This window comes from Manacus vitellinus, unplaced genomic scaffold, assembly GCF_001715985.3.
Source record: "Manacus vitellinus isolate BGI_N305 unplaced genomic scaffold, ASM171598v3 scaffold_41_pilon, whole genome shotgun sequence".
NCBI classification, from domain to species: Eukaryota; Metazoa; Chordata; class Aves; order Passeriformes; family Pipridae; genus Manacus; species Manacus vitellinus.
Window position 1 is genome coordinate 6,682,045 of NW_021940545.1, and position 140,928 is coordinate 6,822,972.

General features: G+C 50.1%; 2 protein-coding genes across 2 annotated transcripts in view; one reads left to right on the plus strand and one right to left on the minus strand.

Annotated features, from left to right (window-relative positions):
- The first annotated feature begins 23,596 nt into the window (after positions 1-23,596).
- On the plus strand, positions 23,597-75,258 carry CADM1 (cell adhesion molecule 1). Its single transcript, XM_018078646.1, has 12 exons — positions 23,597-23,675; positions 30,107-30,253; positions 31,337-31,489; positions 33,883-34,020; positions 35,723-35,878; positions 43,771-43,870; positions 46,685-46,857; positions 50,644-50,715; positions 58,969-59,001; positions 64,138-64,191; positions 72,749-72,880; positions 73,072-75,258. The coding sequence occupies exons 1-12, from the start codon at positions 23,597-23,599 to the stop codon at positions 73,188-73,190; spliced, it is 1,356 nt and encodes a 451-aa protein (XP_017934135.1). The 3' UTR covers positions 73,191-75,258.
- A 62,285-nt stretch (positions 75,259-137,543) lies between these two features.
- The window catches only part of REXO2 (RNA exonuclease 2), a 4,227-nt gene continuing 842 nt past the window's right edge, over positions 137,544-140,928 (minus strand). Inside the window, exons 3-6 of the mRNA XM_018078727.1 lie at positions 139,327-139,438; positions 138,678-138,786; positions 138,409-138,462; positions 137,544-137,964 (exon numbers count right to left, since the gene is read on the minus strand). Coding sequence (XP_017934216.1) covers positions 137,835-137,964; positions 138,409-138,462; positions 138,678-138,786; positions 139,327-139,438 — 405 coding nt within the window. The 3' untranslated portion in view covers positions 137,544-137,834. The remainder of the gene's footprint in view (positions 137,965-138,408; positions 138,463-138,677; positions 138,787-139,326; positions 139,439-140,928) is intronic.

Sequence of the window (140,928 nt, forward strand, 5' to 3'; positions counted from 1 at the left end):
ACGGTAAAGCTGTGGGATGACCTTTATCTTTATGAGCTGGGAGAATTAAGGAGTTCTGTATTTTAGTTTAATTAAGCTATAAGGCATAACAGATGGTGCTTTTCTGGGTGATTATTGAATGTCTCTGCTTTGACTGAGAAGTGCAGTAACACCGTGGTCATAAATATATTGTGATTTGAAATATCTGAGCTCTTGGAGGACACGTGTTGGTAGCTGTGTGTCCGTCATCAGTCACACTGTCCACCGGGCACCCGCACCTTGGCTCTTGCTGCAGGGTCTCATGATGTGGGTGCCAATGTTTTCTGTTCTGTTTGACCAAGGTGCTTGGGTGACACTGGCCAAGCTGCCACTTTGTGCAGCTTGGCTGTCTGGGTGTTAGAGCAGAGCTCCCCCTCACATCCCTCTGCAGTTTCCAAGTATGAGATTCTGCAGGGAAATATTCTTGTCGTATCAACTGCCCTGAGCAGAGGCGGGTCTGTGATACGTTCTTCTAATAAGATTGACAAACAAATTACCCTAGAATTTCCAAAATTACCCTAGAATTTCCAAAATTACATGGATTCAAAAAAAACCCCAAACCCCAGCATTCAGTCTTTAGAAACTACTCTCTGTAGGAATCACCTGCCTGGTGAGATGGCGTTGGCGGCAGCACAGCAAGGAGGGGCTGAGAAACACGATGGCCAGGAAACCCAAACCAGCAGCCATCTCCTGTCTCCACAGATCAGGTACACCCAGAGCACTGGAGATAGTGTTATTCCAATATTTGCATATACATGACCAGGTCAGGCGTTAAAAATGCATTGTAACATGGTTGGTGTGTAGGAGTCAGGAAGCCAAGAGGAGCTGAGGTCATGGCAGGTTGATTTGCTGTTTGATTTTTATTTTTTTTATCCCTCCATTACATGAGGACTTTACATGAATTTCTCTGTGCTAGGTGTTTCTCTGCACGCTGGCAGCTGCCATAGTTATTTCAAAAAACATTAGAAAGCAGCAGAAGCAAGGAAGAGTGTTGAATTAATTGAGCAAAGCTGACCAGTCCGTGGCTCTTGAAGCAGGGTCCGGGCAGTGGATCACAGAATGGGTTGGGTTGGAAGGGACTTCAAAGATCATCTTGTACCACCCCCCTGCCATGGACAGGGATGCCACCTGTTCTCCCAGGTTGCTCCAAGCCCTGTCCAACCTGGCCTTGGACACTCCCAGGGATGGGGCAGCCACAGCTTCTCTGGGCAACCTGTACCAGGGCCTCACCACCCTCACAGGGAAAAATTTCTTCCCAAAATCCTATCTAACCCTGTCTCTGTCAGTTTAAAACACTCAAGGTTTCTCCTACTGGCACATCATCACCTTCCTCTTCTCCTGTCACTAACCTGCCAGGGATGGGAATTGTTCTCAGCCTCGTCCTGAACTTGTGGTTGCTCAGTATTTCAGATCACTGACTAATAAGCCTCAATTTTTCTCATTAATGGAGAATTTGAAATGATCAAAATGAAATAGATTCACTTTCTGGCTGTAAAGTTGTTACAAGGATGATCTATGAGGAGTTTTTAACAAAGCTTTAGTCTTTTTTTGAGAAAATCTCCCATTTGTCTTGATCTTAAGCTGTTATGAGGAGATCTAGGATCATCCTTTAAACAGTGAACTTTGAAAACCAACAATTTTGCTGAAAAGCTCCCAAGTTTGTGTTTTGAAGGGCCTTGTCCCTTCTTGACCTTTCCACTGGTTCCATGAGCCGGTTCCTTGTTTCCCGTGTCACAGGGGGGTTGCCCGCGGTGGGATGTGGTGTCCCATGCCCGGGCTCTGCCCACAGGGTGCCATGCTGAGGCCTGGAGCACTCCCCTGCCCCGAGCTGCCATCCGGGCGCTCCATTTTGGAGCCGCACAGCTCAGTGAGAACCCGGGATGGAGATGAGTTGGCTCGGCGCCATGTTCGGAGACAATGTCCCGCTTAAATAGCCTGGATGGGGCTCAGAAGAATAATTGCTGCTGCGGAATAATTCCGCCATTACCGCTGTAATTAAGGGCAGTTTGTTAATGAGGGCGCTCGGTGAGCGATGGCTGCGGGGGCTCCGTCCCGCGGCCCCGTGCCCGGCGCTGGGCTGGCGGGGCCGCGCTGGCACAGCTGTCGCGGCGCAGGACGGGTGTAAATCCCCGCCGCCGCCGGTGATGAAGTGCCGTCATTACCCTCCTGCCCCGCGGGATCTGGTCAGACAAGGAAAAATAAACTTAAAATATGATGGCTCTCGCCGTGGCTCGCGCCGCCCAGGGCCCCTTTCCCGGCCGCGGTAATGGGATATGCAGATGCCCTTACCCAGCTGATCCATCCTGTGGCTCTGAACCTCCGAAGCCATTTGTCAGGAATATGAACTCACTCGGGCTGTAGTTTTGTCGCTTTGCTTGTTTTGAGCTTGTTTTTCCACATCATGTTTCCTTTTAGAACACAAACCCCCACAGATTTTTCCTTTGTATGGGTTAAAAAAAAAAAAAAATGCTGGGAAATGCTGCCCTGTTTGCACGTTTGAGTGCAGACAGAACGTTGGCTGCAGAGCCTGGCACAGTGTGTTTGTAGGGAAGCAGTCTTGGAGATATTTTTTTAGTGTGTTCAGGGGTAGGAGTTAAACTAATGGAGCATTTTAAAGTACTGGAGGAGGCAGCTGGTGATGGACATATTGTCCATGGGCTGAGGATCTGTGAGGGCTTCCTGAAGCCAATATCATAGAATCATATGGAATTGTTTAGGTTGGAAAAGACCTTTAGGATCATTGACTCCAACCATTTTCCCAGCACTGCCACGTCCACCGCTGGCCCATGTAGTGATGCCAGTGCTGGCATTCTCAGGGAAGTCACTCTCAGGAGCCCCCTGTGTTTTCTGTGACCCAAACCCTCAGCAGTTATGGCTCTTACCTCTGTGTGGGGCTCACAGGCAGGTTTTCCAGCATGGGAGAAGGAGCAAGGTTGGGGCTCTCATTGTCCCTAAGAGAGGGGTGGCTTTCCCAAGAGCTCCAGGTACCAATCACCCTGCTGATGTTTGGTGCCGGGTAGGCACCAAGCAAGACAAATTCCCAGTGGTGCTGTTCCATGAACAGCTGCTGAAGGGCTTTACCAGGAGCTCAGGGCCATCAGCTCATACCAGTGGGAGTGAGGTGAGGGAACTTGCATGGAGATGGGAAGGGGGCAGATTTTAGATGTGCTGAAGAGCAGGGAGGCTGCTGGCAGGTTGAGGTGCTGTGTAGCACCCTGACTGTGTGCAGGGGATGTTTTGTCCATGGAGGAGGAGTGACGGGTGCTTGTCCCCATCCCTTTGCTCCACAGCCATGGGACAGGAGGGGGCTGCCACAGCAGCAGCCAGCCTTCTGCAGAGCAAGGAAAGGTTTTCATTGGTGCATCACGTTAGAGGTGGAGGAATGTTTCTGTGCCCAGCACGTTGCTGGGTAGCAGTGCCTCTTGTTTTAATTGGATTTGCAGCCCACTGAAGAGCCGTGATTTACAACGGCTGCTCAGATATGCACAGCGAGGTCTTGGGGACTGCTGAGGTGTTCATCTGACCATCAGTGGGAAATGATTCCGGCCCCGTACATTCCGTTTGGTCAAACTGAGCTCCATGAAGTGTGCAAGAAGAGAAGGGAGAGGGCTCAGAGGGCTGTGTTCCCACTGCCGCCGTTCCCGGAGCCGCCGTGGATCCTGTCGCCTGTGCGGGAACGCCGGTGTGGATGCGAGGAAGCAGCCTGTCTGCCTCTACACGAGGCTTGTCAAAGGTTTTATAGATCTCCATAATGAAGATGGATCAGGTTCATTCTCGTTGCCAGTTGCTCTATCAAAATAGCACTAATTACCGCAGCCGCACGTGCCGCGCGCTGCCATCTTCTTCCTTGGAGCTTAAAGCTCGTCTTGTGCCGCTCACAATAGATAAAATGAGGCAACTTTTCCCCTTCTATTTTTGGAAAAGTAGTTAGTAAAGGAGAAGGAAATTGATTTTGGTGTCAGAAAGGACATTTCTGACAGGAGCATACTTTGAAATGATTCAAGGCATCTGTTTCTGTTGCAGACGCCCAACGCTGCTGAGAGCGGTACCTAAATTAAACTGTTTAAGATGTCAGCTCTGGGTACGAAGGCAATTTACATCCCGGTAGCACGGTTGGAATTTTTATCGTGTAATGAACTTTCTCACTCAGTTTACGAACAAAGCCTCTCCCACGGTGACTATTTCTGTACACACAGATCCTCAGGTGTAGGATTGATGCTCGTGGTGGGAACGGATAGGGCGGGGTGTGAAGGCACAGGCAGGCTTGTAGGAGCCTCGGGCAGGCTGTCTTCATGATGACTGGCTTTGGGACATCAGTTAGGTGGCCTTTTTCTTACAGTCTTGAGCATCATGCAGTTAAACACTGGGGAGAAGCATTCCTCCTTCCTGACAGTGGTCTCTGCGAGTCTGCAGAGAGCTCGCCTTTCAAGGTGAGTGTTAAATTAGTATGGAAACCTTCTAGAGCTCTACAATTAAAAGGTCTTTTACTTTCCCCACTTCAGAACAGATCTGGCGGTTTATTGCCAGAGCCTTGGCTCCCAGCCTGGCTGACCTTGGATCTGTGCCTTTTAACTATCAGCAGGGTTTCTTGTGCACTGTTGTGGCCTTTTATGCAAAGAACAAGCCCCTGTTGTGGCCACCAGCTTTGCTAAAGCATTTGTGATGCTCAGAGGATGCTGGTGAAGGTGGGAGGATTGATTTTCCCTTTCACATGCATCTTTGTCAGCTCTTACTGTGCCAGTGAGGTGGTTGGGAATGTGGAGACAATTTTCAGTGTAGATATTTACCTTTTTAAGCTCCTCCTACTGGCTTGGGACAGATGAGGAGCCTGAGGAAGTGCAGGCTGCATTTGCCTCTCACAGTCTGGGACTTTGGTGTCTGGTTGCTTCAGTGCCTTTCATACTCCCAGCTCTGACACACCTTTGGCAAATGGCCCTGCAATGGCAGCAAGGCTGATCTGATCCCCTCAGAATCAGCTGTGTGTCCCTGCTCTGTGTGTTTGAGTTCCAGCCTGGGATGCTCCAGCAAAGCATCCAGCTGGGAATAAAAATCCAGTATATAGTCCCAAAAAGTGGTGCTACATGTGGTGTTGCTGTTTGGGGCGTATCAGCAGCTCTGAACTGACACAATTTAGGTGTTCCTCTGCCCAGACTTAATTTTCACTCAAATTGAATCATCTGCTTAAAGAAAACACTGAACTGCCAACAGGAGGAGCATGTTGGAGGGGTCGTGGGTGCCATGTCATTATCATTTGTATTAGTTTATATTGGCTGAAAGGATGAAAGGGGAAACAAGAATATTGACTTATGTTACTTCATATTGAATTAGTGTCCCTTTATGAAGGGCTCCTGGCTTAACTCGGAGCTGTGAATAGTTTCTGTTCAGCAGGGGCAGGAAAGTTTCACAGTAGGAATGTGTCTGTCCCTTCCTGCTGCCTCTTCCTGCCTTTCGCTGGGTATCCTGAGCTCAGTGACCTCACGGAGCTGTAACTGAGTGCAGTTTGCTTAAGCTTTGACTTCAAACAGTGGATTACCTTTTATCACATTATGTAATGAATTATTGATCTGCTGATTGTGAATATTCTGGTGAAGGCACACGGACAGGGGCTGCTGCCTGCACATCCAGCCCTGCCCTCCCTCTGCCCTCAGGTGAGTCAAGTCTCTCCCTCACGGTGCCTGTCCCAGGTTCACCACACCTTGGACCAAAGGCAGGTCGTTGGGCACCATCTCTGGAATGTGGCTCCAAAGGCACAGATCCCCAGCCATCCTTCAGGCTGTCGTGGCTCTTCTGAAATCAGCATCGCTGCTGTCGCTGGGGAGGGAGAGGTGAGATGTCAAACCCTGCAGCTGGTGAAGACATCTGTGAACAGGGTTTCAGTCTGGATGGGGAGATCTCTGTGCAGAATGGCACCCTAGGTCAGTCTTGGAGCTTCCTAGAGCCATTTCTTCTTGGAAATGCAGATTTTGTCTGTGTTCACTTATGCCAAAGGAACTGTGATTTGTTTATTGAGTTGCTGACATTGAGGTGGTACCTGTGCTGTTCTGAACCTCAGCATCAGTAGGTGGGTGTAGGTGAGCAGACCTCTTGAGGGACCAGTTCTAACTTAGGACCTGTTCCCCGGGGGACTGAGGGAGCTGGCAGAGACTGGAGTGCACATTTCCATTCCTCCCTGTGTGGAGGACAGAGATAAAGCAAGCACACAGGTGCTGCAGGCTGCCCGGACAAGGTGTCGAGGAGCTGTTTGCACGGGGTGAGTCGCACAGTGCATGAAGAAGAGTCCTGGGGTCTGCTGGCTGTGTGCCAATGCAGCCCATGGCATCGCTGGGAACAGAAAAAGGGTTTTCAGTCTGTGAAATGAGTTTCTGATTGTTTTGCTCCATGCATCCTCCACAGGTCTTGCAGCACGACGGCGCGGGGCCGCTGCCGGTCTTTGGCATTCCGGCGGCACGGCTCCGGCTGCACCAATCGATCCCAGCCTGCCGTATTGACAGGCAGCTCCAATAGTTCTCATCTGAAGAAGTGCAGCATGGATAATTAAGCAATGCACTCTGCAAGTTGGTGATCAGCTTCTCGTGGAGGACCAGTAATGAATAAAAAGTACATTAAGTAAATTAAACTCTCGATGCCTGTAGGTCTGTAACTGCAGAGTTGCCTTTCTGAAATTCATTACAGTTTATAGGAGTTCTGTTAATCAAGAGACTCCTGCAGAAAACATTCTGGGAATTGAAGTTTATTTTATTTCTGTGTTGTTTAGGACAGAGATGAGCGTTGTTGCTGCTGCTCCCTCTGGATACTGAGCTGGGCCCACTGCATGTGGAAAAATCGAATTTAAGCAATTAAATGGTATTGCTCCCCACCCAAATATACATATGTAACTATGTGTAATGGGACTTGATGCTGTTTGCTAATGACATCTGTCTTTGACCTCAGGTGCTGTTTGTGTCCATAGTGCAGATGAACAGACATTCAGACTGATGGTCCCAGGGTCTCTAAGCCAACACAGGCATGTGATCACCTCGGTATCTCTCGGTGTGTGCTGCTGGGGTATACAGGCTCTGGTCAACGGCCACAATCTGTCCTGTGCTGGATGGACACGTCTGTTTGGTGGAGTGTTTAGATTTCCTCTTCTGGAGCTCTGAATCTTTGTTACATTCTGTAAACGAAGAGACTGCCCGGCTGAGCAGGTGTCCTTCTTGCTGTCCAGATGTAGAAACGTTCTCCAGCGATATGAACACGCTGCAGAACCAGTGTTTGCTCTCCCAACTTTTTTTTGCGAGCGGCTGCCAACTGCACACTTGGATGGGAGCCATTTATTTGTAGCACAGTCAATCTTCCCTTATAGAAAACCACCAGTGAATTAGCTTTTGCATAGTGTTTCAATCAAAGCATTTGATCCTTGTTTCTGCGAGATAATCCTAAGAACTTCTTATTTGGAGAATAGAAGACCGTGATGGATTTAATTCATAAAGGGAAGCAGCCGTAAGGAATGTAAATGTAAGAGGCTGATAAGGTAGGATTTCCTAGTTGCTATGACAACCCCTGGGTCATGAGCCTGAGAAAATATAAAGTAAGTCCTGGAGCTGTGAAGATGATTATAAAATTTAACTGTCATTCTTCATTTGGAGTTGATGGCAAACATTATTTACTTAAGTTTATCTCCAGGCAGGCGAGGATCCTTTCTTCCTCCCTTAAATCGGAGCCTCGGATCACAAATGAACGTGTTGTGCGCGGCCGACATTATGAGGCGAAGCCGCTATTTATTATTCTAACCAGACAATTTGCACGGAATATCCCTGTAGATTGGGTCACTCTGCTGTAGAAGCGGAGCTTTTATCCGGCGTATCCCTGATGAAAGGCTCCCTGACGCCGCTTGGTGCAGGGGGATGTTCCCAGCGGGGGGTTGCCATGCTGAGGATGGTTCCCCCGCTCCAGGGATCCTCTGATCCCTGTTTTCTTACCCTGGAGCCCCGTGTAGAAGGATGCTCAAACCTGATTATTTGTTGAGCACGTGTGCCCTGTGTCACTGCCCAGTGGGCTCTTCCCTCCCTGTGGGAGGGAACAAGGAGCCACAACAGCCTCCACGTTCCCCTGTTGGCATCTGCTCCCACCTCAGCCACGGGAACTTGGCTTCATCTTTTATTCTTCGTTGTTGCTGTCCTCCGATTTCAGACCAGCAGGTGAATCCTTTTCCTTAAGCACTTTATGGTGTTGAGGGCTGCAAGAGCGGTCCCAGCTGGGATAGAGTGAAGCATAAAATATCCCTGTGCGAGCTGCTGACGCTCCCAGGATTAATGGCTCCAGGAACTGGGATCTGGGGGGTGGCAGAGCTGCAGCTGTCCCAGATACCCGGCTGCTGCAGAAGGGTGGATTAGTTCTCTAACAGCCTGACTTAAAGCTCTCCTCCAGATGGAAACCAGGGAGCTCCTGGCTTTCAACGGCACCTTCTGTACATACTGATGGGTTCTCTACACACTTATAATGGGTTTCAGCCATTCCTGGTGTCATATAATTTAAAAGAAATATGTGTGATGAGCTGTTAATGTGTACTCTGAGGGATGTCAGCTGTGCCCCTCCACAGTGGCCTTTGTGGGAGCGTGGGAGAAAAAAACTCTTAAAATTACTTTAAGGATGTTCCAGCTCCAGTATTGAAACGTCTGATTTGAGCACTGAAAATCATCCAGCACCTCCCTCTGAACTTTATTTTACTGCCTTTGGAAGACTTTTCTCTTGCTGCTCAGTGTACTCGAGGTAATGAAAAGGGAAGGAAGTCACTGGATTCAAAGAGTCCACGTGCAGCAAATGCCTTTTGAGGCTCTTTGCTGGCTGCGGGAGGGAGCACGATGCTATTTTCGAGGCCACTCTCATGATTTCAGTTGGGAAACTCTTTCACCTTTGCAGCTTTCATCCCGAAATTATGCTGGTGCAGATGAGCTGGCGAATTGTGGGAAGGATCAGAGTTTGTAGCCGTTACTGAAGAGGAGTAACTCTTGTGCAAATGGAGCAGAGCATTATTACCTTGTTACTATTGTACTGAGAAAAGCAGAATCCATTATTTTTACCGGGATGGGAACTTTATGAAGGCATTTGCCCAAGTGGAAACTGCAGCAACCCCAAGTTGTGCTGGCAGTGCCTGCGTTACCCGTGATCTGCACGACCCCAGCACTGCCGTGGTCACCTTCCTCCTTGTGCACCATGAAGAGATGGACTTTTAAATATCTCTTTTGTTCATTATGCAGTGTTTGCTCAGTGCCCTGGTGGGATGTGGTGGCAGCTGTTGGTACCTCCAAGGCAGCGTTCCAGGGGCCGGTGCTCAGCTGAGCTGTGCCGGGGTGGGATGCTCCGTGTGTGTCCCTGGGTCCTGCTCCGGGAAGTGCCACAGCTGGGAGTGGACTCTGAGTGTGAGGCATCCGTGTGCAGGAGCCCTCCTCCAAACGGGAGCTGACGTGGAGCCCGGTGGGGCTGTGTGTGAGCTGTGGAACCCACTCGGGTGGACACGAGTTGTGACAGCCCTGGAAAGTGGGAAGCTTCATCCTAAGGGTTTTTCCCAGGTTTGTAACACAGGTGTCTCAGGTGGGTTTGAACCCTGCATGCTTTGCATATGCTTAAATGTGAAAGCACATTTTCCCTCTGCTTCTTTTTAAGTGTTACTAATTCCAGACAGGAGTCTGTTTCCATCTTCAGATGAGGTTCATCCTGGGAAGATTGTGGTGAGTGTGTCCCAGTGCTGGGCATCACATCCATCAGAAAGGCTGGTTCCCAAATCTTAGTGTTTTCCATTTTTATTTTTGGTAGCTAGAGCAAGCTGAGCCTCAGCAGCAGCAGCCAAGAGCAGTGTGTGGTAGATGTTCATCCTTGGACCTCCTCTGAACAGGTATTGGGGTGCAGTTGTGTTTCTCCGTGCAGTATTTAGTCGTTCAAGGCCACGTTTCGGGTGGGTACATCAAAAACTCTGGTCCAAAAGGCTTCCCTGGGATAGACTGTTGTGCTGGAGCTCTAAAGCACAAGAGAGGACGAAACGTCAGAGTGTAATGGGGCTGATGGACACAAAAGAGCATTTTTATTTGGTATCTCATCAGTTCTTCGTAAGTGTTGCGGTGTCTATACATCGATTGGAGATTTAGCCCTACCGCCCTCATTATCCCTAGTTTAAGATGGAAAATACTTTTTTGCAAGTGTGAAGACGAAAGGCTTTTGAGTTAATTAAATCTATGAAGAAATGAGCCGTGAGCTGAGCATTGTAGTCAGCCCTTTGCAACCTGAGCCTGGACACCGCAGTGCTGGCCGCTTGCTGTCAGCGTGCCAGTACCTGCCAGCATTCAGGTAGCATCAGAGCCCTCTAAAATGGAGATTTCAAGCAGCTTGCAGGAGGCTGTACATGTAAACCCAAACCAGAAATAGCTGCTCTGACAAAGACTGACAGGTACATGCCATTCTCTTCATCTGGCACATGCTGTCGGTGGTGCCGCTATGGGAGCTGGCAGCAGCCTTGCAGTGGTGGGTGGCAAACAAAGGCTGCTCTCAGAAATATTTTCCAGACAAAGTTAGGATTAAAAGCACAGAGCTGATATAAAATACAGGTGATAACGATATGGATGAAGGGAGTTGCTGGCAACACACAACTAAACTGAAATCTGTAAAATGAGGCTTTTTCTCTTGTTGTACTGAGTTTTCCAGCATTGCTTTCATGCAGGGTGGATTGTCTGTGATCTGCTCTGCCTCCTGCTATTGATACAGCATCTGAGATCGATAATTCGTGGACATACAGAACAACATTAGCTCTGGAGATGAGGTCCCTCAATGACTTGGGGAAGATGCTGATGTTGCTGGTTGGTCTCAGCCCGAGCGTGATCGTTGCGTGCTCACCTCTGCCCGCAGTCCTTGACTCATCTTTGAGTCACCTCCAGAAGACCGAGGGTGGAAAGAATTGCAGTTATCTGCCAGATCCCCTTCGAGAGCTCCCACAACTTAATGCAAATGTGGCTGTTCCCCTCCCACAGCCACTTACGTGCTGCCTTGGGCTGTAATCGCGTCGCTCGTCAACACTCCAATGGTGTTGGTCCTGATGGCTCAGCAGAACCCACTCACCGCCTTCCTCCGCCAGCAGAACCGAGGGAAGGCTGCTACTAGCTTCCCATTTTTGGTTATGGGAGGAATACGAGGTATTTTTACAGAATCTGCTTGTTGGCAGAACCTGTGGGGGACTGGCACGGTCTTCCCTTTGCTCTCTCTTACACATGTGAGATGAAGAGCTGGAGCTTTGCTTGGAATGCTCCCCCGCTGTCCAAACGGGCCCACGCTGACCTGGGATCAAAAGCTTTCCAGGGAACAGTGACAATTCTCATGCCTTGGGAGCACATTTTGGTCATCTCCAGGCTGAGGGTTGGTTTCTAGGAAAGCGTGAGCCCTTTCTTAAGCCGGTCTGTCAGGCAGGAGGAATTGCCAGGCAGGCTGGAGATGAGGGAGCGTTTCTGGCCAAAATGAAGTTGGGCAGCGATGGGTGTGGGTGGAATCCCATGCTGACATTTCAGATACCTTCAGCTGAAATCAGAGATAATTGCAGAGCAGCCGTGGTAAATGTCGTGTGTTCTGCTCCTGTAAGAGCTGAAGCCTCGCAAGCGAGTGGGCAAAGAGCGCGCGAGCAGCGAAGATCCTTATGAGTAAGTAAAGGAGTTGAAGATCAACCTCCCTTTCTTATTGCCAACTTCTGTAGCTGCCAAAATGTAACGATTGTGTTAAATAACGTGGCTTTCCAAGCAAATCCTGTTAAAGCTCTTTGTGGGTGTACTGTGTTATAGGAGGTGATGCCTCTGTTCCTTTGCCTCCTTGGGTGAGAGCATAGGTCAGCACCCTCAGTCCTAATGTGGCTTTGTGTTTGACAGTCTGGAGTAGCTAAAAATGGACAAGGACTTATTTCCCCTGAGGGCTCCACAAGTAGCCCTGTCCTTCGGGTTGTATTTAGCTCTGATTCCACATGTTTTCCTGCTTGATTCTGGTTTTGATTTGAATTTTTGGAGATGTTGAGAAACTAAAAGGTTTCAAGATGACAGGTCATGTTCTTGTCATCAGGTTTCCTTGCTTTGTATTGTCTTCATATACAGCAGGTACCATTAAAAATTCCCATTCTGAGAGGCCAGTGTCTTCCTGATGACGTGTTTGCGAAGTTGAGGATTGGACTGGCATCCAGCATTCCTGTGGTTACAGGCACCATTTTTCATTGAAGTTTTGCTTTCCCTGTTTGCTCGTTGCGTGGGCTCCACACCCTCAGCAGGGCCAAAACCAGAATGGCTTTAGCAGCTTTTGGGAACTGCTGGGAAAACCTGTTAGGATAGTACAGAGCCTGTGTCTAATTTATGCAAAATAAGGGAGGGTAAGGCATGAGAGACAGAAATCGGCTGTTCTCTTTGTAAGTGAAAGGTCACGTTACCGAGCACGGCAGGGTGGATTTGTGAAAAACGAGCTCCTGTTTGCGAGGAATTAGAATGAGTCGCTGATTTTTTATTTTTTTCCCACTTGTGACCTTTAAAGATGCTGCTCGTAGATTGATAAGCAGGCTGATGCTTTTAGCAACCCGATCCTCCATTTCCCTCTCGCAGAAGGACGATCTGTCAAACGCCAGGGGTGTCACTCACAGAAAATGTTTCTCTCCATAACCCCCTCGGGGGGGGAAGGAGGGATGTGATGGTGGGACCTGAGCTGACAAACAAGGAAAATTCAGCTTTGTCTCCAATGAGTAAAGGGGTGAATCTCCCGTGGTCTGGAGCCTCTGGCCTCCTTTTGCCTGGCAATTCTACTTTCTCCTTGTCCCCTGTCCTTGGCAGGGTTGCAGTGCTCCTGCCCAGTGGGGCAGTGGGGATGGCTCGGGGAGGTTGGCTTCACCCCCTGAGCCAGGAGAGCTCCTTTCCCTCCCGTGCTGCTGAGGAGGTGCATTTTGGGGCCAGAAAGCAGTGGCTTGGAGAGCCCGTGACTGTTGAAGGTGCCACGTGGTGTCTGTGACACATCGGCATGTCTTATGTGGGCTGTGTTAGGTGACAGAAATAATGGCAGCAGAAGATGTGCTGAACTCAGAAAAATCTTTTTCTTAGTGGTGGACAGCAGTTCCATCTCTCCAGGTGTGCCAAAGCATCCTGGGGATGCAGCGGAAGCTCCTGGTGCTGCCTGGCTCCGTTGATGACACAGAGTGCTGGCTTTCTGAGCTTGGCAGTCTCGCTGAGAGGCTTCACTGTGTTTATTTGCTGTTCCTAGAGTGCTTCTGGCACTGAAGCACTGCGGCTGTAGACACCCTGGCTATTGCAGTCCCTGTAGCAGCACTCCCCTGCGTTCTGCCAGAGAACATCACACAGCCCATGTTCGGTTGTCCTGGGCGGTCAGGCTGGAGTGGGATTCTTACAGGGTGACAACTTGCTGCAGAAAAATCACTGCTTTTCTGGTGATGTCACCTCTCATTGCCCTTGGTCATCCCTTCCAGTTCAGGCAGGAACTGGAAGACATGGCTTTGGTCCAAATCATGCTCTAAGTGCTCTAAGCCACGTGAGAAATGTTAACATGGATAATTCCACCGTGTCATTTGGTTGCCCATTACTGGGGGGTGTCAGTGCATGAGTAATTCTCCCGCTGCAGTTCTGAAGCCATTTTCTGACCTGTTTTTCTGTTCTGAGAAGGTTGTTGTTACTTGCCCCTGTGATGCCAAAGAGCTCATACATAATGTGGTTTTCCTTCCTGTAACATGTAGTTGGTCTCCTGTAATGAAGAGCTGATGGGCTGCCCCCATGGCCCTGACCCCCACGAGGGAGGAGCCATCCACGCTGCCCAAGCTGGGCACATCTGGGCACTGCACTGGCAGTAGTGGCATTTTTTGGCCCCGTCCCGTTTTAAGATGCTGCTCCTGAGGACAGGAGGTTCCTTTGTGGTTTCACTTGGGCAAAACTGAAACGCGAGTGCTGAGTTTCTCTCTAGGCCAGTGTGGGGTGTGAAGGGTGCTGCTGAGAGCGCCTCTGGGGTGTGAAGGGTGCTGCCCAGAGCCGAGGAGAGCTGGCCCAGGGCAGGGTGACAGTCGCTGTTCCACAGTGTCCCTTTGTGAGCGCCGCCCTTACATAAGCACAAAGCCGCGGCAGCGTGATGGAAACCTCGGCAGGCCGGCCAAGTTCCCTGGTTCAGAGCCAGACATCTGGGATTGGGGTTTTCATGGCATTCTTCAGTAGCATGAGGAGCCTCATAAAGCAGCTTCTCTGGGGTATTGTGCCGGGAGCCGCATTCCCAAGCAATTACAGCCGGGGCTGCAGCAGTAATGAGCCCTCGCTTTGGGGAGGGATGGGAAGACAAAAGGGAAACGTTCAATGGAAGCTGCGAAGCCTTTGAACGTGAATAGCTGTGGGCTCGTTAATTGGGATCACCATTGGGAACATTCCCTCCGGCTCTGGCTGTGACCAGGCTCCGGCCTGGACGGGGGAGCAGGGTGGCAGCAAGGGAAGAGGGCTGAGAAGCTGTGGTTCTTTGGGGTTTTGCCATTAATGATTTCTGGCAATGGGGTCAAGGCACGATTGGGTCTTTTTTAGACCAGAATAGTGCTGCAAGTGGTTTTCTCAGTTGAGCGAGTCTTGTCATAGCAAAATGATCACCCACCACCACCATCCTCATTAGCTGTGGGTGGCAGGAGATGGAGGAGCTGCTCTGGCCAAGCTTGTTGTTCCTGAAGGTGCTTGCCCCAGTGGGTCTTTGGGTGCTGGGGACAGGAGCTGTGTCACGTAGGCGGGTGGCCCGTCCTCGTGGCTGAGATCCCGTTCAGTGATGACCCAGCAGCAGCTCTGCACCCTGCCAGGGAGCACTGGGACACAGGGTGAATGTGGCTGGGCTTTGGGAGCTGTTCAGGGGCGGAGTCCAGTCCTGACACACCAAAACCTTGTTTTCAGTCAACTGAGACTGACTGGAAAATCTGCATCTCAGAGTAGTGCAGAGCTCTGCAGATGGGTGGGGTGGTGGTTCCTGGATTCAGAGTCCCAGTCACCAAGAATCCCAAGCACAAGTGCAGAGCTGATGTGAGCCTGTGGCCAGTGGGATAGCAGGAAAATTCCAGATAAGAAAACAGCTTGACATGTAGATTTCATAAACAACCCAGCCCTGTTCTGTACACACGCCAGGATTTATGTACAAACCTGGAATTTCTACTGGTGTATTTCAAAGCTTCCCTATTCTGAATGTTTCCTTTAGAACTTGGTAGGTTCCAAACAAGAAGCGAAGTTTGAATAAGAATCCCTTTGGCTCCTGCAGTGAGTTATTGCCAGGTCTGCTCAGAGATGGGCCGTTCGTGTCTGTGCAGGTAACCTGCCTGTCAGAGAACATTTTGCTGATGTTTGCTTAGAAAATAAACCAGAACCCCTATGAGCCAGTGTGAAATACTCATCCCTGGGCTTTTGAGTAAGACAACAGGTACAATGTGAATGGTGGCTCAGTCTGAGGCATGGCACCGGTACAGTGCCCTTAAAGCCGTGCATCCTCATGGCTCTGCAGGGCTCTGCCAGTTCGGAATAAATGAATACAGACACACAGTTTCTCAGGGAAAATGTGTAGTGCGAGGTTCAGGGGATCAGTGCTTCCTATCCAAACATCCCAGCTGCCAGTGCCAGGACAGATCCCTGGGCTCGCTGGCACCAGAGGCAGCCGCACGTGGTTCAACTCTGTCGTGCAGTTCACAGCAGCCCCCGACTGAGACTGACAAGTTTAATTCCTTGTGTTGCATTTTGTGTGGAAAGGAAGAGCACAGCAGATGAATTTCCTTCTCTTCTGATTCCCTCCCCCCGTTTGATTGCACTATTGTTTCTTTGGGCACATTAAAGTAGAATTTGACTGGAGTCGTTATCCGCTGTCCCCGCGCTGCCTTCGTGTTAATCCTCTTGCAGAATCCTCTGCTTTGTGCAGCGACATTTGCTAATGAGCAGAATGTAATTCGGTTTTTTGGGGAAATTATACGAAACAGCATTCCCGTAAACCCTTTAGATTCATGATGGCTTGTTTTGTTCTCGTAACCAGCCCAAACTCCAAAGCCGTTCATCACCCTGCACGAGCTGTGTGCGGCTGCCTCGGGGCATCCAAAAGGATTCAGCCCCAGTGGGAGAAGAGCCCTTCTCCACAATCCATCTCCATGCACGCTGCTTAGATCCCTGTGTTCAGGGGGTGAGGGCAGGACAAGCTCCTCCTGAATTAAGTGCAGGCAGTAGGAAAAGAAAATTTTGCTGGTTGAAGTCACCTGCCTTGTTGTGGGTGTTGAGCACACAGTGTCTGTGTCAAAGCATTTTCCCACAAAACGGAGTGTTTTATCTCATCAGCTGGGCTTAATACATTCCATTCACAGGATGGTTATTCCAGGGTAACGATTCCAAGCTGCAGCCCGAGGTGAGCTGAGGGAGGAGTGCTGCCTGAAGGGAGGATGCTCCAGCTCAGGTCTGGGCCAGTTGTTCATGTAACTTCAGAGGCAGAACCCGGTGAGCACCTGACAAGGATCCAGTGATGGATGGCACCTGCACTCCAGTGTGGCTCCTCCAGCAAACAGCTGACCTGCCTGCCTGCAAACCCTTCAGTAACACACAGCCCTGGCAGGTTTAGCTGAAAAAACAATCCCTGACCCAAAAACACCTTCCACATGGGCTCTGCCCAAGTGGCTCCTCAGTAAAAGCCTTTTTAACATTTATAAACTGCTTTTAAAAGCCAGACTGAGCCAGGCTGTCATTTCAGTGACTTGCTAGAAAAATACCTGCAAGGAATTGTCCTTCATTTGTAGCTCCAAAACATGGTGTGTCGTCCAGTTTGGTGAGAGAAGCATTACTGGAAGGTTGGGGTTGCTGGGACTTAAGGGGTTGTTCTGGATAGACCATGCTCTGTATAGGTTTTGTAAGGTGGTTTTAAATACAAATGTTTAAGGGGAGGATTTCTCTTGCTCTCGGGTGCACATGCAGCTCCCGATTGAGAGTCAACTGCTGAAAACTTAAATTTTCACAACTGCACTGCAGAGCTATTTATTGTGGAACATTTCCATTGAAAATGAGCCTTGTTTTAAATATCCTACCCTTGATGTGCTGAGTGTGAGGGGGCCAGGCTTACAGTTTGTGAAAACTTGGCAAAAACAAGCAGATCTCTTCAAACTGTTGGGGTTTGAGAAGAGAACTGTGAAGAATGTGTCTAATTGAAACTGTTCTTTCAAGAAATGCTAAGCAAATGTCTGGTAGATTTTCAACTGCTGTTGGCAACATCTGTAAAAGGTCTCGAGTCTCCTGTGACATGGCAGCAGGAGGGTTGGAGCCTGCCTGGCTTTGATGATTGGAGTGTATTTTTATTTGAAATGCACTTACTGTATTTACAAATAGAAAGAAGGGAGGTTGTTTGTGTCCTCTGAACGGCTGCTACACCTGGTTCCCCCTGCAGCAATGCTCAGTGCCAGCTTTGTGCTGGCTGACTGAACACCTCGTTCTGGGGAGTCACCAACCCTGTGCTGCCCAGCTGCTCCCTCGTGGGCATGAGAAAGCAGTTGGGTACTTGTGTTGCCCAGGCTTGTGCCAGGGAGGACAGGGAAGAGCAGTGGTGAGGGGAGAGCAGGACGTGGGTTGGAAAGCCGGTGTTGGGATGTGAGTGGCAAGGGAGCAGTGACCCCCCAGCCCAGTGTGTCGCCCATGTGCCCACACTGGGGTCCTCAGAATATTCTGGAGAGCTGCTCTGCACTTTGTGGGCAGCACTAAGGGGATGTTGGCAGCTTGGTGTGTCAAGCAACTTTGTCACCAGTCTTTGCCATGGTCTAATCCTGGCTAAAGGCTGCAAACCGCCGTGGGGCTGGGCAGGCGAGAGGCTGCAGGGGTTTGAGGGGGTTTGTGATCCCAGGCACATGGGGAAGGGGAGCCTTTATTTAATCCTAATAATGGCAGAGATAATGTTGGCTTTGTGATAGTCCTGGGCACAGCTGTTCCACAATATCCACAGCGGCACGCACTGTGAATGGTTAGCAAGGTACTGAGCCCCCAGGATGTTTTCCTTGCTTTTCAGTGCCTGGATGGATTGCATTGGTTTATTGGAAGAGTGCTGACTTTCTGCTTGCAGTAATTAATTCTCTTTTCCGGGCTGGGGGAAGGTTGGTTATAATTTCCTGCATTCTTTTATCATAAGGCCAAAGGAGAAGCTCAGAATAGAGAACAGAGAGGAGCGCTGCATACATGCATTTTAAATTTAGTTTCAAGCAGTTAAGAAGATGGATTTTTGGTGGAGTGGCCTCTCTGTATTTGCAGTTTTCAAACAAGGTGACCCGGAGGATGGGTGCTGGATGTAGTGTCCGATTCCAAAATCCCTGGCTGTGCTGCTCACTGGCTCACCTGTAAATCCCTATCCCCTTCTCTTTAAGGGCACTGCAGTGGGCTGGAGGGCAGGAGTTTCCCTGCTGATAGTTCTGACACTGCAGGTGGACAGGAGCTGAGTTGTTGGGAGGAGTACAAGTGTGTACGGACCAAAATCCATTTGTGTCTGACCTTGGAAACGTGGCAGGTGAGCAGCACAAAGCATGTCCTGCTCTCCCCCTTGCCTGTGCAGAGCAGGACATCCCTGTGTGGATTACCAGTGAGGGCTTCCCATGGGTGTGTGAGAACATAAGAGATGGAAAATACTTGCTTGAGAACCAGAAAAAGGCAAAAAAAAAAGGGGAGGGGGAAGAATGAGTTGCTTGGGTGTTTTCACTGATTATGGGGGGTTTCCCCAAAGATGGCAAGCACTGCATGGCTCTGTCATGTCTTGATACCACCTCTGCTTTGTGGCCCTTGCTGTGCCCAGCCTGTGTCCCATTGCAATGGTTGTCTGCAGACAGGCAGTGTGGGCAAACCTGTAAGCCAGGGGCTGGGGCAGGAGGTGCTGGAGTTCTGGCCCAGCCCTGACTGTAGCAGTGTGGGTGGTTTCCAGGGAGGGCTGAGGACAGTTTCCCGTGGCTGCTCCGAATGGTCACGGCTGCTCTCTGGGTCCCAGCAGCATTGTGGCAGCCCCATGCTGGGAACAGCCTCAGACCGTTCCAGAAGGGTCCAGGTGTGGGTGTTTGGGGCGTTGCTGGGTGTCTGCAGCCCTTCCCTTCTCCCCTCTCTGGGTGCAGCCACGGGCTCCCCAAAGCCCTGTGCTCCTGTTGCCTTGCCAACACGGAGGAAGGAGATGTCAGAGCAGAGAGCGGCTGCTGCTGCGGCAGAGCCGTGGCACCGGAGCTCAGGGTGCTGGGGAGAGCAGGAGGAGGAGAGACACTCATCACCCAAAAACCCCTCTGCACCAAAAACCCCCCTGCACCGCGGCGGGGAGGGAGAACGAATAACACTTGCGGAGGCATTCGACGCTCGCTCCTTGCTGCTTCTGAGATTGTACAACAGCATAATTTTTTAATGATGGGTAATGATGAAACATCAATTTCGAATCTGTTTTTCTGCCTTGTGCCTGAAGCTGCAGCGTCAGGCACTCGGAGCGTTCACGGGCACCCGGGTGCCTGGATCCCTATTGATGGAGCCGGTGCCTGCTGGCGTTTACCGTGTGGATATCAAGGAGGAGCAGTAAATTGAAAATTGCTTCTAATGGGCTCAGTTTGACTGTTTTAATGCTTCTCGTGAGAAAACAAGAAATGCTGAGATTTTAAAGCAGCAGCAGTGCCTGGTGATACGCGGGGCTGGTGTTTGTCTTTCTTTACAGTTCACGTCCCTTTGGCGGTAGCTCAGAGGCACCTCACCTGAAAGCAGGAATGAAGTGCCATTTGTCAGCCTTCCCACCTGCAGGAGCACTGTGGCACAGTGGCTGTGGGGATGGCTGTGAATCCACTGGGCAGCCCAGTCCCCGTGGGGCTGTGACAGGGCCGCTGTCTGTGGGGAGGAGCAGGGGCACAGTCCTGCCCCCAGTGTAACACCCCTCGGCCCCAGGCTTTGGTGTCACCTCGTGCTCCGTGTTGGCAGGTGGGGGTGTGGAGCTTGAGTGGGTGCAAAGCAGAAGGTGCTGGAACAACCCAGGGTTCTCATGAGCAAAAGCAGGACGCATCGCTCCTGCCAACACTCCCTGAGCCCAGAGCATCCTCCTGCCTCTCTGTGTGCCAGCTGGGCAGGGGAGCACCCTGGGCAGGGGAGCACCCGGCACAAAGTGCCCGTGGGGCTGTAGGTGGGACCCCCACAGGGCTCTGCCTGAGGCTGCTCGTCCTGCCCCTGCCCTTGGGGCTCTCCAGGAGCCCCTTCCTGAGCATTGATGCACGATGGTCACACACCACCCATCCCACTGCGAACAGGGACGTGGCAAAAAATTAATGTTTCAGCCAGAAATGTGAAAATATGGAATGGGAAGGCTATTCTTGCTGCAGTTCTGCCTCGGAGCAGCTGCTTCAAAGGCAGCAGTGGATGGAAGTCACTCGCTGGAGCTGTCTCGTTCTTTCTTGAGGCAGTGTTTTGATAAATGTTGATGAGTTTCACTGTAAAACTAAATGGCATTTATAGCACGATGTATGCTTTACCCACTGCTTAATTATACCTAATGGTGTTGGATGGAAAAGGCATTTACCATTTTACTTTTGTTTAAAATGACAATCTAAACCTCAAGGCCTGTGGGGTTTTGTACAACGATGACGATTTAATTAAAAACTAAATACAATCTAATTTTAAAAGGCAATTGCAACTTCAAGAAATAAGTGATAAAATTTACAAAGAGCTTGCTGAGAGAAAAGTGCTGTGCTTGGTGTGCCTGCCTTGGGATGGGGTGGGCCTCTGGGGGGTTTTGGGTGCAGATTTGAGGAAGGCTGGGTGAGGACCACATCCAAAGTTGTTTTCTCTCTCATCATGACTGTGTTTTTTGGAAGTGTACCTCACGGTCATGTTGCTGCACCTGCAGAGGCAGTGAGGGGAATTGGGCTAACAGTTTATAAACCCAAGGGTTTATTTTCGTGTGCAGAACACGGTTTCTCTTCCCTTCCTCTCAGCTCTGCCTTTGTCCTGGCAGCCAGCAAAGAGAACAGAGTCTCTATTGAAAACAAGGCGTGAGGAGTGAGTGTGGATCAGGCAAGCTGCATCTTTAAAAATAAACACTGGAGCAGAGCTTTGTGCCTTCCACTCAGCTGGCAGAGCACTGACAGCAGGCAGGAATGTGTTCAGGAGCATCTGCCCTTTCTCTTCTTTTCATGGGTTTAGTCAAAGCAAATCCCATAGATGAAGGGGAAAAAAACCTACCAAAATGAATTTTGTTTCCCCCAGCCTGGATGAGCCACCGGGCGGAGGCTGAAGGGGGACGTGCAGGATCTGCAGTGAGGAGATTAATGTTTAAAGACGTTAGTGCTGGTCCTACACTAACATTTATAAATCCGAGGGGTGGCAGATTGAGGGCTGATTCCACATTTTTTCTTCCTCCTCTGTAAAATAATAAATATGGTAAAATAGCTCTCAGAGCTGCCTTTATCGCGGGGATGAATCAGGACAGTTGGTGTTGCAAGAGACTTAAAACTTACAAATATGTTGCCCTTTAGGCGAGCATTCATCATCGTGTCTGATCTGGGATCTAGACTAAAGACTTCTGTTATACCTTTTTATCCTTCCTGGGAAGTAGAAATTGGAAGGAGTCCTGGCTTTGATTGTAATGCTGCTGCTGAGATTTTTTTCGCCCTGTTTTTGGGGGCAGCGTCTGTCGCTGATGGGGGTCTGTTGCTCTTTGACAAAAGATTTTGTCTCTGGTCTCTAAAACAAAAAGGTGTGCCCATTTGTTATTAATTTTGTCATTTACTCCTTGCTTATTGCAGTGGTGAACTAAAGATTTCAGACTTAAATATGCAGGTGGTGAAGGGAGGTCCTTTCTGTAGGGGAGAGACTGGGCTGATGTTGATCAGAATTCATCGTGGGTGCTTTATGGAAATACAGATTTCTTGGGTTTAAAAAAGATTATTAAGCTGCACGTTGTGACAGATGCTACTGACAGTAAAAAATAAAAAGGATGTGAAAAAATCTGCCAGAAAAATGGGTTACAGGTATGGATATAAGACATATCTGCTCATTAGAGTACAACGAAACCCATCATCTGACTTGAAACAGGACTCCGTGCTGCTGGAAACCCTGTCGCTCTGGCTGATGGGAGTTCTGGGGGTGCACGTGGGACAGGTGCTGTCAGATCCATCGAGAGTGTCCCACAGCAGCTGTGGCAGTGACACCGTCCCAGAGCCCCTGGAGGGGGCAGAGGGCCCCTGGAGGTGACAGTGTTTGGGGGTGCGGGCGTGGGCTGGGGGGGTCCCTGGGAGGGATGGTCTGTGGGTGATGCTGTGAGACAATCCCCTGCCCTGTCCCCAAGTGAACCTGCAGGAACGTGGATCTGTCGGCTGAGGGGAAGGTGGACAGGGAGCAGATGGGGAGCTCCCTCCCCAGCTCAGGGTGTGAGCAGTGCCATGCTCAGTGCGAGGCAGGTGGCTGCTGCTGGCCACTGCAGGGCAAAACCAGAGGTGACAGTGATGGTGACAAACCTGCAAACGTGTAAATTCTCTCCTCCTGTGCTCAGGTTTTGGCAGGGGCTGCTGCAGCTTTACCCATGTGGCAGAGACAGAAAGGAGTGTGAGGCAGCAGGTGCTGTTAAACAACACTGTTCTGGTCAGGGAAATGCATTGAACATGCTCACTGATGGTGAAAACCAAGTATTTCATCAGTGCTCCCTCCTCTTACCTGCAGCCACCTGCTGTACATCAGGGTTCAGCTCCCCATGGAGCAGCTTATGACAGGGAAAGGAAATTCCACCTGTGTTTGAAACTCGGGATTAATCAAGGTCTCCTTCCCTGGATCTGGGCTGTGGGTGTCCTTGGTAGGAAGGTAGCTGGAAGATAAAATGCAGATAAGGAATTCTGTATTAGGGCACCATTAATAATAAATGTGTGTTGATCCTAACTGTGTTATTTAAACACACTGAATGGAAGCAGTGGCCTGCTGGGACCGTCTTGTGTTGTCAAACCTTCTCCCTTGCTGATGCTGCTTCTGAGCAGTGGTGGGGGCATGGCAGGGGTGGATTTTAGGTGGTGTCCTTGGCAGGTGATGGCTGGTAGTGATGGACAGGCATCAGGAGGAACATGAGGCAAAGGTCCCTGACTGTATTTCTTCTGAGGCCATGCACAGCTTTGCCCTTTCCTGCCTATTTGCTCTCTCCTCTGCACTCTTCTTGCTTCTGCCCCTGAATGTCCCCCAACAGCCCTCTCAGAACCCACAGCATCCATCGAGTGCTTTCTCAGCAGCCTGCCCTTCTCAGATCCTCCCACAAAAACATCTTCTGTCTCCCTGCTGTGCAGCAGCCGAGGAGCTGCTCGTACCAGAGTCCTTGGGGGGACACCTGAGTAAACCTCTGACCTTCTGGGAGCAGGACAGTCTTTAGTACGTGACCTTTACTGTCTTGGCAATGGACCATCAACTTCCAGAAAGAAAGCAAGAGATCAGCTGCTTCTCTTTCTTAAAACTCTTCTTCTGGAAAGTTGCTGAAACTGAGCATCCCTCTGTAGGTAGGTAGAGAGATATTAACAAAATAAAGAGCTGCTGTAGCAACATCTTTTATTTAAGAAGTGTCCAGTGGGTTAAGAAATGAGCTCTAAATGACCCACACAGCTTTCCATGCTGGCCATGTCAGCAAGACGTGTCGCTGTGCTTGTAGACAACAGAAGCTCCACTGTGGTGAGTGTGACTCGTAGGATTCTTCCTCCAAATGATTCAGTCCCATTAGCTTGAAATACAGTTGTATCCTGAAGGACTTAATTTCTGGCAATTGTGGTAATTTGCTTTTCATCACAGGATTTATTAGAAATGTGGGATAAAAACCTGAGATGTGCAGAGCAACAGATTTCTGCTGCCATGCCTCCTCGCCGGGCTCCCGGTGCAGCATTTGCCGTGTCCCCTCTGGTCGGTGACAGAGCAGATGGATATTGATCCTCGGTGTCCACCGACGGTAACCTTTGAAGGGACAGGCGATGTATGGCCGGGGAGTTTGATCTATCAATATCTGGGTAATAGAAAGACAAGGGTGACATCTAATCCCAGCACAGGTGACGGATCATAAATCTGCGCGGACGCGACGACAGGAGTGCGAGGGGGGTTGAAGAAACCAGTTCAGGCTGAAAACCCTTTGCCCAGAGGTTTTCATGGCAGAAAAAAGGATCTTATTCCTAAGGTCCAGAGAAATATTTTAATTCAGTCATAGCACAGGATTTCTGTCCCTGTACCGTTTTGGTTTCAAACCAGTGGAAAGAATTCCCCGATGCCATTGCATCACACAGATATTCACTATGTTTAAAGTCAGTGCAGCCTCCAGTGTAATTTCAGAGCTATTGTCATCCTTTATTCTTACTCTTTAAGCCAGAAAAGCCATAAAGGTGGCAGCGGCATTTCTTTTCTCCACAAATTTAATATCTGTGCACAACTCGCTTGAATTTGCAGTATATTTCTCTGAAGTGGCTGTTTCATAGCGTAAACTCGCTCCCCACAATAAGTAATTTTTAGCACCATCTTGCACATTCCCTCTGAATGCGGAGAGTAATTCAGGGGAAGTGTGACTGCGGCGGGTGCGAGCGGGGAGCGGGGCGGGCGCCGCGCAAAGGTGCCGAAAGCGTTCGCTCGCGAAAATATGTGCTGAGAAGGAGGGGAAATAGGTCCCTGTGATTGCTGGGGCTGAGCACAGCCTGTGACAAGGAGATGAGATCCTGGCGCCGAGGATGCCGAGCAGCAGGAGCGGTTCTGTTCCTGCAAACAGCGTCAGGGAGGCTCAACACAACCAGGAGCAGGAGCCCTGTGGTAGCTGGTCCTGTGCGTGGATCAGGGGTGGGATCTGCCTGGGTCTCATGGTTGCTTGTCCTTAAACGTGTACACGTTGTTTGCCCTGGGTTTGGTGGTGAAGCCTGTGGGAAGAGCCACCCAGCATGGCAGCCACGTGTGGAACAGGTGCAAGTGAGTGGGAAGCGTCTTCCACCGCCCCTGCTTGTGGGCACACAGGGCAAGGCCAGTGTCTGTCTTGGCTCTGCTGACACCTCTGATACCTTGTAGGTCACCAGGGAGTCGTGCCTCTGCTGGCAGTGCACTGCCTTGGCCATCAGCCATCTGTGTTTACAGATCCACCATAGTAATGTTTTGGGAATAGGTTCTGTGAATGATAATTCCTCCCACCCCTCCATTTCCCCCCCCTAAATAGGAACTGATGCTCTGAGCATCACCAGGTGATCCCAAACCTGGCAGCAGCAGAATCATCCAGCAGCAGTGCCCTTTCTCAAAGCAGTTCTTTTAAACCTGGTGCAGCAATAAAGAAATGATAACATGCATTAAATTTGAAAGTAAAAATCTGAATACCAGGTGAGTATTACCATTTCAATTTGCTGTAGTCGCTCCCAGAGAGAGACGTGGAGTTGCCCTATCCCTTCCCTTCATGTCACTGAGCAAGCTCTGCCTGGTTTGGCTCAGCTGCACCTTCCTGGATAGAACCTGTTACTCTTGGTGTTCAGCAAAACTCCCCAGCCATGTGTTGCAGCTGACAGACTTGCATAGAACAAACTCAGAAATGAGATTTTTCTAGAAATCTTTTTTTTTGCCACTATTACTATTTTTTTTTAAGAGCTTTTTGCCTGGGAACTGGAGTTGCTGAGTCTGTTGCTGGCTATGGAGAGGATGCTGAAGAGAGAATAAGAGCTACTCGAATTCTGGGAAAATCTCAGAGAGGCTTGACTCGGGGTCATAAAGCTGGTAATTACATCTTATTAGAAGAGAAAGTTGCTGTTTCAAAAGGTTAGTTGTGGATCTTAAAGGAAAACAAAATTTTCCTCTGAGGGTGAGGGTCACACTGACAGAAGAATTGCTCAGAGGTGCCAGGTCTGGCTCCAGGCTCTGTGGCCTTGGAGGGTTTCCCTTGGGGACTGTGCATGGCTGGAAGGAGCAGGAGGCTGCCTCTTCTCCTGCCTTCCCTTCACCCCAACCTTTCACAGTAACCTTCCCTGTGCGAGTGGATGAGAACAGCCCTGTCCTGGTGTGCCCCAAACACACCTCAAGGAGTACAGGCTGGCTTTAGTGCGGGCTGGAAGCGTCGCTGCCCACCCTGATCCGTGTGTGCCGGCACAGGACCCTCCAGCTGCAGCCCTGCCCTTGTGCACTGCAGGCCACGGCCACTGTTCGTGTGTTTTGTGGGCAACCTGGTCCCAAATTGTTGCCATTCTCTCGCCCGTGAAAAGATGGCACGAAATTAACTCCCTCAAAAGCAATTGCCTTTTCTTGCCAGCACAATCAGTGTGGATTGTCCGTTCCTCTCCAAAGTTCAACTGTGATGACTGCAGCTTTGTAAAACAGTCTCTCAAGACTTGGAGCCTGGGTGGGTGGAGCTCCAGCAGCTTCTCCCAGCACTGCCTTGGCTGTTCTTCTCTCCCTCCTAGAAGCAAATTTGCAGAGTAATTAAATGGCAATTGAGTTTCCTCCTTTTTCCTGTATCTGATCACGACCAAGATTCTCTTTGGTTTCTGTGCTCTTCCCAAAACACCAGTTGTGGTGATTGTGTTAAAGGGAGGAGATGAAGCTCTCTGTGATGGATGAGAGAGCAGAGAATCTGGTCAGCCAAGAGAAAAAACATGAAGGAGACAAAGCTTCTGGGGGAAGAGGATGCTCAGTGTTTGTAAACCTGCTTGTGTCAGCTCTGGCTGGTTCTTTAACCACCACATTCCTTTTAGGTCCCTGAAACTGATAGATGAGTGTTGACATTCAAATTGTGTTAATTCTGGGCGTGGAACATTGTGCTGCTTTTTTCCTCGAGTGTGTGAATAGACAGTTTGTGTATCTGTGTGAGTTGTTTCTTCTGACTCAATTTATTAAGAGGAATTTTGTTTAGGTTTACCAGCTTACATAGTTCAGGTGTAATGAGAACTCCCCTTCCTTGGAAAGCGTTTGTGTCGGGATCCCGCAGACTGAGCCAGCAGTGCCACTGCTCACACTGGGATACCTGTGGCTCGGGCTTGCTTAGAAATTCCGTAGAAATTGAAGAATCGTGCTCCCCAGCACGTATTTTTAATCTTTCCCTCTCCTCTCCCTGGCGCTTCCCTGTACCCCGGTGTGCTACAAGCGGAGAGAGAATTGATTTTAAATGTGACCGCTGCATGTGAGCCAAGGTCCCTGGGCTGTGTCCAGCTGAGGGGAACTTTTGAAACACAATTTACTTGGCTGTGTCTGTGTGCAGCCTTAAGAGCAGAGACTGCAGTGGTCTAAGGCAGGAAGACAAGTGCAGAAATTAATTGTGCAGGTTGCAGCCAAAGCGTCCCTCAAGCGTTGTGTTCCCCCGCCTCACTCCCCCTTCCAGTAAGTATAAAACACGATGTCGTTTTTCACCTTGCACAGGGAGATTCAGTGAATGAAGCCAGAGAGTTGCTTTGGGTAATGAAGGAAGCACACAGGGCGTTTTCCCTCCCCCTTGCCCTGCACACACCCAATTCCGGCTGCGGAATTCCGTGAGATGCGCTGGAGTCAGTCACACGCTGGGGTGAGGATTTGTCCTTCGTACTGGAGTGCCAGTAGGGAGTTTTGGTCTGATACATGGACATTGCACAGGGGCTTTCACAGTCCCTTCACGTGTTATAGATGAAAATCTGACCCATGCAATTCTCTTGGGGTTTTTCCTGTTATATCTGCTCGTGCTTTGCCCCCTCAAAGCCTTGCCAGAGGATTTAAAGTTGATTCTCAACAGTAACCTTCTTTTGCTTCTCTCAGCTCTGAAATTCCCCGTTGGGTCCATAAACTTCCATCTCCCCTCCCCAGTCTGTCCTTTTCTGTTCCAAAATATTGTCATGCTCTAGATGTGTCTACTTTAATGCTCCTCAAAATACTTATATACTGACAATAAATATTTACGGAGAAACTTCCCAAGGTGTTGACGTGAGGATGGGTCTAAAGAGTTCTCACTTTGCATTGCATTTTTATTTAATTTGGAGTTAGTAATTGACGCTGCTCGTGGAAATAACTTTGCTGTCTTGGTAAGCAGGAGCAGGTGGGAGCACAGACACCCCAGATCTGGAGGGGTATGTGCTGGTGCCACGTTTGGGTCAGCGGAGCAGACAGCGGTGGATTAGACACCCTTTGATTCAGAATAAATGGCAAAGCCCAGCAGGCTGTGACTGCTCCAGGCTGAGGGGGGGCTCAGCGTGTCCTTACATGCACCCTGCCTGTCATTAACCCAGATAAATGCCTCCTTCAGAGGGAACTGATGCCAGCCCAGACCGAGGTGCTGGACTCTGCAGCCATCCATCGGCAGGTTTAATGCAGCATCCTGGCCTGAAAAGCTTCAGTGGCTTGAACTTCAAATAATTTATTTCTAAATTACTTCTACTGTAATTCTTATTAATTCAGATAGTCTTCTAAGCTGATGTAAAATTCAGTAAACGCAAGGAACAGTTTAATGAATTGAAAATAGGATTGAGTCTTTTAAAGTAAATGTAAAAAAATATGCTGGCAATAATTGCTTAGATGGAAATCGAATCTTAATAGCTTTGTTAATGATTTGTAGGGAATATTGCGTTTATGAGAACATATCAAGCTGATCCTTGTGCAAGAACCTTGTTTTGAATGGGTTTGATAAAATTATTCCCCAGAAGTAGTTAGTAATGTTTAATATTTTTGCATGAACCACTTTTGAGATGTTTGATTTCGTTGATGCCACAGCCTGGCTGTGGGGATATGGGATGTGGCACAGGCAGTGGCAGAGCTCTGCTGTGATGGCCCTTGGGATTTGAGAACCTGTCCCCACAGGCAGAATAGAATCATTTAGGTTGGAAAAGCTCTCTAAGATCAAGTCCAACCATAAACCCAGGACTGCCAAGACCACTTGTCTTCAGGGTTCAAGAGGGCTGTGTTAAGGGTGTTGTCAGCGTGATGGGGTGGCTGGATGCTCATCTGCTCTGAGGGCATGGAGCTGGACCAGCTTCATCCTGATGCAGAGAACGTGGAGCAGGAACCAGGCAGATGTGCAGGACAGGCTCTTTGCCCCTGTTGCAGGGGGGGGTCTGTGCTCCAATGTAGGTGTTCGATAACTTTTCTTGTTACACTTCAAAGTTCATCAATCTGGAGAAACAAAATTTGTGCTGGGAAGGCAGAAGAATGTGCCCAGACTTCAGCTCGGTGTCCATTGGATGTGGAGAGGTGTCTGATGGTTTATCAGTCTCTCCAAACATTGCATCTTTTTGTCAAACATTAGTTTACAAGGGATGTCAAATAATGAATTCAAGTTGGAAAGAAAGGAAAAAAAAATGGAGAAGAGTGCAGGATGAGAGAAAACTGGGGTATGAATACCATCCCCAGATTTGCTGTGCACAAACTTTATCCAAATCCTGGCTTTCTCATGGCTAAGGTGGAAGTTGGGCTGTCTCCTGCCACTCCCTGTGCACAGGCAGCTGTGGAGCAGGAGAGGATGCTCCTGACCGTCAGCCCGTGGCCAGGCGCCCATTAGTGTACCTGCACTTCTTTTGGCAAATTGGCAATCAAAGTCTCAACATTTCTCCCACTTTGATTCCCAATAGCTACGGAAAAATTGAAATGCAAAGTGCTTTTCCCCTCCCCTCCCCTGTGTTCTGTGGTGTTGGAGGCGAACGTCTCAGCGTGCGGGTGATGCACTGATTCGGTTCATTAGGAGGAGAGTTTTTGGGGTGATGACCTGTAAATGATTACAAGGCTCCCACAGCATAATTGCATGGGATCCTTTTTTTTTCCTGCCTCTGGACATTAATAGCACCTCCTGATTACACAGAGTGAGTAACGACTGATTCCCTGAAGTCTGTCTGCTCCAGTCAGAGGATAAGTGCTTCTTACAGCGAGTTGTTCTTTCAAGGTAATTTAACAAAATTCATCTGTTGAGAGGGGAAGCGAATTTTTGGTGTTTTAATGCGTGGCAGTAGTCCTTGTTCCACTATTCCCATGGCAGAGTCCCCTTCCCATTGCTCCTCTGTAATTTAGTGGTGGCTAGCTGACTGGCCACCCAGAGCCGAGGGCTCGCCGGCCAGTGTTCCTCTATCGGTGTCAGTGGAGGTTTTCATTCCCAAATGAGACTCACTGGTGTCATTTCTGACCTTGAGTTCTGCCTTTGCTCTGTCCTGCAGGCGATGGTCAGAACTTGGTGACGGAGGATGTGACAGTGGTGGAGGGGGACGTTGCCACCATCAGCTGCCGCGTCAAGAACAGCGACGACTCGGTGATCCAGCTCCTGAACCCCAACAGGCAGACCATCTATTTCAGAGACTTCAGGCGTAAGTTTGTTGTTCCTCGTTTGATTACGACTTCTGCACCTCACTCGCGCTCAGGAGACGGCGTTTGCAGAGGTGTCTCCTGTTAGGGTAATGCTGGGCACTTACAGTTCAGTTGGTTCTGTGGAGGTAGGTGAGACAGAGAATCATAATCTCTCTCCTTAATGGAAACCTTCACGGTCCCCTCTAAAAGTCAGAGCGTCTTACTTTGCAATAGGAATTGATTGTCGTAATTCAGGGTGAATTGCAATTGAGTGCCAAATATTTAGCTGACACAAACAAATTGAATAGGGCGACACCGAGACAGCGCAATGTTCTCAGAGGTAATCTCTCCGTTCCAAAGACTGAGAATTTCAGGACAATCTGTGCTGTTTTATACCCAAACCGAACTCTCACGTCACTTGCACGTCCAGTGAATGAGCCTGGCTTTCTGTCTAGTGGTGGCAATGCCACAGTGGCTGCAGTGAGACAGTTTAGATGATCTGTGTTAATGTCCCTGTGGGTCTGGGACACAGCTGTACCCTGTGCCCAGCACTGTGGAGAGACACAACAAACCCTGTGCCCTTCTGATGTGGGTATGGTCCACCCACAAAGACAGGCTGGGCCTGGCTCGTTCCTGTTTGCTGTTGTTCCAGGCCCTCGTGTTTGGCTGGTGACATTTTAAAAGCTCAGTTTCCAAATTCTTAAAAGAATTTGGGAGGCCATTACTGGACAGTAATTTTAAACTCTGCTTCTCCCAATTCCTTTCTCGTTCATGATCTCTCTGAGTGCATTAGGCAGTGACAGGGCTGTGTAAATACCATCAGCATTTTACCAACACATCCCTAAGCCCTCTGATAATAAAACCATGTCCAAAGATTTGATGCTGTGCCCTGTTATTTGCTTGTGTTGATTATTTGAAATTATCTGAGACCAGAAAGGTTTTATAGGTCTGACTTCAAGGTAAGAAGTGGGATGGAAGCTGGTCAGGAACCCAGGGGTGCCTCGATGTGCTGCTGTTCTGTAGGGACCTCTGGGACTGTGGTGTGGTGGGAAGGGGATGCTGCATCTCTCCTCACAGTCACCGAGGCTGTGCTTGCCCCACAGCCCTGAAGGACAGCAGGTTCCAGCTGGTGAACTTCTCCAACAGCGAGCTCCGAGTGTCCCTGACAAACGTCTCCATCTCTGATGAAGGGAGGTACTTCTGCCAGCTCTACACCGACCCCCCCCAGGAAATATACACCACGATTACGGTGCTCGGTAAGGACCCGGTCGGGGCTCGTGGGGGGCCTTGTGGTGCCTGGACACGCAGGGTCAGTGGGATGGGGCTCTCTGCGGTGCTGGGAGAGCTGCAGCCGCCCAGAGAGGGATTTCAAGCAAGGATTTGGACACTGAGAGCTGAGGCCGGGCACGTGCAGTGACAGCAGCTCCACTGTTAGAGCAGTTCCTGCCGATTATCAGTGGCTGTTAAGGCTCCATTAATGGGAGAACCTGAATCAGGGAGGGTGACTTAATGTAAGATCTCCCTTGCTGATTAGTTTAAATCTTCCTTCTTTTGCTTAATGAGATTTGGGTCTTAGGTTTTTATACGTTGCTAAGTAATGTTTATAAGCAGTTTTACTCCAGCTATTGTGGTTATCAACACCTTCAAAGTTTCTGTGCGCTTTCCAGCGCTCACAGGCACGGGAAGCTCTTCCAGCTCCTCTCTTTAATCGTACACAGGGAAAAACAGTTTGTTGGATTTCGTTTCACTGCTGGCAACCTAGGAAAGTGTTTGAAATCAGAGTACTCGCTTCATTCACCTGTAAGCCAGCACTGCGTGTCTTTCAAGTGGGAGACATAATGCAGGTTTTTTTGGTTTGGTTTTTTTTGAACATGAATCATGCTTCAGAGCTGAGGGAAAAGTCTGTTTTCTTGCCTTGTACTTCAGTTGTTTTTGAGAAGGCTTTGTGGCGTGGCCAGTGTGTGCTGCCTTTCCCCCACACCACTAAAGCAGGTGATTTCTCGTCACCTTCATTGCATGCTCAGGTCAAACCTCAGCTCAGGAAGCAGGCAAGGATGAGGAAGGTCTATTATTAGAAGGTGAACAAGGGAACAGTTTGCCTTAGCACTTGTATGGAGAGACTGGGCACCGTGACACCAAGGATAGCACGTCTTCCCTGTCTTTCCTATTACTGACTCCCTAATTAGGGAAGGAAGTGAGCCAGGGCAGAGGAGTGGTTTTCTGTGTTAGCTGGTCCTCACAGGACCATGTTCCCTGCCAGAGATCTCGTGCTCATCGCCCAGACTTTGGTTGCCCAGATCTGAGGCTCTTCCAGAGCGATTTTGCTCATCTGCCTCTGCTGCTGCTGGCTTGGGAGAGCAGAGTGAGGTGTCGAGGCATCCCCCTGGCAGTCGGCGCTCGGAGGGAGCCGCGCGTTTGCTTCAGCACTTTCATGTCTTCTGTGACACGAAATGTAGATTTATTCTTGCCTAATTGGAACATGTGAAAGTCTCAAATATGTAGCCCATTCTGTTCTTTTTAGAGAAAAGCCACAAGTGACTAATTAGTCCACTTGATCATCTGGATGGTATTTATACATATTTGTTCTTCATTAGCTTGAAGACCTGTGAGTCACATCTGAACTATGCAGTTGCTTAATCACATTGATCTGAGCAAAGTTTAGTTTCCTTTGGAAGTTCTGGGATTTTCCGAAGCCATGACTGCCATACAAAGCCTCGCTGTTCACTTTTTCCTGGGTTTTGCCTTGCTGCTGGTGCTTTCATGGGGAAGAGGTTCCTCATTCCAGTGTTGTAATTTTTGAGCTCATTTGTTCCATTTCTGGGCTATGCTGCAGTGGTTGTTACCCCCTGAAGTTACAGCCTGTTTCTTGATATTTTTGGATGATTTTTCATTGAGTACACTGTTGCAGCTTTGTGTTTTGGGGCAGTCTTGAGCTAGGGCAGATGGGAGAGCAGCAGATCTTCATCCCAAAGGACTTGTCATCAGACGTGGTGCCTGTGGCTGGGTGCAGAGCTGGCTCCCTCCTCATGCTGGGGTGGTTTTGGGGTGGTTTGTGGGAGTGTGGTGGGAGGCAGTGGTGTTCCCAAGGTGGTTGCATTCCACTCTATGCTTGTGCTCAGTGGCTTTTCGAGCATCCGAAATGAAGTTGATGTTTGCTGGCCTGCTTCCATGCTCACGGCTGAGCCTTGGAGCTGAACAGCAGGAGAGAAAAATTGCTATGGAGGTTAGAGGCTTGGTAAGTAATGCACTGCCAAGTGTCAGCTTTTGTGTTTCCTGTCCTTGTCAGAGAAGTCAGGAAATGTGCACGGAGTCAAGCTGGATTTTTAAATAGCAGCACACACCCGAGGAGCACAGGAGGCTGCGGCTCTCCCTGGAACGGTGCCTGCCTGGGAGGGGGAACGGAAAGTTAAAACCCTGATAAGTAATAATTTGTGAGACTGCGGTGATTATTTGGTGGAGAGTGAAAGTGCTCACTCCAATTACTGTGAAACCACCTATCAAAGGGTTTGATTGATTGAAAGATCAAATAAATGCTGTTTGCTCATTTCCTTCAGTAGATTTTACAGGTTTTCCTCGAGGTTTTCTCTTGTGTTAGTGATCAAAAGATGTTTATTTCATCTGGTATGTGTTGTGTTGTTTTCCATTCTAGTCCCACCACGCAATTTGGTAATTGATATCCAGAAAGAAACCGCCGTGGAGGGAGAAGAGATCGAGCTGAACTGCACTGCCATGGCCAGCAGACCAGCCACCACCATCAGATGGTTCAAAGGCAACAAGGAGCTAACCGGTAGATGTGTCCTCTCAGTCACTTGCTTTGTTCAGAGAGCTGAAGTGTTTTATGTAACGCTGGGTGTTTGTTCTCTGCTACCAGTTTAAGGGGAAAAAAAGAAAAAAGTGGAGCGAGCTGCTTTGAGCACCAGCTGAGGAACAAAGCACTGTGTGGGCAGACAGATTATTCCCTAACGCAGGGGGCTGAACTCCATTTGGTCCTCTGCCTACCTGCCAGCCTCGAGTGCCGGGTTCTGGAGTCCTGCTGTAACTGCAGGTGACCTTGAGGAGCCCAGAGCTGTGCACTGAATTCGTTTCTGTGTGGCTTGTGTAGCTGTGTGCCCTGTTTTTAGGTCTGAGAGGGATGGTCTGCGCTTTGGGCTGTAAGGATTTGCAATTCACCTTCACGTCTGGCTCCCTTGTTTATAGAGCGTTTTCCCTGTGTTCAGTTGAATATTCATCCAGGATGGGTTTCTCCAACTCCCTGAAGTCTGGTTGCTCCTGGTACTTGCACATTCAAGTCACTGACTCTGATTGCATGTGACATGCTGTTAGTTTAAGTCTGCATGTAGATGTGAGCTTGGTTGACAACACCTTTGTGCTTTACCCAGTCTGAGACACTGATGGGCTCTCCGGAGAAGTCCAGACTCATTACTTCAAACCCACCCCCCTGCAAGGGCAGGATAGAATCCTCTCTTTAGGTCCAACACTTCTGAGCATCCAAGCAGGCCACCACACAGCAAACCTGCTGCCACACAAAGTGGTGCCCTGCTGAGTCCCCTCACTGTGGTGTGCAGGGTGTTAATGATCCCATTCTGGTTCCCTTCCCCATCCTGGGGGATGGCAGGGCAAAGTGTTTGTCCCTTTGTGCCTGGCCTGTCCAGCTTCTTGATTGAGTTTTCTCATGTTGGCAGTTGAATCCCAGCTTTCTGTTCTCTGGGAAGAGTACTGAGCTTCATGCAATCCCAACTCACCCTGCTGAGTCTTCAGATATTTTTTTTTAGCAGAATTAGGGAGACTGAGACACTTGGCTGTGGGTTACGAATCACAGGAACTGTGGCTTTGCCCATGGGAAAGCCTTTCCTCCAAATATCAGGGTGTGTCTGTATCTGTCCCCTGTTTCACTCTCTCATATATTATACAGAAATATTTGGTGTCTGGAAGAGCTCTGCTACAGAAGTAACTCTTAGTGTTTTGCCTGTGAATTCTTAAATAAAAAGGCACAGATCAGAGCATTGAAACTGGAACAGAGCTGTGCTGTCAGTGGCTGCTTGCTGAGTTCCTGGAAAAATCCCTTTTCTCCTGTCTTGTCTCGTGTTGTCATCCTGCTCGTTTCTGTGCTGGCATCCCTCGGGCAGCCGGTCCGGAGCTGGGCTGCCCTCCCACTGCACTGCCTTTCCCTCCCTCAGACAGAGCACTGCAAATGCTCCTGCCTAGCAATACTACTTTTAATTAATTTAATCTGTTCAATCACTTTGGTAGCTAATTGTTGGAGTGGGGGGGATTTGTAGCTCACTGGTTTAAGAGTGTGGGGATTTGGGGACGGCGTAAGGGGATTGTTAATCATTGCAGTAACATCCTGTGGACTTTAATTGGCCAGAACCTGACGGAGAGGAGGATGGGATGTGTGTCCAAAGGGAACATGGACAGGAGGGAGTTGGCCTGACTGCAGCAGGTGCTCCATCCTGTCATCACTCCACTCTCTCTGTCCCCTCCTTCAGGCAAGTCAGAGGTGGAGCAGTGGTCTGACATGTACACGGTGACCAGCCAGCTCCTGCTGAAGGTGGGGCGGGAGGACGACGGGGTCCCTGTCATCTGCCTGGTGGATCACCCTGCGGTCAAAGACTTGCAGACACAGCGCTACCTGGAAGTCATGTGTGAGTAGCAGAACCTTTAATTCTCTTAATGTATAAAATTGCTCACTTGGGAGTTCAGGAATCGTTCGCTACGTGATAAAATTCCGGCGCCCGTGAGGATTATATCGTGTTATTTAGAAGAGAAACCAAACTGTTGGTACCACTTCACGGGCAAAGCCACGACTTTCCCAGCCCTCTGTGATACCATAAATACTTACCTTCATTCTCTGAAGAAATAACTCTCTGTACGTAGAATTTGCATCAAAGGTTCCTGGCTGTGCTTTATAATTGTCAGAACAGATTAAATCTGAGTATTTTTCTTCTAGCAACCTACTTATCTCTTTGAAAAGTGTTTCTCTGCTCCCACTTCAAAGCGACTGGCCACCGTGGTGAGTTTACTGGCAAAAACTGGGTACTGTGCAAAAGAAACTCAGTGTTGTGCACTGTGAACATCCGGCACCGACGGGTTTTGTACAACAGAGTGACTGGAATTCTGCAGAATCTGCAGTAGCAGCACTGATTGAGGCCAACTTGTGCTGCTTCCTGCATGTTCAGTGTTAATAATGCATCTCCCTTCCCTTAGGAGCTGCTCCACTGTACGTGACAGTAACAGGGTTTCTGAGCAGGTACCTGGAAATACCTGTGGTCCCAAATATAGCTGTGCTGGACTTCCAGTTAGTGGAAATGTTGGAGCTGTGTACACGTGCCCCTCTGCTCCAAAACAGCTCCCAGAAGCAAAGTGGGACAGTCCCTGCAGCAGGACCAGGTGCTTTGAACACCGGGGGCTGAGATGATTCAAAGTTCTTGTTTTTGTAGGTTCCCTTCAACTACCTCACGTTGAAAGGAGAAGAGGAAGTTTTGTATTAATTTATTTCATCTGCTTCATTATGTAGTTTCATTATGAACATCTTGGTTACAATTCTCATATCTCCAAAACTAGCGGGAAGTAATGTTCCTGTAATGAGGAAAACAGGAATGATCAGATACTGCCTAAATTGGCAGATACGAGATTTCTTGTGACTGTGCTAATGTGTAATTCATTTATGCAAACTTAATGTCCATTAACATTTCTTGTAGAGCTCCATTAGCTTTAATAATACATTAGCACCTTTGTGAGGCTTGATCAAATACTTAACAGGGAAGAGCAAAAAATCCCATCTGCCCTGTTCTGCAGAGGGACTGGAACCTCTCCGGGTTGAAGGGGCATCAGACAACCTTGAGGCTTCCTTTCAGAAGCAAGGAAGGATTTCCTCTGAAATCATGATGGTTTGGTGGCATAGAAGAGGGCAGCTGTTTTTTAAAAAAAAAAAAAAAAAAAAAAAAGAAAAAAGTATTTTTTCTCTTCTTCCTCAGATAAATCCCTCCTTGGTCAATTTGGTTTGCAGCCTTAGGGGCTTCCCTGTGCAATGCAGGCAAAGCACCCCTAAAGCACAGTTCTTTGGGTGTCTTACAGACACCTGCAGCCTTCAGCTCCCACACTGGGGGTCCTGCTGCATCCCCTGCACAGGTTTCTGCCTTTAGCGCCGATTTTTATCATCCCCTTGGGCTGTTCCAGAGCTGTCTGGGGAAATGAGGCCTGGAGCCTCCTCAGAAGGGAACAGAGATGAGCAGGGTGTTCAGACGGTTTGGTTTTATGTTCTGAATCACACTCTGAGCCTGTTCAAAGCAATTATGTTCAGATATTGGGAGCTGACCCCGTTAGCCCGGCCCGTTCCTGCCCTGGCAGCAGCAGATGCTGGAACAGCCCCAGCCCAGGAAGGTGTCACAGCCGTGACCTCGCGGCTCCCGGCAATTAACGGCTCTGGGACCCACCGTGCTGGAGCACAGCCAGACACCTGCATCTCATACCTGCCGAGGGGCCCAACTTGAAGAAGAGGCAGTTTCAGAGCAAACTCTTACCCTTGAGCTTTTCCTGGCTCAAGATGATGATGCGCAAGCCAGTGGGAGAGTGTGGCTGGAGGAGGAGCTTCTTGTTCTCGTGGACAGGCATCTCCATCAGTGTTCCCATGGAGCTGGGCTCAGCCCCTGAGAGAACTGGGGCTCCTACAACCAGGCCTGACTTATCCATTCTCAGCTGCTTTTTAGGTGTGGGATGTGCAGTCCAAGCAGAGGATGCTCCTCCAGCTGCTGTCCATGCCCTTCCACTGAGCAGGACGTTACCTTGCAGGCACCCAGCTGCCAGGTCTCTGCAGCAGTGCAGCTGGAATTCCTTGCTCATCCTGTGTGGATGTTGCTGCCTTTCTTGCAGCTGGAGTGGCATCACTCAGGTCAGTTAGCTGGGCTGTGTGTTCAGCTCTCTGCTCTGACATGCCCTCCCCACAAATCCTGCCTGCCCCCCCACAGGCACAGCAGATCCACCCCTTCAGAACATCAGCAGGGCACAGGAAAATGCTTTTCTCGGTAGACGTCGTATTTCTCTACACTTAATGTATCCAAGTGGAGCATGAAATGTGTTGGGGAAGAACAGGAGGATGATGGATGGAGCCTGCTCAGATAATGAGGTATTTTTTGTCTGACTAAATTTCAGAGTAGGGAGAGATTTTTTTTTTTAAGGTGCAACTCAAAAGTTGTGGGGTTTATTTTCCAAGAAAAAAACAGAAAACAGCAGTGCTGGGTATTAACTCACCCTACTCATTGACTAAGCCATTTCTTGCCTATCTCCCATGCCACAGCCTGGCCTGTGGTGAAGTTAAGGATAAATGTTTCCACGTGGATGTAGGGTGTGTTATTGTTAAGAAGGCTCTGCAAACATGCACCATAATGTGCATGAAACCCTCCTGGTAACGCTCCTCAAAAGAGAACAGGGTGTGACCAAGGCTGGTGTGTATTTGCAGTGGCCATAACACTTCCATGCCTGATGAACAGCCACAGCCCTGTGGCACTGGTGTGGAAACATCCCCAGTTCTGGCTGCAGTCACTCTTTTTGTGGCTCAGATCTGTCAGTGAGCGATGGGAGACCAGTGTGTTGGGTGTAATTTTAGAAAGGAAATGAAGCAACAAAATGCATTAAAATATCATTAAGGAATTGAATGGAACCAGATATTCTGGGAGAGTTGAGCCCTTGCAGTGCGTTTCCTTCTCTCATTACGTGGTGCTGGAAGTGAGTGTCAAAGCCTTGATTTGGCCTTTTCTCTGGGTTGGCTTTTTGTGCTTTTCTGAAGTTATAATTAATCATGCATTCATTTTTATAATATTTACACACATACTTTTAAAGTCTGCCCTGATGGAGTCTGTTACAGCCTCTGCTGTTGCAATGGAAGAACTTTTTGTGCCCAATTATGTTTAAAATCGGCCGCATACATTTGCTGCCTCATCTCCAGTAATCCTTACATTTCCATCCAGAGCAAATATTAATTGCGTAGTATGCAGTGAAGTGATTAACATCAATGTAATTTATCATCTGGAGATCGCTAAAAGTGAATAAATGAGTTGTTTTGTTCGGTGAGGTGTTGACCCCTTCAGAAAACTTTGATTTAAAGCTACTTTTTTTTTTTTTCTCTTAGTGAATATGAAAAGCACCACAATCAGCCGAGTGTTCAGTTATTTGATTTTCTGGGGCATTAGCCACTCTTGTTTGTGACATTTCCCAGTTGGGTGCTCGTTTGCGAGCTCATTAATAAGGTTTTCTCGGAGGAATGTTGTTGGGAGCGTGGAGCGTGTGGGGCGGACAGGGCTCTGCCATTCGCAGGCATTAAGCAGCAGCATGTGCTTAAATATTTCAAAGAGAAGTGTTTATCCCCAAAATGCCTGTCGGGCTCTGGCATTCCTTTTCCCGCGACAAGCAAAGCGATTAAATTGCTTTTGTTGAGGGTGAATTTTGCGGAGTCGTGTTTGGGGCTGACAGGCTCTTCCAGACAAGTTGTGACCTGCCAGTCCTGCGCTCGTTCCTTATTTTAAACACGGGATCTATTTATTGAATAGATTTCTGTATTTTGGCTGAAAATCAGCAGTGCAGCCTCTCGTCCTTGTCAGAGGTGAGGAGCAGGCAGGGGATTGCCGGGCTGGGCTGGCTCTGACGCAGGGCGCATTCCTGATGAGCATCCCCGCTGGAATTTGGAATAGAGGTGGCCGTCGTGTTTACACCTGCAGATCAGTCTTAACTTTGCTGATTTCTTTTAGCATTGAAGACCACATTCCTCCTGCTCTGCCCCGGGTGAGGTCAGAGACTTACAGAAGTCAGGTTTTTGAGTAGCTCCCTTGGGCACAGAACAGAGCAGGGATGAGGAGCTGGACAAAGCAGTGCCCACCTGAAGGGAGATGTGTAAAGCATTATCTGGGAAATGCTGGGGCTGGAATTACCTCCAGTGGGCAGGAACACGGCTTGGCCTGTGGATGGTGCTCCCAGGGATGCCATCTGGCACCGGGTTTGCCAAGAGGCGCGTCAGCAATTCGTACATGGATCAGAAAACATATTTTAAAGTTGGACCCGGCACCTCATCTCTCAGTGCAGGCCAGAGCCTGTTCCTCTGAATCCCTGACAGAGTCCTTGTTGCAGGTTTCTCTGTTGGCCAGGGTCTGGCACTGCTGAAGACACTGTGTGCTGGTTTCCCAAAGCAGCACTTGGGGAGAAGCCTTTTTTTGGCTGTGTTCAGCCTCAGCAGGGAGCATATTGTCTGGTGGTCAGCGAGGGTCCCGTGGCTGTGCCAGCCGGAGCACCGTGGTACCCCAGGCACACGAGGAGCCAGCTTTGCCAAATCCTCCTGCTGCCAGGCTTGGGGGCGGTGAGCTCTCCTACCTACAAGATCGTGGGTTGGCCTGATGAAAGGAAACGGGTGGAAATAATAGGCTTAGGCTTTTGTAAGGGCCCAAACTCAGTGTAACATTTTATCTCGGCTGATTAATGACATCTAAGCATTATCGATGAAGCACATGTTTAAATGGATTAAGAAATCACTAACTGGCAGATCTCAAAGGATAGTCATTAGGGAGTAATCAGCAGTGCTGGTATTTTTAGAGGGAACTCAGGGGCCTGGGTGCTTGGCCTGATGCTGTTCAGTTGAAGTATTTGAAGTTCTTAAAAAGTCGCTGTTAATAATCTTTGCTGATGGTGCAGAAATGGGGTGAGCAGCTAAAAACGGAAGAACTGGGACAAATGCAGAATAACTGGAGTGGTTTGGTAAATTCCCGACCACGGAGCTTGAAAGCTGTGAAAGGCAGTAGGTGCAGCCTGGGGTGGCCAGTGGCATCCTGAGGGGAGAAGGAGGATTTTGGGGTGCATGGTCCCTCTGGGGGGTGTTGCATTCCCCAGTGGTCCCCGATGCTCAGGCACACACACCTCTCCTGTTGTGCAAGAAATCTCATCAAATGCAGAAAGGCTTTGTAATAAGTTTTTCAAATTGGTTGCTGCTACAGCGTAACCTTTAGATGACTGGTATTTAACCTTGTATATCACTCTGAGCTTTTGAATGAATTTAGTTTAATAAAGGTGCCTTATTAAATTACGAGGCTGTTTTTTTTAAGCCGCTAGAAAGAGGCGTAGTAGGAAATAGCTGTGAGTTGTTGGGTCTAATTGGCTGCCGTGGAGCACACAGGGGCTTGGGTGCATAGATGCAAGTGTTTATTTTTATGTAGTAATCCAGTGGTGTGGTGTGATGAAGTTCCAAGTTGAAGATTTCGGGCTGCTGGAATGCACTTGGTGGTAAAAACTGCCACTTCTTACCTTGCATCCTGTGTCACAACCCGAGACAGTCGTCGCCCCACGTTATACAGCCACAGATGTTGCTGCTGGAACGGGGCCCTTTTAACAGAGCGGTGGCAAACGGCTGGTCCAGGCTTTGGAACCGTCAGGGCTCTGCCCGTGTGCGCTGTAAATGTCACAGCCCCGCGCAGGAGCCGGGCTGGGGGTCCCACAGCGCTCGGCATTTCACAGAGCTGCTCTCCGAGTCCATAATCCGAGGGAAATACACTCGCTTCGTGCGAGGCAGGGTGTGAGCAGTGGAAGTAGAATTTAAGACTGTCGAAAGGCACGTCCTTAAACAAAGGGAAGAAAGACACCACCACCCCTCCAGATTGGTGGGTGAAATTTCTTTTTTTTGCATGCAATGAGCCTAATGCCAGCTGGTCCTCCAGAGTGCCCACCCATCCCTCTGAGTCCTTCAGGCTTGGGAAATGTTTTCCTAAGTGCCTGCTGTAATTCCTGCTGTGCTGGCAAGTCCCTACTCGGGAGAGACGTTTGCTGTGATAACTGTTGGGAAGCTCTTGGCTTCACCAGTGTGGGTACATGTGCTGACAGACGCAGATTTCTGTTACAAGTGACACCTTGATGTTGCCCAGATCCAAATGGGACAGGTCCACATCGCTGCCACTGTTGGTTTAATGAAGCCTCTGGGGCTGGAAAGTGGCAGTGGAAGGGCTCACCTGGCTTGGTGGGAGCTCACAGAGTTGGCAGTTCCTTCTTCATACAGCAAGGAGTACAGTGTATTCCTCCTGATTTCCATAAGTAATTGTCAGTGGTAAACAACTCATTAGAAATACTAAAACTTAGCTAATGGAAAGGGGATGGGAGCAGCAGGAGAGGCAAACGGCAAAGGCAAGCACAGAGCTTCCTCACTGCATTCCCTGTGTGCTGGGTAAACTGGGAGGTTTCCTGCTCCTTCCACAGCATGACTATAACAGTATCCGTGCTCCTGGCATGGGCTGGTGGTGCTGCCGCAAAGCACATCGTGAGAGGGGAGCAGATGGCCGGGGGTGGGAATTGTGGACGGGAGTGGCTGAGCCCGAGTGCAGCGCTGGGGATGCGGCGGGTGATTTACCGGCTGCGGAAGGCTGGGCTGGACTCGTCCTCCCGTGCTCCTTGTGCAGTGCTGCTGCCACATCCCTGCCAGGGCTGGAGCACACTTTCCAGCACGCCAAGGCTGCCCTGTTTCCCATGGGATTGGGACTTGGCCTCGGGGCTGGTGACACCCCCCCAGCCCGCAGGGACACCCCAGTTCCAGAGCTGCGAGGAGCATCTGTAACGGGGATTAGTTGATGAAATGTTGTGGTGGAGTCATCTCGGGAGAGGATTTACTCATGTAGCTTATTCCATTACTGAAAATTATGAGAGTTTAAATTGGTTAAATCCTGACACGCAGGGTTTTTTTCCTAATCTCTATTATTCCATAGGAGGCATGTTAATGAGTTAAACACAGTTAATAAAATGCAGCCAGCCAATATTTTGGGTAGCAGTTACTCTCAAAGGAAATAGAAACATTTAAATGGTTTCAACCTTTATGCATACTGATTTTTTGCCTTCCTTTGTTCCTTACAGTTGAGTAAATTCCTGAAAAATATCTATGGCTTAATGGCACTTGTAGCCTTGAATTGATTTCCTGCGCTGATAACGTTTTAGCTACAGCTCAGATTGCGTTTTTAATCTCTGTTTCAGTTGTGGGAGGTAATGAATTTTTTAATTGTGGACTCTAGGTTTGCGGTTTGGCTCTTTTCTTTTTCCTGCAGGGTCTTACTCTAAAGTGTTTTTGAATTGGCTCCCTAACTATCCATGCTTTAATTCTCTGTTTGTTGTAGGATTTAGAGGAGCTTCGTCTGGACAAAATACAACATCCTGTTGTTTACACAAAGGCAGCAGTGGCTGTGGCTCTGTTTGTGTATCTAACAAGCATCTCTTGTCCAGCCCAGCGTATTCACACCCGTGGGCTCCGGGTGCTGTGGTGCCAGAACCGCCCATACACCACAAAACCTGTCAGTTCCGGGCACCGCTTCACCTCAGTGTGAAGGCAAACGAGTTCCTTTTAGCTTGAGCGAGTTCACAGATAAAGTGTGCAGCAAAATGTCTTTCCTGGGAAGTGCCGTGGTGCGATCCGAGGCGCCGCCAGCTTCACCTTCTCCTGCTGCGGGCACAGAGCGGGCGAGGGGGAGCGGCGGCGGCCCCGGCGTGACCGAGGGCTCACAGAGCGATGTTTTGTGTCCTGCAGATAAGCCTCAAGTGCGGGTTTCTCAGAATTACCCCTTGCAAGGCCTGACGAGAGAAGGGGAGCCGCTGGAGCTGACATGCACAGCCTTTGGAAAGCCACAGTAAGTTGGACCCTTCCCCGGGATGGTGCGGGGTGGCCGGCGATGACGGGGCGTCATCATCCCCGCTGTTGCCATTCTCTGCTGCAAAGACAATGTCCCAGAGTGAAGGAGAGACACTTCCTGCACCTGAGCATCTGCTGTGTGCTAAAGACATCTGGGTTTATTTGCATTTATCCCTGTGTACCTAATGGCCAAGGGATTTCCAATGGAAGAGCTCCTAGGAGAGCTCTTCCCGGCCACTGCACAGCAGCCCTCCAGTGCAGAAGGGAAAGGCTCCCAACTGGACACCTCTTCCCCCAGGGAATGGCTTGGGTGGCATTAATCTGCAATTAATCTTGGGTTCAGTTAATCTGCAAAAGCGAGGTCAGAGGCTGCTGCTGAGGCCCGTGGAGGTCACCACAGCACTGAGCCCTTGGGGAAGTGGGATGGATCCTCAGGTAAGGCAGTCCGTCCTTCTGCTTGTACTGACTGTGTGATGGTTTTCCTCCCTTTTGGTGCCCTGTGTGGTTTTTATGGAATTCAAGTTTTATTCTCTCTCCTCTTCTTGCCAAGCCCTTGAGGCTTTCTTAGACAGTTGAAGAAATTCATGCATTAGAAAAATCCTGGCAAGGGAGGGTAGATTTTCTCCCACACTTTCATTGCTGTTCTAATTTAAGTTTTGTCGGCTTTATTTTTTTTAAAATACTTTCTCTTCCACTTGGATTTATGGCTGTCAATTATTTACTATCCTTCTTTATTTTCATCATGTCCATAAGATCTCTGCAAACATCCCTGGGATCTGTCAGTGCCTCCTTGGTAGCGTGCCCAGAGCTGGGGCATCACAATGGGCATAGGGAGCTGGACCCCACCCAGCTCGGCCACACAGGCAGGGTGAGCGCCCAGCACCGAGGAGGCTCAGGCTGCCCTCATCCTCCCTGGTAGCCTACCTCCCCTCCCACAGTATTTTCTTGATTCCCACTTCCCAGTTTCTTCTGTTTGGCACAAGGCCACTTCCTTCCCTGTCCATCAGAGACTGGCACGTCCCTGCTGAATTCCATTTAATAGCTATTCCCTGCTCAGAGCCTGCCAAGCCCCTTTGCATTCCTGCTCCCGTGGGTACCTGCAGTGCCTCCCATTTGCTATCAACTGGGAATCTCGTGAACAGGCTTCTCTACACTTTTTTCTTCCAGGCTATGAGTAAGACATTCCCATGTTAAATAGGACAGACACATCTCCCCGGCAGCCTCCACGGCACATTATGTGATGCTGGTGATGTGCTGGGAATTGGCTTCTCTAGGTCACTTCATCTGGGTCTCCCAAAGCTAAGAAAATATACAGTAAAATAATGGGCTGGGTTTAGCTTCATGTTTTTAAGACAAAGAGATTTAATGAAATCTTTTACAGAGGTTTCAGAGGAAGGGGGAGGTTTCTCCAGTTAAATAAAATAACTTCTCTGCAAAATTTGGCAACATTAGATGTTGGCGGAGGGAAGCTCAGGAAAAAAAGACCAGGGAGGAGAAATTTCTATTTGGCATTAACAGAGGTATTTTGTTAGATTAGACACAACCCCCCAAGACTATGACAAAAGAGGGAGGATGCTGAAATGGTCACTTGTGGGGCATCCAGGGAAACACAGCTCTGAGCAGGGGCTGCTGCATCGTGTACCAGCTGGGAAACCTGGGGACTCTGCAGTGCAAAGAGCCTTTTGAAATCCACAGCCAGGAGCATCCAAACCCTTCCCACCCATATTGAGGTTAAACTGCATTTGGGCTCTCTCGGGAGCCTCTGCTGCCCACACCATGGCTCGTGTGCCAATGGTGCAGCAGCAAAGAAGAAATTAGAATCACAGAATATTCTGAGTTGGAAAGAACCCACAAAGATCATGCAGTCCAGCTCTTAAGTGAATGGCCTGTACAGGGATCAGACTCACAACCTTGGCATTATTAGCACCATGGCTGGGATGTTGAAGCTTCAAGAGCTTCTGTGTCATGGGAGTCACCTACCCTTTGGACCCTGGGAAAAACCCAAGCTGTAGGATACCTTTGGCAGCATGAGGTCCCACTTGGCACCCTTGGAGCCAGGTGGGCTGAGAGATGTGCTGCAGGAAACTCCCCTTTAAGAGCTCACTGTTGAGTGGCCTGAAGGATGCTGGATTTTTCTTTCTGGGGAAGAGCTGATCTGTCCCCTTACTGCTGCTTAAAGACATAATAATAACAACTTTAAAAAAAAACCCACGAACCAAAAAGACCCCCCTCAAGCCCCTCAGCACTCGTGTTCTTTACCAGCTCTAACAAACGAGGCTCATTTCATTCCCTGAACAATGCAGGCCCACTGCTCACATGGGTTCCATCTGCCTGGGGGTGCAGGAAGGGGCTGCCAGGGGGGTTGGGGGAGAGGAGGAGGGCTGGGACTCCCCCGCTGGCGTTACCAGGTCCATCACAGCGCTCGTGGAAGGGTTCAAATGTGACAAAATGGTACTTGTTCTGCTGTCCAGCTCTGCCCTCAGAGCACCCCGTGGATGCACACAGTCTGTAGCCTCAGAGCTTTCAGGTTTGCTGAGTAAGCGAATGATTAACCACTAATGAACTTTCTTCCTGCTTGCATTAGTGTTTTCAGAAAATTTAAGGTCTGGATACAGTTTCCTGTTGGGTTAAAATAAATTTAAATTGAGGAAGCCCGACAGCATCTGGGCTTGAGTAGTGCAAAAAAGTATGTGTTGTTTCTTTACAGTTTTTCTTGGTTTGGGCTTTCTGTCTGTGGATGAACTATTGAAGATGCCATCTTGACCATAGGAAAATAGTAATGTGACTGTTTCTTTTTCTCCCTCCTCTGTAGGCCTACGGACATGAGGTGGTTAAGAGTAGATGATGAGATGCCTCAACACGTTGTAGTGTCTGGTTCAAACCTTCTCATTAGTAACCTAAACAAAACAGATAATGGTACATACCGCTGTGAGGCTTCCAACGCGGTGGGGAAATCACATGCGGATTACATGCTGTTTGTATACGGTACGTGAGAAAAACCACCGTTCTTCTAGACTCGTTTACACGTGATTGCAACATGCCCTGCTCGGAAAGCTGTGACAGAACTTAACGTTTGCTTGGTGCCAGGTTTGCAGGCAGCTCCTGACGCCCCGACGCTGTGCCGGGCTGGGGCAGGGCTGGGAACCCCCGGGGGTGCTGTGGGGGCTCAGAGCCTGTCCCGGCTCCGGGACCTCCCTCCTCTGGAGCCGCCCTCGGGGCTGGCCCTGGCACACCTCTGCTGTCAGGGAGAAGGAAAAGCCAGAGCAGGGGCATGGCAAGAGCTGTGCAGTTCTAGGACTTCTCCGATAATTCCTTGTCCTTTTGGTAATGCTTCCAGTGGCTTGAGCAATGGTCCAGAGGGTTCTGAGCCTTCCATTAGCAATTTAAATTACCGAGGAATCAGCCAGCGTTCCCAGACAATTACAAACCAGTAAATAAACTGGAAGAATGAGGTGCCTTAAGCCTGTCTGTGCAGCTGGGCAGCCACTAAAACATGCCTCAGCATCTTTTAAAGTGCTATTAAGTACCTGCTTTAATTCTTCAGTTCCTCTGCGTTACTTTGGCATTGCTGTAAACCTCGTGCTCCTGCCACGAGGCACTGCATGGAATGGAGATTCAGGAGGCACTCGCAGAGCAATTCCCTACTTTAATGATGAGCTGTTCCCTAGGCTACATATTTAAACTTTCTCTGTTAAGAGTGGTTGTGTGTGGCTGGGCTGAGCTCGTGGTGGGTGTTGGACTTCATGATCTTAAAGGTCTTTTCCAACCTGAACAATGCTACAGTTCCACTCAGATGGGACAGTAACTTTGAAGTTTGTTCTAAGCAGCAGCCACCTGAAGCTCTGCAGACCAGGCTCTCTAGTAGTTGTTCTGATCAAGTCAAACAGTAGAGAACCTCCCACACCTCTCCAAATGCCAGTTTTAAGCCCAGTCTTAAAAACTTGCCCAAAGACTTGAGATAATACCAAAGTGACAGCTTTCAGCTGACATAAAACTCACGTGCCACATCATACGGGTGGTTTTTCTGGTGTCTCTCACTCCACAGGACTCCAATTTACAAAATTAAGTCAGATATGCATTTATGATTGATAATTTGCGTGCTCACAATATATAAAAAAACCCCTTGTTTACATCAGTGTTTAAAGAAACAAGCAGTGTTGTAGGGAGGAAAGCAGTTGGAATAGGGCACAGGCAGTCCCCCGTGAGATGAAAGCCACAAAAGCTGCAGCCATAAAGCAGCTGTGGGGCAGGAGGTTTCCCTCCTTATGTGGTTCTACATACCCGTCCTAGGCCAAGGGAGGGCTGGATGAACCTCCCCAGGTTACTCACCTGGAGTTTAGAGCTTGTGGTAACTCTTGCATGTGGTAATTACTCTGCACTTTGGATGAGGTCAAGAATACACAGCACAGAACTTCCTCAGGGCTGCTCCCTCTTGGGATTAAATCCACGGGAGGAGACCCAAGACAGCATTACTTTGAAGGAGATGCAAGTTCCCAGGGGATGGAGACCTATGGGCTGTAGCTCAGGCTTCTGGCAGACGTGTTGGCTGCATAGGAGAGGGCTGCTCGTGGGCAGAGAAGGGTTTAGCTCTCCATCACCTCCGGTTCCTGCATGTTTGGGAGCATCCCGGTGGGATCTGGCACTCTGGACAGCATAAGGAATCCTTTTAACCCTTAATTTAAAAGGAAGAAATCTGAAGTGGGGGAGGGAGTGGTTGGGCTGTGGTCATCAGCTGAAGCCTCCTGGCACAGAGCCCAGCTCGAGCTGCTGCTGAGGGGAAGTTCAGCGTGCTGGTCTCACCCCACCCAGTGATGGAGCACCTATGCCTCCAGCCCTTGACTCCCTTCCCCACCTCCAGCAGCAAATTCCACAGAAGCACTGGGCTCTGTGTCTGTGCAGCCACGTCTCTCTGGGTGCTGTGTGAGTGTCAGGGGGAGGATGTGCCTCACCAGGGCCAGCTCTGGCCGCTCATCCATGCAGAGCTCCCCAGGTCACCTTAGTGTGGAACTGTGGAGTTACAGACACTCCACGCCCAGGGTGTCACAGAACAGGGTCTGGCACAGCTCCAGGAGGGTCAGGGTTCAGGTAGTCCTATTCCAAAGGGACACCTCTGCAGGTCAGTGATTTGAAATGCAAGCGGCTTCCAGCAGCCACTGCTGAGCTGTGCCCAACGCCTTCGCAGCTGCCCGCGTGGGGTGGGGATGTCTAAACACATCACACATGCTGAAGGCGTGTTTATGTCTAAAATTCATGCTTTTCTCCCTGTGGGCAGACACATTTGATAGAAACTTTCAGCACCATTAGCACACCAGCTTGTTATTTTGCTTTTATGGAGGAAGAGCCCGCGGCACAGCCTGTCCCGTGCCGGTGGGTGTGTGTCCAGGGGCTCTTCCCACTGTGCCTTAGCTGTGAGGATCCCCACCACTCCCGAGTTGCTGTATGGATCAGGAGCGAGTGAGAAGCGCCCTGCCATAAGCACAGGGGCTGGGGTCCTTGGGATGTAGGGAAGGACAGTGACAGCTCATAACACAGCAAGCTCTGAGGTGATGTTCCTTAACTTTCGGGAAGCTGGGTGAAATATAATAAAGAAGTAGCATATAATTAAAGTTCAGATATCTTAATTAGGGGATCTGAGAGAGCTCACTCGGAGATAAAAGAGTAGCAGATGTATTAGTGAGGAATAGTTGACGTGCTACGGAGGAAACCTAAAATCAAAAGCCCATGAAAGGTTTCATGCTCTATTATTGCCGAATGAATCCATAGTTCAAAGTCTTCCTGACTACTTAGCACATTCAGTTTGATCATCTAGGCATTGATACATATTTTTTCTTTTACATCTTCTCACATCTACCTTCTCCTGCCCGATAGTTTTGATGAGGATGTGCCCCTGTATGTAACATCAATACCACAAAGAGCAGCAGGGTTTGAATCTCAACAGGTCCGGTCCGTCTGAGAAATGGTCACAGAGAGAAACATCTCATTAACGATGCCCTAGTAGCAAAAACAAGAGTGTGCAACTGATATTGTCAGAAAAATATTGACTTTTTTTTAATTAAAAGACCTTGGTGGAATTCCTCATACCTGGACATAGATATTCAGTGATGATGTTGTCGTTTCTCTGCATTCGTTCCCATCTTTGAAGTAGTTTTTAACATCCTGCTGCCGTGTGTTCATAGAGGAAGAGCAGTGGGGTTCACGGCCCTGGGAAGACAGTGAGATCTGTTCATGTGCTGTTAATGTTTAGACTGTGAAGCACAGCAGGGCCCCTCACACAACCCTCCCACCTGAATTTGCAAATGTATCCGTAGACAACCACCAAAGCACCACCGTGTCTCTCCTTGTATGTGCAAACTGTTCTTTTTGTTGTGGAAAGCGTGCAGTTTATTTTCCTTATGCCTCTCCCATTCCATTTCTCTCTCTCATTGACTAATTTATGCTGGGTTTTATTTATTTTTTTTAGCACTGTAGAAGGCAGAAAGGGGGAGAGGTTGGGGCCAGGTTCTCCAGCCGGAGCAGGCGTGGGCACAGCTCCCAAGCACAGCGGTGTGGAGAATCTGCCCCCACTGTCCCTGCAGGTGGAGAATCTGACCCCCCTGTCCCCTGCAGCTGCCGGGCTCTCCCCCTGGGATTTAGCCAAGGAAAGGCCCCCAACCCCTGCCCTGCTTCTTAGCGTCCTTGTTTTCCTCTGATCACGATTGACCACTGTTGTGTTCTGCTTGTTTTTTTTCTTAATTTGCTTTTTTATTATTTTCCTTTTTATATTTTATCCAGATCCCCCCACAACTATCCCTCCTCCCACAACAACCACCACCACTACCACCACCATCCCTACCACCATCACAGGTACGGTACCTTCATAACCATTGGAAATGTCCTGAATGTTTATTGTCTTTTATGTATATAAGCAGAGCATGAAGCCTGGGGAAAAACAACAAACCATTGCAGTATTTTTCCCCCCTCAAACACGCCCATGGCACAGGCCCTGGTCTGGCAGCTCCACATGTCGGATGGTCCTTGCCGTGGGTGTTTCTGAAATGCGGGAATTGTCATGGCAGGAAGAGCAATTAATTCAGTTACCAGTATTAATTCAGTGGGTACTTCACATGCAGGATGCAAACAGCCTTAGAGCTCACTTAACATGGGCAGTCGTTTCAGCCTCCACCCCATCAGTATCAATTTCTGAGCAATTTATAGCAGAAAGTTTGATCTTCAGCAGTTTAATTCGCCTGATGTGACTCGAGATGTTTTTTCTCATGCCAGGGTGTTGGTCTCTCTCTGTGATAAGCCTCTCCCTCACTCTCCCAGAAAAGGGAATTCCACCAGTTGTTTTTATTGAGTGAGCGCCGTCCATTGGCCCCTTTTTGAGGAGCTGCCTTTCAGCTTGTGAGATTTTTCCCTGTCTTGCGAGAAAAGATGAATAAAAACAACCAGCAAGATCATGACACCTCTCTCTGACACATCCTCATACCTCCTCACCAGACCCGACTCCTCACTCATCAGGAAAACCTTTCTGATTTATTTGTAACCATTCACATTGTCATTTCTCTGACCTTTCCTATTCCAACCGCTGCTTTTGCTTTTTCTTGCTGCTTCTTGTGGGTTGTTTTGGTTTGGGTTTTTTTTTTTGAGGCAGAGGTGACAAACGGCAGGTGAGGATGGACCATTGAATAGCTAATGGCACAACGTTTACTGTTGCTGTAAACCATCCCCTGTGTAAATGCCTTCACGTTTTATTTGCTTTTATGACACCGCTCAGCTGACTCTCACCGTCCTGCCCGGGGCGTTCTGTGGCTTCTTTCCTTTCGAGGTTTTTTGCACCCAGGGCGGGCCCCGCAGGCGAAGCCTCTCTCCCAACGTGCCTTAACACGCGCCGGCATCAACCATCGCTCTGCCAGACCTCGCCACGCTCTGCTTCCTCCCTGCAGGTGCTTACCCAGCTCCAGGCACCCCACTTTGGATGCTTGGGACGCTCTGCCGTGAACCACCCTCCTGTTTTCCGTGGTTTTAATTTCTAGACTTTAACCAGCTTTCGTTTCAGAGGAGGTTGGAGCTTTCTCAGAGCCTCCCTAAGAGCCCTTTGCAGAGAAGCTCGGCCCGTGTGTCTCCACACGCTGCTCGTGGATGTGTACACAAGTTTCTTTGGTCTGACGGTAATTGCTCGTGCTTTCAGTGAATTTTGGAAGGCTAAAAGGAACGGTGTGTCTTGATGCTTGGATAACCCCTTAAGTTAATCTCTGTGCCTGCAAAAGTTAACGACTGTCCTTTTCCTGGGAACTGGGTTGTTATCAGCCTGTGGTTTTAGGGATTGTTCCAGCACTGCCTTCCCAAGCCCACACTGTCCTCACCTGCCCTCACCTGCTGTGTCAGGCTTCCAAGTCACGGTTGGTTTTCACAACGAATAGTGGTTTGGTGATTTGCTCTCGTGCTGCAAGTGCTGCAGCTGGTCTGTGGATGTTCAGTAGGGCTCTCCTCTGCGGTAGTTTTCCAGGTCTTTCTTATTGCAAATGAGAAGGGGAGGGTGGTGGCGGTTCTTGCAGTTGGAAGTGGCTGTGTCATCAGCCTGACAGAGGTCCCCCGGGGTCAGGAGCGCGGGGCTGTCCGACGTCATTCTCTCACCTTTGTTTGCAGTGGTGGAGGATCTCAGACTCTGTTGGCAGAACCCAGTGTGTCTCCATCGCCTCCTTGATGCCTTTCTATTTTGGCTCTGAACTGCTGAGGAGGCTGGAAATGTAATGAAAATGTGATATTGCTCCCTGATTCCAGCAGTTCCTGCTTGCGATATGCCGGAAGAAGATTAATGCTGATAAGAGAAGTTTTTTTTTTTCTTCCCTGTCACTGAATCTTCTTGATGTGTGTCTTCCCATCCTCTACCTGTGAGTTCAGTATGCTTTTCTCACACAGAGCAGCCAACACTTCACCTCCCTCCATCATGCAGAGATGTGTATGTGTGTCTTCTCCAGCCAGCACCCAGGCAGAGCGGAGTGGCACCGACTTCTGCCCTTCAGTAGTTAAGAGACTTCATAGCTGGAAAAAATGAGGTCAAATTAACATAATCTCTAGAATTACATAGCAGAGTAGTGTCAGAACACTTTTTAAAGCCTCAGGAGACAGCTGATACCTTAATTCCCATCCTCACCCAAACACTGCACTGTTCTTCCTGTGTGACAGAGGAGCAGTGGGAGCCAACAGGATGTTCCCTGAACCACTGGCAATCCAGGCATATGGGGCCAGCCTGGTGGAATCTGATTCTTAGGATAAGGGGGGGCATGAAATCTATTTTATTTTACCTTTTTCCCCCCTAGTTCTAGTAAAATCCTGACCCAGTTCATGTCCCCTGAAGCCATGGAGTAGTTCTGAAAAGCAGCAGTCTTGCTTTAATTTAGTAAAACAGGGAGAGACTGCACTGAAGCAGTTTCTAGCAAGTGCCCATAGAAAATTCTGCCCTTGGAAGTTGTCCTTTTGATTTATTGGTGCAGGGAGGTTCTGGGGGAGCTCTTGGAAAGCTGACCTGATGCTTTCTTCAGCGAAGGACAAGCTGAGCAGTGGTGAAGTTTCCAAACACTGCGACCTTTAGAGCTTTCCCTCTGTCACTTCAGTGTAGGTGCTTGAAAAGATTTTCTGCATGACAGCTTGATCTTTTCCATGTATCCTCCAGTGCCATTGATATTCCGGCCATCCTTTGGTGTTTCAGCCGTTATCACTGCTGAGCCCTTTTTTATCAGTTCAAATTGTCCTTGTGGCTTTCTTCATTAAGATGTACAATACGATACAGCAGAGCAAACGGCATCATTTGAATTACCCTGGAGTCGCTCCTTGAAATGCTGGGCTTGGACAGCTGTTGTTTCCTGGGAGATAAAGGTCCTTAATCACAGCCCAGTCCTCATCTCGGAGCACAGCACGGAGCATTTGCCTTTCCCAGCCCCCTCGCTGCCTCCTGGCCCACCTGGCACATCGACCTCCAGGGATCCAGGGCACCATTTGCAGGTGCAGATTTGCATTTCCCGTGCTTTCTCCGCAGGTGGATCACACAGGTGTCTTGGCAGCACTTTTGGTGGAGACCTGGGGGTGTGACACGTGTGCAGGTTGCCAGTGTTTCCAGCCGTGCAGCGGGTGCTGCTGACCCTGCAAAGCCCCTGCTCTCCATCCTTTGCAGCAGCATTAGCAACAAGCTGGGGGCTCCCAGTGTCCTTCCTGGAATGTCAGGTTAGAGTGTATCTTAAACCCCACTGATCCCTTGGAGTAGTGTGTGTTTATGTCTTTCAGGGGGCCGTAACATTGTGGGCAGTGGTTTTAGCTTGAAAATTCCCAGAGATGCTCCAGTCTCTCCAGTGAACACATCTGGAAAGCACCAAGCCTGTGCTGTGTAAGCACTCTGAGTTCCTTCCTGAGGCTGAGCATTTGTACAAGCAGCAGCAAGCTCTGTTTGGTTTGGAGGTGTGCAGGAGCCAGCGAGCTGGGAATTGATGCTGAGTTGGGATATCAGCTCTTAAGCTTGGTCCTTGTGAGAGTGCTGCAGGTGGGGACATGGAATTTAATTGTAAAAGAGAAACACATTTGCTCCCCAGTCAGATCAGAGATGGATGATGGTGGTCAGCTTCAGCCTGGTGGTCTGGACTCTTCCAGAGTCTGCAGTGCCCACCCTGCAAACAGGGAGATGAGCACATGGGCAGGAGCTGCCAGGGCTCCCAGTTTGCTGTCAGCTTTCCTGGTCTGCTGTCGGGTTGTGACATGTTCAGGTGCTTGATACCACCGTGCAGGGACGCAGCCCAGGGATTTGTTCCCCCAAATTATTTATTATTTAACTTTCACTTTACGTTGAAGCTTCTGCCTGTCCCTGGTAAAATGTCAAGTTCATTTAAAGATGATTCTCTGCTCTTCTGACATTTTCATCCAGAATGTGCCCGCATTAAAGGGGCTAAAGGCAGAGCTGACAGGTCTGGGACAGGAAATAAAAGGAAATAAAATTCAGTCTTTTGGGGCCCACATCCAGCTAGTAGTAGACAGGTACTGTCATACCTGGCCTTACCCGCAGTGACACAGCATAAGCAGTGCCCAAACCATCATCTTGCTTGGCACAAGCGTGAGACTGAGGCTTGTGCAAGCCTGGGATTGAAATCAAACCAAAATCTAGCCAAATCTGTATGGAGAAACATGCAGAAGCGTGGCCGGAGCCACAGCGCTCATTTCAGACTGCTTTTGTTGTGATCACACACCGTCCGTGCAGATCGTGATGATTTCTGTGGAACATCTGCTCTGCAAATCAAGCTGTCTCCAGGGCACGTTGCAGCCCCGAGCTGGGGGGGCTTTGGAATGCAAAGGTTGTCCCCGTCCATCCTTCTGAGGAGCACGTGGTGAGGGAGAGGGTGGACGTGGTGTGGGATGTGATGTCTCTGCTGGTGTCCCGCAGGAGTTCCATGGGAACTCCAGGAAGGGGTTTGTAGGGCTTTTCACTCTCCCCGGGGACCTGAACTAAAGCAGGAATCCCATTTGCAGCACTGCAGGCTGGTCCCTCAGGCTGCTGCGAAGACAGCAACGTGCAGGAATTCAAACTCACCCTGGTCAGCACATGTGAAGTAGTCTGGAAAATCGGGAAGAATAAGAGTTCCACGCGTCAGGGATCAGATTGGCTTTTGGTTTCAGTTCAGAAAGCAATTTAAAAAGCAATATATTGAGTAGATATCTACACTTGCTAAAGCCTTTTTAAATTTAAAAGGCAGCAGCGTGTTTTTGCTGTTATTTTGTGGATGTGCTGCTGTAATTCTCAGTGTGCTCCTCAGCACCAAATGCCTCCGCAAGGCTGCAGCACTGCAGCTCCAGCATTCAACTGGGGGAATTTAATTTTGCTGCTGGGCTTTTAATATTCCTCCATCGTGCTGTTTCTGTTTGAGGCTGTGGACTAATTATGGCCGGGTTTAAAGGGCCCGGTCTGTCACGCTCTGCAAACAGTTTGAAGTTGGAGAGAATCCATTTGAGAAAATGAGGAGGCTCAGCGATGGAGCTTGTAACTGAGGGAAATATTGCCCAGATTGCCTCCACACAGTGATTTTATAAGTATGTGTGTGTGCTTGTGTAGCTGCCTGATGAGGTGGTGAGTGCCTGGAGCGTGGGTGTCGTCCGAGTTGTCTTTGCTGGCAGATTCCACCGTCGTGTCGCAGGACGATGTGTGTTGGTGTCTTCATTCATCGTGGGCAGTGCTAAACAGAAATCCCAATACAGTGAAATTTGCAGCTTTGGAGGGGCCGGTGGTTCTTCCCTTGGGTACCCTCTGTAGCTATAAAGTAGGCCTCTGGGGAGCTTGTGTACACGGAGATTTTGGAAGGCCATGGCATTGTGTGGCTTCTCCCCAAACAGCACATTTTGTTCTCTTCTTGATTGGTGTCAGGAAGAGAAGGTTTGCTCTTAAGATAGAATGTCTCCTGTAGAGCTGAGTCTCTTTAGTTATGTGCTTTCTACGTCCTGGCTTTGCCACACCTGGTAAACCAGCCCGTTCTTCATCACCGAGTTTCCATATTAAATTACAGACATTAGCCTGGGGTGATCGTGTGGCTGCTCTGCACACTGATGGCAAGGGACTAGAACTGTGCTTTTTGGTGATGGCAAAGCCTTTCCTTGGCTTTATTCAACATTGGTTAGGTCAGGAATGTCTGAAAGACTTCTTGTTGGTCAGTATTTGAGGAGAACAGATGTTTTTTGTTATAGGACATGGGGCAGAGGGCTGGTCCCTGGGGTGCTGTCTGCCTGCTCTGGCATGGAAGAGTGGCTGTTCTTGAAAGCAAAGGAGAAGCTGATGGCTCATACCTGGGATTCAGGAAAGCACGTTCAGAGTTAGCCAGTCCAGTTTAAAGTTAGGGGTTGTCCGAGCAGCAGCACTGTAGGGCCAGAATGTTCCTTCCTGGGTGAGGAGGGACAGCAGTGGGGCTGGGACACACATGGATTTACAGGAGTGCACTGGTTTGGTACCAAAGCACCAGTGACAGTTTTCCTCTCCTTTGCCACACCACTGCAGTAGTGTGCCTGTGTTGGGGCGTTCCTCTCTTTAATACAAGATTATTCCCCTTCGGAACACTGGTGTGTGCAGTCCTTCTGCTCAAAGAAGACTCTGGGATTGAACAGGACTCCCTGAAAGCTCACTCTAAACTTTAACCGGTCTGTGTTTCCTATTGCAACCATCCAAACCATTTGCTAATCATAACTTTGTCATTCCAGCTGCAGCCAACATGTTGTTTGACTTGGATATTTGTTCGCACTTACAACCGCTTGAGAACTTTATTTTGTGCAACCTGTTGGTCTCTGTCCCCGGACAGGGAAGCGAGATGCACTGTCCAGTTTGCACTGTTTCTTGACTAATATCTCTTCCAGCACGTCAATACAAGTTGGCTTCCAGCAGATTCTCTATTTAATGTAAAAGCTGATGTAACTTTTTTTTGTTTCAGGAAGACAGTAAATTGAGACTATTTATAGATGCCATCTCAGGAATTAATACTCAGTTTTACCCCTTCTGAACAACAACTTCCCCCCCCACCTCCACCACCATTTCCCCCTCCACCATTTGCTTGGTTAAAAGGAGGCATCATTTGGGGATTGCTGCCCAAAACCAAAGCAAAGCCCTGCTCTTGGTCTCCTCATGACTTTGGAAGGGTTCCCTTGCAGCCCCCAGAGCTCCTGCAGGAGAACAAGGGCCAGTCTCTTAGAGGGTGCCTCAGATTTGGTTGCCAAGATGAGAACAGTCTCTGTTGGCAGTGAAAACAGGCTAATGATGGCTTGATAATCTCTTATGCAAATCTTGGTGCAGTTTGTTAAACTGTGCAGGGTTTATTTGTTTTGCTTCCATAATTAAAGCATGTAGACCTTGTATCTGTAAGTATTGTGTATTCCTTGTATGATTCCTGTCTTTGCTGCTGCTTCAGAAATTCAGCCCTGAGCTGTCCTCAGCTAAATTGCCAAGGAACGGGTCCTCCTTTTTCCACTGCTGCCTCTGCCCGTGCAGGGAGCCCGTCCCCGGGTTCTCTGCCAGCATGTCACTGAGGGGAAACGCCGCTGTGAATTGTCTGTCGTTGCTACAAAACCCAAGCTCTGGGCTGCTGTGCAGGGGTGCTCAGTGGAGCCTTCTCTGTGCTCACTCACACGGTTTTACTCACTCAAACACTGCACCGAACCCGGGCAGGTTGGGCCAAGCCTGGCCTGTGCTGTTGGCTCCAGGGATGTCCGTGACACGGTCTGAGGAGCCAGCCCACTCTAGCCAATGACCCCAGCTCCAACAGCTAAATAAGCCAGTGAATTTTGGTAACATGGATAAATATAATTTAGACCTATTGGTGTGGAGGAAATAACTGTCAGGAAAAGACTGCAGACTCAAGTCAGTCTTAAAAGCTGCCTGTTGCAAACACCTCGAAGAGACAAAGCATCTCTCCATCAGGAAGGCAGCAGCCCTCAAGAAATTCCCAGTGGGATTTAGCCTGAATGGAATAGAGTCAGCTTCAGACTAATGGCCAAGAAAACTTCAGGATATTTTAATTAGCTGTAGCTGTTAACCAGGTACCTGCTGCAGCAGGGGGACTGGTAACCTTTGTCTGCAATTGCCAGTTCTAGAACATTTTTTGTTGGAAGAATGGTGCATCATGCAGGTGGTGGCTGGGAAGGAGGAGGAGAGGGGGGAGCAGACCATTCCCCAGCCACGGGCCCTCTGGTGCGGGCAGTGTTTGAGTGAGTAACAGCGACGTGTCGAGCCTCGGCTCCTCGTCCTGCTCTGGAGCTTCTGTTTTGTCCCCGCCAACTAAAGCGTTGGTGTCAGTGTTCTCCCCTGTCTCCTGTTCCCCTGACTTTGCAACCACCAGTAATTGTTCTGGCAAGATCCTGGAAAAAGAGAAAAATTTACTGTTTTCCTCAGGCTCATAGCTTTTGAACTGGAGGCATGTCTTCTAAACAGTGCAACTCACTTCAAATGCTTTTTGCCTTTCATTTTATTATTGCTTGTCACGCAATGTTCTTTGAAAGCTTGCTCATATATTATCTGTTCCATTTTTTCCATTTTCCCTTTTTTTGCATGCTGTTCCTCCTGTTTCTTCCCTTCCTCCAATCCTCTGTTCCCGTGTGTAGACACAACGGCGACGACAGAACCGGCAGTTCACGGTTGGTATCACATTCCTGTTTATCTTATTTCTCAGCGCTGCTGAGTGGCAAGACAAGCCTGGGAAGGGGGAGCCAAAAAGGGAGCTGGAGTCTTCAAGGGAAAACCGTGTTTCAGGTGGACTCATCTCATAAATGCAACATGGGTTTTAAGGCTGGAAAGTCTTGTCTGCTCTTGTCATTTCTGCTGTGAGCTTCGCAGCCGGTCATCCTGTGCCAGGCAGGCCCCAAGCCCCATGGAAGTGAATCCAGGTCTGAGCAGTGCCAGGTGATTCTCCACCCATCGGCTGGGAGAATCACTTCACACGTGGGAGGTAAATCCGGCTTTTCAACATAGGAATTCAATTTTTTTTTATTTTTATTTTAAATTTTTGAGCATTTTTCTTGCATTCTGAGTTAGTTTTTAAGACAGGGCCTCCACTGGGTCTGCCGGTGTGGGGCAGCTTGGGGGGTTCTGGGATGCTCCACAGAGGAGCGCTCGCCTGGGAGGTCGGCAGTGAAGTTTGTGTTATTACACTGCAGAAGGAGATGGGGAAAACAAATAGCAACACTTTCCTCTCAGCATAGCAGTCTAGCAAAGTAACCCTTCTCGTCTGCTCGAGGCAGTCTAGCTAACAGCTTGACAGCTTCCCAAGCTTCCTCCGTTCCCCAGCGAGCCTACGTACGCGCTGCAAGCTGGAAGTTGAGCATCTCGTTTTTTGGCACGAGCTCACTTTTCAGCTAAAGAACCAAAACCTCTGACAATTTTTAATTGCAGCTAACCATGTTGGACCTTGCTATTTTAGTTTCTTTTAACTCTGATAAATTAACTGGGTTTTTTTTACTGACAGAAATCCATGGTGCAGTGTACCCAGTTTTCCTGCCTGCTCCCCTCAAGGTGTCGCTTGGATGGGGGCAGAGGTGGACTGAGTGAAGCAATGGTTCAGTAGTGATGCCCCATGTCAAGAGAGGGGGAGTTTGTCCTTCATGTCTCAAGTAACTTACCTACTTGGATGCATTTTCCCACTTAGGGTAAAGATGGGAAGCTTTCAGGCACACATGTGTTTTCTCTGCGTGACGACCTCCCTGTGTGTGTTAAATGTCCAGAGCCAATATTGGGAGGTTTGTGATTGATCCCTAAATTTGGGAAGGATCAGGCAGCCCCAGTGCCAGTATGATCTGACATCTTTTCTGGGTCTCTCAGTATTAGGAAAGGCTCAGTGTAGCCGTGCATTAGTCTCTGTGGTGAGGACAAGCCAGGCAGGCTCACTGGTGGCATGGGAGGCAGAACCCTTACCTCCTTTTTCCTTGTCCTGGGGAAGCCATAAAAAGCCTGTTTTTAACTTGAGGATGACCTCTGAACCTCCCCTTTCTGTGAGGGGGATCACTGCTAAGGAGGTGGTCAGCTGAAATGACAACCCATCCCAGTCAAACGAGCTGCTACAAACTTTCCTGCCTTAAAACCAGCCAGTTTGTCCTGAATTTTCCCACGCTTGCCCTCGTGGGGTGCTTTTCCGGTGAAGACTCTGGATTTCTTTCCAAGCTTGTGTTGCTGGAGTGTGTATGGAGTATACCAGGTGTTTCTGTATGTTGGCCATTTGTTCTTTCCGATGTCCAATGGGAGTGAGCATGTCTGTGAATGACTAGAAATGCATGGGCATGAATACAGCCAAATGGATTTTCTCCAAAAACAATTTTAAATGAATTGGGGGAAGAAAAAAAAAGAAAACAAAACAAAAAAGGCAAAACCAAAAACCAACCAAAAAAAAGAGATTGCTAGCAAAGAAAACAGAATGTAAGGCCAGTGTGGAGCCAGCACAATGTTTCAATTGGGGAAAGGGGGTTTGAGCCATTTAAAGTTTTGGAGTGTATCCTAGAGGACTGGGGGGAAGGAGTCCTGTATGTGTGTGCATGTCCCAGTGGTAGCCAAGGCCCTGCCATTCCCGTTTCCTCCCGGAATGGAGTTGACGGCAGCGATGCATGAGTGACCTAACGCACGAACATTGTTAACTCTTTTGTTGAAAAATGAGAGCTTAACTGTGAATTTTCTGATGCACTTTCTCCTTTCTCTGCACTGTTCATTGCCAGAGCTCCAATAACAGCATGGTCATGGCCGGCAGGAAGGCTTGTGCACCCCACGAAGCCGGGGTTTCCCAGCTTCAGCCCTCCTCCCTCTCAGTGTGCCCCTGTGGGGTCAGGGTGCCAGCGAGGCTGAAATCACAGGTCCCACTGTTTGAGCTGGAAAATGGGCAGAGCTTGGTGGAGCCGGGAGCATCTGCACCTCTCAGCTGGGGGAGAAAGCGCTTTTTCTGCCATGCCCTTTTGCTTCTCCTCCCCTGCCCCTCTCCCCACCAAAATAAACAGGCCAGTTTTTAATGTCCTGGCCGCTGTTGTCCCTCGGTGGGCGGGAGAGTTCAGACATCGTGAGGTGCTGCCCTTTGTGGAGCCCCTCAGGTGAGACGCCCAGCTCACGTTTTGCCCCCTACACAAGCAGGACGTCTCCAAGCAGCCATGACCTTGGACACGCTGAACATTTACCCACTTTTTCCCAAATTTTCCCCTTGTCCTGTTGTAAGCAGAGAGCTTTAAGAGCTCGGAGGGATCTCCCAGGATGCAGGCGCTGCCGGCACAGGGTATTGCACTTGCAGCCCTGTCCGTCTGTCCAGCCATGGGGGGCTCAGAGCTGCTCCCCTCTCCCCCACCAAGGCAGGAACCAGGCGCTGCTGCCTCAGCACAGGCAGAATTTTTGCTCATCCTCGTGGAAAGGTAGGGTGAAAAAAACCTTCTCTGAAGCTGGCAAAGCAGGAAGCCTGGAGTGAAGGTTAAAATAATGAAAACACCCCCGTTGCGAATGAAGAGCGACGAGAAAATACCTTGCCCATAATGCAGCAGGTAAATTATTTTACAGGCTGGAAATTCTTACCCGAAGGCCCATGTGGGATTTTAATTGTGGCCTTAACAGGGTTTGGTACAAGAACAGGTAACACTACTGTGTTACGCTCTTTTTGGGTTTTTTGATAGCTCAGTCACTGAAAATGGGTTTTGCTTGGCTGCAGCCTGAGCCTGGCCGTGCCCCGGTGCCGGCTGCTCGCACACCTTGACAGGTGCTACGGGAAAAGCCTCAGAGCTTTCTGCATTGCCATTATGCTCTGCCCGTCCAGCCGCCTCGTTCCCTCTTGGAAATGCCCTACTTAAAAGTACAGCTAATAGTAAATACGTTCCTCAATATATTTTACAGATCCCGTCCTCGGGGCGGTTGAATAAAACATCACAGCGCTGTCTGCGCCCGCTGCGGGTCTGCGCGGCACCACAGAGCGCCGCATGAAACGGAATCCCTAATTGCTTATTTAGAGCCTGAGACGGGAGAGAAATTGGCTTTTCCTTAAAAAACAGAGGTAGTGTGGGAGCCCATAGAAATCTAAATAGAGCCGGGGTGCCAGTGTCCTCGTGCGGGTGCCCGGTCGGGCTGAGGACGCGCTCGCTGTGCCAGCTGCGCCCACCAAGGATTTATCATTTCCAGGGAAATGGAGCCTAGTGAAAAGTTCCTTTTTATTTATCTAGCAGGAGTAGTGGCAGACTTTCAATTCATCCCCTCAGAAGTGAAAAGGAGGGGCTTTAGTAGCCGATATGAAAGTTTAATGAGAAAAATCAAGAAGTAATTTGCCACCTATTTAAATGCCTCACAACAGGTTTTAACACCAGTCGGTGGCATTTGTGAGTGTCCCAGGTGCAGAGAGAAACTGAATTGTGGAATTGTTGCACATTTTCTTTTGAAAAGGTTTTTTCTTTTTTTTTTTTTTTTTTTTGCTTCATAAAAAATGCAACATTGCCCTTTTTCATTAGTGAGAAAAGGTAGTTCCTTTAAAAGGGAAGGGAAGGCTCTACAGAAGCAATTTTGGAGAGAGAAAAGTTGAAGGGCTCCTCTGCTGAGTGCAGCTTTGCATGGCCCATGCTTCTGTGAGTCAACTGTCATATTTATAGATTGTTCATAGAAAAAAGGCTCCTGAAAATCTGGAAAAGGCTCCCTGAAACCCAAGAATGGCACACAAACAAATTTCCTGCTATTAATCTAAATGGCTTCCCACTTCAGAAGGTAATTCTAATGTAGATTCCAGGTGACGTATTTAAAAACCAGTCACTGAAAATTAGTTTTATTTTTAAGGAGCAATACATATATATGTACTGCTGCTCAGCAGTGGGGCCAGTCTGCACGTTGACCATACTGCACTCACAGCTTTCCTGCTTCACACAAGCACTGGTAGCAGTCTGTGAGCTGACAATTCCAGGCTCCCCAGGGCCCAGGGATGGGGGATCTCTTCATGGGAGTTTTTTTTCTTCACTTATGCATTTGCTTTAGCAGCCAGCAGCAAGAGTGAGCCCACAGGGTAATGCTGCCCCACCCCTCCTTTCAGTAGGTGTGGGTGGTCTCCAGGCTCTGGTTTGCCCTGTGACCAGTGCTGAGATGTCCACCCAAGGGACTGCTCTGCCTGCAGACCCTGGCACTTCCTCAAACTCCCAAACAAACAGCACTAACACCCTCACAGACAGCGCTGGCTGCCTGTGGTGGCCATGACTGCATGCCTCCCTGACTGTTCTGTGAGCTTGGAGCACAGATGCTTTGCCCATAAACCCATCACATTTGGGCAAATGAACAAAAGCTGGTTTTGCCTGATGGTTTGGCAGAGGACACAGCCCACAGCCTGCAGAGGTGCCCTGCGGCCATGAAACAGGGGGCTCAATATTCATCTTCACTCACTGATAAACGGCCGGGCTTGTCACCACCACCAAAACCAATTGGATGGGGTGCAAAATTGGAAGAAAGTTTTCCATGGCTCTGTGTATGGCAGGACCGAAATCGGCCTGGACTAAATTGGGAAGTTGCCCAAGCCAGAGTTTGGGGGCTCTGCATGCTGTTATGAGTGAGTGGTCTCGATGCCATGTCTCGTGTGCCAACAGTGTAGAGCGAGGAGCGTTTCTGTCTGTAATAAAGGCCACGATTGCACTCGTGTCACACGACGGCTCTGCCCACACCAGCAGACGGTGGCGAGTGACTGATGCATTCTCTTTTTCCCCCCAAGAAATTCATCCTCACTTCTTAAGTGTGTTGTTTTTTGTCGCTTGAGAAACGCAGAGAAAAACGAGTTTGTTTTTACTTGTAAGGCTTTACTCAGTTGCCCAATTCGGCCGAGGAGCTGGACTATGGGGATCTCTCAGGTAAGGGCTAGTCCGTAGGTAACCCGCTGCTCTCCTTCGCTAGACACTGGTTCCACTCTGATTTCTGCATCTTGGCCGTGTTGCATTGTGCAGTCGCTGTGGCGCAGCCATTCTCCCCACGCTCTCACAGCTTGGATGTGCTCTCCTTTCTGTTGGGGTTTTCCTTCCTTTTTTTTGGTTTTGGCACCCATTTCTGTGTGGCACCCTCGGGGCGGGAGGTGCAGGGCGCCGAGGCCAACCATTGCGGTTCCCTCCCAGCTGGGGTTTTTTGAGCACTGATTTGGAGACCGGTTGAGTTGAATCTTTGCTTGTAAAACACTCAACTCTGTCATATTCTGTGAAACCACCCTAGAAACGGGCGGCCGGCATTAACCGCATTAACCCTCGGCTGCTCAGAGATTCCTCGGTGTACGAGCATCAGGCTGGGGGTAAACCAGAGGTGATTGTTTTATCAGCGAGGCAAAACCAAGTAAATGGTTCAACCTTTTTTTTTTTTATCCACACTGGACTGGAAGGGGCATAAAAGCATCCCCATGGCTGGTCCTTGCCAATCAGTGGTGATCCAGATTGAAGCACAACAGCATCTTCAGTGGATGCATCTGGTATATTCAGAACAGGGCCTGTACCAGGGGTACAAACCTGAAATCTCTGTTCTTCATGCTTTCCTATAGAAATCCACCCAATTTTTTTGCTCCCACTTGCAGAGCATCCCTGCAGACTCATCGTACCTGCCAGGCTTTGAGGCTGCATGTGGCCACTCCAACACAGGGTGCAGAATCTCGGCCATAAGGCAGGAGCAGCCCTTTGTCCCTCCAGGAAGAGTCTGCCCAGGGGGGTTGTGGCTCATTGCTGTTCCCTTCAGGGGTTCCAGCATGGAGGAAAAAATAACCCCAAAAAAAGCAAACACCTGAGTCCTCATTCTGTCAAATAGGTGCTTCCCTTTCACCCAGTCAAATCAGGAGCATCCCATCCTGTCAGCCACTACTAGTGTGCTTTGGTCAAGAGGTCAGAAAGGATGGATTTGTTCCTGGTGTGTTTTAACCCTGAGCAATGCTAACAATTATTGCTGTGGGCCCAGTCCAGATCCCATAGGTAAGACACAGCAGGGCTCCTGAACATCCCTGAGGGGATGGGGAATAATTGTTTTGCTCTGATAAACTTTTTTACTTTTCAAAATTGTATTTTTTAAGGAAAAATACACCATTTGGTGAATGAAGAGAACAGGAAACAGTTCCACAAAGGAATTGCCCAAAATTGGTGTCTGCTCTGCAACCTGCCCTTCCCAACAGTGCCAGTCTCTGCAGCCTGTGCTGAGGCTGCAGAGTGCTTGCACTGCCCAGAGGGGCTCACACCTTTCCCAGAGCACACAGCTCAGTGTTGTCCTTGTTCTGAATCTGGAAGGGAAGCCAAAATTTCCCCCAGCTTATAGGAATGCAGCACAGACAGAGCCACTGCCCACAGTGAGTGCCCTTTGTGCGCTGCTGAACATCCATTTTGGAGCATCCAGTTTGGCTACTGATTTAATTTTTTTTTTCCCTAAGAATTTCAGAATTTTGCTTGTTGCTCTCGGTCACTCCTGTCTGCCTAAAGGGCAATCATTCCTGGTCAGGTGTGGCCAGGATCATACCTCGTCAGGTATTGGGGGGCACTAGAGAGAGAGCCCTGGGTCGTTCTCTGCTGCAAACTGAGCAGTCTCCATCCTGTAACCCCTGCTCAGAGTGCTGGGAAACTGAAACCAGGTCCCATTTTTGGCCCCAGGTCAGCACATTTGTGCTCTCAGACGGGTGGTCCAGGTGAGTGCTGGAGCTGAGCTTTCCATCGGGAACGCTGCCCTCTGCTCCGTCGGGAGTGGGCAGGGGGAGCCCTGGGGACAGTCCTGTGGGATGCAGGGCGTGTGCCCACCCCACGGGAGACCGTGGTGTGGCGGGCACAGAGCTGCTGCTGTGTTTGCTCAGTGTGCTGTTCCTTCCAGGTACTCCTGTCCCGCTAACAGCTTCAACGGAGGCTCTGCCGACCGTGCAATTAAGTAATGCATCCCTTGCCTTCCAGCCAGGTAGCCTGAGTCCAGAGCTGTCCTGCTCTTCCTGGCCGAGCTCTGTGTGTCCGTGCCTCTTGCAGTCCTCCTCTTGTTCCTCACATCCCGAGCCCTCAGGGTGCAGAGAGGGCTGGCCTTGCACCCCAGTTCCTTATTGCAGCCCAGTGCAGTCCGACAGGCAGGATTCCTGCAGCGCTGAACCGTGAGGGCAAACCACTGAGAGCGAGAGAGAGAGAGAGAGTGTGTGTGTGTGTGTACCTGCACACGGATGTATGTGTGTGTGTGTACCTGCACACACACACATGTACAGACTGTGTGTGTACCTGCACATGCACACAGATAACTGTGTGTGTGTGTACCTGCACATGCACACAGATAACTGTGTGTGTGTGTACCTGCACACGCACACACGTACAGACTGTGGTTGGGGGGGTGGTACCTGCACAGGCACACAGGTACAGATGTGTGTGTGTGTGTGTGCCAGTGCTCCTGCTCTCCTCCAGAGCGTTGATACCTCCTGTAAAACAGGGAACGGTCACGACAGCCCCACGTAGCCTCCACATCAGGCTGGATTACCTGATCCAAACCTGATCAGCACCTTTGCAGAGGGGGTGCTGGGGGATCCATTGCTGCTGAATGTGAGCAAGGCTCCCTTTCCCAGCAGAGGATCCCCGGGAGCAGCGCTGGGCACTGCCAGGGTGAGCACAGCCCTTCAAACAAGGCGCGTTATTTTTCATGAAGCGATCCTGAAATGGGTCGCTGAAGGGGGAGCTTATTGATTGAAGAAGGATGAACTCAAATTTCTCTGGCTTAAATTAGACCAAATTCAATTAAGATACGACAGGCAGGTTAACGCTGCTCTTTAACAGCCCCTCAATAAATTAGAGGAGGGGTTGTCCGCTCCACGCCACACTGTGGGAAAGAATAACATTATTGCTCATCCTGTCACACACAGGCAGTGATTTCTGTCCTCCCACATCGTGGCTAAGTGTTTGTGGAATAACAACAGCCTGTTCTTCCACCAGCACCCCCACCAAGCCCTACCTTTAGTGCTGCTCCATCATTTCAAAAACTTCATTCCACAAAGGAATTGACCTCAAGTGCAGTGGGGAGGTGTCAGTGCAGTCCTCACAGTTCCTACCTCAAGGAAAAAGGGATAGTTGGCTAACCAGGTTTTCAGAAGTGCCCAAGTGACTTAGGACCATTAGCATCCACATGATGACCTGTGGGAGCTTCAGTCAGGTTGGTGTGATAATCATTTAATAAACTAAGTAATAACCAGAGTTAGAAGAGATGACTAAGTTAGGAATTCTTCAAAGCCATTGGCATAGGTTTCCTTTCCCCTGCACCTCTGGGAAGCTCAGGAGCTGTCAGTGGGTTCACTGTGTATAAACTTGAGCATGTGCACACACACAAGTTAAGCCCACACTGTCCAATGTCAGGAGTTTGACATTAATTTTCACCCAGAAATAGAAGGTAAATTTTTGTGAGAGTGCAGCAGTAAATCCCAATATGCCAAAATTAACGTATAAACTACATTTCCACAGAAATCTTCTGTTCTCTACTTTTACAGCAACAATGTGCATAGGAGAGGGTCAGGGTGGTCCAGAGATAGCCCAAAATGTTGCAGAGCATTGGGCTACAGAATGCAAAGGCTGAGGGAGGTGAGGAGGAGGGAGAGGAGACTGGAGCACCACGCAGCAGGGGCTGCATAAAACCTGGGCTTTCCCACACCCCAGCAGGACAGGCTGTGTCTCCCAGTGCTGCTTTTGCTCCACACCTCTGGCACAGAGTGGAGGAGAGTGTAGTCAGCTGGAGAGGGTGCTGGGGCACCCGGGGAGGGACACTGTGTGAAGCAGCAATGGCAGGACCGGTGCCAGCGGCTCAGGGGGGCCGGTGCCAGCTCACCCCAGCTGTGGGAGTCGCTGGAAGGAGCTGCTGCCTTCAGGTGCTCCAGGATGCTCGGGGGTGCAGAGGGTTCCTGTCACCAAGGTGAGCCCAAACCTGCTGCTTCAAGCCCCACGGGACCCACTGCTGAGAGCGTGGGGAGCGCTGAAGGTAAATACGAGGTGGTGTGACCCAAAGAGGTCTGAAGCTGTTGGTGTGGGTGTAAATGAGATTTAAAATACAGGCAGCCAGGTCCAATCCAGTCTTGCTTTTAGTCTGGAGAAGCTGCTGCTGACAGAGTGGAATATCCTTAGATACATCTATATTTAAAACCTCGTTAAAATGGAATTGAGTGGAACTTTTTATTGAGAAGTTGGGAGCAGGAAAGTCTTTCCTCTGCTAAAGCTCAGTGTAAGTGCTGGCCCAGACTGTCAGGGTGTTGCCATTACCATCACCAGTATTTTTCTTGAGAGCCCACAGAAAGCTGGTTTTAGCAATTACATTGGCAGAAATTTTAGAAAACTGGAGATCATAAATACATTTATTTTTTTTAAAGGGTCTCCCCCAAAGCCCTCATAGCTGAAAACCTGCAGGTTTGAATCACAGATGTTGGTTGTCAGTACTTAGGTGGACAATCCCCAGCTCAGCATCTGCTCTGTGCTGCTCCTGGCCCTTGGAATTAGTTCCTTAGTTTGTTGATGAGTAGGAACCAGCCCCACATCCTTTTCTTTCCTGTCTACATGCTGTTTGCTGAACTGCACTTTTTGTTTAAAGGAAAACTTCAGGGTTCCCATTCCAGAGGTATAATCACTATTTTGTTGATTACATGAGCAGTTGGTTAAAATAATCAGCAAAAATTAATTTAAAGCTACCTAAGTCTCTTCCTGCCCACCCCCAGAAGGGGTCCCACAGTGCTCCTGTGCTGTGCAGTGGTTTTGCTCAGTGCTGCATCCCACGGAACCCTGGCATCCCCTGATGTGGGGCACAGCCCTGCCAGCCCTTCAGGGGAGGCAGCGCAGCACTTGAAAAGAAAAAATTGATTTTTTTTTCCTGCTTGAGCTCAGTTCTGGCAGGTGGATTGTACCATTACCACTGCAGTTTTCCTTTAAGGTGCTTTGGTGCCAAGCAAAGCATCGACCCAAAAACAGTTCAGCTGAGGTGCACTGTAGCTGCAGAGTAGCTCCAAGGGGGGCATGTTGGTGAGAACATGCCATGATGTCTGTCCCTTCCGTGCCCTTCCCTCCCTCCTTGTACCCCCACCCACAAAAACCCACAAGTAAACCAAAACCATAATAGGAAGATTCCTGACGATTTGCTGGAGAGACCAGGATCCAGCTTGCTCCAATATATATTAACATCCTAATGGGAAAGCTCTGCATGTATACATTTACTGCGCCCTGACAAGAGGGAATTAAATGTCAGAAGGATTTGTAGCATCTGTAATTGAATTGGTGCTGAGAAAAGCAAATCTTGAGGAAGAATAACATATTAGGATTAGCAAATAATGTGGCATTTTGTCAGTTCCTGCCATCTCGGCTGTTCCCTCTTCAGCAATAAAGTTGTGATTTCTGGTTTAATCAGAGATAGGAGGCAGGAATAGCTTGGGTGAATTGGAGACAGCATTTAAAGCAGATTCTGGTTGTTAAGGTCAAGTCTCTCCTGGGCACAAATTTGAGGAATTATTCCTTGCTCCATAGACCTGACACTTTGTTAATTAGCAGTGAAATAGCGAGGGGCAGGATGTGGAGAGGCTGTTCCTGTGCTGGCTGTTCCTGTGCACAGACGGGTTTGCTGGGAGCAGTGTCGGAATTGCTGGTGGTGGAGTTGGGCTCTGCTGTGCCCGCGGTGCTGGCAGGCAGAGCTCGTGGTGATGGGTCACACCATTGGAGCGTGTGAGGTCTGAGGAGGTGCTGGAGGCAGGGAGAGGAGCTGCTGCAGGAGGAATGTTTTAGGTCATGTGTGAGCTTGAGGATGTGTTTAGCCACGTGCATAACAGTGTGAACTTGGGGCTGGCACCTCGCAGGGGTCTTCTTTAACAGACATAATTGAGGAAAACAGCCCTGCATGTCCCAGGAGGCCAATTCATAGCTAACAAACTGTGCTGAGCAGAACTGCCAGCCAGGTTTTAGGCCGAAGTCCCTTCTCAGGGGAACCTTCTCTCCGTGCTCTCGGTGTGATGCCGTGCTAAGGGAAGACCTGAGGGATGTGTTGGGCACGAGGCTTTGGCACAGCCCCTGTCTCTGTGGTGGTGGGTCGGTGTGACAGCGTGGAAGCCGCCACTGCCAGCACGAGCTCACCACGGCTTCGTCTTTCCAGAACTTTAATTTATGGTGATGAAGAAAAAATGCCTCTTGATGCAAAATCCTGCTGGAAGCACATTACAGAGCCATAATTCAGTGTGTTTATGCCCCTCAGCTGTTCCAGATGTCAACAAGCCACTCATCTGCCCAGGCTGGGATGCTGCTGGCTGCGCCGAGTGCAGCCGAGCGGAACTGGGTGCAAAGTTTCTAAAAAAAAAAATAAGAAAAAAACGGAATTCAGTGTGCCTAAAGCAGCTGCTCCAGCAGATGAGCCAGTTTAGTTGCTGTGCAGAGAGGCCGGATTAGCTGAGCTGCAGCAGTGGTGGGAAGGCTGTGTCAGAGCGGGAGCTCCCGGGATGCCCAGGGTGGCCGGTTTTCCCCCCGCTGCCATCCTGGGCAGGCAGCAGAACCTGTGCCTGGGCGAGGGGGTCAGCTTGGCACCCCACAGTGCCTCTGTGGGCACCTTTCCCATCGGCCTGCGGGGATGCTTGGCCGCTCACCAGAGCAGCAGACACTGGAAGCCATCACAGCACGGTCTGTTCCCACTGCAGGTGAGACAGAAGGTTCCCCTTTGCCTTGCTTTTGGATTCCTTGGCACAGTCTCTCCACAGGGCCATGGCACGTGGCAGCAAAGGTTTTTGATTTGCAGGGGAATCTTTTTTGGCCACAGTTTTTAGCTGGTTTTAGCTTCTCAGCCAAGCTGGTAGAAGGGGCTCCCTACTCCATGGTGTCCCTCGCCGTGCCCTGGCTCAGCCCAGCATCCCCCTGCCTGCACTGGAGCTCCTGCTCTCGAGAGGTTACTCGAAGGGGCTTTTTTTCTTAAATTGTTTTAATTAAAAGGCGCTTTATGGTGCTCTGGGTCCCAGATTATTTACTTGGGTCCCTCAGTCCTTAATCTTGGAGCAGAATTGGAAATATCGATAGAAAGTGTAAATCCCAGCTGCTGCTCGAAAGCTTTGTATCAGGTCTCGGCTCAAAAGAGCCCCATTACCTTCAGCTGTCACGGATCTGTACGCTTGATCGATAAACTTCAAATATTATTAGAGGTGGAGGCTTCAGAGATTTGCTCTGTTCTTTGGAGGGAGACGGAGATAAATCTTTCTTAAAAATTGACTTGCATTTGCTCTCTCAGTCGTCCTGGCAAAACGCATTTCTCCGAGGTGTCCAGGCAGGTGCAGGCAGGACAGATTTATGGGCCATGTGCTTCTTGTAGTGAAAGATTTAAATGGTAAATCCTTCACATATGACTTCACAAATCATGTAAAGTTAAAAGATTTTTACCGTTTCTGTTGCTGCTGTGCTTAAATTGTAAGGTATGGCCAGTAAATCATTTTAATGGAGGTGTCGCGCTTGACTCACTAAAAAAAAGAGACAATGGTTTAGCTTCTATTCCAAAATGTTAATGTATTAATCAGCGGGAGAATAATTGTTTTTTACTGCGTTATAAATCTCAGTTGCCATTAGGATTGCAGCGAGGGTTGATGTAGCTGCGTTCTTAAATTAAAATTGTTTACACTGCTATACATTCATTTTACATGGCCATAGCTCATCCGGGGTTCATTCCGGAGCTGTTCCTCCGCCACATCAGTCATCCCTCTCCCGGGTGACGGCGTCTTGAGGGAGAGGCGCTTCTGAAAGGAAACTAATTGTGTGGTGAGGAGTTAAATAAACGCAGTAAAGCAGTCGGAGGCACCGTTCAGTTACTGTTCACTGCTGGCCTCAGAGTCGCTGTTACAGTTTGGGTCAAGAGTGTTGTGTCCTCATGGGCTGCATCAAACAGCAAAGGTGGTGGTTAATGGTGGAACCCAGATGAGTCGGGGCAGAGGATGGTTGTAAACAGATTTTCTGTGCTGGGTGGGCTGGGTTTAGGGCAAGGAGTGTTTGGGGCTGAAGTTGAAATATTTTCAACAGGGCACTCGTTAATGACATTTCTCAGAGCTAAATATTAATACTCCCGTATTGCACTGCTCTTCCCTGTGCCCCACCCGCGAGGGAGGCTGAAATTTGGGGAGCACTGTGGGGAAGTTCCCCAGAGCAGGTCCCCACCGATGACTCCGCGTGCCCTCCCTCCCCTCTCCCAGCTGTCTCCCACGTGTGTAGTTGTAGTGCTGCTGCTTTTAGCGGAAAACACCTCACAAGTCGAGCTGCCAGATCAGTTCGGCTCCGGACGAAGTTCCTCTGCCTGAACTCATCTGTCTAGTTAGCTCCGTGCTTCACCCCTGCTCCTCTGGAGAGCCCGAGGGCAGCTCTTCCTGTCCTGGGAGCAGCTGCCGCCAGACCTGCCGAGAGCATCGTAGTAAGTCCCCAACTCTTATTCCTCTTCTGATCTCGACAGATTCCCGCGCGGGTGAGGAGGGGGCGATTCGGAGCGTGGACCACGCCGTGGTTGGCGGCGTCGTTGCCGTCGTTGTCTTCGCGATGCTTTGCCTACTCATCATTTTAGGGCGATATTTTGCCAGACATAAAGGTAAGACAGAGACTGAAACTGGAGCGTGAGAGGCCTGGCACGTGTGTCCCCTCCCTCGTCAGGTTGTGCTGTCTGATGCAACAGACCCCCCAGTTTCTCTCCCAGTGGCATTTTTGTTTCCTTCATCAGTCTCTCCCTCGGCACCGTGCCGGGACTCAGGAGGAGTCACAGAGCCTCCTCTTCCCTTGCAGGTACATACTTCACTCATGAAGCCAAAGGAGCAGATGATGCGGCCGACGCAGACACAGCCATCATCAACGCAGAGGGGGGACAAAACAACTCCGAGGAAAAGAAAGAGTACTTCATCTAGAGCAGCCTTGGTTCCCATGAGGTGTCCAACCGTGGACGGTTACTACTGGCCCTATTTAAACGCTACAGAGACAGTGATCTTGGAAGTTGCAACCAGCTTGTGTCTTTTTTTTTTTAAGGAAAAAAAAGCAAATGGGTGGAGAGCGGTGAGGCCGGGAGGGTCCGGGATTCGCTGTGTAAAAATATTCCTCGTAAAGTACACTCTGCTGTTCGACACCTCAGTTCGTTTGGGTTTTCTTTTTTTGGCCAAGTCCAGCTTGGATTTAGTTTAGTGAAGTCATTTGCAGAAGATTCTGTGCCTTGTTTAATTTCTGTTCGTTCGGGTCGGGGGGAGGCTGGGAAGAAGAGGGGCTTCTGTGCGTTAGTTCCCTTCGGGTTTCTGTGGCTCTTCGTTTCCCCTTTCCTGTTTCTGGAGTTGCCAGCTGGGACCCCGTGGAGTAGGTGCGTTTCTCTGAAGGTGTTTCCCCTTTTTTCTCTTCACCGGTTTCCGTTCAGAACTCGAGCTCATCGGAGGAGAACCAGCACATTTTAGATGCGTAGTTTGCAGTTCAGTGTGCCCGTGTCCCGTTCCCCTGTCACCGTCAAGGCTCGGGTAACACCCCCCGAGCCCCTCTTTGTGGCTGTTTCAGGTGCTTTCAATGGTGGCGGCTGGGAAATGGGCTGGAGCTCGGCAGAGGTGCTGCTCGGCCACGGGGACGCAGGAGTGGGCTCCTTGCTGGGCAGGCAGAGCCCTCCCGGGCGCAGGGGCATCTCCTCATCCTCTCCTGCTCGGCAGCCGCAGGGGCAGCAGGTAAAGCCCCTCTGATGTGTGAGCCCAGACCTGGAGAGCAGCTGGATGAACAAAACTGCCTTTTTTTCTACCCGCTAAGTAAAACGTGGGAATTCGCGTTAACACGAGCGTGCTAATGACCACTAAAGCCATAGGTGCACGGGAGACTCTGGCTCAGTCGGAATCAGAAGCAGCAGGTAGCAAACCGCAGCGGGAGGACGGTATAAAGTTATAGATGCTGACTTTTTTTTGGTGAGTAATCATGGATTTCGAGCGATACTTTTTTTAATTGTGTTTACGTGGCAAATGTATCTGATTTATTTAAGGGAAGCATTAATCTTAGCGTCAGGTTTTGGGGACTTTTTAGGGGTTTTCGGGGCGGGGGGGGCATTTTTGTGCGTTCGTTTTTTAATTGTTGTTTTTGGTAGGATCATTACAGTGCGGGATTCCTTTGGGAACGGGGCGGGGCCTGACGCAGCGAGCGAGCCCGTTCCCGGGCAGTATTCCGTCTTTCCCCTTCTCTTCACGAGCAGAACCTCGCGAAACGCCCTTTTTTCCCGAGCAGATTTTGCCGAGCGCAGCTCTGTCCTGAGCCCTCAGCACCATTGCCAAACCCCATCGCGGTGAGAAGCAGCCAGGTCGGGGCCGGGGGCTCCGTGGCCCGGCGGTGGCGGGACGGGACGGGCATCCTGGCCTTGAGCAGCCCATCTTTGTTTGGAAGTGTACCGTAGTGCAGTGTTACCGATGTAACTTTGACTTACAATGTTGACATGTCTCAGGTTCATGTGTTTGATTGGTGTTTTCCGTCTCAGGTAGATTGCAAAAATTTCGGCCCCACGCATTGGAAAAAAAATGGAAAAAAAAAAAAACCACATAAAAACAGGAGAAAAAAAAACAGGAAAATATGAATTTTAGTTGTATATCGGTTTATGTATTTTTTCTTCAGTATACAGTGCACTGTTGAAATGTATTGTTGAGTATTACTTTGTACAGCTTTAGATCATTAGGATTTTGAAGCGTGAAGAAAGAACAACCTTGTTTAAAGGAGGATCACAAATGAAGGACGCGAAACTGATGATAAACAACCTTGTTCTTTATTTACCCGGCCTTTTTATTTTTTCCCCTTAGGCCAGTTCTGTTTTAAGGTGTCCATGGAAGATGTTACAGTGTAAGAAAATACATATCCATCTGTTCCCATTCACATTTTGTATTGGTTCATGTATCCCATTTTTACAAAGGAAAAGAAGTACTATAAAAATATCTGTCTTCTTAATAAAAAAAAATTAATGTTACAAAACTAGATCTTGTTTTGAACTCTTTATCCCTGGCTGTCACAGAGACCACCATCAGAGCTCACCCACTGACGTGGGCAGAAGGAGCTGGTGCTGGGCAGGTAACACCCAGCACTGCCTGGAGCAAGAGCAGTTAAACCTGATGCACTGAAGCTGCGTTAAATATAGAGTAGATTTCACAAGTTTCTTGTTTATAGTTGCTGAATTGTTTTATTTGGAGAGTATTTACGTGGAGAAAATTGATCTGTCACTGATATTCCAACCTTCCCGAGCTGGGGAAGGTTGGTACACAAGCTTTAAATAGCAGACATGTCTAAATCCTGCCGTGGAAGGTGAGTGTTGAAATGTGTGACCTCCTTTGCCCTGTTCCAATCTCCCATTCAGTTCTGGTGCTGCCAGATTTTCTTAAAAGTGCTTGGGATTTCCAAACTGCAGCACACCATGTCTGTTCTCCTCAAGACACCAAACTCCAACAGGTGCTGCCGGGAAGGATCCCTTTGCCTCTCCCGGGCTCAGGCCGCTGTCGATGGCGGCAGCGCCTCCTCCTCCAGCCCTTCCCTCCGCTGGCCCCCGGAACTGGGCTGCGAGGCAGCTGCGGCGCTGAAATTAGAACCATCAATCTTTTGTGTTTTGCACAAAGGAGGAGGAGAAAGACAATTGCTTTCCAAGGAGATGGTACCAAGGGACACGCTGCCAGAACGTCCGCTCGCGCCCAGCACGCAGGAGGAGCCACGTGGGCGCCGGAGGCGGCGGCTGCTGCTGCTCCAGGGTCCAGTGTCCAGCTAAGGTGTCCAGCTCCGGAGCACTCGGTGCTTCTCATGTGATCGTGTCAGAAACAGCGTTTTTCTTACAGAGAGATTGTGACGCTGAGGGGAAAACTGCAGGGCAAAGCCAAAAAAGCAGCTCTCCCCTTTCTTACCCGAAATGAGCAGCACGGCTTTGATGGTTTCCATGGCTATTGCAATTATTTCAATGCAGAAGAGGTTTGAGACTTGCAGGCCCCTGGTGCCGGCTCACGATGCTTTTCTTCTCCTCGAGCCAGCGCTAATTGTGTCTCACACTTGCAGTGTCTGTAATTTATCCTCTCAGGGGTCCATATCTTTCAGGGTTTTAAGGTTATTTAGTGGTGCTTTTCTTCCCATTTCCTACTTGGTCCTTTGCTTTTGCACATTACAAATGGGTGACAAGAAACTGTGCCTGTAGTGTGCAGGATCAGTTTCCTGTTGAAACCCTCTGCATTAACTTTCAGACCCTGAGATACAAAAACATGGATGGGGAAAGCTGGAAAGAGTAACACTGAGCAATAAGACTTAATGATTCCCATATCCCAAGTGTTCAGCTTGGGATGCTGCACACGTTCCCCACAGATGTGACCCCATGGCTGCTGAGGCTGTCCCGTTACACAGACCTGAGGACACTGTCAGGTTTTCATGAAAATGAAGAAAATTATCATTACTTCAAATAAGAATGTAGTCTTTGCCCTGAACTTTGCATTTTCAAAAGTTGCAGAAGTCCTAATTGCACAATTATTTTATTGGGTAATACAATTCCTAATTTTCTTCTTTTTTTAACCAAATACAGGGAGGAATTATTTTGAGTAACTGAGTCTGACTTGTGTAATTACAGCCTTTTCTGCCAGGCTGAAGTTGCCAAAAAGCTTGTGCCACGTGGAGTAATTAGCCATAAATGACACTGTGACTCACATCAGGTAGCAGGTACCTGGTCCTGGGTGGGTGATTGGAATACACGGGAGCAGGGACGAGGCTGAGCACGCGTCTGGCAGCATCGATCCGCGCCGGCCAGTCAGTTCTCATCAGAGGGTCCTGACAAGGGGCTAATAGCTTTTTCTGAAGATCCAATCCCATTTTCCAGGCAGCGGCCGGTGTTGTGCCGCCTGGGATAACATCTGCTCCGGGTGGCATCGATCGGGCGGGGGCACCTGTGTGTCCCCAGCACTGGGTCCCAGCAGCTTTATCTGGATGTAATAATTTCAGTGAAGGGGAAAACCCAAATTCCACCTAAAACCCAGCACTTGGGCTAATAATTTACATCTGAATTAGGACAACCAGGAAAAGAATTTCAGTCTACTGGTCACTAAGAGTTTAAACTGGCCTTGTCCTGTTTCCAGAGTCAGCTGTGGAGGTGATCCCTGCAGCACCTCGAGGTCTCTCCTGGAAACCTGTGTACACGGTGAGCAGGGCAAGGGCTTAATGGGGTCTCTGGGGAGGTGCAGGAAAAGTGATTCTGCAGATGGACAGAGCTCTGCACACCCTGCACTGGGCTGCAAACTGACGAGCTCCTTGGTGAGCTGCAGTTAAATAAACAGACTTTGGGTAAACAAACAGATTCTAGGTGGAAAAATAAACTTTAAGTGAAGAAAATAAACTTTAGGAGAATAAACAAAACTTAAGTGCAATAAAGAGCTCGAGTTAAATAAGCAAACTGCTGAAGTAACTGACTGAAGGCCAGCTGAGGACCAGTTGTGCTGCTGGAGCCTGTGAGAAGCAGGATAAGAGCTCAGCCATCCTTCTCAGCAGAGGCTGTCCTGGAGAGAGACCCCTTGGAGCTGCTGTGAGGGAGGACATCACCAGCTCCTGCAGCCCTTTTCTGCCAGAGGGTGCCAAGCAGATGGATCCACTCCTGGACCCAGTAGGATGTCTCCCTGTCCGGTGTCAGGTCTGCTCCTTGCTCACCCCTCTGGGCTCATCCTCTCCCTCTGTCACCAGAGGTGGATGGACTGACAGACCCCCACTCTCTGCTCAGAAGGACTTGTCGGAGCCTCACACCGAGGTGCCAGTGCTGCCTGTGGAGCTCTCCATCCATTTTCCCTGTCAGCCCAGGCTGAGCTACTTTAATATCAGCTCTAACCCGTGTGCCTCTGCCTATCTGCCCATAGCCGTGTTCTCCTGCTCCAGTTCCTTATCCTGTTCTGCAGGATAGCAGCAGCCCTGTAAGTCACAGACCTGGAGTGATGTGGGCAGCATAGGAATAACACGTACAGATGGAACAGGGATGCAGAATAGAGATAGGAAGGGTATGGAGAGATGCCGTTCAGCAGTCCCTCAGCTCTGCAGTCCAAGGTGAGCAATGTCCGGGTGCTGGGCAGCCTGAGCGTGGTTTGGGGGACACTCTGCCCCCCCAGTGCCAGGGGAACAGAGCCCCTTCAGAAGAGCAAAGGGATTTGGCAGCCCTGGGAGGTTTTGTTTCTGTCTTAGGACTGTGCTGTGAGCCAGACCCACGTCTGCCTCCCTGCTTCACTCCGCATGGTACCTGGCAGAGCTGCCCTTGTGCCCTGTCCCTGGAGAAATCCTGGAAATCCTGTTTTCCTGCTTTGTATCCCAACAGTACCAGTGTTGTCCTTCACATCTTCCCAAGTTCTCAAGTGCTGGCTCTCATCATCCTTTGGAGTGGGCAGGATCCCCTCCTCTTCCTCAACAAACTGCCCAAAAGCGGGGTTCCCTTGCTGCAGTGGTGCCTGTGCAGCCAGGGGGTGGTTGGTACATGTCACTTCTGGGGTGCTGAGCCCTCGGCTCGGATACTCCAGATTAAGCATCCATCACAGCACCACCACCCCTCCCGGGAGCCCTCACAGCTCCCTCCTTGCTGCAACAAGCGGCGCCGGCGGCACCTCACCCGCCGGAGCACACCGGGAGCGGGCACGCACGGAGCCAGCAAGCGGGAGATGTGAAGGCTGCCAGGAGTAAAGGGAATATTTGATCAGATGCCCTCCTCTCTCCTCTGTTCTCTGCTCTCAGCCTCCCTCGGGGCCAGCACCTCACTGCCTCTGAGCACCACAGCTGCGACAGGTTGGCAGCAGCTCCTCAGAATGGGACCTGCACGGGAATCTCAATGAGATGGAAAAGGTAATCTCCAGCCCTGACACTCCGTGTTGTTTTCTTCCCTCGTTCCTTTGCCCCCTTCTCTGTTCCATCTCCTCTCTGCTGTTTTCTGTGCCCGTGGTCAGCTTTCCACTCTCTGTACCTGCTCCCTGTGTCCATTGCCAGGATGGGAGGTGCTGCCCCACGCCCCCTTGCAGGGGCACAGCTTGCTCCAACATCATCCTCCTTGGATGTGCCCCTTGTCCATGCTGTGCCTTGGGCATTCATGTTTCTCAGCTCTTCCACATTTCCCAGACTGGACTCTGGCATTAGCACTTCTTCTGAGAGTCCTTTCAACGAGTCTGGCAGAGCCACAGGTCAAGTGTGAGATTTCACACGGCCTCTGATGATTTCTTTTTTTTCCCCAGCATCAAAAAACAGCCTCTTAAAACGGGAACAAGCTCCAGCCCAGTCACAGCACCCCAGGGACCTCATCCAGCCCCATGTTCCCATGCAGGTGATGCTCCCAAACAGCTAACGTGTGTCCCACCAAAGGTAACCTGCTCCCAGCCGGGGGGGACATGGTGCCTGGAGCATTGCTCCAGCAGTGACCGGGACCTGCCAGGATCCAGGCTCTTTCCCACACCCACTGGCCAGGCAGCCTTTCCCTGTGCAACCCCGGAGTGTTCCCTCCCCCAGTGCTCCCGTCCTCAATCAGCCCGATTATTCCTGGTAATTGTCCCTTCTCTGGGTAATGCTGCTGAGCAGGGACAGGGAGCGTGGCAGTGTTTTTCTGTGACTAAGAAAAGGTGTGTACGTGGCCTTGATTGCAAATGAAAAATTAAGGCCCCGTGTCTTGCATTCATTCCCACTTGATTACGCACCAGCACATAAACAAATCTTCACCCAGTTGCCTGAGGGGTGTCAATGATCCACCTTTGCTTCTCTCGCCTCTCCTCCAGCAAATCTATAACACATTTAATCTTCACCAGTCACTCTCCTCAGTTTTTAAATGTCTAATTTGCTGCCGAGCGTGGCTCCAATTCTCCCTGTGCTGCCACTTTAGCTCTGACTGGTGTTTGCCTGATTGCTTGGCTGGAGAGTCGGGGTGCACTGGGCCTGGGATGGCAGAGGGGCAGCAGCCCAGGCAGTGCCACAGTTAACAGGCTGCTTTGGAGCAAACCCAAAACTTCACAGATTTGTCTGCAAGTGTTCAGTGCACCCTGCCAGGAGTGCAGGTTCCTGTGCTTGTGAGCATTAAAACTTGGGGTACTTTAGGCAGAACTGCACAGCATTGGAGCTGTGCTCCTCTGCAGCCGTGGCTTTGTACCTGGAAAGCATGTGCTTAAGGCAAACCAAGAGGAATGGTACAAAGGGAGGAAAACAGGGATCAGGATTTAGGTGGATGCTAGGACAGTTCCTGGTCCTCCCCCCTCTGGGCAGGCTGGAGCAGTGGGGTACCCTGTGGTGCCCCCCTGCCCCGCCCCTGCCCAGCTGTGGCCAATTCCCACCCACACCTGTGGGTACTTTGTGCTCAGCCCACACCTGTGGGTACTTTGTGCTCAGCCCACACCAGACCAGCACTGGCCACCAGCGAGGGACAGACATGAGGACTGGGCTCTGCAGGTAAGGGGGTCTCGGTGGGTGGGTTTGGGTGTAAGGGGGTAGGTGAAACTGGGGGGAGTTGCCCCCCGTTGTCAGGTACCTGCAGTTGTGTGGATGCTGTGTTTGCCCAAGGCTGTGTTGCAGGGGAATGTGCTGCTTTGCTCACCTGGGCATGTGGATAAAAGCAAACCTGGGATCTGTGTCATTTGGAAAACCAGCAAGTTGAGGGAGGGAAATTAAAGCTGCGATGGCCTGGCAAGCTCCAGGTTCAGGAGCTGGCTCATGAGAGAGCTTTAGGAAATGGTTGTGCAGTGAAGCAATGGGATATGAGGAGCAGGGTTTGCTGAGGCTGTGGGACCCTTTGTATGCTCGATGGAAACTCCTAGGCCAGCAGCTTCCCCTGTTGAGACTGGCAGGGTTGGGAGTGGATCGTGCCAAGTGTGCCCATCAAAGCCCTCGAGCTCTGGAGGAGCTGCCATTACCTACCACCACTTATGTGCTCACACCATCTGCCCCAGCCTGTTTGGTCCATGTGTGACTGGGGACTGTGTCTGGCACTGGGAGTGCTGCTGGGGGTGTCTCTGGGGCTGGGGGCACCTCTGTGGCTGGGTACAGAGGCTGGCAGCCCTGGGGCAGAGCCACATTCTGCCTCTACTGTTCTCCTCAGGGCCATGTTTGAGCTGCACTCCTGAGGGCAAGTCTGCTTGAAGCAAAATGAGTTCAGATTATCAAGCTCTCCATAAAACTTGCAACACATCTTGTTGTGTCTGGGTGTGTGTATATGTGCTGCTTTCTTTTTATTTAATGCTCTATTGAGGTCTGAGGCTTTTCCTTCCACTGGCTTTTATCTAGTCATGACTCCTACAATATTTAATCTCTATCAGAAACTGTAAGCCCTGTATTTATTTTATGGGTCAGTTGTTCATCCTTTTCCCTTGATGTTCTCACTGGCAGTGGATAGTGTGGAAGGTGGAAAAAGAAAAGGGGGGGGGAAAGAAAGCCCTGCTTGTTTCTGCCCGTCAACATTTGTCCAAATGACAGGGTGACAAATCAGAGCTCTGAAGGCTAATGGCAGGCAGAGAAATCCAGTGGAGAGTAAATGGGTGTATGAAAGGGGATGGTGGAAATTTCCATCCCCAGGCAGAGTGTCTGGGGAGGACAGGCAGATCACAACCCTGTCTGAGGCAGGCTGTGTGCTCCTCTTTGCACAGTCCTGACTCTCCTGGGGAGACATTCAGGTGTCAGTGGAGCTGGAACTCAGGCACCTGCATCCTTACCAATGCCAGCCTGAGTCTGGCATCAGGGTCCTGTGCAGGTGGGAGGCTGTGAGTGGCACCAAGGGCATCCACAGTCCCCCTGTCTGACTGAAAGGTGATATACCCAATGCTCTCATTGTCACTTTACTATCTAGAAAGTCTTTTTTCAGATTTGAGATGAATAAAAGATTAGAGTTACAGGGGAGAGACAATGCCGAAGGTTAAGGTGATCCACTGAATTTACTGTATTTGCTGCAGAGACAAATCAGGAGGACACAAGTGCTGTCTGGACATCCCAAATCGGCTTTAAAGATCCCCCTGCAGCCTCTAGTCCTCCTCAGGGTGCTGAGGAAGGAGCAGGTGGAGCAGCATCCTTCCATGGAGTCCTGGCTTTTCTAGGGCAGGTGGCTTGGGATGGTGCAGGGCAGAAGCAAGACACAGGAGCTGCTGCCAGGGCGGGGCCAGGGAAGGAGTGATGATGTATTATCTGGGGGTAGAGAAGTGCTTGCTAGCTTGTTGACCCTGCCTGGTTGAAAGGCAATGAATATTTCATGTCTCCAGCACTATCTGCAGCATGGGCAGATGAAGAGTCTTTTTATTCTTCCTCCTACCCCTCACTACCCCCCCCCAAAGTCAGGAAAATCTGTCAAAACATTTATCGGAACTGTGTGTGAACTGGGTAAGCACTGCAAGGAGCTAATCTGTGCAGAGCTAATCTGAGGGAACAAAGTCACCACAGGCTTGCCATGGGCACTCTGATAAGGATTTATCATAGGGAATTCGGGTGAAACATGAACTGCCTCTGGAAAGAGGGATGCAAACACGGTGCTTTGCCAGGGCTGCACCTTGGGGGCCATCAGGAAGGGGAAAGTCAAGAGTCAAGCTCCCCACCATGGGCACGGGCAGCCTGAATTAGTAGGAAGATGTTTCCTCTGCAACAGGTGGAATTTGGGTGCAAAGAGCACGACTGGAGCACACACCATGGGTTGTTCCTCATGCAGAATAGCCAGGGTCATTCTTGCAGCATGGCTTGAGGTCACCACTCCAAAGCCAAGAGCTTGTTCTTCTGCTTTGTTCCCTTCCTTTTATTTGGGGTGGTTAAAGCTGAGTTCTGTCAGCTGTCACCCTTCACCCTCTTTGTGCTTGACCCTCACCAAGAAACGGGTGGGTGGCTCCAGGAAGTGGCAGGTTGGGCAGTGGCATCTCTCAGGCTGTTGATTTCCTGGTTTGCATCAGAGAAGCTGGAGCTGGGGTTGGAGGTGCTGGGAGGTGGTGGAGGCAGCAGAGCTGCTCTGTGGTGTTTCCCCAGTGCTTCTCACTCAGCAGCAGCACTGGTGGTGTTGGGCACGAGGTCCCGTCCCGGCTGCTGCATTCCCTCCACTGTGCTCCAGCAGGGCTGGGCAGCCTTTGGGCTCTCTGCTGGCATTTCAGGTGTTGTGTGGGGGCTGTTCTCCTGTTCGGGCTGTTGGGAGGGCAAGCAGATCCTTGGAGATGCCCACGTGTGCCCTGAGCTTTACTCTGAACATCCTCCAAAGCAGGGAGTGGGCTGGCCCTGCGCTCTTCATTTCCTTGTAAGAGATGCAGGGTGGTAGAGCACAAGCTGGAAGAACATCCCAAGTGTTGTCTGGAGACAACTGGCCGAGATGCGGCACAGAGACAACATTTTAAAACCTCATTTAAGCGAACACAATGAGAGGGCTCTTGGGTAGAAGGAGAATTAATTAATCTCGTTCCTACGTAGATACTTTTAATTAAATGGAAGTGCGTGGTCTTTTTTAAAAAAAAACATACGGAGAAGAGCCGGAGTCTTTGTGTGAGCTTTTGGGAGGAGGATGGGGAGCAAGATTATTCTTTTTTTGAGTGTTCTCAAGAGGAATGAGCATCAGATCAGGAAAGGTTTGTACTGTCAGAGTGTGCACTGAACACTTCCTTTCATCTGGGAGGAGGGCAAAGGCATTTTCCTGGCCAGCTGCTCCAGGAGGTTGCTCTGTGCGTGGCTCTCACTGCTGGATGGCTCCGTGCAGGGCTGGGAGCCCCACGTGGGTCTCAACAGGGCCGTGTCTTTAGATGGGCTGACTCTGGATGTGCCTCTGCTCCCTGCTCACCTTCTCTGTGTTTCACTCTGCCTCCTCTCCCTGTGGTGGTCCCTCGCCCTTGCCCCCACTCATCCAGGACACCGATGTGCCATCAGGAGGCACTGATGGCTGTGCAGAGCTGCCAGCTCCGGGCAGGGCTCGGGCAGCAGTGGCTGGATGTGCTGGCTGTGTGTTCACAGCTCAGATGATGCTGCAGCTGAGGCAGGGAGAAAGCCGGGAGGTATCCAGGGGAGAGGAGTGAAATTCAGTCAGAGAAGTGCGAGGTCTGGGCGCTGCCCGGACGCTGCCAGCACGTGCCCGTCTCACTCTGCTGCAGAGCCAGGGCCCTTTGCACTGACTGCATCTGGCCAGACCTTTTCAGCTGTTAGTAGGGAGGGAGACAATGGGATTTCTTTTGGATGCAGGAAGCTGACATGGCCAGGGACCTCCTGGCTGCTTTGTCACACTGGCATCTGCCAAACTCACTGCTCATGAGTGTCTCACTAAAAGCAGATGCTGCCACTCAGACACAGGCATGTTGTTTCACCTTCCAAAAGTGTAATTTAATTTTCCTAGCTGGAATGCTCTAGCTTGCAGACATATAGGTTCCCACCAACCCATGCTACTCTTCCAGCAGGCTTGGTCTGCCCTCCACAGGACCCCTTCATGCAAAGAGGGATTTGGGTTATCTCCCAGGAGATCATACTGGAGGAGGGCCAGTGCTTTGGCTCTGTCCCAGTGAGGGAGATGTGGCTCGTTCCTCTCCCTGTCTGCCAAGGGTGAAAAACAAGCCCCAGACTGAAAACTGGGTTACTTTTTCCCAGTGTCTGCAAATGCATCTTCTGGCTTGGTTTATGGCTCTATCTCAAATCAGCTGGACAGGCATTTTTGGGGGTGGACGGAGTGTATTTTACAAGGCTGTGTGCCAGCTGTTTGCTACCCACAGCTTCAGAGCCTGCTGCTGTTATTCCTGATTGGTTGATGAAGCCCCTGTCAAGAGAACAGAGATCAGCAAAACTGTGTCTCCCCAGATTTAGTGAGTACTTACATGAGCTTCACGGCTCATCTGAATATTTGCTGGTAACACACAGCACCTGGTCAGAGCAGAGACATTCAGTTTAGATGTCATGGTGATGGAAGCAGCATGGAAACCTGCCCACAGCAGAGCAGGGTGTAACGTAGCTCTCAGCTACATTAGAAACCTGTCTGATGCATAATCACGTTACCTCAGGCACCCATCAGATGGTTCAGAGTCCTGTATTTCCTAACCTAAAGCTGCTTATGGCACACTCCATCTTTCCTGAGGATGCAGGGTTTGCCCACTCTGATTTCAGTGGTGGAATGGGCTTGTTTGTTATGTGGAGTTGTTGGAATAAATCTACCCTGCCAAAGAGGTGCTGCTCACCTGGCACGACGTGGAGCACAAATGTTAGAGGACATTGGCCCTTGTCTGGTTGGTGGAGCACGGCCCAGACCCCAGATCCAGAGGTTTGAGTTTCTCCTGTCGTGCACTGCTGCCTGTTCCCTCCTCTGTGTCTTTGCCACTGAACAGAGCGTCTGTGGGGTGTGAGGGCAGTGTCTGTGGGGTGTGAGGGCAGTGTCTGTGGGGTGTGAGGGCATTGGCACTGCGGGATCTGCCTGTCCTGGCTTTCAGCTGCCCCGTCTGTCCTGTCTTGGGACACCCACACAGATTTTCAGGCTCATTCCATGCGGTTCCCTGCTCCTTGCCACGGGTATAGTGGCACCTTGCACTGAGGAACAGGGCTGCTGGACCTGCCTGTGGGCGAGCAGGGGTCCAAGATGCTTTGTTGTTGCTCAGTTGGGTGCTGGGGTTTTGTTCCCGGGTTTTGTTCCTAGTTTTAGGGACTCACCGTAACAACCACTGAGCCCAAGGAATGTGTTCAGCTTTTCCCCAGGACGGAAAATAGCGTTGCTTTATTATCCTGTCATGTTTTGGTGAAAGGTGGGAACGCGGGTCCCCTCGGTCACCCCTCGGAGTGACAGGATGCTAATGAATTGAGAAATGGCTGCGGACGGCGCTGCCCGCATCACATCTTCATTAGCATCCTTCTCCCAGAGACTGCTGTGATTAACGCTGTCACCACAAACGGGACAGGAATGAATAACAATGGCCCGTCTTCCACAGCAAATGTGCCTTTTGCTCAGCAGCGGAGCGGGGACCCCGCGGAGAACTTCCAGCCGCAGGTTGCATCCTGCCACGTTGTCTTTACCGGGGTTTGTTAGGCAGCTGTTGGTGCTCTGTCTGCAGCTGGAATGTCCTTTATGGCTTGGGTTAGAGTGCAGGGAAAGCAGTGACTACTGTGCTGGGAAAAACTCAGGAACTGGGACCTTCTTTGTCCATCTCATGAGGGGTCTCATAAAACACCTGCACTCCCCCAGATGTGTGCTTGGGCCCAGGTTGAACTACCTGGGCTGTAGGAAGGATGTTGCAAAGGTATAGAATTGTTAGAAAGTTTGTCCCTGGGGTGGGAGGAAATGCTCTTACATCGTGGATGGACAGGATGGACAGGATTTACCCCAGGCCCACAGAAAGCCTCCAGCCTGCACTGGTTCAGCCCCTCACTGCCCCTCTCTGCCCCTCACTGTGTGGTGAGCCACGAGTTTCCAGTCAGTGGGACTGGCAGGTCTGCATTGCCAATGCTGACATCTAAACTGGTTTAAAGTCAGGGAAGAGAAAGGGACACTTCTGGGATGTGCATCATCTCGTTTCAGTGCAGGTATCTAAGATGCCTCATGGCTGTGTCTGACCAAGGTCACAGCTTGGGGCACTTGGATCTGGCTCTTGGGCCTGTGGGCAGTCCTGCTGCTGCTTCCCAAGCCAGCCTCATCCCACTGCCTTCCCAGCAGTGCCAGGGCTCAGAATAAAACTGCAATTTGTGAGAGAAGGCAGCTCGAGCGTCAGGTCTGCAATCCCCAACACCCCCTGCTTGTCCCACAGCTTGCCATCCCGCTCTGGGCTGAGCAGAGGGACCTGTAGCAGGTCTCTTGCTTCCACAAGGAGCTTTCCATGAGCCAGCTGAGCCAAACTGTCTGACTTGCTGTGCAGGCACCGTGTGCACGTGGGGAGTGACTCAAGAGCCGAGGGGAGCGAAGTCACTTTCCATGTGCCAGCACCTGCTCCTTTGAAATGCCCTGAGTAGGGAAAAATCCCAGTGCACAGAGGAGGCTGAAGCTGCATAAAACCGAGAAACTCGCAGAGGTCAAAAGAATAAATTATAGTGATTTTTAGGGTTTTGTGCATTGTTTATCTCCCCTGTTTTCAAGTCAATCTAATCAAATGCGGATTTGCCACAATCACAGCTCACGCTAACCTTCACCTGGAGGGTATTAATATGCATGACGCTCGTTAAGTGTTTGCTTAATTTTTATTTATGGAAACCAGGCTCTGCGAAGTGTAGCCGAGCTGGCTGGAGAGCACAGGGTGTGCTGGGGGAGGAAGGCAGGGCAGAGGGGAGGCTGGGGGGGCTGCCCAGGGACATTGGTCCCACAGCCCCTCGGCCTGGGGGACGTGGTCAGCAGTGGGGGCTGAGCTGATCTCGTGGACTGAAGAGCTGGCAAGGGGAGCTCACTCATAAATGGAAATGCTTGACCCCAGCCCTGGCTGCCTGTTTAATGATCTGAACCTTGTGTGCCATTCTCCTCATCTATTGAAGATGTACTTGCAGGTCACTTAACAGTGATAGTGCTGTGTCCTGGGAGAGGGAGGGGGAGAAGGAGTCTCAGCAATGGGGGATTTTCCTGCAAATGGCTCTTGTTTTTAGACTGGCAATTGGGAAGTCAAAAGGGAAGGAAAGGACAGGATTTATTTTTAGCATCTATTCTTGCCAAAGCTGCTGTGAGGTCTGCAGGCTGAAGGACAAGATTCTCAGAGGCCAAATTCCTCAGAGTCCTCCCATGCCAGGATGTGGGGAGCATAACATCTGTGCTGATGGTGACACAGTCCCTGTGGCCGTGTCTTGGGAAGAGTCCATGGAGATAACACAGGTTGGAGGTGTTACCAGAGGCCATGGCTGTGTTTGCAGGTTCCCCAGCTGCTGCTGTGCATGGAGAGGCTCCTCTAATGTCTCATACAAAGGATGTGAAGGACATTTATCAAACCAGGGCTCAATTCCAGCACAGCATTGCCAGTCCTGTGCCCAAGAGCAATGTTCAGGGGGTCAGGGTGGCCAGAGACCATCTGAGGGGATCTGGGAAGATGTTTCAATAATCAGCAAACTAAAAGGGGCCTAAAGCAGTAGAGGATTATCCCTCAAGCTGAAAAACCTGCAAGGAATTGGGTGATTGAATATCCCCCACTCATTAGTGGGTTTTTTAATGGATGACAGGTTCTGCTGCCCCATCCTTTAAATCAAAGAGGTACCATCCCAAAGCCTGCCCCAGTGCATCACAGTCGGTCCTTGGCACGTGAAGGGATTGATCCAAACTGTAATGGGCTCCCTCTCCTCCCTCCCTCTGCAGCGAGTCTATAAATAATCATTTACTGCTGCCCTCTGATCCGTGGGCTTCACTGAAATCTGCAGCGCCGAATGTTTTTACAGCGACCTGGGTGTGTTTCGGCAGTCAGTCCTAATCTCAAGATTGACTACAGCATCAATATTTGCCCGGGCTGTTGTTGTGATCCCTCCGGAGCAGCCGGTGGGTGGTGGCTCTGTCTGGCACATCCCGCGTTCCCCGGGCCCGGCCCCTCCATCCCCGCACAAAGGCAGCTGATGGTGCCGCTGCTGCCAGCAGCCAGCTCCCGAAACAACCCCGAGAGCCGTCTCCTGGAAACCCTTAACGCATTCATAATACGAGTATTTATGTATCTGAATTAAAAAAGAAAGGAAAAAAGCCTTAACCTTGGTGAGGGGGGGGGGAGCTCGGGGATGGCAGAAAGGTTGCAGTGATTAAAGAAAGCTCAGAGCATTCGAGCAATATTAAATCTGACGGGCATAATGACGACTGAGATCTGATAGAACAGAGAGAAGGCTGGAAAGAAAGGGCTGGTATTTTTCCCTGATGTAACATAATGGTCACATTTTTCTTTCACAATGGTTTTTCTGAGATAAAGAACAAATTATACTGATTTGATTGCTACTTAGAAATACTTAAAATTGAAAAAGACAGCAGGTGGGCATGGTTAGGAAGGAGGGTTATTTTAGCATAACAGATGCATGCATAAAGCATTGCAGAGCCAATTTTTTAATCATGAGACCCCCCCAAAAAAGCCTTTGGAGTCTTTCTGTGCGAGGCAGGGAGGTGAGGAGGACTGTGGGGACACAGGGGATGGAGGAGGATGCTCCTCTGCCAGTAGTGCTCCCACCAGGGTGGGATACACCATGGGAATGGTCCTTGCACCAACTGGGGGATGTCCTGTTCAGAAATAAATCTGACAGGGGATGCTTTGTTGTCAGGAAGGGGCTGATTTCCCAGAGCAATGGGGTACTGCTGCCTGGGATAGCCACACTGGGAGGTGGCACAGTCCAGGGTGCCAGGCAGGAGGGACAGAGCCTCCTCAGCCACAGCCCTGGCTGGGTGTGCTCTTCAATAAACATACACGGTCATTTTTAATTATTCCCACAATTAAAAATTACTTGTTTACTCAGATTTACACAGCACTAATAAATATAGCTTGGAAATTACTTAAGCAACTAGGGTTTGCTAATAAAAACAGCATACATAAAGTAAGTGCATTGCTTGGTAAATCAATTAATTCACATTTAATTACTGGGAATTGCTATCAGTGACTGGCCATTGCTTCAATTTGTTCGCAGAATGGACGTGCTTGTTTACAGCTGCAGATAAATTATGTCAGGGAGGGCTGTGGTCTGGCAAGGCCAGGGCTGGTGTGGGCACCACAGCTCTGCAGAGCTGTCTCTGCTGGGATGGGAGCGCCAGGAGGGCTCCTGTTCCCAGGAGAACTGGTGGTGGCTGCTCACCTGCCAGCTCGGGGTGCAGGGTGGGCAGCCAGGGCAGGCTGGGCCTGGGGGGGGGCTGGAGGAACCATCCAGGTGCTTCCAGCACATGCCAAGGCAGCTGGGGGGAGTTTCTTTCGCTCTGTCAGAACAAATCGTCTGTTCCTTTGTGTCTCTGAACCTGAAATTAAAAGGAGGTTCAGACCTGGATTACAACAGCTTCCAAACCACTTTGATATTCCCACGAGTAGGGTGAGACAACAAGCTAAGACAGCAGCAGACCTGTTAATTCTGAAACTTTGTTTCTATAACACCAAGAAAGTTTCAGTTACCGATAAAGTATATTTTATGTTTCTTTTCTAACGGTATTTTAAAAACATCTTGGATTTTCCTGAGCTCTCTGCCCAAGCCTTCCGTGACCATTACTGGAATGGAAAGAAATAACTCCCCTTGCTGCAGAGGAGAGGCTTTGCAGGCTCTGTACTGACCCTGGGACTAATTTTCAGCCAAAAAGGACTATTTGATTATCTAGCCTGACCCCTTGTTAAATATTAAATATGTAATTCAATCAGACCTGCTGCTTTCCAGCTTCTGTTTGACTAAGGGAGTAGAGTGGTTTATAAACTAGACCTTGTAGCCTGGAATCCCTGAGCTCCTGCTGCTGCTGGGCTTGTCAGCTCTCGAGCCCTGCTACTGGCTTTGGTTTCCATCTGTGTGTTGCAGTAGCCAGAGAGGGAATAAGGTGGGAAAAGTGGGCGAAAGAAGCAAACGGCATCCTAGCTGGGGAGGAGAGAGAGCAGAGGGCTGCTGGAACAGGGGCAGCACTCCTGGCACAAGCAGCACCAGCCAGACCTTGTCTGAGTCTCTCTCCTCTTTCCTTTTCTCTTTTTTTTTTCTTTCCCTAATCCTGCCTGTCCTGGTGCATCCACTGGGGCCTCCTGTGAAAGTACGGATTTGTCTGGCTTTTGTGTTTAATCCTGAATCTGTCAAGCCCTGTTAAATTTGATGGTGCCTGAAAGGTCTGGTGTTAAGCAAATAGGTGGTGACCAGAGCCTTTGATGGGAATCAGATGGAAGCCTAATCCTAAAGTAATGGATTTTCCAGTAAGCCAGGGAGGCCCCAGGGTATCCAGAAGGAGGAGAGCTGGGAGCGATGCCTCTGCCTCAGACCCTCACACACCTTCCCTGGGATGGGTGTCTGGCAGCCCTCCCTGTGACCCCTGACAAGCCACGTGCTGCTCCATTGCCATCTATCCTGCCAGCAGAGTGGTGCCCAGATGGGGATGGGAGGCATCCATCCCTCCATCCCTCCATCCCTCCAGCAGAGCGGTGCTGGTGGTGGATTATACCGACCTGCTCTGAATGCCCACATCCTCAAATTATATCATCCCCACTGAGATCTGTAAGGCTCTGCCTGTGACAAGTGTCCCTGGCTCTACATCAGCATCCTGGGAACAAGAAATGCACTGGGACATGGGCAGGCGAGGTGCCTGTCTCACAGGAGTGATGCTTAATCCTTCTTTTTCCTCTCCTTCCTTCCCGCTGCAGCCCACCAGGCGAGGATGGTACTTTTCATTAAGTGAATATTACTGGTCATGTAATTGAAATTCAACTTTAAGGTTGAAACTCCAAAGCAATGAGCCTTGAAGGAAAATGCAAAGCTCACCTACGCTCCCATCTTGTTCCTGCCACCCGAGCAAGGAGGAGCCACGTGCCCCAGGAAAAGCCCAGCACACAGCTTTGTCTCCAGTGCTGCTGTGCCAGAGCTGGCTGGTGCTTTTATTTTAATCTCTTTATGCCCTTTTTCATCACACAACACACCCCTGGGAGTTTCTAGGGTTAGTTTGAAGTAGCAGCACTTTCTTTTCCTTTTTCTCCTCAAAATAGCAATAATTATCAGGATCCATCCACCCCTGTCCTTTCTGACTGTCTCCTCCGGTGTCACCGTGGGTACAGACACACAGGGTCAGGGTCTGCCAGTGGGGATGGCACTTTCTGGCACAACCAGGGGATGGGAGTGGCTGAAGCCTCTCCCCTTGCTCCCTGGCTGCTGCTGCAATTCCCAAAGGCAAGTGGAAATGAAGATGTATCCGTTCCCATCCGCAGATAAACCAGGCACTTTTGGTAAATTAATGTAATTCACTGTGCATTTCCAGACAAATATGTGCGTGTGCATTGTTATTAATTTGGGCTCTGTTTTTCATTTGCTTTTTTTCTGCAGCTAATTACCTGTCAGAGAGAGTTCTCTGCTGGTCCATGTGCTGAAGGGCTGTTTGGGAGTCAGCCAAAGGGAGAGGAGATGCAGGGTGTCCTCAGGCTGGTCTGAGGCTATGCAGGCAGGAAAGGGAATGCTGGGCTGGGATACTGGATATCCCCTGTCTGTCACTGGGATGTCATCCAACTGGCTCCATGCAAATGCCTGGACCTCAGCAAAACCCCAAAGCCTTCCAGTGCAGAAATGCCATCAGTGACCAGATACATGGGGTGGTTGGATACACAGCCCCACTTGTGGCAGTGTGGTTTGTGTGTTTTGTGTGTGTTGCAAGAAATGGTGTTGTCTTCCCGAGTGGGAGATGTATCTCAGCAGCCATCAGTAATTCCTTGATTCAGGATAAAATTAATAATCTCTCAGGCACTTTCATGTGGGAGCATAGCAGGGGGAAGAGGACAACCTTGGGTGGACAATAGCTGTGGCAGAACCAGGTCTGGTAATGCTGGATCTCTCTTGTTCTTATCTTGGTGATGAGTGGAACTCACATGGGACTTAGAGCATCTGCATTTAATGGTCTTGGGATCAAAATCCTGTCCTTACAAGGGCAAGAGGTTGAGGTGCAGTATTTTTAAAGAGGTTTCTGTCAGAAACCCCTCCTGCTCAGCCAAGCCCTGGTGTAGCACCGGGAGTGTCTGCTCTGTTTTCCCCACCCCTGTTGCTTTACGTGGGGCTGACGAAGGAATGAGTAGCTGTTGTGAGACACAAGTGGGTACGTGTGAGGTGATTATAGGCACATTAGCAAAATGAATTATTTATACGTTTATAAGAAATTATTGATCCGTCAGGTCCTAATCATGCAGTTACTCATCAAGTGATCTGTTTCTCACACATTAACCCTTTTCAACCCGCTATAAAGAGGACCTCGTGTATAAAATGTGACAAGTGGAAGTAAATGGCTTTTCTGGGTGTCGATTTGGGCTCTTGGGATAACCACAGTGGGAATCCTGCAGGCACGCAGGTGCTGGCAGGTGAATAATCAGCATCTGTGAAGTGAGGAATCCCCAAAGGACAGGAATTTGGCAGGCCTGAACACTGCTGGATCAGCAGGACGGTTCCTTTGGCTGCAGGATGGGGCTGGTGATGCCACTGGCACAGCGTGAGTGCCCAGCACATCAAACACTTCCTGCCTCACCCTCTGCCATCCACAAACACTGAGGGCTGGCTCTGTGCCGAGCTCACTCGGAGTTTGCCTGTGGAAACAACTCTGGAGCCAGCCTCCAGGGACCCTGCAAGGTTTGTGTTGCTTTCAGCAGAATAATGCAATTCCTCATATTTTATTAACCGTAATAACACAAGTCTCTAGCCGTTCCTATATCCCCGTCCACATTTTTTTCCAACTTTCCAATTATTTCAGCTCCCTGCACCTTGCTGACAGAAAATACATTTCAGTGCAGTTTCTTTGGGGCACCGTGAGCCTGGCAGTGCCTGAACCAGCAGTGTGGTGGGGAACAGGCACCGTGTTCCCCACGCCCACAACCTCGGTGACACCCCCCCAACCCTCCCGACGAGCCACTCCCACTCGGGCAGAGGCTCCGAGCCCCGGCACGTCCCTCACACCCACCTCAGGCCGTGTTGGAAACTGCAGAAACTGCTGGGGAGATTTATTCTCCATAAAAAATGTGTGACTGTTATGCCAAGTTGTTGCATTTTTCTGTCTTTGCTTTAATGGGTGCTAAAACTGATTGACTCTCCGTCTTTAGACAACTCCACAGCATATTTGTTGGAGCGGGATTGCTTTTTTTTTTGGACCCCCACTTTTTTAACAGAGCAGCCACCTGATGACTTGAAGTTACGAACTTTGAGTTAAATTATGAACCTTTTAGTTTTGCGTTATGAGGAGTATCTGAAACCTGATTTGCTACATCAAACCACATTAGTTGTGTTATGTTATTTTCTAAAAACACATTTCGGAGAAATAACTCCAATCTGTGTTGCATTTTATAGACCAAAATAATTGAATGGCGGCTGTTTGTAATTTTAGCAATCTCTTAACCTTAATCATATTTAATGGCTTTTCTCTTCAGGCTAACAGGAGGGAAAAAAACATATTTCAGCTCCATCACAGAGCAGCACTACAGTAATGCACTCCCAGCTCCGGCAGGCACTGTAAATTCCTGCTTTCTGAATTGTTGGTTCAGGACAATCATTCAGCAGGGAATTACTTTCTCATCTATGAAATAAATGAGATGTTAAACTAGTTTTCTGCTTCCTGCAGTAGGAACATGGCAGTGTGCAGACCTGGGGAAGGCAAAAACTACCACCCGGCCCCGGGCCGGTCACTGGGGAGTGGGGAAAGGGACCAGGGCAAGGGCATCAACAGCACATCCGGGCCAAAGGAATAAATCAGGTGAAACCCAAGCAGGCAGAAAGAACCATCCTCACAGACACGGCACTGGAGAGCCGGGATGCTCCTGGGGTGCTGGGAGGGCACGTGGCTCACCCGCTGCCAGGGGTGCAGCGAGGGGTTCACAGTGCTCCTGGCCCCTTCACCCTCTGCTCTGTGCCGGGGTTGGGTGTGTCCTGGCAGCATCCCTTACACCCACCCCCCGGGTGCCAGCAGTGCCCGTGGCTCTGGGAGCAGCAGGTGAGCCCACGCCAGGATGGCAGTGATGCTGCCGAGAAATCCCCTCATCTCCCGTTCTAAACGGGGGTGGCCATTCGTAATCCTCCCAGGAGGATGATTTCTAAGGCTGTGCCCTGGAGCCCAAGGTCCAGCCTCCACACTCGGTTTTCCAGGCTTTGCCCAGCAGCTTTGCCTGAGGGAAGATCAAAGTTGTTAGTGCTGAAGTTGCTCTCTGCTGCTGGGCTTAGGGACCAGCAAGTCTTGGATCGACTATTTAAAGAGCCAGGAAAAGACAGAGATTTTCCAGGCGGTGTCAGAGCAATAAAGGGTTTAATTTTGGGGTTGTTTGTATGTTTCTGGCACAGCTGACTGAGTCAGAAACACTTCCATGGCATTGCTGATTAAAATTCCAATTGCTCTGGTAATTGCAATATGTCTCGGGGAGGAGGGTTGGAACTTCTTCCTCACAGGTGACGGCTGCCTGGCTGTTCAGGAACTGGCTGAGTGTGTGGTGTGTGCGGGCTGGATCCCTGCTCTGTGCTTGTCCCGTGTATTACTCTTGTTCCATGGGCTGTTCTGCTGAGAATTATGGTGCCGCCGGGAAAAATAAACAGCCATTATATCCTGGTTCAGGGAAGGAGGTTAATGTCTCCCCATCAGAGCTCTGTTCCTCTGAAACTCTCTCCCATTGTACTCATGAAAAATAGGTTAGTGTAATTAGGGATACGGGTCTGGGCAGCAAAGGAGAGGCCCAGTGGTGATTAACTCGGCGCGTGTGGGAGAGGTCACCTTCTCTCACCCTGCCACGGAAGAAAAAATTCCTCTTTTTTCAGCCCCCCAGACATGCTGGCATTACGTGAGTGACAGGGCGATATCCATGACAATACGCAGAGTTTTGTATGAGATGGAAACCTTCAAAGACTGAAAGAAATTCCCCCAAATCTCTGGCTTCTCTCAGGTGGAATATTGATGCTATTTTAACAGGGTCCTTTTTATTCTGTTTCTACAGAAGGATTTTTTTAAAAACTATGGTATTAAAAAGGCAGACTCCCCTCTTATGCCCTCCCTGGTTTCTGGGTCCCACCAGAGCAAGCTGCTAAGAAGGCCCTTGATATATAGTTTGCAGTAATGGCTCCTACAACCAATCCATACCACGGGGAAGTCAGTGGACAGATCTGTCCCCTTAGGCTTCAGCAGATGCCTTGCAGGCCAAGGTCCACGTGGAGTTTGGGAGGGATGGAAAGTGCCCAAACCAGATGCCTCAGCTATGGGACATTCTCTCCTAAACATTCTGAGTGCATTGTGCATGGGAGCTTCAGCCAGTGACTAATGTAAGGGACATAGAGACTGAGGGGGGGAAAAACCCAGAGGTTCCACTTTGCTTTTTCCCCTAAAAGGTTGAAATTTTGGAAGTTGGCTCATGCATATGAAAATCTTCAGCCAAGTCGAGCGTGATGGTCCTTGACCAAGGAATCTGCACCCCTTCGTGCTCGGCAGCATCTGAGGCTTTGCTGGAGGAAAACAATAATTGCCTTTTCGTTCTTTTCAGTGGCATTAGGAAACATTAAAATTGGGTTTGGTTGGTCACATGGGAGCATCATCCATCAGCAGCACGATGGAGAGTTTCTCCCACTGCAGGCAGAAGGCATTATTAAAGAAACTAATCATTAAAAAAAATAGTACAAATAACCTACTTGTCTGGTGAGCCTGACGGCTTTATTTTCCTATTCTCCAGCATAATGAGCGCATTCTGGGCTGCTTGGATCTGCCTCTCTGAGGGCCTGATTGGTTTTAAATGTCTTTGCTAACCACTCCACCTCGAGCCCATAAATCTGGGTTTGGGTAACTGAGAGCCAGGCTCCCGAGCTCCCGGTTAGGACGAGGCGTTAATTAAACACACGCTTAGGAAGCTGCAGAGATGCAATCCTTCAGCCCTTAAATGTGCTGCTGTGCTGGGTGCTGGGTGCCCGTTGGTGGCTGCTGGGAGCGGTGCCATCGATCTCCACCTGCAGGGGCTTGGCACAACACGTGGTCCCAAGCAAAGATGCTGAGTTCCTGCCTTTGATGCATCTGCCTTTGGGAGACTCAGGGCTCGGAGCTTGTTTGGCTCCCAGGCCGTTCCATCACAATTAGTGGTTGGATTAAAGAGCTGGTGGATGAAGGAAAGGCTGTGGATCTGTCTACCTAGACTTTAGTGAAGTCTTTGATACCATTTCCCACAGCATTCTCCTGGAGAAACTGGCTGCTCCTGGCTTGGATGGGTGTACCCTTTGCTGAGCAAAAACCCGGCTGGGTGGCCAGGCCCTGAGGGTGGTGGGGAATGGAGACACATCCAACACCATTCCACTTCCCCTTAAAAAGCAGAGATACACCCCTGAATGAAACATAGGCTGTGTTTTCCCCTGCTAAATTAAATGATGTCTGAAATGTGTTGTGACCTTGACCCTTGGGCTGTGTTTAACTTCAAGCAGCACAAAAACATTACATTTTTTTTCAATCTACATACCAGGTTTTCTCCTTCTCAGAAGGCGAAATATTAACTCTGTCTGCTTTGAGCAATTTTGATTCAATTGGCCCTCTCCCTGAACTGCAAGCTGGAGCTAATGTGCAGGGATGGAAGTCAGGCACGACTTCCAAACTGTTTTCTTTTAAGCAGCCCATTACACATTAACCTGCAAGACGATGTGTTTTAAGGGAGCCCTGTTCATCACCTCAGAAAAGTCAAATTAACATAATATCTGGAAAAGAACAATGGGGATAGAAACTGTTAGTCATTGTTGATGGAACAGGTAAGTTTCATGGCATGATCTGCTGAATATTCATACCATATTGTTTTTGACATTTAAGAACTCAATTATCAGCTGACTAATCAGTCTTTTACAGGACGTTATTTTTGTGATGGAAAATGCAGTGCTGGCAAAGCCTCGAGGGGAACACTGCTCAGAGAGATCTTGGATCTTGTTTTTTCTTTCTGAAGGCAGGGTTTTTCTTTATTAAATGGATTAATTTAGCCCTTCTACCAGCAAGTGACTCTGAGCCCTCTGGCAGGATGGGCAGATTTTATCCAGGCTTTCCAGCCCTGCACGATGCTGGACCTTGGCAGCATCCTTCCCACTGGAGCCAGGGAGTGGCCCAGCATGTGACCTTGACCCTTGGGCTTCGTTTAACCTCAGGCAGCAACCTGGAGGTGTTCAGGGAGGGGAAGGGGACCATGGTATGGTTGGGAGCCCCAGGGCTGGCTGTGGCAGCCAGAACTACAGGGCTCCTGTGTGCTCTGCAGCCTTTGGGAACCTCAGATTGTAATGGCTGTTCCTGAAAGCAAAAAAGGGGTGGGAATAGTCTGAGCCTTAAGAAAGATGCCCAAATCTTGTCCTTTCCCTTTCTTTCTCTCTCTTTGGAAGGCATTTTGGAAATCTAGTGATAATCTTTGTGTAATTTACCTCTTGTATTGAACAGCTCAGGGACCAGCTTTCCACTTGATAGATTATTTTGACATATTTACTCATAGCTGTGTCTGTCTCAGCAGCATCCCTATAAAAACCTCAAACTTTAAATTAATATGTAGGGACTGAGATTCTTCTTCCCTGCAGTTGAACAGTCTCTTAAAACACTCTCCTCTCTCTGCCTTTTAGTTATATTTAGGTCTCAAACTGTAACTACAACAAAGCACCGAGTGCATTTGTTGCAGAGCAAAAAAGATGTTTTTGCCCAGGGTGTGGTGTCAGAGAGCGAGTCCTGTTTCTTGCAGACAGGCCAGCCCTGGTGGAGGCAGCTGCCCTCGGCCATCCCCATGCCCGGGGTGTCGGCAGTGCCGCTCCCCGCGCCTGCCTCGGGGCACAGAGCGGGGCAGGAGGACTCGGACAATTCCCCGCAGGTTTAGTTTAATCTATGGATGAAAGCAAGCACATTATTTCACCTTCGTGGAACGTGACAGTTATTAATAACCCCATTAGGAGCGGCTCTGTTTAGGCAGGCGATGCCCGAATGATTGCTGGGAAGCGGGAGGGCTCCCCCGACTTCCCGAGTTAACAAGATGTTGTGTTGCTGAACATTGTTTTTCTGTTTTGGTAACGAGCTGTGCTCGGGGTGTCGCGGGTCAGATCAATACGAGCACGGGCCCCCTCCATCACCTCTGTGGGGAGCAGAGAAGGACAGCAGCTGAAGGATTTCTTACCATTTTTCAAAACAAGCTCTTTCCTTTGCACTCGTGTTTATCACACTCCTCTGAAGGGTTTTGTTTTTTCTTTTTGCAGAGAAGCTTTACCCCCCTGACACACAGCCTGGCTCACAGAGAGCCTGGAGCTGGCAGCTGTGGGGGGGTGTCTGTGGGTGCTGTTCTCCCCCCGCCGTGCAGCTCTGCTCTGGGGGCTCTGGGCAGCGAGGCTGTCGCTGTGGTTTGCAGGATCCACGTTCCAGTGGCACCACATTGGCATGTTTGGGCTGGGTTTTGAAGGGCTGTGGAGCCTGCAGGGATGCTCTGAGCTCTGCCAGCCCTGGGCTTGCTTGTGGTGCTGTGGGTGCCCAGAACTTGCTGGTCAGGTTGTGGGGGCTGCTGCACACCCACAGAGGAGCTGCTGCTTGTGGGCTGCTCCTGAATGTGGAGGGAGGGAAGTGTCGGTGTAGAGCTCGGAGAAAGAGCCAGAAGCAGCCAGGAAACCTCGGCAGCTCCTCTGCAGCTCCCGCAGGGCAGTGCCTCTGTGCAGTGGGTCACACTGGTGTGTTATTTAGGGTCGCTGATGAGCAATGTGGGTGGACAAAGGGTTAGTGGCTGTCAGGCAGAGATGTGGGGCACAGAGGCCTCTCATTAGGAGCTTGGCAGGGCTTGGTGTTTGCTGCTTTTCTTCCAAAGGAAGGAAAAAACAGAACATTGCATCTTGGGTGTTTTGTTTGGGAAGAGAATACCAAGAATTGTAATTCTTTTTAAAGCCGGTGTTATATCTGCATCCATGTAGATGTGCACCCGTTCCTTTATCTCACATGGGGATAATGATGTCTGGTTCCACAGAACTTGAATAATTCATCGACATAAACACTCGGTGCCCGGCGTGCAATGGCCCTCTCTGTGCAGTGGAAACAAATCCACGAAAATGTGAAGGAATAATTAGATTTCTAGGGTCGCTGGATGATTTTAGGGAGTCAGTTCCGAGGGCCAAGGGCTGGTGATGTGCAGGGGCTGGCAGCAGTGGCTGAGAGGCTTCAGAGACAGAGCCAGCACTGCCCCTCTGTCCTTTGGGCAGGATCAGCCCCTCCATCCTCTGAGACACCAGGTAATATTTTGGTGTTTGTGCAGCCCCTGAGTGATCTCCAGGGTCCCCAGAAAGCAGGTGCAGGACACGTAACCCAGGCAGGTGCTCCAGCCAGTCACTCTCCGTGCCACACCACAGGATTTGGGTCTCATTTCTCTTCTGTCAGATAACTTTTCAAAACAAATCTGTGTTTTATTTCCAGTAAGCAGAGCACTGCTCAGGTCCACCTCGCTTTTCTCTTTACAGAGAAGGAAATTGGCACATTTTCCCCTGCAAATACATTTATTGTGCAGTAAGGGATCAAAACACCATTTAATCCCGAAGATTAAAACCTCATGTTGTCAGGGGATTCCTACATGGAGCACTTATTTTCTTTGCACTTGTTTTCTTTCTTTCCTGATGGATACAGCTGTCTGTTCTCTTGTCACCAGCCAGACCCCTCGTACCCGTGCCAGGGCTATTACTCCATCATGTCGTCTCTCTGCAGAAAGCAGGTATTAAGCAAAACAGCATTCTCAGAAGCAGAAACTGCTATTGTTAGCAAAACAATACCCGCAAAACAATTGCCTCCTGACTGAAGCCTTGTTGTTCCCAGCAGGCGGATGAGAGGGAAGATTTATGAACTGGTGGTCACACTGATGCCACTCCTGACCCCGGAGCAGTGCTTCCTCCTGCGGGTGGGTGGAGGGAGGTGAAGGAGCTCCATCCCAAGTCCTCACATAGATGGGCACAATACTTTCCTAGAGGCTGATGTTTTCCCCAGTACTGGCACTTTGGAGGTCACTTTGCTGCTGTTCAGAAGAGTTTGTCTGAAATGAGTCACAAAGCACTGATAGCACTCCTTAGCACCCCCGAATGTTTCTGTGTACGAAATTTGTGCAAGGAAAAAGGAAAGACAGTTGGCAGCACAGGGGGAAAAGGTGGGGTTTGTTGGGGAATATTTTCCTGACTGCAGCAGAAAAGGACACTGAGCATCGCAGTAAACAAGCCCAGGTTCCTGGGGTGGCAGAGCGCCAGGCCTGGAGATTCACTGCTCGTTTTTTCAACAACAACAATTAGCTTCTTCAGCTAATGAGGGGTTTCATAAGCAACCATGAATAATAGTGCTTAGGGACTCTTGGCAAAAATCTGTGTTTTGAATCAGACAAGCCACAGTCTGGTTGAAATCAAAGCGGAGGCTCCTCACAGAGAGATTCCCTCCCCAGTCTCTGTCCTGGGCAGACAGGCAGGGGGAGGGAGTGGTGTCCCGGTGCCAGTGGGTACCCGGTTTGGGTAGTTTGGTTGTGGGCATCTCCAAGGAGTCCCCAGAGGAGGCAATGATCCAGTTCTGCAGGGGCAGTCGGAGCTATCGGAATACGATGGCAGCACTAGGAGACATGGAGAGACCCTTTGACTGCATCGATGGGAAGGGGAGGGACATCAATTCTATCTCTTTGAATTAATGAACTACAGTCTGAAACTTGCAGCCTGGCTAAAAGCAGTATGGATTTTGCCTGCTTGCTGCTTGAAGAGGATTCCTGTTCCCCCTGAGTGCTCCCCCCAGGCTGCTGGAGCCCCGCTCCTCTGCATCCCTCCCTCTGCCCAGCAGAGCTGTGCTCCCTGAGTGCTGCTCCACGGGAGGGGAGGCTCAGGGAAGTCCCTGATTTTTGCCAAGAGGTGCACGACAAGGAAGGTGTCTTCCTCTGAATGTGCTCCTTGCCCCTATGCCCTGGAGCCCCTGTCACCACCCTGGCATGGCAGGCTCAGAGCTGAGCCAAGCGCTGCCCGCCTTGCAGCGGAGAAGAGAGGGACATTCCCACAGCAAAGGGCTGTTCACACGAGCTGGACACAGGGCCCAGCTCTCACCACAGCACTGGCATTGCCAGCTGTGATCCGTAGCCTCCTCCTAAGCGCGAGGCACCATCAGCTCTCCAATTTTAATTTTATTCATACAGCCGCTATTACTCCATCTGGATCACGAGGGATGAATACTAATGGCCCTCTGGATTGTTTTAAGTGCAGATCTGAACCAGATACTTGCCTTCATTTTGTCAGGAGCTGTAGTATCACAATAAGATTTGTGGAGTTTCCTCCTAATGAATCCCTCTTGGTGCTGGCATTGGACCCTGACGTGTGTGTGTGTGTGAGAGAGAGGGCAGAGCAAACCTGCCAATGCCACAGAAAGGGGGATATGGGCAACCTCCTCTCTAGACTGGAATGTATATGAATTGTATACACATATATATATATATATATGCCTGACTTAGCTGAGAATGCCCCAGGGAACATCTCACCCTCCTTCAAGGTCCTGGCTCTCCCCCCAGGATGCAGCAGCTCCCCTGCCCCATCTGTCATTGTGCTGCATGAGAGGATGCCCCCAGGTCTGCTCTGAGGGCACTCCAGCCTTTCATTGCATCCGAGGTGGGAATTATTCCATTTAGCAAAGAGGATTAATGTTTCATAACAAAGGGTAATTTATTCAATTGTATGCAAAAAAGGTAGTGGTAACGCATGTATGAAGCTTGCTTTATTTCTGGCTCTTGTATTGGAAGTTTAAATCCTGTGAAAACACTGGTAAAGCTGTTGTGCACTTTGGGGAGAACTTGACCAGCCCCAGCTGGATTGGATTACCTTCATTAACTGCACTTGACTCTGACAGCTGAGGGACCTGGCAGGATTTTGGGGTGCACAGCCTGCTCCTGAGCAGATGGTGAAGAGCTGATTCCACAGAGAGCACCATGACCTCCCACCCCAACACCACGAGGGGATCTGTGCTGGTCCAAACTCCCATTGCAGACTGTTTGGCGTGGCACTGACGGCACCGCCTGTCTCTGCTGCACCTCGGGAGGTATTTATAGCATTTCGAGATATTTTGTGTGCCGTGAACTCTTGAAATAAGCAAGCAGCAAGAGCTTTTACCTTCCAGGGAGACTGTAAAGCCTCGGTATCTGCATTGATCCAGCCCTGGGGATTTGCATTAATTACTTCTTCCTCCAGTGACTTTCAGCTCTGGATTCAGCTGCTGGAGAAGGTACCTGCAGCACACACAGTCCTGACAGGGACCTCGCTGGGCCAGTGCCCACATGGCCTGTCACAGCCGTGGAGGGGCAGCACAGCAGGAAAGGGGACGTTCAGTGTTTCAGGCTGAGGCAGCAAATCCTCCAGCTCTGTCACATCACCCTGCATAGGGCAGGTCAGTAATCTGAACTACAGCAAGAGACTCAAGAGGTTACTCCTGACAGGAAATAAGGTTTAAACAAAAAAAAAATTACTGCACCATATTGCTGGCTGCTGTTTTGGCCAAAGGCAAAAATAGAGGTGTGAAAGGACTTTTTTTTTTTCCCCCGTTCTGTTTTCACTAGAAAGATTGTCCCTGGGGCTGGAGACCCATTTGGCAAAGTTGTATTTATAGGGAATTTCTAAGAAAGGGAAACCTTGAAAGCCCCCTTGCTGAAAGAACAAGAGGGCTCCTTCCCTGCCACCTCCCAGCCTGTGGCTCCCCAGGGAGCTCTGCTCCTGCTGCCCTGGCGAGGAGGGCTCCAGCTCAGGTCATTTCTTGTGTTCCAAACCCTGCCTCTCTGCCGAGCTATCTGAGAGCTGCAGGGCTGTGTGGGAACGTGGCTCTTCCCATTGTTTCTGGAGGAAGGGCTCTGTGGGGACTTTGATTGCTGTTTTGCTGGCTGGGGCATCAAAGGGAATAGCAGATAAGTTGTGGCTGGAGACGACGAAGGGTAGTGAGCCCCTGGGATTTGCCCCAGCTCCAGGACTGTGCCATGCAGTCATTAATGATCTAGAGAGGCAATAAGCTGTGAAGGAATGGAATTTGCAATGACACATGGCTGTGTGGGGCAGGCAAGTTTAAAGAAAATGGAGAAATTTTAAGGACATCCACTAATGGCTGGTGAGAAGCAGCTGGCCTGGAGGTGGAATTTGCTTTGCCCCATGCAAAACAGTGAACAGGGACTGCAATCACCTGAGTTGTTGGCACAAATGTCTGTGTTCTGGTTAACCCTGTCATCTCAGGAAGCTGACATGCAGCTGCGTTAGAGGAAATCAATAACCTGAAAGCAAGAAATACAGTTATCTCCAAAGCATAGAGCAGGGAAAACCCAGCCCTGGTTTAATGCCATAGGTTCTTCTCACCTGAAAATAAGCATTCAGTTCTGACTGAGGCACCTCAGAGCAGAGGTAGGGGAAACAAAAATTATGGCAACACTTTCCTGAATAAAATGAAACTCCCTGCAATGAGTTATTGGGGATTCCAAAGTGCTTGGCAGAACTCTCAAGTCTGGGGTGGTCCGGCCACCCGAGCAGGCTCCTCACAAGCTGGGCTCAGCCTGGCTGATGGCATCCTGGGGCAGGGGACAGCCCAGCACTGCTCTATTTTTTTCCCCTTTACAACTGAACTGATTAGAGTGAAACTTTGACTCGATGAGCGATCATTGTTGCGGTGTGGCAGCTGCGTGCAGCCCCTTCATTTTCTTGGTTTGTCTTTAAAAAAACATTGGCACCATTTCATCCCCATTTAATGCTTGGTCTCGCTGCTCCATATTCATTTCTCTCTCCCTTCTTCTCCTCCCTCATGCTTAAAAGAATCAGATTATTGTTTTATTTTTTTGTTCATGTGTACAAAGCAGGGATTTGTGAGGTGGCCATTCCCCTCAGTCTGTGTCACCAGCGGGACACTGAGTGTGCTCTGTCATGCAGGGAATGGGGACAAAGCTACAGCAAGCCCTAATTACAGGATAACATGCAAAAGCAGTTCCATATTTCTTCCTCCTGGGTTCCAGCTCAGTGGAGTCTTTTACTCCTCGAGCTCCGATGCGTTGGAAGCTTATTCAGCATTATTTCTGTTAATTAGTGGCATTAGAGCAGTTTCTGGAAATCCTGGATGAGCTCAGCTGTTGCTGTAGCACAATTTATTGCCACCTTTTATCCTCTCAGGGTTCCAGCCCAGGTCAGTGCTTGTGGTCTTTGCTTTGTAGGCAGAAAATGTGAAAGAGCCCTGATCCATGGCATTCCCAGGCTGGAGGGGGCAGGAGCCCAGTGGGAGGGAGTGAGTGGTGAGCTGAGGGCAGCCCAAAACACAGGCACCAATGTGCAAGTCAGCTGTGACATCCATGTCCTCGGTCACCCCGGGACAGGCAATGAGAGCCCTCTCTGTGAGAGCCTCTCTGTGTCCCCCACTCACCCGAGCTGCTCCTGGGGAAGCTGAGCTCTGCCTGGCACCCTCCCTGCGCCTGCTCTTGCTCTGCTCACTGAGCCCTCAGTCCCTGGCAGCATCAACCCTGGCTCTAAATCACCTCCCACCTTTCTTCTTCCTTGCAAACACCGGGCAAAATATTTATAGCAGAGACCGGTGAGCTCCCAGCTCCTGCTGGGGATGCAGCTCACGTGCCACGTATTTCAACAACAAGGACTTATTAAATAATAACTGACATTTACCTAGCTGCCTCTTGTCCTCAGGGCCCCCATGACTTGGCAAACTTTAATTAATAGTTGTTTTAATAGTTAAATAACCTTTATAACTGCATTTCATTTATTCCAGGTCCATCAGAAATAAAGTCATAATGATCTGAGTCAAGTGATAAAACACAACATCTGGTTTAATGTTTGTGGGTTATTTAATGAACTGAGGAACCTGGCAGAAGAACCAGATATTTATTTCCTTTTCTTCTTGTAAGAACATGGGGTTTGTAGTGAGATACAGCTTGGTGCTGGCGTTTGGCCTCCTGCCTTTGGCTCAGTGCTTTTCAGCAGCAGGTTCAGCCGTGGGACCCCATGGAAAGAGGGTGCCAGGGAGCCCTGCTGTGCTGGGCACAACCACGGACACTGTGGGGGAAGCACCACCGATTTCTCTGTCGGTGCAATCTCTGCCATCTGTTTTTACATGGCCCTGGGCACAGGATGAGCAATTCCCACACAGCACACGCTCCACTGGCCGCGGGGTTCCTGTGTCTGCAGAATTCATGGTAAGGCTGGCAGTTGTCCCAGTGCATCCTTCCCAGGAGCAGGGTCCAGGACAGGCAGTGCCACCTCCAGGTGCTTCTGCCTGCTCCAGAGGGCTCTCCAGCCCCTCATACCTGAACCCCTGACGTGGCTCCCACCTCTTGTTATCTTGTTATCCCTGCAGCTCAGCGTTACCTGCTCTCCCTCAACTTCTGACTCACGTTTCCTCATCTTTCTCCGCAGCCTATTAAGAGTATCCTGACTAATGTTGCTTAACACAGCTCACTCCGTGGCTCCCAGAGTACCGTCTGCACAATAAAATTACCTTCCTCGGGCATATTTTGGGTACTTGTGCTCCCCCCGCAATGTTACCTATTAATTGCACAGAGAAAATATTCCAGAAACTTACTTGTGCCCTTGAGCTACATTCGTGTTTATTTCCATAACTCTTTGATACAATATTTGTCTTTGCCTGAGTTAGTTTGCCAAAAGGAAAGGGAGAAGGAGGAGAAGCATACGAGGGATTTGGATTGCCTCACATCTGCCTTTCTTTAAGCAGCCCATATGGGAAAACATATTCTTCTGCACAGAATTTGTTAAAGGTTTCGTAAAATGCATTGCGTACACATTTAGCACAGAACCCAGCAATATTTATATTTAAAATGGGTCCAAGCAGATCCATTTGGAGAGGGTTTGGAAGACGTAGGGTGGCAGTGCACATTGCAAATGTAATAGTCTCGTTAGCTGGCTCAGCTTGTGGGATCTGCTGCCGTGGGCTGATGGGAGGAGAGGAAGCTTCCAGTGTGGTAAGTGTAAAAATCATAATGTATGCAATGCTGAGAGCATATTTCACCCAAAACGCTCCGGAAAGGCGGCGTGATCCATGTTCCCCTTTAAGACAGAGCAGCTGAGTGAATGGGAATTGCCATGAGTGGATACTTCATCTGTTCCCCTGGTGTTGGTCTAAACCACGAGAGGCAGCTCAGAGCTCCCTCAGTCCTGTTGGTGCCCAGCTACTCACACAGATCAGCCCATCACCTCCCCTGCAGTAACTCATGGAAGTCAGGTTTCATGTGCTGGTCCAGATGGATCAGCCCCATGGCACGAGGAAGCAGGTGATGGATCTGATCCTCCTGGAACACTGGAGCACAGCTCCTCCTGAGCCAGCGTGGATGGGGAGTGGTGAGAAGGAGAGTGGAGGCTGATCTCAAAGAACAGATTGTGGGCATCTGTGTCATGATTTCAGTGGGGTCTCAGCCCAACTATGGTTTTGTTTTATAGGGATGAGATTTAAAGCCACGTTATTCTCTCCCCACCCCCTGTGCATGGTGTTCCCTGTGCAGCCCTGCAGCCAAGCAAGGCCAGGGGGACGCGAGGTCCTGCCGGTAACAGGTGACAGAGGAGGCTGAGGAGCACTAATCACATCCCATTAGCTGCTTTCAGGCTTTGGTTTGGTCTGGTTTATCTGAATCTTTATTAGATAAGCTTGAATTAGCAACAGGGCATGTGATGCAGCAGCCTATGTGATCCCCATCCAGAGAGGCAGGAGGGCAGCTCCCAGCCCCTGCTGTGCCATCCTGAGCACACACAGCCCTGCCTGCCTGGAGCTGATTTCATTTTGTCTTGGCAATCTTCTGCTATGCACTTAAGTAAACAAAGATCAAGCTACTCACAGCCTTAATTAGGCTGCACATAAATAAGAGATTACTGGATTAGCCAGGAGTATACATGGGAGAGAAAAATCACAGCAAAAAATCCCACTACCAGTGTTTTCCTTGCAGCATATCCCTGTGGATCTCCCCTGTTCCTTCCTCCCCACTCTGCTTATTTGCTCCCTTGCAAAACTGTGGAACTGACATGAGTGTTGTGGATGCAGGGGAGGATGGATGGGGTGGGGAAGCAGCAGTGGTGGGGAAGGAGCAGTGGTGGGGAAGGAGCAGTGGTGAGCCCTGCAGCTGTGCCAGCAGGAGAGGCCAGCTGAGAGCACCACACTTCTCCCTCGAGATCTGCAGCATGTCCTGCCCCACTGGGGCTGGGTGATTGAAGCTGAGCCACAGTGATATCTGTGGCACATCTTGGGGAAGGCAGGCTCTCTGCTCCTTGCAGAATCTGATTCAAAAGTCTCGTTTGCTTCCACCAGACCCCGCAGTGTCCAGGAAAATCCAGCAGCTCTCCAGTAGTTGTAATTTCTCCCACGGGTCTTGGTTTGCTGAGGAGGCAGAGATGTGGAGACAGAGATTCCTTTGGAGAGGATAAAGGATGGGAGCCCAGGCTCCCCATGGCATCAGTGGTGGCAGGACCAGGCACGTCCCTGGATATGCTGCTCCCAGCACCTTCTGTCGGGAGATGATGGAGCACTTCAGCCCTGTCAGAACTCACTCCCTGTCCCTTTGTCCTGGGTCAGCAGCCCATGTGGTCCCTCTCCATCAGTGTGTCCTGCCCTAACGCTGTGTTAGCAGTGAAAAGTTGAGCTATTTACCCTTTATTAGTGGGGAAATGGTTCTTATCAATGAATGAGCACTGGGCAGGCTGTCACAGGTGGTGTCACACGTGCTGTCACAGGCACTGGCCTGGGCACACTCCCAACCCACTCAGCCCTGCTGCTGCTCAGCTCGGCAGATGGAGCAAGGCACTCACCTCTGGTCAGAAAACATGACAGAAAAATTATGTTTCCCCAATTTTCCCTTTTCTTGGCACAGTGCAGGGTGGAGGAATGAGACAGGGGAACACCCCAGCTCTCCCTCAGTGGAGGGGCTGCTGCTCTGGGCTGCCTTGATTCCTGCTCATAGCAGTGGAGGGTCACAGGGAGTCATTCCCAAAAGGCATAAAATATTACAAGGAGATACTTTTCCAGCCAAGCTGCTGACACAGCACCATCCATGTTTCTTAACCAGGAGCGATGTCTGAGTTATCTCAACCTAAAGCCTGAAATATACATTACAGGCTGTGTCTTTCTATGCTTTATTTGGGCTGTAAAGTGAGATCTTATTATTTCTCCCTCCTGGGCATCCTTTAATGAATCTAGATTTGAAAGTGAAATATTTATTATATTTCAGGAGCTTAAGCACGGAAGGAGAGGAGGAGGGATATGCAAATTTGCCAGAAAGCATTAAAAAAAGGTCTCTTTATTAAGAAAAGAAGGTGAGAGTGTGCAACTGTCAAGCCATGGGATGATGTTCCAAGAGAGTGGTGTTATGGGGATGTAGGGAGTGGGATTCCCCCTGAGAACTACCCAATTCTCACTCCTCTCAAACTCTGGGGGAATTGGGAAGTTAGAACTGGAGTTAGAGACATGTCTCACTGTTCTCAGTCCTCAGCCTGGTCAATGCAGTGCTTTGGAAAAATGCAGGAGAAAACATATTTCTGCAAATTAACCAAAAACAAAGTGATAAAGCCAAGTGTATTGACACAGGTAAATGCAGAGTCAATGCAACAGTTGTCAGCAGCTCCCTCCAACCTGAACCCCAGCTGCAGTGGCAGGAGAGCCCATCTTCATTAGAATCAACACATTTGTTTAAAAATAGAAATATTCTTCCATCTTCTGCAGCCAAGATGAAGTGAGCTATTAATGGATTATGATTCTGTGACTTCAGACCATTGTAGTTTTAATATTTCACGGGGCATAGACAAGGAGTACATCATATGTGAACGGCACCGTTGGCTTCAGCTGTTGCAAACAATATGGTGCAGAAATAATTGAGCTAAAAAGAAATTACAGCTATTCGGGGAGGTGGCAACTCTGCTGCATAGAGGGGAGGCTGCAGGCACCGAGTCGGGCGTGTGCTTTAAAATATCAGAGTAAAAATCTCTGGGTTTGATGCTGGAGAGGTTTTTGGTGGGTTCTGCTGTGGTGGCAGTGCTGCACCCAGAGAGGGGGAGCTGGTCTGTCAGTGAGATATAGATATAGATATATATAGATATATAGATATACAGGCAGGGAGGATGGAAGAGAAGGCCTTGCCTATATGGGGAATTGTGCTGGGTTCGGAAGGGCTGGTGTGAATCTCTGTTTGTGCTTTTAAGTCTCAGATGTATCATCCAGCCACCGCAGCTTAACAAGTCGCTGTTTGTCAGCTGTGCTGTAAGTCACCGTGGGCGTGCTCGGCGCCCAGCGCAGGGATGCCATAAAGCTCAGCAGATTGCGCCTTTCATCTGTTCTCATTCCAGCTCCTTTAGCTTAAACTAGTTCCTAATCATTACAGAAACCCCAAACGAGGCTCGTTTCCAGCACAACAGCCGTCTGGGCAGAGTCTTCTTGCATCTTTGCTGTGTTGTATTGGGAGTCACATCTTTCCCTTGGTACTCTGGCACTGGCCCCTGCCCCGGCCACACCTCTCGCACGCTCCCCATCTCTCTCTGCATCAGTGGGGACACCCCACCCTTGGGGACAGTCTGGTGGCCTCGGCAGACCTCAGGTCAGAGCTGGGCTGGCACCCACTGCACCCCTTGCTCATCTCGCATTAGGCAGGAAACGGGAGAGGAGGAGGAGATGCAGCAGCAGGATTGAAATGTTTCAGCGCTGCCGGGCTGCGGCACGGCAATATTTCATTCCAAAATAGATTTTTCACTTGAAATTTGTTAAAGGGTGGATGTCAGCCAGGAAACTCAATGTTTTGATGGCTGGAAGCACCCGTTGGAAGGAGAACTTCCTGCACAGTGATTGTGAAGCACCTGATTTCCATCTCAGAGCACAGTGTGGGGGCATCGCCCCTAAGGCTGCCCGTCCCAACACTGTCAGTGCCCAAGGCACGAGGCCTGTTACCCCCTCATGCCTTGAGGGGTGTGAAATCCCACTGGATTTCTTTGGTCCCCAAACACCCTCAGGAGATGTCAGTCCCTTGTAAGGAACTGCCCGTGCCAGTGATGATACATCAGTCTTTGCTGGATGATCTATTATATCATGTAGATATACATGATATAATAGATAATATCACATGTACTATATAATACATACATCCCACACAGATGGCCAGCACTGCTCTGGTGTGCCACATGTGGAGGAGGCACCTGCAGCCATCGCAGGTATTTGCATCATGGTGGCACCTGAGGGTCCTGGTCCAAGCACGCCACCCTGGAGCACCTGTGCCAGCACTGACGTGCATCCCTCCACACTCCGTCACTTCTCCAAAGCAGGATCTGAACTGATCAAATAGAAATTTTCTGGTTTTCTGAAAAATTTTCAGCTGGCTCTGGCTATTTGCCTCCTCCCAGAGCGACACAATTTCACAGCAAATCCATCACTGCAGCAGCCACTTGGCACCATCCCCTCTCCAGCTCCTGGCAGCCCTTGTTGTCCCTCCCTCTGCCTCCACAAATTCCACCTGTGGCACTGGTCCTCCACTCCCAACACATTCCATCCCATTTGGGGGAGACTCTCTTCCAGCAGAAGATGAAACAAAACCTCCCACATCCTGTTCCGAGGTGTTTTACCCATCCCAGCCCCACTGGCCCCCATCCTGCTGCTCACTGCTGGATCCCAGGCAGGGACATGGGGGCTGTGGGGCAGCACTGAGGACCCTGTGACAGCCCAGCCCTGAACAGGGCAATGCCTTCAGAGGCTGTGCCTCTGTCCCAGAACACACCCACACTGCTGATGTGCAGTTCCTGAGCAGCTGGACAGCCAATGGCACGAGGAAGGGGAAGGACACATTCAAGGCAGGCTGAGGTTTTGGCAGATGAGGTAAAAAAAATATTAATGGGTCTGGGACCTACACACCCAAATGCAAACCAGGAACATGAGCTGGTCTCTGCTGCCTCCCCGGGTGTTGTCTGGCATGGAGAGGCCTCTGTGGCCTCGGTTCAGGAGGGGTCCCCCCAGCCCTAACACCCCTCCAGGGAAGGAGCTGTTTGCTGCTGTCAAGTGAAGAAACTCTGTCTGTGGCTTTGCTGCTTGACGTGATGGGAGCTCCTGGGAGATGGGGGATTGAAGACAATGCTTTTTTTCTTTTTTTGCTGGGCAGAGACACAAGCAAAGTGTGTGAGGGCTGCCAGCAGTGTAAGAGTCTGGATCTTCTCATGGTCAATCACAGTTCTTAACCTTCCTCGTTCCTGCAGCGAGTGCCCTTGGGACTGTTTGTGTTTCAATTTCAAGGCTTCCTCTCTGAAAGCAAACAGGCTGGAGGAGGCTGTCACACAGACACATCAGTCCTGCGTTCCCCTCTCTCCTGGCATCAGGCTGTCAAAGGCAGGTTAGAGACTGGTACTGTCCTGGGTCTGGGGCCAGTGAAGCTTTTGTTGTATAAACCAGCTCACTGCACTGAAGGAATAAATCAGGTTGTTCTGATTCCAGCAGATGACAATCCAGCTTAAAATACAACTGAGACTTCGATCAGATGTATGTTATCTTCTAGACATCTGGGTGGTGGTTTGGGTTTTCCTCTCAAAAATCCACTCCCTGCAGTGAATCCCACACCAGCATCAGAGCTGGCTGGAATGCTGATGGGGCACACATCCCTCCATCCCACCCTTCAGCTGTGAGGACCCTCAGCACACCATTAATGCTAAAAAGGCAGAGGCCAGGCATGGTGGAGCCTGCTCAGGTCCATCCTGGACCTGTGGCTGCAGGCAATCACCCCTCTCTTGCCCCGCTCTGCTCCGAAGCCGCTGGCGATGCCGAATTCATCTCAATGTCATTTTCTTTGAGATGTGAGCTGGAACAAATCCGGAGCAGCTGCTCCATCTCTAAGTGTCCTTCAGGGATCCCTTCAGCAGACACTTTGCAGGATATAATGATGACATTCTAACGAGCACTAATGCACACGTTGTCATCTTTCTGTATTTACACTTCCCACAGGAGGCATCGTTCCGGGAAGGAAAAGTGAGAGACAGAAACTTTTACACAGAAACTTCAGCGCCTGCGCTGGGCTCAGCTGGGGAATCCACCTGATGGGGAGAAGCTGCAGGGCAGGGAGATCTCCAGCCTGAGAGGGGCAGTGGCTGGCAGTGCAGGGAGGGGTAGCCAGGAGAAGACAGGCACCAAGCTGGAGCCCCCCAGTCCCTGCAGTTGGATTACACGAGGCCATAAGGAAAAAGGCAGGGAACAAGGATTATTCTGGGGCACAGGTGACAGCAGAGCCCACATCACTCCAGATCTCACCAGCTTCAGTCTCATGATTTCACTGGGGACCAGGGTGTTCCATGTGCTGGCACACACGTGCTTTCTCTGTGCTTTGCCCCAAAGATGCCACATGGAACAAATTCGTGGCCTTTGTGGTGGACATTCATTAGACACATCATTAAACAAAGCCATAATGGCTTCAGGGAGCAGCGCTGTCTCATCACTGTCCCTTGGAAGAGGATCCTCTGGTCACTAATACAGTGAAACCCTCCTTGTCCAAGGGGAAACAACAGGAATCAGCTCTTTCCCCCCAGGAATGTTACATATATAGGTATGGGTGCTTGTGTTGCCTACTGATAAATAAATAAATAAAGGAAAACCTTTCAAAGTGAGGGAAATGAGACTCTGTATCCATGTGGTGCTTCAGCACAAGCAGCTGGAATGGGTAAGGTCGTCCCTGTGTCCTCTGCTCGCTGATGTTATCAGGAGGAAGATTGTATCAAATAAATAATACACCAAAATATTTCTGTCTCCCTCTCTCCACACTCCGCTGTCCTGCTGCGTTACCCGGACCAGGAGTGAGGATCCGGCCGGTGTGATAACCAGGAATAAATGGCTCTGCTTGTCGGGGGAAATTCTGCTGGCAAATTTCCGAACCAGATTAAAAAGTAAATGAGATTTCTTCTGGAGAGTTATTTTCAAGGGTTTTGTCTGCTGATGTTCTTGTGCGAGATTGCAGCTTTGCCAAGGGGGGAAGAGAACAAAAGGGGAGGATAAAGAACCGAGGTTGCAATTATCCAACGGAACGAGGTTCTCCAGTGAAAGCACCTAATCAGGAAAGCCTCAAATTTGCCTAAAATACAAAGTGCAGTACAACATTTATTTATAATCTGCCTCACCTGCTCAGATAAAACTGTTTCTAAAGCCAGGCAATTGCAAGAGACAAGCTGTAAAATGGAACAAATGGAATCAAATCGGGTATTAATAACAGCCAAATGAAATAATAACAGAATTGGGTCTTTGAGCAGAGCACAATTTCTGTGCTACAGCAAACACAGGTGGAGTGGTGTGGGCAGAGAAGCATTTCCAAGCAGGAGACACAATGGGACAAGGGGACGGGGAGGCAGAAGTTGTGTGAACCCCCGAGGATGGTGAGGAAGCAGGAGGGCCCCAGGTGTGGGCAGGTGGTTAACGAGGCACAGCTAACGAGGGAAGTGATGACACAGGTGAAGTTATTTATGTCCTGGCAGTGCTCCCCAGAGCTGGGTGCAACATGGTGTTCCTCCAGAGCCTTCAACTGGGACCCTGGGTGAGTCTCTTGGTCTTTATTTCTCTACTAATGCAACAGAAATTTAATTGGTTTGGTTATTTGGTCAGTGGTTTGGTTATTTGGTTATTTGGTCAGTGGTTTGGTTATTTGGTCAGTGGTTTGGTTATTTGGTCAGTGGTTTGGTTATTTGGTTATTTGGTCAGTGGTTTGGTTATTTGGTGAAGGCCTTTAGTCCATGAGCTGGGACTAAACTCCATCTGTTGTTGATCTTGCTGAGGAGCTTAAGGAGTGACTGTAGTAGAAAGAAGGCAAAGAATGTGTTGGCTGCAGAGCTGAGATGGTTTTGTCCAGGGGCTCTTGCTCCAGCCAGACACGTGGGTGGGTCCAGCAGCGGTGGGAAAGTTTGTTGCATGGGTGTTATTCCAGTTTTTGTGTCTCTGTGCTATATAATGAGTTGTTTGCCTATCTGCAAGGTTATTGACATGAAACTCAAGCTGGGAAAGTGTATTTACCCTCGAAGGTTTATAAACGTTTGTTATTGCTGTTTGTTATTGCCCTTTGCTGTTGGGGAAATGGACTAACGTGCTGGGTTTGGTGCTCCACAGCACGATGGTTTCAGTTGGAGCAGCTGGTTCCCATCACTCATAATCCCTGCCCTGGCAGGGGCTACTGGAGATGGTAGTTTGGGGGTCTTGAAACTACTTGGGCACAGCCCTTCTGTGTTCAAGAGCTGGTCTCTGGGGAGCAGCTTGCTGATCTCTGCTGTAGTCTGTGCTCCCAAAGGCCCCAGAGAAAACCTGAAATGAATAAAAAAGCAATTCCTCCTCCTGCTCCTTACACCAGGCAGATGTGTCCTGGCTGTGCCCTGTGCTGCCACAGCCTAGCCTGGGTGCTGCTGGCAGTGGCCACACACTGGGAAGTGGGGCCAGGCTTTCCACTCGTGCCATGGCTGTTCCCAGCATCCCTCGCCGTGCGTGGGGGGCAGCGGGTGGCAGTGGGCACTGGACTTGGACCCGGCGCTGTGGGGTGTGGGGTCTACATTGCTCCTGATCTACATCACGTTCTGGTTTTGTGACATTACAGTGCAAGTAGTAAAACTGTGTGGAATGAATGGAAAAACTGTAAACAAACAAGTTTTGGCAAGTGTGGGTGGACAGGGCGGCGCTGGGGGGTGCCCAGGGCCCTGGGAGCTGATGTGGGGTGGGCACGGGGCTCTGCACGTGCCCGGCTCTCCCGGGGATGCTGCACCGCTCTCAGCATCCACTGCCGTGCCAGCTGCCCTTACCCCCGGCTCCTGCCCTTCATTTTGTATGCATTTGGGCAGCCGCGTTTCCAGGCGCCGAGCAGCTGCTGGGCTGACACCGGTGACGTGCTCAGCCCGTGCGGGCTGACTCCTGTAATTGGGGTCAATCACAGAAAAAACCCTGTCACAGCAGAAAGTGCTTCCCAGCTGCTGGGGCTGACACAGACAGCGGCGCTCTGGGGACAGGGACACAGCCCCACTGCCCTCCCTGCCCTCTCCCTGCCTCTCCTTACCTGCTTTCTCAGCACGTAGCTCCTCTTTTCTCCCTCTCTGTGAAGCGGGAGAGTGTTTGCCCTGGTGCCAGTGGCCAGATCTGCTTACCCCACCCCACCTTCCCTCCTGGCTAGGCTTCTGGAGCAGCCCCTTGGGCTCTTCCCAGGACTCTGCTGCCTCTTCTCCATGAGAAGAGCCATGATTGCATCCCTGTGGCCTTGGCCCACATGTGTGGCCAGGGAGAGCAGCCTTGTCCTTGCTCCCTGAATCACCAGCACCTCTGAGGATCCTCTTGGCTCAGCTCCTGCCCTCGCTCCAGGAACACCAAACCCAGCAGCCAGGCAGGAGCCCTGTGGCTCTGTCTGTTGGGGGAGCAGAGTTTGGAAGCTCATGAGCTATAGGCGAGCCCGGGGTGCAGGAGGCAGGCTGTGAAATAAATAAGCAAATATATAGATCATTGCTGCTCCTTTCTGCTCCCCCTGCCAGTCAGCGCCGAAGGAGCCAGGGACCTTTCATGGAGATAAATGGAGTGCAAGGGCTAATTAAAGTGACTGATTTCTCCATGGCAGGAGCTTCCCAAGGCTCCGCTCCTGTGGTGCCCTTGTGTTCGAGCAGGGAGAAGAGCCAGAGGTGCCAGCATGTTTTGGAGTGTCACGAGCTGGGGACAGCCACCTCTGAGGGACCTCTCCGGTCACCTCCCGTCAGAGACACTCAGACAACCCAGAGCTCTGTGAGCAGCATCTCAGTCCACAAATAATAACAATCTCATTTCCCTGCCACGCTGCACCAGCAGGACCTTTGCCATCTCCTGTCTCCCCTTCTCTGTCACAGAAATAAGGTGGGGGAAAGGTTCACAGCTCGGAGCTGGCTCACGGGTGTTTGCCCTGAGGGCAGCAGGAGTCGGGAGCCACCATGGCCCCCCTGGGGCTGAGAAACCCATTTAGGAGGGGAGAGATAAAATTGCACAAGGCTGTTTTATTGGTGAAGGGGGCGTTACAAATCTGCCAAAAGTAAGAAGGCCCTGATAAAGGCTGAAGGAGCAAGATCAGCCCTTCAGGGTCCGGGGCACAAGCTGAGCTGCTGCAGCTGCAAACAGCAGCTAGTCCAGAACAGGGGGACACAGCTCAGAGCTGCCACAGCCACCAGGTTCACACTGTTCCCCAGTGCCTTTTGCTGCTGTCTCTGTGCAGCTTCATTATGTTCCTTCCATTGCTTATCATGAGGGAGAGCGTGCCTGGCCTTGCTTACGAAGGATAAATGCTTTGTGCTGCGTGTTAATCGCTGCCCTGCACCTTTAGTCTAAAGCCTCGTCCAAAGCTGCAACCAGGGGCTCGTTTAGGCTTCTGGTTTGTAGCAATAATACCCTTTTAATATGCTAAATGAGAATGGAAGTGAACTTTCCTTACACTTATGAGTTGTTGAAAACATCCCTCAGTGGGTGAAGGTCACTCCATGGGCAGGTTGGTGTTGAGCTGCCAGGCCCTGGGGCCGGTACCGCGGGTGGCACCAGGGACAGCCACGCTGGCAGGCAGGGCACAGCTGGGGTGAGCACAGGGCTCATGGGTTCCTGTGTGCTGATTCCCTCCAGCTGTCCCCAGACCCGCAGGCATTGCCAGTCTGCCCAGATCCTGTGCTTTGTTGGGGCTTTTTCCATTCCTTGGCAGCAGACACGTCTCTTCTGATGCTATCGTGCATTCCTCTCTCTTTTCCTTTCTGCTCTTCCTAGGAGCTTGTGTCCTGGTGATCTATGAGTTGTTTGGAGAAGCAGCAAACACTACTTATGCATTATATACATGTCTTGTCTGTTCCACTTGATAATGCCATTCTTTAATATGCTCAGCAGTAGCTTTTGGGCTGCCTCTCCCTGCACTCCCCTAAAAGCTGCCTGGCACGCACTCAGGCCTTTTTCTTCTTCAAATAATTTAGAGGATTTTATGTCTAACTTTGTTTTCCAACATCCTCATGCGTGGAGAAGAAGGAACCAGATAAAGCAGGGACCTGCCTTGTGAGCCTGTAGCATTTCCATCCCATTCTCTGCAGAGACAGAGCAGCTCCGAGGTTTGGTCGGAGATGAAAGAAAAGACAATGACAGATTAGCATGTGAGCTCATGTCCCAGCATGGATGGAGGGGGAACTGCCTTCCCTCTGCCTTTGGTGTAGAGGCTGCCTGTCAAATGGCCAGTGTGTGTGTGTATATTTATTATAAATATGTTTGTACATGAATAATGATGCCCCATCACGTACAGCCCTGGCACCACAGAGGTAGCAGGAGAGGAGGGGGAGCACCAGAGCCCCTCTTTCCAGCAGCCCCCCCTCGAGGCCTGTGGGATCCCATCGGATTGCCCTGGTGCAGTGTGAGTGCTGAGGGCCCAGGGATGACATGGGCTCTCTCTGAGATGGAGAGCCATTTAAAAAAGGGGAAAAGAGCTTTTTTAGTCCTCTTTCCAGCTGAGAGGAGAGCATCTGGCATCACTACTCTGATTCATGAAAATCACTCTGACCTCTCGTATGGAGAGTCTCAGCTCTCAGAAGCCAGGGGAATCATGCCCTCATCCCTGAACTCAGCTATTTTACCTGTTCTCTCTCCAGATACTCTAAATAAAGCACTCGATGTACTGCACTCAAGGCTCCCTGGCTTCACTTGGTAGGCAATGACAGCTTGTTCTTTTTGATTGCCATGCAAAAATTCCCACTATCCCTGGCTTTCTGTTTGCTTATCTCCTGCATTCTGTAAAGAAGAGTGTGGGGTGTGGGACCTTGGTCCCACTGCTGCCTGCACTGGGAAGGGCAGGGAGGGATTCCCAGATGCCAGCTCCATCCCCCATGCTGATGCTGCAGGATAAATCCTGCATCCCTCCCCACACACCATCCTCCTCTCAGCTGGATGCCAAGAGGGAGAGGAGAGAAGTACATGATGGATAAGCTTTAAAAAGGAGACCAGGGTCACAGCTTTGTCTATAAAAAGTAAATAATGTGAAGAGCTGAGGCCTGTCTCCCAGCTGGCACGTGCGAGGAGCCGAGGACGTGCTCTGCCTTGTGATGGGATGGGGAGCTCCCCTGGGACCCTGGACCTGCTGGTGAACAAGAGACCCGTGGGGCGAGTGCCTGGTGCACAGCCCGGGGCAGCAGCCTCGGAGCAGGAACCACTCACAGAGACTGACTTGAAGGCTGTGAAGACATTTGCTGTTTGCATAGGATTTCCTCTTCTTATGTTTCCAGTTGGTGGGATCAGCTGGGCTGATGTTGCACAGCTGGACGTGGCACAGAGGGAAACATCTTGCCTTTGGTAGCTGGGCCTGCTGAGACAGCATCCCACCCTCCCAGGAGCTCTGCAGTGTCCCAACTGCCTGAGTCAGCAGCAGCTGAGTACAACTTGACCTTGCGTGGAAAGAGATGTCAAACAAATCTTTGTGCTCGTCACACATGGCTTGAGACACACGTGCAGCTCCCGCAAATCAATCTCTTGCCTTGGCCTGGCCATGTGATCCCTTGCTGGGGAGGAACGTGAGGCTGGTTATGCCACATCCACCTCCTGCCTCGGTCCCCAGAGCCCCAGGGTGTAATGGGGTTACGGAGAAGCTTCACTGAGCAGCACCCCCAGGATGATGAGCCGGTCATACGAGCTCGGGCAATAACACTGAGCACCATAATTATGCCTTGAAACGTCCTTGGAGAGTCTGCAGGGGCTACAGGGAAAGGAGAATGGACAAAATGTGTCCTTGCTGGGGTAATGCCTTGCATCCCTACAAATGGCTTTGGAGGTGTGAGGGGGACACAGAGACACAAGGAAATTCCAGCACATTAGAGTTTTCCAGTGTGTGGAAATGAAGTGTTTCTGGGGAAATGAGGGGAGCTGCTGTAAAACCCATGGAGTGGAGCAAAGCCATCGGCCCCAGCGTGACAGCATCCCCATGCCAGGGGACTGTCCTCTGAAATTCAGCTTCATGTGCAGTTTGGCACCATTGGCCACCTCCTTCCTCCGCTGTTTGGGGCAGGGAGGGGGTTTAACAGTGGTTTTTTTGTGCAAAGGCATAATTATGCTTCCCTGATTAATCTTCAGGCTGAGTCGAGTGCTTGCCATCAATCTTTGAAACAAACATGTCTATTTATATTTTAATTATCTTTCTTCTTTCCTAAAGTTCAGGTTGATTTGAGCTTCTCCTACATATTTATCAATGGTGTGATTCTCTCCTCGCCGTTCCTGGCGCTCGGCAGATGAGAGCGTGGTGTGTGCCAGCAAGGGGTGGCCACGCCGGTGCTCCTCGGTGCCAAGCCCCTGTTTTGGGCGGGTAATGACTCACATTTGTGAGCCCTTGGTCATGGCATGCCTGCAGCCTGGCTGGAGGGACCCGTCTCCAGTGGCACCCTGGCCCGGGGGAGAGAGAATCCATCTCCAAGGGAGAGTGGAGGCTGAATTTGGGAGCGCCTGTTTCCCCTGGGCAACCGCTCCAGCCAGCCTTTCATTTCCAGCGAGGCGCTGTAATTTGTAAACATTAATAACCATTATTACTATTAAAAGGAAAGAAAGCAAGTAGCCCTGTAACTAATTACTTTAAGTGTTTTCAATGAGCCGCAGTTCAGCTCCTTTATAAAATCTCCCGCTGCGCAGACCAGATTGTCGTTATGATCGGATCTTTCCTTAGACCTATTAATTTTGCCCGCAATAACAGCCGAACAGATGCGGGGAGAAGGCTACTCTGATTAACATCATTCTTTTCAAAGCCCGTGTGCTCCCCGAAGGCCGGTGCCGGCTCCTGCAGCCGCTCCCAGATCTCATTACGGCTGGAGGAGGCGGGCGCCGATCGCAGATCTGGGCAGATGCTGCTTCTCAGAGACGAGGCCCCTCCAGGGGATGGAACCTCCTCCAAAAATCAATGGGAATTACCAGCCCTGGCGCCATGTTCCCTTTCTTCTGTGGCAGACGAACGTGGGGGCTGCCTGGAAATGTCTATTTTTTGGCCAGGGAGGCTAAATTTTAGAAATTCCCTAAACCTGCAGTTTGTTCACTAATTGTTAGGTTGTTTGGGGTTTTTTCTCCTTCTGAGTCCCTCCAGCATGCTCTCCCTCTTCCCCACCCTGATCATTCCACGGGGGAAGGTGCATCCCTCACCCAGGGCTGGTGCAGGAGGGACAAAGCCTTTTCTGAAGGACCATTAGGTGATGAAATACATTTCCCTGCCCTTGGGGTGCCCACGTGCTGCTTAAATGAAGCTTTTTAACTGAACGTGGTGGTGGCATTTCACATGGGGGAAATTGCTCCAGTATTTACTGCTATTAAATTAATTTCTCAGTAGAGGATTTTAGACTCTTGTAATTCATGAGGATATTTTCGGTCCTGTTTACTGTCTGGTGCTTAAAAAAATTGTCTCAAGCATTTGTTTGCCGAATATAACGTTGTTATTACATTAGCTTCCTCTCGCAGGAGAGACAGGGGTTCATTAATGTTGATGTGGATCTTATTGTATCTCTGAGCTCTCCAAGCAGCGGGTAATTTTTCATAACATATGTGTGGCAATATTCAGGCACAGAAGGATGAGTGGAAAATGGTTGTAGCCTGGCGCCCGTGTGCACCCTGAGTGACTGTGGCTCTGCACAGCACTGGGGAGAGGTGCTCCATGTCCTGTGCTCTCTCTCTGTCTCAAAAGAATATATATTCTCTATATATTACAGTATATATAGTATATAGTCGAGCAGTGGGCCCGTGGGAATCTCATGAGGTTTAACAAGGCCAAGTGCTGGTGCTGTACCTGGGTCAGGGCTGGGAATGAAGGGATGGAGAGCAGCCCTGCCAAGAAGGACCTGGGGGTGCTGCTGGATGAGAGGCTGGACAGGAGCTGGACATGTACACTGGCACCCAGAAACCAACTGTGTGAGCTCATCCCACAGCATGGGTAGCAAGTGAGGGGAGGTTCTGCCCCTCTGCTCCGCTCAGGTGAGACCCCACCTGCAGTGCTGCCTCCAGCTCTGGGGTCCCCAGCACAGGAAGGACATGGAGCTGTTGGAGCTAGTCCAGAGAGAGATCATTTACCAGGGCCATGTAGTGGACAGGACAAGGGGGAATGGCTTCACACTGACAGATAGTAGGTTTAGATTAGATATTAGGAAGAAATTCTTCCCTGTGAGGGTGGGGAGGCCCTGGCACAGGCTGCCCAGAGAGGCTCTGCCTGCCCCATCCCTGCAAGTGTTCAGGGCCAAGTTGGACAGGGCTTGGAGCAACCTGGGATAGTGCAAGGTGTCCCTGCCCATGGCAGGGGGTTGGAATGAGGTGAGGCTTCAGGTCCCTTCTGCCCCTAACTGCTCTGGTTCCGTGACTGTGTATTTATATGGTGCCCCGGCTGCAAAGGGAACTCATCCCTCCGAGCAAAAGCGCCTTTGTGTCTGGACAGGGACTGCAAAAAAAGGGACAGAGCTCAAGCGGAGAAATATCTCTTGTTCTTAAAGAATAGATACCCAAGCACTGAAAGAGAACAGCCTGAGGTGGGATGGGGGGGAGGAAAGTGCTTCATTTGAAATGTTATGAGTATCTCTTAGTCCTAATGCCTTCCCTCCGAACGGCTGCGTCTGCAGCGGAAATTGGCAGCAATCAGGCTCACAAGTGTTGGGAAGAGATTTACTTGGGCAGATGAAAGAAAACCATTTTCTGCTAAATGTCGGTGCCCAGAGCAAGACACTTTCCTGCCTCTGCCTGCGCAGGCGGGCGGGGACGAGCGGCTCCTTAGCCGGTGACATATCGCTGTTCCCGACGGGAGCGGCCGAGCCGAGCGAGGTGTCGTTTTCATCTGCCGCTAATGAAAAGCTCCTCTCTGGTTTCTTCATCTGGGCCAGTGTTTAGTGCGGGGTTTTGATCAACAAAATGATGCTATTTGGGGCTTCTTCCCTCCTGCTTTGAAGTCGAAATGCGAGGAGGTGGGGAGGGGAGCACCAGGAGCCTGTGAAGATCCAACCCACTGGACTTCTCAAAGCCAAACCCATAATTATTATCCCCCTTAGAACAGAGCTGTTCTCCCGGCCCCATCAAAGCCGCACCACAGCCTGCAGATGAAAGCCCGGCTTTGAGCTCCCTCCTTTTAACACCTCCTTAGTTGTTAAGCTCTGTTGTTCCCAAATAAACAGTTTGCGGCACCCAAAATAACCAAACCACTAAAAAAGCAGCAGGCAGGCTGGTGTGGCTTCGGAGTGGTCCTTGCCATGGTTTTGGTGTGATGTGGTGCTCTGGCCACGCTTGCTCTGCCACTGCTGTCGAGCAGGAGCTCTTTTCCAAGGCAGTTCAGCAGCTCCAGATGACAAAAATTCAGTGTTCCAACATATAAAGTAGAAATACTAAAACAAATGGTAGCAAGTAACAGATGTTGCAAAATGTAATTACCAGCTAGTCAGTTCCTGGCCAGTTTGGGGGTTTTTTCCCTGCCCTGACTCCCATGGGGAAGAGCTGCCTGGCTGGGCTGCAGGGCTTGCAGGGAGCTGGTGTGGGCAGAGAGGGGCCCTGGGCCACAGAGCCAGTGCTCAGGGCACTGATCTCAGGAAGGGCCAGTGTACCCAAGCAGAGGGACTGCGGTGGGGGGCAAAGTCAGCTGTAAACACCACTGGATCATGCACACTCCAACTTCGCCATGATTCCCAGATACACGTGGAAAATGAGGCCTGGAAGCTTCATTCTCCCCCAAATCAATACTTATGTTCAGTCTCTCCCGCTCTCGTGAAATGAGCAACGTGAGGATCAGAGGCAAGCGAAGCAGGAGGCGTTAGAGGGGCTCAGCAGATCTCTCCTGTGTTTGCTGTGAGCCCGAGCGCCGTGGGGCGGGATTATTCCATATCAAACATAGATGTGCTCTGTTTCTGAGTTTGCTAGAGGCTCACAGGTCCTCGAAACTCTCTCTTTGTGTTTGGTTTCTTTTGTTTGAAGTGTTTTGGAAGCGCTAGCAGGATGGAATGCAGCAGCACATGCGTGCAGGAGCGCTCTGTCCACCGGGGGACAGAGGGAATGGTTGGACCAGCCCTGTGCATTGTGCATCACGATGTGCCATCCAGTGAGCAGTGCTATGGGCTTTCAGATCTAGCTTTGATCATACGTGGTGGTCTCGTGCCCTCTCCTCTCCTTCCTCTCCCTCTTCCCAAACTCATGAGGGAGGCAGCAGGCAGAGGACGAGTGGCAGCACTGCTGCCCGGCTGACACTTGCTGCTCACAACAGGTTTGGGAGATGATTTTCCTCTCCCTCCTGTTCCTCTCCGAAGAAGGAGCATGTCCATACCTCTGCCAGTGACAGGCAGCTCAAAATTATATTTTCAGAAAAAAACAGCACTTTGGTTTTCCTTCCCCTTGCTTTGGCATTCCGGGCGACTGCCTGGGTTTATCTCCCCTCCTTGCGCTCGGGAGGCTTTCAAGTAGCATTTCAATTAAGATTTTAAACTGGTGAGATGCAAGTTAGATCAGAGCAAAGCCTGATCTCAGCAGCTCCCCTCCGATCCCTGTTTGATATTGGGAAATGTCGCCGTTTGTACTTCTGTGTCAGGGATGCTGCGAGTGAGAGATTGCATCATGTGTGCGTTCCCGGGGGACATCTGAGGGGGCAGTGCTCATTTTCCTCCAATCCTTCCCAAAAAAAACGAGCCTCAGTGAGCAGGGGGGGCAGCTCCAGAATAGAAACTGGGCCATGAAATTTGTCAGTTTATCATTTGGGTCTGGAATTAAATCACTTTATATTACAGATAACTGTTTAGGGTGAGCCCTCATCCAGCGATAATGTATCTGTAGCCTCTATTTTTTTCACTTTTATGGGTTTGGGAGAAATATGCCTTCTTGTGTGCGTGCACTCCCTTGAACAAGGGCTGCTTAGTACCTGGGGCCTCTTGGCACCAGGAAAACACAGAGGATAAATAACAGTAAACATGCAGAACTCCACCCCACGCTTTTCCAGCCCTCCCACGCCTGTCAATGCAGCAGTTGTAAGGAAAGACTTCCCCCAGCAGATTTCACTGTGTGCTCAGGGACTGCGAGACACAGACCTGGAGGCAAAAGTTGCTCTTTTTCTTTCGAGTTCCTTCTTTCTGGTGTCCCTTATCACACTCGGGCGTGCTCGCCCCGGGGCCACTGTCAGTGTATGTGGGTCCAAGTGCACCCACGCCAACACCAACACCCGTTATCCAAACATCTGAGCCTGGTCCAACAGCAAGTCCAGCTCGCTCTTTGATTTTGGCTTTGAGTGAAAGCTCTTGTTGTGCCTTATTTAGGGAAAGGAAGTTGCTTCTATCTGCTGTTTGCTTAAAGGAAATAACGATTTAAAAATAGCAGCCAGGAAAGCTCCAGGGGCCTGATGGGTAATTAGTGGTGGTAGGGATGCAAACAATGGCCACCCATCAATGCAACATAATCACCCAAAAATGATGAGCTAACTGGGTCAAGTCACTGTCACCCCACTGTGGGACTCCTCGGACAGTGCTCCTTGGCACAGGGTCAGTCTCATTCTCCTTCAGCATTGAGCAGATAGTTGTGAAGCCTGTTTTTCTTCAGCTGTCAACGTTTTGAATTTAAAGTGCCTGAGATAGGGCAGCTTGAAGCCTCTTCTAAGGACTCCCAGAAGCTGGACCAGTTTGACCTCACGGTCAGGCAGATGTCTCTGCCTTTACTGTCTCTTTTCTACCATCTCCGCAGAAACACACAGTCAGGTTCATTTCCAGCATAGGAAAAATGAGGAGCACTGCAAAAATCAATGTTCAGTGGAGGACAGAGTGACTGGAGGGCTGAGGGGGAGGAGGATGCTGCTCCTGCTTTCTGAAAGGTTATTTTCGCTAAAGACAATGAAAAAATGCTCCATGAGAAGAGCAGCTCCTGCAAAGTCCACCTGATCCTCGTGGCGTTTCATAACTCAATTGCAGCAGTGCGTGAACCTCTGCAAGGAATATTATTCTTGTTAGGACAGTCAGTTCCCATTTCACGTGCTGTGCTGGCACAGCCTGAAGCCTTGCTGCCATTGCTCTAACCTGGGGGGGGAAACCCAGCAGGGATGTGTTTGCTCTGTGCTGTGGGTGTTGGTGGGAGCATGGCAGGAGGAGACATGACCTAGGCTCAGAGGGATCCCTCTTACTTGAGAACATCCCAAAGGATCTCTCCCTTTGGCAAAAGGGTAATGGGAAGTAAATCAGAGAATCGCTTGGGTTGGAAATTACCTTTAAGATCACTGAGTCCAGTCATTAACCCAGCACTGCCAAGCCCCCACTAACCATTGTCCCCAGCTCCGTTGCCCTTCTCTGAACATGGTCCAGCACTGCAATACCTTTCTTGTCATGAGGGGCCTCAAACTGACCCCAGGATTCGAGGCGTGGCCTCACCAGTGCCCAGCACAGGGGAACTGTCACTGCCCTGGTCCTGGTGGCCACATTCTTGCTGTTACAAGCCAGGATGCCATTGGCCTTCTTGCCCACCTGGGCACACGCCAGCTCACGTTCAGCTATCCACCAGCAATGGTCTCATTTGAACTTTATCTGCACAATATAAATTTAATAGTTTCCCTGGAATGTGCTGTTCACATTGTCATAACATGGGGGTGTTTGGGAAGGCTTCAGAGCTGGTTTAATTAGCAAAGTTAGTTGGGAGGGCATTTTGCATTATCTTCCTCCTTTTCTCTCTACTCCTGCTCTATAATTTATGTCAGCCACGAAGGCGTGAGCTTTGCAGCACACAATAAACAGAGGGGGTTCAAAGCCAGTGGTTAGCGGCGCTTCAAAGGACACGGAAGGGAGGGCGCTGGCAGGCAGTTTATGAGCTGTCATTTTCTGTACTGCCCCGCAAAAACAAATAAATAAGCGAGAGCAGATCTGTCTTCGCAGTGCCAGTGGCTGTGGGTGCTGTGGGATTGTGGCTCTCCTGTCCCGCAGTGCTGAGCTGGGTGACACGGCCGGACAGACGGGATGCAGGCAGGGGTGGGAGCAGAAGCACGACACTGAGGATGCTCAGGTGGACTTGCTGTGCTGAGCCATGTCAGGATCCCAAGGGAAAGGTTTCCAGTGCTTTCCTGGGCAGTGTCAGCGCTGTTAAGGGCTTCGTGTCCTCCTTGCATCAAAATCTGCTTGTGCATTTGCACGGGAGTCACGCCGCAGCTCCGCTCGGGCCTCCCGTCTGTTTTTCTGTCTCGCATCCCAGGAACTCCACACGCTGCTGCCCGTCTGGCTGAAAGCCCGGGGGAGCCGATGGGAAGATTTCCACTGACTTCAATCTGGCTTGGATCAGATCCAGGGCAGGAGTGGGATTAAGACATCCACTCGCTCCCTTGATAGCCCAGGCAATGGCCATCACCAGCGGCACGCCAAGCCTGGCCCCTCGCAGCCCCTCCTGCTCAGAGCCATCCTGGCTGCTTGGCTCCTGCAAGCACCACATCCCTTGTAGAAAGCCAAAAGTAGTGCCATGGCTGCTCCACAGACAGCCTCCATGTCTGCCTGGCTGAGGACAGGTCTTCTTTGGAGCAGGGGTCATCTGTGTGGGAGTGTTTCCAACACAACAACCTGCTCTTAACACAAACAATAACAAGGGACAAGGTTCTTCTGCTGCAGTGGTGTACAAAAAAAATCGAGATTAACTTCCCCACTCCTTTTCTTTCTCTCCCTGCATCTGAGAGCAAGAAACACAATTGATTACAGTCCTATCTGATTAGTACTGTAGCTCAGGCTTTCAGCGGTCAATTATGATCCGCAGTGGAATGCCGAAGCCGGTCGTTAGCTCGCTGTGCTTTGTTCTCACCAGCGCCTTCCCGCGGGGCCAGCTCCGAACTGCGTGGGCATGGGGGAGCCACGGGGAAGTGCCAGCAGCACCTGCCCCCATGATGCTGAGTGTCCCTGGCCACTCCTCAGGTGTGTTTGGCATCCAAAGGGAAACATGTCAGGAAAACAGGGGACATGGGGCTGGGCTGTTTAGCCAGCTTGAGTTTGGGGGCAGTTATGTTCTGCACTGAACTTGTGCCAAATCCAGTGGGTTCCAGTAGATTTGTTTCTACCAAGGAATGAAATATGCTGGATTGAAAGAGGAAAAAATGTTCCCACCAAACAATTCAGGTCTTTGCCCCCGTAGCTCTGCTTTCATGGCCATCGTTTCCTCTGTGAGCTGGCTCACATAAAAGGCTCCCCTGGAGCTGCTCCCCGGAGCTGCTCCCCCTGCGCCCCTGCTCTGGTTCTGCTCACCCCTCATGTACTGAAGAGTTTTCCCGAAGAGTGCAAAGCTCAACCTGCTGCTTTTCCAGTACAGCCTGGCTCCTGTTAGCAAGAGGAGATTTGGAAAAGGTTATGTTCTTAAGGAAAATGGTTCTGTTGCTTGCGCTAACAAAGTGAGTCACGTTTGGTGGAGGATGTACCTTGGCGAGTCCTCGCTGTCAGTCAGACTCGAGGCACGTAACACCCAGAGAACACACAACCCCCCGCCCTGTGCTGATGCCACCGTGTGTTTATGAGGAGCTGACACCAGCACAGCTTCAATCCCTCACAAAAAGAAAAAAAAAAAAAAAAGGAATTCAGGTTTTGAAGGGCATATCTTAAAGATTGCAGAGAGACATCTAGTTATATAGAAATAAAATATGAATTTTAATGTGAGGCATTAACATGAGCTCTTTTAGGAATAACTACAGGACTTCATGATGAACGTATTAGAGCCCTGCTCCAGCACAGGTGCCTGCCAGTCTTCATAAATCAGCTCCAACAAGTTAATTCTTCATAAAAGAGGAGGAATGTGAATCTCAGGGATGGATGAATGGGCACATAACAAAAGAAGCTGCATAACTTAGAGCACTCAGGTCCTGGCAATTGGGAAGAGGGCAGCATCAGGAAACACAGGAGAGAATAAGAGTTTTGGGAGATGTCCTTTAGACCCCAACAAAAGGCAGTAGGTCACAAGGACGGCTCTTACCTGTTGCTTCTATAGTGATGGTTCCTGGAGGCACCTGGGATAACTGGGAGCTGTTAGAGGTGCCAGGGATGCTCGGCATCACAAGGGAGGCAATGCACTGCTGGCCATCTGAAGGTTGGTGTGGTCCAGAGAGTGGACACAGCACAGTGCTGAGGCACATGCCCTCAGTCAGTATTTGTCACAGCGCCGTGTTCTCGGGGAGGGGAGTGCCCGTCCTCCCCACACGTGGGGACGCTTCCCACACTGAGCCTGTTCAAAAGGTCGCTGGGATGTTTCTGTGAATAGAGCCTGCTGCTGAGCCAGGCTGCTTTTATTTGTTGTTGATTTTATTGATGTTATTGACTTTTCCATGGGGCACTTTGGGGACGTTTGCACGATCGCGAGTGCAGGCGCTACAAATTGCTTGATGTTCCACAGTGTTTAACTCGCGCTCTGCACCGGCGCCAGAGACACATTTTTATTAAGAATCTGTGGTAGTCGTTGCTTTTGTGTTTATGATAAAATATATAATGCAGTCCTCACTGCTGCCGTCCCACTGTGGCCACCAGCTAAGGCAGAGTGATGATGTGTCATGTAAGCACTTCCCAGACAGCAGCAGTGGTACCCAGCGCACGGACTGGCTGCAAAGAGCTGCCGGGCTCTCTGTCAGCATCCCAACAGGTTGGGAGCGTGCAGGGGACTGCAGCACAAGCCAGCCCTGGTGCAGGAGCAGGGCTGCTGCTGTGGGGCTGTTCCCAAACTGAATTTCTCCAAGCGAGGCTTGAACCTTACGGGAATTTGTGTGAGTGCAGGATGGCAGTCACAAGGGGTGAAGCAGGTCAGATGCACCTGAAAATTTTGGAGTCTAACCCAAGGTCACGGTTTCCTTAGCCATGGCAAGGCAGGCTGGGCGTCTGCCAATGCTGGACAAGCTGCTCCAGAGCAGTGACATCTGGCCACCAGGAAGGTGATGGAGTCAGAGGAGGTTTCACTGGGAGGAGAGGGGGGATTAAGATGCAGATCTCTGACTGCAGCCCCTCCCTGAGGCATTTCTTCCTGTTCTTGCTGCCCCTGCCCTGTGCATCCCTGCTGTCCACTTCTCCTGAGCAGCCAGCGTTGTGGCATTAAGTGTTTTAGCCAGAGCTTTTCTAGACTGAGCTGTGGAAATGTGATGTTAACACAACAACGCACACAAACACTATTAATATTTCAATATGTGGGTGAGGACAGGGAGAACATCCTTTGCTCCGTAAATAAAACAGGATCACTTGTTTTCTGCTCTGAGACTCGCTGCCTGCCTGAGACAGTAATATTTTAAAGTTGATTGGATCTTAAAATTGTAAGAGGTCCCTGGTGGCCCGACTTTAGCTGGCATTATCAGCTCAGCCATTGTCTTATGAAGCAATCTCCTCTTGAACCATCCTGTGCTCCCTCATCCTTTAAACCCGCGCAGCCGGAAGCGACTCGGTTCTCTCCAGCTAAGGCTGTATGGTGGTGGTGAGGAATGAAGATGAATATCCTCATGCCTGTGACCTTGGCAGCAGCCAGCCTTGTCCTTGGCACTTGGAGCACCTCCGAAGGTTCCTGTTTGCTTTCCTTTATTCTCCAGGGATGGGTTGACAGTGCTGTCCTTCACACTGAACAACGCATCAAAGGGAAGAGCTGGGGGAGTGTGAGGGAGCAATGACATCCCACAGAGCACAAGGGGCAGGCTGGACCATGCACCAGGCAGGAAGGGGACGTGGGCAGCCCACTGCTGTGGCCCTGTGCTCTTGGAGGGAAGTGCCAGCACCAAGGCACATCTCCCAGCAAGGAGCATCCAGTCCTGTGGCACTGGGCAGCACCACAGTGAATAGAGACCACCATGGTGAACAGGGACCACCCTTCCAGCAGCCTCCCAGTGTCCCAGGGCACTCTTTGGAATGGAACTCTTTGCCATTGTGGTGGATTAAAACTAGTCCTGCTGTTGGGAGGACAAAGCAGAGGGTCCTGAGGGAGGTGAGATGGGGGCTGGGAGCTGCCACAGCGCTTCGGGCAAGAAAGATGTTTTCAGGTTTAGGACAAAATCGTTGCAGGGACATGCCAAAATCTCAGGGATGTTTGCATAATGGAATTTTAAGGATGGTTTCCAGAAAGTGGGGATATGCAGCTCTGGAAATTGGGAAGAAGAGAGGCAAAAAGGCACGATGTTCTGTCAGGAATGGCCAAGGGAATGCTGACCATGCCATGCATGCCCAGGCAGAGGGGAATCCTGATGGTGGGTGGCTGTGGAGATGGATAGGGAAAAGCAAAATGATCCTTAGTGGCTAGGAGTGAAAGTTGGACAAATTCAGGAGAGAAATATGGAACAAATTCTCAGCAGCACAGTCATAAAACGTGGGAATGGTTTACCTAGGGATGGCAGCGCAGCTTGCCAGTCTTTTTAAACACCAGATATCACACAATCTCCAGGTGGAGAGCACCCACAATCTTCTGAAGGCTTCCTTTGGGATACTTTACCTCTGCTCTTAATTAGGGTGGGTTTAGAAAATTAAAAATCCCACTGATTGATTTGCCTTTGCCATGAATTTTCCTGTTGGTTACCATCTGAGCCCTGTGAAACCAGGAATATGAGTCTGCTGTTCTTATTTCCAGCTTCAAATAATTCTTCCAAAATGCCCTCTTGTACAAAATGAGCCCAATACGTGTGTGCTGTGGTAGCTAGGAGACTGGCAGGAACAGTGCTCTCCATGATTATCCAAAGCAGTTGTCATGTTATTCTCATTGCTAATGGTATATAATTATGTATTAAGGCTCTCTCCAGGTAGAGCATCTCAGGGCAATTAGAGCACACAGCAGAGACCCCAGGCCAAGTCACTTTGTCCCTCTGGAAAGGGAAATGATTGTCCCAGAACGTATTGTTTGTGTTTTTGCTGCCTGACATGAAAGTGGATCCATTAGAGTAAGCCAGGCCGTGATGTGGCCGGGCCAGGCAGGGCAGGATCCCTCCTCCACATGGTCGATGCTGACACGTGCCTTGGTGCCTCCATCCAGTGCACACTCCTGGCTGGGGCTGTGCAGCCGTTCACGCCAGGAATACATTCCCCTCAACCCTTCTACTGGTCACTGTTTGTTCTGGAGGGGGGAATTGATTAGCACTAATTTATCTACTCATGTTATTGATGGTCAGAGGCTGACTCAGATCCTGTACAAGCTGCCTGTGATGTTTGACTGGGTGGGTACTTGTGACCCTTAGGGCCGAAGAGGATTATCCACAGAGTGCGTTTCTCCGGGGGCTGTGGAGCTGTAGGCTTGTCTCCTCAGGCAGGTGCCTTCCACCTGGTCAAGGGACCTGGGTGTTTATATTCCCATGGGATGCTGTAGAAAACCTGCTTGTAACAGCAAAGGTCTCTCATTGCTGGTCAGTGAGGTTTGGTGAGGGAAGGGTGCGTGTGCAGCAGTGCTGTGATACCTGCTCGGTGCCTGCTCCGCTCGCTGGCTCTGCTGAGGGGAGAGAACAAACCCAGAGAGCAACACCAAACCTTTCCCATGTCTGCTTCAAGGAGAACTGATGCCTGCTAATAGAGGGAATCTCCTTTTATTGGGAAAACATGAGGCTTTCATGTTCCTGGGCCAGTTCCCTGCAGGGAGAGCAGGAAGGAGAAGAGGCACCAGCTGCCGGTTCTGTGCCAGGTAGAGCTTGGAAGTCAGAGATGATGCATGTGTTTTAAAAAGCATGGGAGGGAAATCACCAGGTCTGGGATGACTTTTCCCTTACAAATGTGGCCATTCCTCTTACCAAGCCTTCCCCAGTCTGTCACCTCACGGTGGATCAGTGGGAACGATGGGGAGCCCCAGGGTGCTGCCTGTGCCCAGTTAGCCTCTCCTCTGCAGAGGGTCACAGAACAAAAGCATCATCCCAAACTGCACTGCTGCCTTGGATACGGGCCCAAGGTGGAGAAGGCAGGAGTGACAAGACCAAGCATCACACAGGAATCAGAGAGGTAGAATGCTTGCCTTCTCTGCTGACACATGCCATGAGTGCCACATTCGTGCAGACACCTACACAGCGCCGGGATGCAGCCAGGGCTTCTCTCTCCTCCTCCCCTGTGCCAACGAGGAACAAAACAATCCTCATTCCTGCAGGGAACTCTTGTTCCCTGTTGAAACAAGGGGATTATACCTGGAAAGGTAGCATGTGCCCTTAGGACCTCCCTTTGACTGCAGAAGCAGTCAGAAAACAGCCGCCCAAGGGAAACCCATGGGCTCTGTGCAGCATTCCCAGCCTGGCTCTGGCTCCGTTGCCACTCTCCCTGCCAGAGCTCCCTCCACTCGCAGCTCCGCCGCTCCCTGTGTTTGGGAGACACCACAAGACCAACTGCAGCAACAGCAGCTATGCCGTCAGGGAATGACAGCTCGGGAGAACGGATTGGATGGTGGGTTTCGGGCTCTTCAGGAGCAGCGGTTTGAGCTTTGAAACCTGCGGGAAAGGTGAGGGCGTTGCAGATACATCTGGCAGGGAACATTTCCCAGCCCGTGCGCCTCCCTGGCACAAAAGGCAGCTCCTGTCAGGGATATTGGTGAGCAGAGGAGAGAAAATGGAAGGATGCAACAGGTTGGAGGACTCAAGGGGATTTTGAGGGGAGCCAGCTGCAGGCGTGGCAGGGGAGCCTTCCTCGGTGCTCCCCAGCCCTTGGGGCGCTGCTGAGGGCTTGCTGCAGGTATCAATACAGGCGTGTCCCCTTCAGAAAGGGCTGGGCTCTGTGTGTGTGATGGCACTGGGAACCCAGAGCCGCCTCCTCCATCGTTATCAGTTTTATTCTGACTGGAGGAACAATGGAACAGGCGCCGCAGAGCGCTGGCTGGCGATGAAAGTTTCTCTGAACCAACAGAGATTTGCTTCAAAGGGGCCTATGAAGAAGTTCCGCTTAATTATGGGGAGGAAATGCCACATAATTAATATATGCACACAAATGTATCTGTGCATGCAGCCATCCCCTAAAAGACTGGGCACTGCAGAGAGCCAGGCAGATCCTGGCGCTGCGGCCCCGACAGCTCACAGACCAGGCTCTGCACTGGAGTCACGTTGCTGCCAAAGGGAAATGAAACTCAGTTTTATTTTTAACTTGGCTGGAGGGAAAGAGGAAGGAATATCTCACGGTGGAAGCAGTAGATGAGGACCCTGGAGATCTCAGTTCAGTCCTTGGCTCCGCTGCAAATTCCCCACGTGACCTTAGGAAGGTCACTTCATCTCTCTGCGCTTCATTTCCCTTCTGCAAAGTTTGGAGAGCGTGATCCTCCCTCTGGTCTTGTCTGTTGGGCCGGGAGCAGAGGCTGATTTTATTCTATTGCAGTGCAGTGCATGGAGCTGGCACAGTGCAGGAGAGGACTCTGCCTGGGGAGGGTTCAGGGCTCACACAGGCTGCGTGGTCGTTTCAGAACAGAGTTCCCCCAGACCTTCCAGGACAGGGGGTTTTAAGGGTGAACAGCAAAGCCTTGTTTTAGGACAGGAGAAAAATTTGCACCTTCATTTTTTGTTTGCTGTCCAGGCCCTGTAACCTGCCTGTGGCACCCGGAGCTGGGGTGTCACAAGGTGTCATTTGACTCACCGGATAATTGTGTTCTTTTCCAAAATACCGTCTCTGCGAGGCCCCGTCGCACCATTATCACACCCATTTATGCTCTTCTCTCCGCTGGTGTAAGTGCCGGGGAATGGATCCTCTCCCTCCCCAGCCCCTGACTGACAGCCCGTGCCCCGCACGCGGCACCGCTCGCGGCTCCTCCAGCCCGGCGGGTAAAACACGGCTGCAGCACCCGGCAATTTACAGCCATTTGGATCCCATCCATCAGTGGGGAGGCGGCAGGGAGGCAGGTCCCTGATGCCAGAGGGACCCCGTGTCCCCATGGCTTGGGAGGCTCTTCCCCACCCTGCCCCTGTTTTGCCCCTTTTCCTCCCTTCCCTCTGCCCATACTATTCCACCTGCTGTCCTGCTGCAGGGACAGCCCCAGGAGGGGCGGGGGTGCCCCGTCCTCACAGGGCCCAGGAGGCTGCAGCAACTTCCTGACAAGTTGTGTTTTAGGGACTAGTCGCGGGGTAATTTTGCACGTCCTTGTTTTGTCATTTAGGGCACTTAAAATGTCACAGAGATTTCACTATCCTAAAAGCTTATCTGTCAGCAGGAGAGAGTTATTCCAGTAAAAGGGTATCATCAACGGCAGCAGGAGGAAAAAAAAAGAGACAAAAAAAGACATGTCTGAAGGTTTTCTATTCCGGGCTCTCTGCAGCCGACCTTGAGCCGGTGCAGCTGCACGGGGCGGGTCCCTGGGCTGCTGGGCAGTGCTGGCAGCAGTGCCAGGGTGGGCTGTGCGTCGTCCCTGCAGTGTCCCCAGCAGGTCCCTGCCACCTCCAAGCACCCAGCTCGACCTCAATGAACTGGGGAGGGTGTTGCTTGGTCACTATTCCCTTCACCTCCCTTCCTGAGGTTGGTGTCATGTCTGTGACGCAGCTGCTGAAGGCAGGAGCTCTTCTGGACTGTTGTGGTGGAGCCCAGGCTGTGCCTGGAAGCAGAGGGGGAAAGGACACAAGGATTTCTCTGGAAAAGGGGAATGGGAGCAGGCCTTACTGAAGCTGGGAAAAAATGTAGCTTTTGTGTGGCATGAGATGATATTTTCCCTGATTTCTGTGGTTTCCAACTAAATAGTGCAGTGTTGATGGATGGAGACACAGAGGTGCAGGGAAGGGCAGAGAAAAGATGGGATGGATGGATGGATGGATGGATGGATGGATGAGTCATGGGAAACTCAAATGACTCGTGTCTGGAAGGAGTTTCCAAATGGGAAAGCCTCCAGCCTGGCAGCAGCTGGAGCTGTGGGACTCCTGTTCCAAACAGAGAATGGGAACACAAACTCCTTGTGCAGGAAAGGGTTTAATGTGCTGTTAAACCACCTGGATCCCACTCTCTGTCCTGGGAGGGGGATTTCCATGAGGATTAAATGGGGGAACTGAAGGTGGGTGTTTCTGACCAGAACCGTGGCACATTCAGGGCAAGGATTGCTCCAACACCTGGCTGGAATAAGTGATGTGGATTTTAAGTTGCTCTGTAACCCATGGGTACATTATTAACGTGGTATTAAGAAGATCTGAGACCTCTCTGCAAATTCCTATTTCAAATAAATAATTACAGGGGCCAACATAACTTATGAAATTCCCCTGAAAACCCCAGGCATACTCTGTATTTGCCTTTGAGGAAGTTTTATCAGCTACCACATTCAAAACCACAGTTATTTGCATTCTTGTATCTGGAACCTCTGTGATTGTGGGTGCGATGCTGATGGAGCTTTCAGAGCATCACACTTGGAAGCAACACCTGGTGCAAGTGCTTCTGGAGAAGGGAATGGTGCAAAGCTGGGGGGTCCATACCTGTTCCCCCTCCCCAGCCCCTGCTGCAGGAGGGAGCTTTGTTTCCAGCCCAAAATAACGCACGCTTTGGTGGGGTTTATCTGTGCTCTGCCAAGTGCGTGACAAATTTGTACTAAATCAGAACTTCAAACGATGCCAGCACAGAAAACCAGGAATGCTATTGCATAACAGAGGGAAACGAGATAAAAATCCTCCATACAGCACCATTACTTCAGAAGCAAGAATAAACAGTATTTTAAAATGTATAAACACAGGTGGCATATTTTCCTTAAAAAATGTTTTGAGAAAAACAAAAGCCTCTTAAAAGGGAATAAAATATGAAAAGCAGGAGAAGTAGGTCACAGAAAGAAAAAGTCAAAGGAAGGGTAGAAAACTAACATGGAAATGAAAGACAAAGTGGATTCCAGTGGTGTGTGGCCATGATGTGGGTCCAGGCAGCTGCTGGGACGAGGGTGAACCGCGTGCCCTCGGTCATAACACAGCACCGTCGCGGGGTCCCGGCGGGTCGGCAGCGCTGTCGGGTCCTGTGTGTTTTCTGTTTTCTGAAGTGTTTCTCACCACTTCAGACCCTTCCCCATGACTGTTTTTGGTAGCAAAGAGTTTCATGAATGTAAAGCTCTGCAGCACCTTCTCCTTCAGAGCCTCCACGCTAATTACTGGGGCAGTGAATGTCAGGGATGCAGGGGCAGAGGGATTCGGGTACTTGTGTGGTTTTTGTCTGGTAACACCTCTTATCTTCTCAGTCCTACCTCTTGTGCATTCCTGGGATGGCAGGTGTCCCTGTGATCCATGTCTTACCTACTCTGTGATTTGCATGTGGCTGTTCAACACTGAGTTATGTCACAGTTTCTGTTACTAAACAGAATGTTTTATAAACACTTTGATTTTAACTCCAACATTTGGGATGGTGTTGGTGAACAGAGGAAGCTAATTGCAGACAAAAGCTAAGGTCCCTCTCCTGGTGTACATTCCTTTAATACTTCCATTTTTTCAGACTCCACATCTACAAAACAGTCATGCTTCCTCTGGAAGCTCAACCATGGGGTAGTTTGGGTGATGGAATCTTTTTGTGGTTCCTACTCTCATGAGTGTGTTTTGAAAACAGGGGAGTTACAGGGCAGGTACTTTCAAAGTGAAGATTAAAGTCTGATGCAGCTGCCTTATTGATAAGGACTCAAAGAATCATGGAATATCCAGAGTTGGAAGGGACCCACAAGGACCATCAAGTCCAACTCCTGGCCATGCCCAGGATAACCCCAAAGATCCCACCATGTGCCTGAGAGCATTGCCCCTTCTTTGGAAGCTGCAAACCCCAATGAGGTCTCCCCTCAGTCTCCTCCAGGTTGACCAACCCGCTCTTGTTAAATGCCCATGAAGGACTGGCACCCACACCATTCCAGTGGGGGCAGATGGTAATTTCCCAGAGTGTTTTCCTCTCCAAACCCAGGAGCAGCTGGTTCACCTGACTGTATGGCGAGCACCAAAGAAAGGCTGTCCAAAACCACCATCTTTCAACAGACCTTTTTTATTGTGTCGTGAAAGACTGCACCTAAAACCAGGTGCAAGGAGTATCAAACAGCGTGTTTTACCGAGAACACCCGGCCCCGGGCGCTGCCGAGGCCCAGCGCGTCGGTTCCCCGCTCAAACTGAAAAGCAGCAGCAACTCAGGCTTCCGTCTGCATTGAACAGCTGGTAAGAAACAAGGTAATCCAGGGGGCAGCTTCCCGAGAGACTGGCAAACAGAAAAGAACCGGGAGACGCATCTAAGTGTGTGCTGGGGCGGCGTGGCAGGAGGGGGAATCAGCTGGCAGCTTTATCGCTCTCCCCGTTCTCAATCAGTTTCCTTTTCTTCTCATCCGTTTTCCTCTTGAAGATGTGGTCTCTGTAGAACTGGAGTTCTTTGATGCTTTCCCTGATGTCATCGAGTGCTCTGAAAGAGAATTAAGGAAGGTTTCAAGGCACCTGTGTGCACCTCCAGCTACACCTGGATCCCAACACCACTGAAAACTTCCAGGCTGCAGGAAACCAAACTGACGTGTATGGATGGTGCACCTGTCAGACTCTCACCTTCCCATTTGCAGTTCTCCAATTTTAGTGTCTCTGTGACCAACTCTGCCTCAAAACAAGGGCAGATAAACCCCTGTTAAGAGACTGAAGGAATAAGGAAACTTCTGGTTCTCTGGATTTTAATAATCCCTTTCCCTACACTATCCAGGCTTCAGACAGGAGGATACAAATGTCTGACAGGGAGCAGAAGCACACAGCCTCCACCTGCATCAGACTCAGGATGCTGAAACAGGGAACCCTGTATCCTGCTCCAGAAGAGCCTGGTTCCAGAGCCCTGCTGTGTCACAGACAGGAGCACAAAGCTCACCTGTGAGAAGCTGCCTTCTTTGGTGCAAACTCATATTCCTCTGGATACCAGCGCCTGCAAGTGGAAAAATTAGAAAGGAAACTGGGATTCAAAACCATGTCTGCTGGCTGCTGCAGGTTTGTTACATGTGGTGAAAGGATTTTGGTTCCACTGACACCCAAAGAAGCCACAGCTCTGCGAGTCTCCCTGCTACGAACTGCAGAGCCCCAGCACCACGAACAGGCATCCCCAGGGTGTCCTTCAAACCACTTAATTGGGGGAACACTTACCTGCAAAGTTCCTTGACAGTGCTCACATCAACGATCCTGTAATGAAGGTGCCTCATGAACTGCGGCATGTATTTGTCAAGGAATTTCTTATCTGCATGAACAGAGTTACCTACAAAGACACAAAACAAGATGTTTCTTCAAAGACGCTACAGAGCGACATGGAAACGAGCAGCAGGATGAGCGAGCTGGGAGAGATCACAGGGGAGGAAAAGCCATTCACAAGCAGCTCATTTATCCCATTTTCTAGTAAATATGATTGTGAAGGTTTGTCAGATTTTCATTGCAGGATCACACGGGGTTTAAATACTAATACCTCTAGTAATTCCTCTGTTACTACTCCCACAATTTCTGTCACACAGATAAATATCAAAGAACCATTCGAACGTCGGGTTTTCTGCCAAGTGAAAGCGGCCATTGGTATTAATTTCACTCAGCACCCATCCCAGGACTGTATCTGAACATTCTGAACACAGTTACAGGTAGCAGGACACCTGGAAAATCCATATTTGGCCTTTGGCTGGATGCCCAGTGAGGAAAAGGTGCAGCATAGCACGAGCACATCCCTACCACATGCGTCGGCAGGTGTTTGCATCCAGCTGGGGGTGCAGGAGGGATGAAGCTGTTGTTGTTAAGAAAGAAGATGCTTCACCTGCGAGAGGACAGAGCCCTGGGGGTGTCTGCTGCCGCACGAAGGACAGGAACTCGTACTCTGCTTGCTGCAATGAGATTTTACTCTCCTTCACAGCCTTAGTAAGGCCAGACTGCAAAAAAGAGCCAAGTCATAAATCAGAAACACCCTGCCACAGACACTGTCAGGAACGCTCCAGTTCTCAAGTAAATGTTTAACTCTACAGCAAAAGGTCATCCCTTCAAGTGCAGTTTGTTCCCCAGGTAATTCTTGAACTGTGTTTCTGTTCTCTGGGACACCCCCAGCCTCAATTCTCCCCAGGAACCTCCTGCTTGGCAAGTAAAACCAAGGCAGGTATATAGTCCTGGCAGCACTGACCTTCCTGTGAGGGTTGGGCCTTTTATTTCTTTCTCGAAGCTCTTCTCAATTACTGAGACATGAGGCCTCATTTATCCACCTGCCCGTCTGTGACCCAGGAGAGCATTACATCCCTTTACATCCCTGTTTCAGGAGAGGCACTCACCTCCCCAGCAGAGAGCAGCAGGTGTCAGTGAACACAAGCAACCAGGATCCTGCCTTAAGTGTTTATCAAGATTCCTATAAATCAGAAAAATTCCTCCCTTCTTTTTTTTTCAATAGTTAAATGTCAAATCTTCTCCAAGTGTTCTCAGTGATTTATTTCCATCTGGCTACACTATATATTTCCATGACTGTGCTGCAAAAATCTACTTGACAGATCCAAGTGGTGGTTAAAAAATTCATTATGTGGCTGCATTTTCATCTATATTCTAATTGCTTCTCTTCTCTTAGTCAATTAAAAATAAGTAGCTCCTCAGGAGCAATGAGGACACGTGTTACCATCTCCAATTCACTCCCAAGCTGAAGCTGAGCTGGAATCTTCAACTGGAGCAGGGAAAAGCACCCATCACAGTAAATTAATATTCATTTTCCAAACTCCTGCTAATCCTTCCCACAGAGAGTGAGATGCCGAAGGGGGGGGAAAGGAGGGATATGGCTGTCTTGAAACTTCAGCCCTTAATTGAAAACTAACTCAAATTTCAATTCATTCATCAGGGATTGGAAAATCCATTTGCTCTCTTGCTGCTGGCAAGGAGGAACCTTTCTTTGGTGGCCCTAAGAACTAAAAATAATCTTTTGCTGCAAAAGTGATGCTTTTGGTGAAAAAATGCACGAGGTTCCCAGTGCTGAGGGGACAGGCAAAAATAACATCCCAGTGTTTACAGGCCTGTTTAATCCCACATATACCGAAATCTGCATGCAGAAATCTGCATTTCATCAGCTCTGGACTATTCTGCACTGATCCTGCACCTGTTCTTACTTGGGCCTTCAAGCCTCACCTTCCCCTTCTCATCTGGAATTAGTCTTTGAATTATTTTATGTCAGATGGAAGAGGATTCACCGGGAGGAGCTGATGGAGGAACCCACCCAACCCAGCCTACACCAGGGCTCCCACAGAGGCAGGACAAGGCATCAGCTCCACAAGAGGACTGGGGAGTCAAACCCCAACTCCCAACCTCACAATGGGAGGAGGAGGCTGAGATCACACCCTGGGGGACAGGAGCCAGGGGCACATCCCTGAGCAACAGATCCCCTTCCGGGCTC

Excerpts from the sequence above, each read along its gene's own strand:
- CADM1 (XM_018078646.1), top strand. The coding sequence starts at position 23,597 with ATGACCCACACAGCTTTCCATGCTGGCCATGTCAGCAAGACGTGTCGC. Across the intron at positions 30,254-31,336 it reads CTATTTCAGAGACTTCAGGC|CCCTGAAGGACAGCAGGTTC; the intron begins GTAAGTTTGTTG and ends CTTGCCCCACAG. Across the intron at positions 35,879-43,770 it reads GCGCTACCTGGAAGTCATGT|ATAAGCCTCAAGTGCGGGTT; the intron begins GTGAGTAGCAGA and ends TGTGTCCTGCAG.